Source organism: Carcharodon carcharias, chromosome 11, assembly GCF_017639515.1.
Source record: "Carcharodon carcharias isolate sCarCar2 chromosome 11, sCarCar2.pri, whole genome shotgun sequence".
NCBI lineage: Eukaryota > Metazoa > Chordata > Chondrichthyes > Lamniformes > Lamnidae > Carcharodon > Carcharodon carcharias.
The window spans coordinates 126,472,947-126,617,125 of record NC_054477.1 but is presented as its reverse complement, the minus strand read 5'-3'; the positions used below and the strand labels follow the sequence as shown (position 1 = coordinate 126,617,125).

At 46.9% G+C, this 144,179-nt stretch overlaps 1 protein-coding gene across 1 annotated transcript; it reads left to right on the top strand.

The window, feature by feature from the left end:
* Positions 1-50,529: 50,529 nt before the first annotated feature.
* Positions 50,530-137,315, top strand: LOC121284271 (claudin-10-like). Its single transcript, XM_041199617.1, has 5 exons — positions 50,530-50,749; positions 89,050-89,211; positions 103,928-104,003; positions 108,705-108,812; positions 137,189-137,315. Exons 1-5 carry the CDS (start codon positions 50,530-50,532, stop codon positions 137,313-137,315), a joined length of 693 nt encoding a protein of 230 aa, XP_041055551.1.
* Positions 137,316-144,179: the final 6,864 nt, after the last annotated feature.

Sequence of the window (144,179 nt, the reverse complement as noted above, 5' to 3'; positions counted from 1 at the left end):
GCCCACACTCCCAAGTCACCTCAAAGCCAGTGCAGCTCTTGCCCACACCCCCAAGTCACCTCAACTGCTTTACAGCCCTTGCCCACACCAAGTCACTCAACTGCAGTGCAGCCCTTGCCCACCAACCCAAGTCACCTCAACATCAGTACAGCCCTTGCCCACACCCCCAAGTTCGCTCAACAGCAGTACAGACATTGCCCACAGCCCCATGTCAACTCAACCGTAGTGCAGCCCTTGCCCACACCCCCAGTTTACCTCAACCGCAGTACGGCTCTTGCGCACACCCCCAAGTCACCTCAAACGCAGTGCAGCCCTTGCCCACACCCCCAAGTCACCTCAACCGCAGTGCAGCCCTTGCCCACACTCCAAGTCACCTCAACCGCAGTAAAGCCCTTGCCCACACCAAATCACCTCAACTGCAGTACAGCCGTTGCCTACACCCCCAAGTCACCTCAGCTACAGTGCAGACCTTGCCCACACGCCCAAAACACCTCAACCTCAGTGCATCGCTTGCCCACAGGCCCAAGTCACTTCAACTGCAGTGCAGCTCTTGCCCACACCAAGTCACCTCAGCTGCAGTACAGCTCTTGCCCACACCAAGTCACCTCAACCGCATTGTTGCCCTTGCACACACCACCAAGTAACCTCAACTGCAATGCCGCAATTTCCCACACCCCCAAGTCACATCAACCGCAGTGCAGCCCTTGCCCACACCCCCAAGTCACCTCCACTGTAGTGCAGCCCTTGCCCACACCACCAAGTAACCTCAACTGCAATGCCGCAATTTCCCGCACCCCCAAGTATTATCAACCGCAGTGCAGCCCTTGCCCACACCCCCAAGTCACCTCAACTGCAGTGCAGCCCTTGCCCACACCCCCAAGTCACCTCAACCGCAGTGCAGCCCTGGCCCACACCCCAAGTCACCTCAACCGCAGTAAAGCCCTTGCCCACACCAAATCACCTCAACTGCAGTACAGCCATTGCCTGCACCCCCAAGTCACCTCAACCGCAGTACAGCCCTTGAGCGCACCCCCAAGTCACATCAACCGCAGTGCATCCTTTGCCCACAGGCCCAAGTCACTTCAACTGCAGTGCAGCTCTTGCCCACAACAAGTCACCTCAGCTGCAGTACAGCTCTTGCCCACACCAAGTCACCTCACCCACATTGTTGCCCTTGCCCACACCACCAAGTAACCTCAACTGCAATGCCGCAATTTCCCGCACCCCCAAGTCACATCAACCGCAGTGCAGCCCTTGCCCACACCCCCAAGTCACCTCCACTGTAGTGCAGCCCTTGCCCACACCCCCAAGTCACCTCAACTGCAGTGCAGCCCTTGCCAACCCCCCAAAGTCACCGCAACTGCAGTGCAGCCCTTGCCCACACCCCCAAGTCACCTCAACTGCTGTACAGCCCTTGCCCAAACCAAGTCAGCTCAACCGCAGTACAGCCCTTGCCCGCACCCCCAAGTAACCTCAACCACAGTGCAGCCCTTGCCCACACCCCCAAGTCACCTCAACATCAGTGCAGCCCTTGCCCACATCACGTCATCACAACTGCATTGCAGCCACTGCCCACACCCTCAAGTCACTTCAACTGCAGTTAGCCCTTGCCCACACGCCCAAGACACCTCAACCTCAGTGCATCCCTTACCCACGCCCACAAGTCACATCAAGCGCAATACAGCTCTTGCACACAACCCCAGGTCACCTCAGTTACAGTGCAGCCCGTGCCCACACCTTCAAGTCACCTCAGCCGCAGTGCAGCCCTTGCCCAAACCAAGTCAACTCAACCGCAGTGCATCCCTTGCCCACACCAAATTACCTCAACCGCAGTACAGCCCGTGCCCACACCCTCAAGTCACCTCAGCTTCAGTGCAGCCCTTGACCACACCAAGTCAGCACAACCGTCGAGTAGCTCTTGCCCACACAAAGTCACCTCAACTGCAGTACAGCCATTGCCCACACCCCCAAGTCAGCTCAACAGCAGTACAGCCCTTGCCCGTATCCCCATGTCACCTCAACCACAGTACAGCCCTTGCCTGTACACCCAAGTCACCTCAAGCGCAGTACAGATTTTGCCCACAGCCCCAAGACACCTCAACTGCAGTGCAGCCATTGCCCACACCAAGTCACCTCAACCGCATTGTAGATCTTGCCTACACCAAGTCACCTTAACCGCAGTGCATCCCTTGCCCACACCCCCAAGTCACCTTAACTGCATTATACCCCTTGCCCACAGGTCACGTCAACCACAATGCAGCCCTTGCCCACACCCCCAAGTCACCTCAACCGCAGTAAAGCTCTTGCCCACACCCCCAATTCACCTCAACCGCAGTAAAGCCCTTGCCCACACCCCCTAGTCACCTCAACTGCAGTACAGCCGTTGCTCACACCAAGTCACCCCAACCGCTGTACAGCTCTTGCCCACACCAAGTCACCTTAACCGCAGTGCATTCCTTGCCCACACCAAGTCACCTCAACCGCAGTGCAGCTCTTGCCCACACACTGCATTCATCTCAGCCACAGAACAGCCCTTGCCCACAACCCCAAGTCAACTAAACTGCAGTGCAGACTTGCCCACACTATCATCTCAACCGCAGTGCAGCTCTTGCCCACACCCCCAATTTACCTCAACCGCAGTACGGCGCTTGCCCACACCCCCAAGCCACCTCAATTGCAATGTAGCCCTTGCCCACACCAAGTCACCTCAACCGCAGTGCAGCCCTTACCCACACCCCCAAGTCACATCGACCGCAGTGCAGCCTTTGCCCACAATCCCAAGTCTCCTCAACTGCAGTGCAGCCCTTGCCCACACTCCCAAGTCACCTCAAAGCCAGTGCAGCTCTTGCCCACACCCCCAAGTCACCTCAACTGCTTTACAGCTCTTGCCCACACCAAGTCACTCAACCGCAGTGCAGCCCTTGCCCACCAACCCAAGTCACCTCAACATCAGTACAGCCCTTGCCCACACCCCCAAGTTCGCTCAACAGCAGTACAGACATTGCCCGCAGCCCCATGTCAACTCAACCGTAGTGCAGCCCTTGCCCACACCCCCAGTTTACCTCAACTGCAGTACGGCTCTTGCGCACACCCCCAAGTCACCTCAACCGCAGTGCAGCCCTTGCCCACACCCCAAGTCACCTCAACCGCAGTAAAGCCCTTGCCCACAGGCCCAAGTCACTTCAACTGCAGTGCAGCTCTTGCCCACACCAAGTCACCTCAGCTGCAGTACAGCTCTTGCCCACACCAAGTCACCTCAACCGCATTGTTGCCCTTGCCCACACCACCAAGTAACCTCAACTGCAATGCCGCAATTTCCCGCAACCCCAAGTCACATCAACCGCAGTGCAGCCCTTGCCCACACCCCCAAGTCACCTCAACTGCAGTGCAGCCCTTGCCCACACACCCAAAACACCTCAACCTCAGAGCATCCCTTGCCCACATCCCCAAGTCACCTCAGCAAGATTGCAGCCCTTGCCCACACCCCAAAGTCACCTCAACTGCAGTGCAACCCTTGCCTACAGCCCCAAGTCACCTCAGCTACAGTACAGCCATTGCCCACACGCCCTAGACAACTCAACCTCAGTGTATCCCTTACCCACACCCACAAGTCACATCAACCGCAGTACAGCCCTTGCCCACACCCCCAGGTCACCTCAACTGCAGTACAGCCCTTGCCCACACCAAGTCACCTCAACTGCAGTACAGCCCTTGCCCACACCAAGTCACCTCAGCCACAGTGCAGCCCTTGCCCACATCAAGTCACCTCAATTGCAGTACAGCTCTTGCCCACACCAAGTCTCCTCAACCGCAGTGCAGCCCTTGCCCACACCCCCAAGTCACCTCAACAGCAGTACAGCTCTTCCCCACACCAACTCACTTCAACTGCAGTGCAGCCCTTGCCCACACACCCACTTCAACTCAGCCGCAGTACAGCTCTTGCCCACACCCCCAGGTCAACACAAATGCAGTGCAGCCCTTGCCCACACCCCCAATTCACCTGAACCGCAGTGCAGCTCTTGCCCACACCAAGTCACCTCAACCGCAGTGCAGCCCTTGCCCACACTAAGTCACCTCAACCACATTACAGCCCTTGCCCACATCCCAAATTCAACTCAGCCGCAGTACAGCTCTTGCCCACACCCCCAAGTTAACTCAAATGCAGTGCAGCCCTTGCTCACACCCCCAATTCAGCTCCAGCGCAGTGCAGCCCTTGCTCACACCCCCAATTCAGCTCAAGCGCAGTGCAGCTCTTGCCCACACCAAGTCAGCTCAACCGCAGTGTAGATCTTTCGCACACACGAAGTCACCTCAACTGCAGTGCAGACCGTGCCCACACCAAGTCACCTCAACCGCATTGCTGCCCTTGCCCACACCCCCAAGTCACTTCAACCGCAGTGCAGACTTTGCCCACACCTCCAAGTCACATCAACTGCCATGCAGGCCTTGCCTACACCCCCAAGTCACCTCAGCTACAGTGCAGCCCTTGCCCACACCCCCAAATTACCTCAAGCACAGTTAGCCCTTGCCCACACGCCCCAGTCACGTCAACCACAGTGCATTCCTTACCCACACCCACAAGTCACATCAACCAGCGCAGTACAGCCCTTGCCTACAACCCCAAGTCACCTCAGCTACAGTGCAGCCCTTGCCCACACTAAATTACCTCAACCGCAGTACAGCCCTTGCCCATGCCAAATCACCTCAACTGCAGTACAGCTGTTGCCTGCACCACCAAGTCAAGTCAACCACAGTACAGCGCTTGAGCACACCCCCAAGTCACATCAACTGCAGTGCATCCTTTGCCCACAGGCCCAAGTCACCTCAACTGCAGTGCAGCTCTTGCCCACAACAAGTCTCCTCAAATGCAGTAGAGCCCTTGCCCACAACAAGTCACCTGAACCACAGTAGAGCCCTTGCCCACACCAAGTCACCTCAACCGCAGTACAGCCCTTGCCTACATCCCCAAGTCACCTCAGCTACAGTGCAGCCCTTGCCCACATCCCCAAGTCACTTCAACTGCAGTTAGCTCTTGCCCACACACCCAAGACACCTCAACCTCAGTGCATCCCTAACCCACACCCACAAGTCACATCAAGCGCAGTACAGCTCTTGCACACAACCCCAGGTTACCTCAGTTACAGTGCAGCCCGTGCCCACACCTTCAATTCACCTCAGCTGCCGTGCAGCCCTTGCCCACACCAAGTCACCTCAACCGCAGTCCAGCCCTTGCCCACACCAAATCGCCTCAACCGCAGTACAGCCGTTGCCTGCAGCCCAAGTCACCTCAAACGCAGTGCAGCCTTTGCCCACAGGCTCAAGTCACCTCAAATGCAGTGCAGCCATAGCCCACAACAAGTCACCTCAACCGCAGTCGAGCCCTTTCCCAAACCAAGTCACCTCCACCGCAGTGTAGCTCTTGCCTACACCACTTAACCTAACTGCAGTACAGCCGTTGCCCACACCCCCAAGTCACCTCAACCACAGTGCAGCCCTTGCCCGCACCCCCAAATCATCACAACTGCAGTGCAGCCCTTGCCCACACCCCCAAGTCACCTCAACTGCAGTGCAGCCCTTGTCCACACCAACTCACCTCAACCGTAGTGTAGCTCTTGCCCACACAAAGTCATCTTAACTGCAGTACAGCTGTTGCCCACACCTCCAAGTTAGCTCAACAGCAGTACAGCCCTTGCCCGGACCCCAATGTCACCTCAACCCCAGTACAACCCTTGCCTGCACCCCCAAGTCACCTCAACCGCAGTGCAGCCCTTGCCCAAACCAAGTCACCTCAACTGCATTACAGTTCTTGCCTACAAGTCACATCAACCGCAGTACAGCCCTTGCCCACACCTCCAAGTCACCTCAACCGCATTATACCCCTTGTCCACAAGTCACCTCAACTGCAGTGCAGCCCTATCCCGCACTCCCAAGTCACTTCAACCACAGTGCAGCTCTTGCCCACACCCCCAAGGCACCTCAACTGCAGTACTGGTCTTGTACACACCAAGTCACCTTAACCGCAGTGCAGCCCTTGCCCACACCAAGTCACCTCAGCCGCAGTACAGCTCTTGCCCACACCCCAAAGTCACCTCAACTGCTGTACAGCCCTTGCCCAAACCAAGTAACCTCAACCGCAGTACAGCCCTTGCCCACAAACCCAAGTCACCTCAGCTGCAGTACAGCTCTTGCCCACACCAAGTCACCTCACCCACATTGTTGCCCTTGCCCACACCACCAAGTAACCTCAACTGCAATGCCGCAATTTCCCGCACCCCCAAGTCACATCAACCGCAGTGCAGCCCTTGCCCACACCCCCAAGTCACCTCCACTGTAGTGCAGCCCTTGCCCACACCCCCAAGTCACCTCAACTGCAGTGCAGCCCTTGCCAACCCCCCAAAGTCACCTCAACTGCAGTGCAGCCCTTGCCAACACCCCAAAGTCACCTCAACTGCAGTGCAGCCGTTGCCTACACCCCCAAGCCACCTCAGCTACAGTGCAGACCTTGCCCACACACCCAAAACACCTCAACCTCAGTGCATCCTTTGCCCACATCCCCAAACCACCTCAGCAAGATTGCAGCCCATGCCCACACCCGAAAGTCACCTCAACTGCAGTGCAACCCTTGCCTACAGCCCCAAGTCACCTCAGCTACAGTACAGCCATTGCCCACACGCCCAAGACACCTCAACCTCAGTGCATCCCTTACCCACACCCACAAGTCACATCAACCGCAATACATCCCATGCCCACAACCCCAGGTCACCTCAACTGCAGTACAGCTCTTGCCCACACCAAGTCTCCTCAACCGCAGTACAGCCCTTTCCCGCACACCCAAGTCACTTCAACCGCAGTGCAGCCCTTGCCCAAACCCCCAAGTCACTTCAACAGCAGTACAGCTCTTCCCCACACCAACTCACTTCAACCGCAGTGCAGCCCTTGCCCACACACCCAATTCAACTCAGCCGCAGTACAGCTCTTGCCCACACTCCTAATTCACCTCAGCCGCAGTACACCCCTTGCCCACAAGTCACGTCAACCGCAATGCAGCCCTTGCCTGCACCCCCAAGTCACCTCAACTGCAGTACAGCAGTTGCTCACACCAAGTCACCCCAACCGCTGTACAACTCTTGCCCACACCAAGTCACCTTAACCGCAGTGCATCCCTTGCCCACACCAAGTCACTTCAACCGCAGTGCAGCCCTTGCCCACACCCCCAAGTCACCTCAACAGCAGTACAGCTCTTCCCCACACCAACTCACTTCAACCGCAGTGCAGCCCTTGCCCACACACCCAATTCAACTCAGCCGCAGTACAGCTCTTGCCCACACCCCCAGGTCAACACAAATGCAGTGCAGCCCTTGCCCACACCCCCAATTCACCTAAACCGCGGTGCAGCTCTTGCCCACACCAAGTCACCTCAACCGCAGTGCAGCCCTTGCCCACACTAAGTCACCTCAACCACATTACAGCCCTTGCCCACATCCCAAATTCAACTCAGCCGCAGTACAGCTCTTGCCCACACCCCCAAGTTAACTCAAATGCAGTGCAGCCCTTGCTCACACCCCCAATTCAGCTCAAGCACAGTGCAGCTCTTGTCCACACCAAGTCAGCTCAACCGCAGTGTAGATCTTTCGCACACACGAAGTCACCTCAACTGCAGTGCAGACCGTGCCCACACCAAGTCACCTCAACCGCATTGCTGCCCTTGCGCACACCCCCAAGTCACTTCAACCGCAGTGCAGACTTTGCCCACACCTCCAAGTCACATCAACTGCCATGCAGGCCTTGCCTACACCCCCAAGTCACCTCAGCTACAGTGCAGCCCTTGCCCACACCCCCAAATCACCTCAAGCACAGTTAGCCCTTGCCCACACGCCCCAGTCACGTCAACCACAGTGCACTCCTTACCCACACCCACAAGTCACATCAACCAGCGCAGTACAGCCCTTGCCTACAACCCCAAGTCACCTCAGCTACAGTGCAGCCCTTGCCCACACCTCCAAGTCACTGCAACCGCAGTGCAGCCCTTGCCCATGCCAAATCACCTCAACTGCAGTACAGCTGTTGCCTGCACCCCCAAGTCAAGTCAACCACAGTACAGCGCTTGAGCACACCCCCAAGTCACATCAACTGCAGTGCATCCTTTGCCCACAGGCCCAAGTCACCTCAACTGCAGTACAGCTCTTGCCCACAACAAGTCTCCTCAAACGCAGTAGAGCCCTTGCCCACAACAAGTCACCTGAACCACAGTAGAGCCCTTGCCCACACCAAGTCACCTCAACCGCAGCACAGCCCTTGCCGACAGCCCCAAGTCACCTCAGCTACAGTACAGCCCTTGCCCACATCCCCAAGTCACTTCAACTGCAGTTAGCCCTTGCCCACACGCCCCAAGTCACCTCAGCTACAGTACAGCCATTGTCCACACGCCCAAGACACCTCAACCTCAGTGCATCCCTTACCCACACCCACAAGTCACATCAACTGCAGTACAGCCCTTGCCCACAACCCCAGGTCACCTCAACTGCAGTGCAGCCCCTGCCCACACCAAGTCACCTCAGCCACAATGCAGCCTTTGCCCACACCAAGTCACCTCAATCGCAGTACAGCTCTTGCCCACACCAAGTCACCTCAATCGCAGTACAGCTCTTGCCCACACCAAGTCTCCTCAACCGCAGAGCAGCCCTTTCCCGCACACCCAAGTCACTTCAACCGCAGTGCAGCCCTTGCCCACACCCCCAAGTCACCTCAACCGCAGTACAGCCCTTTCCCGCACACCCAAGTCACTTCAACAGCAGTACAGCTCTTGCCCACACCAACTCACTTCAACCGCAGTGCATCCCTTGCCCACCAACCTAAGTCACCTCAACATCAGTACAGCCGTTGCCCACACCCCCAAGTTCGCTCAACAGCAGTACAGCCATTGCCCGCAGCCCCATGTCACCTCAACCGCAGTGCAGCCCTTGCCCACACCCCCAAGTCACCTCAACCGCAGTGCAGCCCTGGCCCACACCCCAAGTCACCTCAACCGCAGTAAAGCCCTTGCCCACACCAAATCACCTCAACTGCAGTACAGCCATTGCCTGCACCCCCAAGTCACCTCAACCGCAGTACAGCCCTTGAGCACACCCCCAGGTCACATCAACCGCAGTGCATCCTTTGCCCACAGGCCCAAGTCACTTCAACTGCAGTGCAGCTCTTGCCCACAACAAGTCACCTCAGCTGCAGTACAGCTCTTGCCCACACCAAGTCACCTCACCCACATTGTTGCCCTTGCCCACACCACCAAGTAACCTCAACTGCAATGCCGCAATTTCCCGCACCCCCAAGTCACATCAACCGCAGTGCAGCCCTTGCCCACACCCCCAAGTCACCTCCACTGTAGTGCAGCCCTTGCCCACACCCCCAAGTCACCTCAACTGCAGTGCAGCCCTTGCCAACCCCCCAAAGTCACCGCAACTGCAGTGCAGCCCTTGCCCACACCCCCAAGTCACCTCAACTGCTGTACAGCCCTTGCCCAAACCAAGTCAGCTCAACCGCAGTACAGCCCTTGCCCGCACCCCCAAGTAACCTCAACTGCTGTACAGCCCTTGCCCAAACCAAGTCAGCTCAACCGCAGTACAGCCCTTGCCCGCACCCCCAAGTAACCTCAACCACAGTGCAGCCCTTGCCCACACCCCCAAGTCACCTCAACATCAGTGCAGCCCTTGCCCACATCACGTCATCACAACTGCATTGCAGCCACTGCCCACACCCTCATGTCACTTCAACTGCAGTTAGCCCTTGCCCACACGCCCAAGACACCTCAACCTCAGTGCATCCCTTACCCACGCCCACAAGTCACATCAAGCGCAATACAGCTCTTGCACACAACCCCAGGTCACCTCAGTTACAGTGCAGCCCGTGCCCACACCTTCAAGTCACCTCAGCCGCAGTGCAGCCCTTGCCCAAACCAAGTCAACTCAACCGCAGTGCATCCCTTGCCCACACCAAATTACCTCAACCGCAGTACAGCCCGTGCCCACACCTTCAAGTCACCTCAGCTGCCGTGCAGCCCTTGCCCACACCAAGTCACCTCAACCGCAGTCGAGCCCTTGCCCAAACCAAGTCACCTCAACTGCAGTACAGCCGTTGCCCGCACCCCCAAGTCACCTCAACCGCAGTGCAGCCCTTGCCCAAACCAAGTCACCTCAACTGCATTACAGTTCTTGCCTACAACAAGTCACCTCAACCGCAGTACAGCCCTTGCGCACAGCCCCAAGTCACCTCAACCGCATTATACCCCTTGTCCACAAGTCACCTCAACTGCAGTGCAGCCCTATCCCGCACTCCCAAGTCACTTCAACCACAGTGCAGCTCTTGCCCACACCCCCAAGTCACCTCAACTGCAGTACTGCTCTTGTACACACCAAGTCACCTTAACCGCAGTGCAGCCCTTGCCCACACCAAGTCACCTCAGCCGCAGTACAGCTCTTGCCCACAACCCAAAGTCACCTCAACTGCTGTACAGCCCTTGCCCAAACCAAGTCACCTCAACGGTAGTACAGCCCTTGCCCACCAACCCAAGTCACCTCAACCACAGTACAGCCATTGCCCACACCCCCAGGTCACCTCAACTTCAGTGTAGCCCTTGCCCACACCAAGTCAGCACAACCGTAGAGTAGCTCTTGCCCACACAAAGTCACCTCAACTGCAGTACAGCCGTTGCCCATACCCCCAAGTTAGCTCAACAGCAGTACAGCCCTTGCACGCATCCCCATGTCACCTCAACCACAGTACAGTCCTTGCCTGTACACCCAAGTCACCTCAAGCGCAGTACAGATTTTGCCCTCAGAACCAAGACAACTCAACTGCAGTGCAGCCATTGCCCACACCAAGTCACCTCAACCGCATTGTAGCTCTTGCCTACACCAAGTCACCTCAACCGCAGTACAGCCCTTGCCCACACCCCCAAGTCACCTTAACTGCATTATATCCCTTGCCCACAAGTCACGTTAACTGCAATGCAGCCCTTGCCCACACCCCCAAGTCACCTCAACCGCAGTAAAGCTCTTGCCCACACCCCCAATTCACCTCAACCGCACTAAAGCCCTTGCCCACACCCTCAAGTCACCTCAACTACAGTACAGCAGTTGCTCACACCAAGTCACCCCAACCGCTGTACAGCTCTTGCCCACACCAAGTCACCTTAACCGCAGTGCATCCCTTGCCCACACCAAGTCACCTCAACCGCAGTGCAGCTCTTGCCCACACCCGGAATTCATCTCAGCCACAGTACAGCCCTTGCCCACATCCCCAAGTCAACTAAACTGCAGTGCAGCCCTTGCCCACACCAAGTCACCTCAACCGCAGTGCAGCTCTTTCCCACACCCACAATTCACCTCAGCCGCAGTGCAGCCCTTGCCCACACCAAGTCACTTCAACCACCGTAGAGCTCTTGTCCACACCAAGTCACCTCAACCGCATTGTAGCTCTTGCCTACACCAAGTCACCTTAACCGCAGTGCATCCCTTGCTCACACCCCCAAGTCACCTTAACTGCATTATACCCCTTGCCCACAGGTCACGTCAACCACAATGCAGCCCTTGCCCACACCCCCAAGTCACCTCAACCGCAGTAAAGCTCTTGCCCACACCCCCAATTCACCTCAACCGCAGTAAAGCCCTTGCCCACACCCCCTAGTCACCTCAACTGCAGTACAGCAGTTGCTCACACCAAGTCACCCCAACCGCTGTACAGCTCTTGCCCACACCAAGTCACCTTAACCGCAGTGCATTCCTTGCCCACACCAAGTCACCTCAACCGCAGTGCAGCTCTTGCCCACACCCTGCATTCATCTCAGCCACAGTACAGCCCTTGCCCACATCCCCAAGTCAACTAAACTGCAGTGCAGCACTTGCCCACACTATCATCTCAACCGCAGTGCAGCTCTTGCCCACAAACCCAATTCACCTCAGCCGCAGTGCAGCCCTTGCCCACACCAAGTCACTTCAACCGCCATAGACCTCGTCTACACCAATCACCTCAACCGCAGTGCAGCCCTTGCTCACTCCAAGTCACTTCAACCGCTGTACAGCTGTTGTCCACACCAATCACCTCAACTGCAGTACAGCCCTTGCCCACACCAAGTCACCTCAATCGCAGTGCAGCCCTTGCCCACAGCCCCAATTTACCTCAACCGGAGTACGGCGCTTGCCCACAGCCCCAAGCCATCTCAATTGCAGTGTAGCCCTTGCCCACACCAAGTCATCTCAACCGCAGTGCAGCCCTTACCCACACCCCCAAGTCACATCAACCGCAGTGCAGCCCTTGCCCACGATCCCAAGTCTCCTCAACCGCAGTGCCGCCCTTGCCCAAACTCCCAAGTCACCTCAAACCCAGTGCAGCTCTTGCCCACACCCCCAAGTCACCTCAACTGCTTTACAGCCCTTGCCCACACCAAGTCACTCAACCACAGTGCAGCCCTTGCCCACCAACCCAAGTCAGCTCAACCGCAGTGCAGCCCTTGCCCGCACCCCCAAGTCACCTCAACCACAGTGCAGCGCTTGCCCGCACCCCCAAATCATCACAACTGCAGTGCAGCCCTTGCCCACACCACCAAGTCACCTCAACTGCAGTGCAGCCCTTGCCCACACCAAGTCACCTCAACCGTAGTGTCGCTCTTGCCCACACAAAGTCATCTTAACTGCAGTACAGCTGTTGCCCACACCTCCAAGTTAGCTCAACAGCAGTACAGCCCTTGCCCGCACCCCCATGTCACCTCAACCACAGTACAACCCTTGCCTGCACCCCCAAGTCACCTCAACCGCAGTGCAGCCCTTGCCCACACCAAGTCACCTCAGCTGCAGTACAGCTCTTGCCCACAACCCAAGGTCACCTCAACTGCTGTACAGCCCTTGCCCAAACCAAGTCACCTCAACCGCAGTACAGCCCTTGCCCACCAACCCAAGTCACCTCAACCACAGTACAGCCATTGTCCACACCCCCAGGTCACCTCAACTTCAGTGTAGCCCTTGCCCACACCAAGTCAGCTCAACCGTAGAGTAGCTCTTGCCCACACAAAGTCACCTCAACTGCAGTACAGCCGTTGCCCACACCCCCAAGTTAGCTCAACAGCAGTACAGCCCTTGTCCGCATCCCCATGTCACCTCAACCACATTACAGCCCTTGCCTGTACACCCAAGTCACCTCAAGCGCAGTACAGATTTTGCCCTCAGCCCTAAGACAACTCAACTGCAGTGCAGCCATTGCCCACACCAAGTCACCTCAACCGCATTGTAGCTCTTGCCTACACCAAGTCACCTCAACCGCAGTACAGCCCTTGCCCACACCCCCAAGTCACCTTAACTGCATTATATCCCTTGCCCACAAGTCACGTCAACCGCAATGCAGCCCTTGCCCACACCCCCAAGTCACCTCAACCGCAGTAAAGCTCTTGCCCACACCCCCAATTCACCTCAACCGCACTAAAGCCCTTGCCCACACCCTCAAGTCACCTCAACTACAGTACAGCAGTTGCTCACACCAAGTCACCCCAACCGCTGTACAGCTCTTGCCCACACCAAGTCACCTTAACCGCAGTGCATCCCTTGCCCACACCAAGTCACCTCAACCGCAGTGCAGCTCTTGCCCACACCCGGAATACATCTCAGCCACAGTACAGCCCTTGCCCACATCCCCAAGTCAACTAAACTGCAGTGCAGCCCTTGCCCACACCAAGTCACCTCAACCGCAGTGCAGCTCTTTCCCACACCCACAATTCACCTCAGCCGCAGTGCAGCCCTTGCCCACACCAAGTCACTTCAACCACCGTAGAGCTCTTGTCCACACCAAGTCACCTCAACCGCATTGTAGCTCATGCCTACACCAAGTCACCTTAACCGCAGTGCATCCCTTGCCCACACCCCCAAGTCACCTTAACTGCATTATACCCCTTGCCCACAGGTCACGTCAACCACAATGCAGCCCTTGCCCACACCCCCAAGTCACCTCAACCGCAGTAAAGCTCTTGCCCACACCCCCAATTCACCTCAACCGCAGTAAAGCCCTTGCCCACACCCCCTAGTCACCTCAACTGCAGTACAGCAGTTGCTCACACCAAGTCACCCCAACCGCTGTACAGCTCTTGCCCACACCAAGTCACCTTAACCGCAGTGCATTCCTTGCCCACACCAAGTCACCTCAACCGCAGTGCAGCTCTTGCCCACACCCTGCATTCATCTCAGCCACAGTACAGCCCTTGCCCACATCCCCAAGTCAACTAAACTGCAGTGCAGCACTTGCCCACACTATCATCTCAACCGCAGTGAAGCTCTTGCCCACAAACCCAATTCACCTCAGCCGCAGTGCAGCCCTTGCCCACACCAAGTCACTTCAACCGCCGTAGACCTCGTCCACACCAATCACCTCAACCGCAGTGCAGCCCTTGCTCACACCAAGTCACTTCAACCGCTGTACAGCTGTTGTCCACACCAATCACCTCAACTGCAGTACAGCCCTTGCCCACACCAAGTCACCTAAATCGCAGTGCAGCCCTTGCCCACACCCCCAATTTACCTCAACCGGAGTACGGCGCTTGCCCACGATCCCAAGTCTCCTCAACCGCAGTGCAGCCATTGCCCACACCAAGTCACCTCAACCGCGTTGTAGCTCTTGCCTACACCAAGTCACCTCAACCGCAGTACAGCCCTTGCCCACACCCCCAAGTCACCTTAACTGCATTATATCCCTTGCCCACAAGTCACGTCAACCGCAATGCAGCCCTTGCCCACACCCCCAAGTCACCTCAACCGCAGTAAAGCTCTTGCCCACACCCCCAATTCACCTCAACCGCACTAAAGCCCTTGCCCACACCGTCAAGTCACCTCAACTGCAGTACAGCAGTTGCTCACACCAAGTCACCCCAACCGCTGTACAGCTCTTGCCCACACCAAGTCACCTTAACCGCAGTGCATCCCTTGCCCACACCAAGTCACCTCAACCGCAGTGCAGCTCTTGCCCACACCCTGAATTCATCTCAGCCACAGTACAGCCCTTGCCCACACCCCCAAGTCACCTCAACTGCTTTATAGCCCTTGCCCACACCAAGTCACCTCAACCACAATGCAGCCCTTGCCCACCAACCCAAGTCACCTCAACAGCAGTACAGCCCTTGCCCACACCCCCAAGTTAGCTCAACAGCAGTACAGCCATTGCCCGCAGCCCCATGTCACCTCAACCGCAGTGCAGCCCTTGCCCACACCCCCAATTTACCTCAACTGCTTTATAGCCCTTGCCCACACCAAGTCACCTCAACCGCAATGCAGCCCTTGCCCACCAACCCAAATCACCTCAACAGCAGTGCAGCCCTTGGCACACCCCTAAGTTAGCTCAACAGCAGTACAGCCATTGCCCGCAGCCCCATGTCACCTCAACTGCAGTGCAGCCCTTGCCCACACCCCCAATTTACCTCAACCGCAGTACGTCTCTTGCGCACACTCCCAAGTCACCTCAACTGCAGTACAGCCCTTTTCCGCATTCCCAAGTCACATCAACCGTAGTGCAGGCTTTGCCCACAACCCCAAGTCACTTCAACAGAATTGCAGCCCTTGCCCACAGCAAGTAACCTCAACTGTAGTTAGCCCTTGCCCACACCCCCAAGTCACCTCAACTGCAGTACAGCAGTTGCTCACACCAAGTCACCCCAACCGCTGTACAGCTCTTGCCCACACCAAGTCACCTTAACCGCAGTGCATCCCTTGCCCACACCAAGTCACCTCAACCGCAGTGCAGCTCTTGCCCACACCCTGAATTCATCTCAGCCACAGTACAGCCCTTGCCCACACCCCCAAGTCACCTCAACTGCTTTATAGCCCTTGCCCACACCAAGTCACCTCAACCACAATGCAGCCCTTGCCCACCAACCCAAGTCACCTCAACAGCAGTACAGCCCTTGCCCACACCCCCAAGTCAGCTCAACAGCAGTACAGCCATTGCCCGCAGCCCCATGTCACCTCAACCGCAGTGCAGCCCTTGCCCACACCCCCAATTTACCTCAACTGCTTTATAGCCCTTGCCCACACCAAGTCACCTCAACCGCAATGCAGCCCTTGCCCACCAACCCAAGTCACCTCAACAGCAGTGCAGCCCTTGGCACACCCCTAAGTTAGCTCAACAGCAGTACAGCCATTGCCCGCAGCCCCATGTCACCTCAACTGCAGTGCAGCCCTTGCCCACACCCCCAAGTCACCTCAACTGCAGTGCTGCTCTTGCCCACAACCCCAAGTCACCTCAAAACCAGTGCAGCCCTTGCCCACACCCCAAGTCACCTCAACCGCATTACAGCCCTTGCCCACAGCAAGTCACCTCAACCGCAGTGCAGCCCTTGACCACCAACCCAAGTCACCTCAACAGCAGTACAGCTCTTGCCCACACCAAGTCACCTCAACCGCAGTGCAGCCCTTGCCCACACCCCCAAGTCACCTCAACCACAGCACAGCCTTTGCTCTCCTTTCGCAACTAGCCTTAACTGCAGTAGAGCCCATGCCCACACCCCCAATTCACCTCAACCACAGTGCAACCCTTGCCCATGCCAAGTCATCTCAATCGCAGTGCAGCCCTTGCCCTCACTTCTAAGTCACCTCAACCACAGTGAAGGCCTTGCCCACACCCCCAAGTCACCTTAACCTCAGTACAGCCCTTGCCCACACCCCCAGGTCACCTCAAGCACCTTGCGGCCCTTGCCGACAACAGTCACCTCAACTGCAGTGCAGCCGTTGCCCACACCCCCAAGTCACCTCAACTGCAGTACAGCCCTTCCCCACACCCCCAAGTTACCTCAACCGCAGCGCAGTCCTTGCTCTCCTTTCGCAACTAGCCTTAACTGCAGGGCAGCCCTTGCCCCAGAACCACACTTCAGCCAGCCGGGAAAAAGTGATTCTCCTGTGCCCTTGCCTGAATGCATGGTGCCCAATAGGTGATCCTGGTGAGTGCTATGCAACATTACTGGGCACTAACCTCCGAGATCCCATTGAAATGCAGCCTGACAAGTGCACGCCTTATATATGCTGTCGTGCTCGGATGATCTGGCGTTGGGGGATGATTTTGGTGGGCTGGGCTTATAATGATACGCTGATGTATTACAATGAGGTTCCCGATGTCCAATGGCACGAAATGTGGCCCGCCCTTGACGAGCAGAGCAGACGACTGCAAAATGGTTTTACTACTTCGTGAAACCGATTTTTGAAATTCTCACCATATTATCACTCATGCCGCCAAACACACCTGGTGACAGTGGGTAAGGAAAATTCTGCCCAAAGAATTTTTTTTCAGACTGAAGATTGGAATCTGAGTTGCTTTTGCTAAGAATGGCTGATTATGTCAGGGTATGATTACTCACTGATGTTCTCAGAATCCTTACCTTATGACCAGTGGAAAAATGAACTGGATATCTGGACTTGGGTTTTGTCCTTACTGAAGAGAAAACCAAGTATGGCCTTTGCATTGTGGCTTCCTAACATAGCAACATGGGATTTAGAAGCCGGAGTAGGCCATTCAGCCATTTGAGTCTGCTCCGCTATTCAATAAGATCTTGTCTGACCTGTCTGTTGTCTCAACTCCACTTTGCCATCTGCTCCCCATAACCATGGCTCCCTTGCCTATTAAAATCTGTCCAACCCAGCCTTGAATATGTTCAGTAACCCAGCCTCCACTGTTTTTTGGGGAAGAGAATTCCACAGACTAAGGACCCTTTGAGAGAGAAAAAAAAAAATTCCTCATAGTAAAATCAGGAGCAAGTATTTTGTGACTGGCTGCTCATCAGTTTGAGTCTTCTAATAAATTTAATGGATGAATTTTAGAAGAAAGGTGCAATTAATAATGCTTATGAGGCATGGTTAGATATTGATTGATTTTGAAAGATGGACAATCATACCATAGATAAGTATATCATGGACTTTGACAGACTGTATAAAAGGTCGAAGAAATTCAATGTGGAGATTCCTTGGTCAGTGCTCACATTTAAATTGCTGGATTGTGCCAAGGTGTCATATATAGAGATGCTGCTAGTTTTAAGTGGCATTGGGTTCTCAGGATCAAATGTCTGCTGCTTTAAAAACATTCCTGGGGAAGCAGACACTTCCAGCAGCTTTGATGGGACTTTCTGCAGTGTCGCAAAGGATGGAGGACTCGATGATTGCGGCCTTTCGAGATCGTTTAAATACAGGTCACGGACAGCAGTATAACAGAAAAGTTACAGCTGGAAGCAATGGAGATGAAAGCACTTTTAGCATATCTAGCAGAAGACAGGATTGGAGTAGCAATAATAGGTGAATGAACCCCAGGAATGCCCAGAGAACAATTACCAGGTGCTTCAGATGTAACTCAAAATTTCAATATGCAATGAACTGCCCAAAGCAGAACAGCATGGTTTTCAAAGCGACGTATGACACTTGAGAATTTGAAAGTTGAAAATGATGATAATGATCAGTCTGATGGACAATTGTATTGGTCATGAGAAGCTTTAGTCTGATAATTGATCAATTTACTAACATTTGCAAATTTGGGGTGATTTTATGTCCTAGGGTCACATCTGGTAGGAAATAATACGTGTATTATTTGTGGGTTCATTTAATTGTGTCAGGTTATATGGTGTTTAAACATCAACAATATGTGGAACAAAATAAATCTAAATTACATTTTAACCAGTCACTAGTAAAGATTGAAGTAAGGTCAGGGAGTAAGAAAGTTCTACTTGTTTCAGGTTCGGGGAATACTCATTGAGGCCATTTAAAGAACAAAGAGAACAAAGAACAAAGAAAAGTACAGCACAGGAACAGGCCCTTCGGCCCTCCAAGCCTGCGCCAATCATATTACCCGTCAACTAAATCATTTTGCACTTCTGGGGTCCATTTCCCTCTATTCCCATTCTATTCATGTATTTGTCAAGCTGCATCTTAAACACCACTATCGTACCTGCTTCCACCACCACCTCTGGCAGCGATTTCCAGACAGCGTAAAAAACTTGCCCTGCACTTCACCTCTATAGTTTTCTCCTCCCGCCTTAAATCTATGTCCCCTAGTAATTGACTCTTCCACCCTGGGAAAAAGCTTCTGACTATCTACTCTTCCCATGCCACTCATAATTTTGTAAACTTCTATCAAGTCGCCCCTCAAACTCCGTCGCTCTAGTGAGAACAATCCAAGTTTCTCCAACCTGTCCTCATAGTTAATAACTTCCAGACCAGACAGCATCCTGGTAAACCTCCTCTGCACCCTCTCCAACACCTCCATATCCTTCTGGTAATGTGGTGACCAGAATTGCACGCAATATTCCAAGTGTGGCCTAACCAAGGTTCTATACAGCTGCAGCATGACTTCCCAGCTTTTATACTCACTACCCCTGCCAATGAAGGCAAGCATGCCATATGCCTTCCTGACTACCTTATCCACCTGCGTTGCCACTTTCAGTGACCTGTGGACCTGTACACCCAGATCGCTCTGTCCATCAATGCACTTAAGGGTTCTGCCATTTACTGTGTAATTCCTGCCTGTATTAGACCTTCCAAAATGCATTATCTCGCATTTGTCCGGATTAAACTCCATCTGCCATTTCTCCGCTCACGTCTCCAACCGATCTATATCCTGTTGTATCCTTTGACAATCCACTTCACTATCTGCAACTCCTCCAACCTTGGTGTCATTTGCAAACTTACTAATTAGCCCAGTTACATTTTCCTCCAAATCATTTATGTATACTACAAACAGCAAAGGTCCCAGCACTGATCCCTGCGGAACTCCACTAGTCACAGCTCTCCATTCAGAAAAGCACCCTTCCACTGCTACCCTCTGACTTCTATGACCAAGCCCATTTTGTGTCCATCCTGCCAGCTCACCTCTGATCCCGTGCGACTTTACCTTCTGTACCAGTCTGCCATGAGGGACCTTGTCAAACGCCTTACTGAAATCCATGTATATAACATCAACTGCCCTTCCATCGTCGATCACCTTTGTCATTTCCTCGAAAAACTCAATCAAGTTAGTGAGACACGACCTCCCCTTCACAAAACCATGCTGCCTCTCACTAATATGCCCATTTGCTTCCAAATGGTAGTAAATCCTGTCATGAAGAATCTTCTCCAATAATTTCCCTACCACTGATGTAAGGCTCACCGGCTTGTAATTTCCTGGATTATCCCTGCTACCCTTCTTAAACAATGGAACAACATTGGCCATTCTCCAGTCCTCTGGGACCTCACCCGTAGCCAGTGAAGATACAAAGGTTTCTGTCAAGGCCCCAGCAATCTCCTCCCTTGCCTCCCTCAGTACTCTGGGGTAGATTTATCCTCAAGACGCTGAACACCTCCTCTTTATTGATCTCAACATGATCCAGGCTATCTACACACTCTTCCCTACACAAATCGACCGCTAAGTCCTTCTCTTTGGTGAATACTGATGAGAAGTATTCATTCAGTATCTCTCCCATTTCTTCTGGCTCCACACACAGATTCCCACCTCTGTCCCTGAGTGGGCCGACCCTTTCCCTGGCTACCCTCTTGCCCTTTATATATGTATAAAAGGCCCTGGGATTTTCCTTAATCCTGGTTGCCAGTGACTTTTCATGACCCTTTTTAGCCCTCCTGACTCCTTGCTTAAGTTTCTTCCTATTTTCTTTATATTCTCCACGGGCTTCATCTGTTCCCAGCCTTCTAGCCCTTACGAATGCTTCCCTTTTCTTTTTAACTAATCTCGCAATATCCTTCGTTATCCAAGTTCCTGAAACTTGCCATGCTTATCCTTCACCCGAGCAGGAACATGCCAGTCCTGAATTCTTATCAACTGATATTTGAAAGCCCTCCACATATCAGTTGTTGATTTGCCCTCAAACATTCGCTTCCAGTCTAGATTCCTCAGTTCCTGCCTAATATTGTTATAATTAGCCTTCCCCCAATTAAGCACCTTAACCCGAGGACTCCTGTTTTCCTTATCCACCAGTACCTTGAAACTTACTGAATTATGGTCATTTTTCCAGAAATGCTCTCCTACTGAAACTTCGACCACCTGTCCGGGTTCATTCCCTAATTCCAGGTCCAGTATTGCCCCTTCCCTAGTTGGACTATCTACGTAAGAGTGGTGATTCCATGCAGAGTAGCTGAAATAAGCCATTTTATTACAGAAGTGTATCTAGTGAGATACCCTTGCTGCTGAGAAAGCCTTCCATGAAAAAGGCACAAAAGAAACTGGCCATGGATTATGCTAAAGTAGTTATTTCTGGAAAGTCAGTGGACCTGCAGACCAACCAATCAAGATATTATTGCACTCCCTTAACAAAACTTGCTATTTCGACTCAAAATGTTGGAGAAATGTTAATGGTGATAAGAATCTCAGGAAAAAAAGCAAATTGCTTTAAAGCTACACACAATATTCTCATCCTTATTGCCACAGATTAAAAATCCTACAAAAAGGATTGAGGTGTGGTTGATAATGAGTATACAATATTGAGTGAAAAATGTGACTTTTATAAAAAATATTGGAATACACCTCCACATCCCATTGTAAGCCTTCCATTGGCACAATGAAGTAGTAGCCATGCATTTAAAGATATGGATAAAGACAGAAACATTTTAATTTTACATTTTATAAACATGGAAAGCAGGTTCAGTCCGTCTACAGTAATACATGGTAAGGACAAAAGGATGACTTTAGAAAAGGTTATGGAAAAATGGGTAGGGAGTGGACGGGGAGCACTGGCTAAATTCCTGACTGACAATGGAGCTGAAGATTTTGAGGGGACGGGGGTGCAATTTACTTAAGCTTACAGACTTGTGTGAAAATACGAACACAGCAGCTGAAAGTCCTTCAGCAACGGATTCTGAAAGAAGTCATGCGGTAATCGATGAGATGCTCCATAAGATTTTAGCTGATCAACCAAACTGCAAGTTAACTATTGCCGTGGTGTGGGCAGTTCGTGCAAATAATTCGTTCAGATAGTTAGGGGGTATAGTCCTTATCAGTTGGTCTGTGGGAGGAATCCCAAATTATCTTCTACCCTGTGTGATCGTCGCCCTGCCCTAGAGAGAACTACAATCTGTTTAATTTTTTTCTGCACATTTGAATGCTTTACATGCAGAGAGAAGGACATTCATTGAGACTGAAGTCACAGAAGATTTGGCGAGCCTAATGGCATCGTATAAGGCTGTCTGACATAAACTTTAATCCTAGAAGTTTAGTGTACTATAAAAGAGGTCATAAAGAGTGGATAGGGTAAGGTGGGAAGACAGTGGTTCTCCAACATGGTAGTCAAACTATTTAGGTCCTTTCATCATGGTTATTTGGGATTGATTACAAACTTTCAAAATCTGAACAGTTACTTGAAGGTGGTGAGGCATATACTCCTGTGTTTGACAGTTATGAGGACCAGAAAATGGTATGTTGGCCTTCGTAGCCAGAGGATTCGAATACAGGAACAGGGATGTCTTGCTGCAATTATACAGGGCCTTGGTGAGACCACACCTGAAATATTGTGTGCAGTTTGGTCTCTTTATCTGAAGAAGGATGTTTTTGCTATAGAAGGAGTGTAGCAAAGGTTTACCCGACTGATCCCTGGGATGCGGGACTGACATATGAGGAGAGATTGAGTCGATTAGGATTATATTCACTTGAGTTCAGAAGAATGAGGGGGGAACTCATAGAAACCTATAAAATTCTAACAGGACAAGACAGGCTAGATGCAGGAAGGATGTTCCCAATGGTGGGGGAGTCCAGAACCAGGGGTCACAGTCTGAGGATATGAGGTAGACCATTTAGGACTGAGATAAGGAGAAATTTCTTCACCCAGAGAGTGGTGAGCCTGTGGAATTCATTACCACAGAAAGTAGTTGAGGCCAAAACATTGTATGCTTTAAAGAAGGAGTTAGATATAGTTCTTGGGGTGAAAGGGATCAAAGGATATGGGGAGAAAGCAGGAGCAGGCTATTGAGTTGGATGATCAGCCATGATCATAATGAATGGTGGAGCAGGCTCAAATGGCCGAATGGCCTACTCCTTCTCCTAGTTTCTATGTAGATCAAGGGCCGGATGGTGATAGGCAAAATGATACTGATTTATAAGACAGGGCTATCGTATCCAAAGGATAGCTCCCCAGAATGGGTACTCTGGTGACATACATACCAGAAGGGTTCAGTGAATGGAGGGGTGCAATTGTAAGGAGAGGAAGGAAAGTACTGGCAAGTTCAAATATTGGCTAAATGTCCAAGATAATAGTCAAGAAGTAAGATCTATGGTCTGGCCAAATGGGGCGATACAGTGGAAAACAAGAAAATGGAGTGCAAGCTTTCTTAGTCTATCTGGCAGTGACTCTTGTGCTAGAAAACAATTGTGTACCAGTGGTAGGACCACTGCTCATGGTAGGCAAAAAGTTATAGAAGTGCAAGTAGAGGTTGTAGCATGACTAGATTATGCAATAAAAAAAGGACTAAAGAACATTCTTGTTGTAGGGTGGCCGAGTTGTGCTATTAATGATAGAGTTGATCTGCAGACACTTCTCAAAATACAATAGCAGCAACTCGACGTGTACTTTCAACTCCAACTCTAACTCTATACTGTCTGTTGGGGTAGCCTGTGTTACTCTCCTATTAGTTACTACTGATCATGTGATCTTCCTTCACAAGTATTATTCTTACAACCAAACAAAACCATAAATACCACAATCCTCTCCCTTTAACTCTGCTATAGATATTATATTTACAAGTACATATTTTCCAAGACAACATAATATTTACATGGGTAAGGAATTTACAAGTTCAATCTTTAAGGTGTTTCCTGGTACGTGTGGAAAGTCGCAGCTCCACAACTTTAGATTCTCTCTCAGGAACCTACTTTTCTGGAGTTGCCTGAACATCAGATACCACGGTGGGCACGTGCACTTCTGTATCCTCAACTCATGTAGCAACATTGGACATGTCAGCCCTTAACAGGAAACGTAGACCTGGTCATGATCTCTGCTGGAACCAAATCTTGGTGATTTGTCTCTCTCTTCATTAAATGGTCCACATGTTTACATATGATCTGACCTTCTACCTCCACATGATAAGATAGAAGTCCAGTCACCATACTTATTTCACCCGGTAACCACTTTGGTCCTTCCCCAAGGTTGTTCACGTATACTGACTCTCCCACGGTGAATTTCCTCTCACGACTGTGCCAGTCGTGTCTAGTTTTCTGGCTTCCCTGACTCCCTTCCACCTGTCCCTCTAAATTCATCATTATTAAGCTCAATCTTGTCCTGAGATGGCATTTCAACAATAACTGTGCAGGTGTGACATCTGTTGTTGTGTGAGGGGTAGTCCTGTAATGAAAAATAAAGCGTGCTAGTTTGGTTGCCAAGGAATTGCCAGTTAGCTCTTTCATGCCTGCGTTGAATGTTTGAACTGCCCTCTCAACCAGTCCATTTGAGGAAGGGCGTACGATGCAGTTTTCTCCTTCATTGGCAGAGGTATAGAATATAAAAGTAAGGATCTAATGTTGGAATTGTATAAAACACTGGTGAGGCCACAACTGGAGTATCGTGTGCAGTTCTGGTCACCACATTACAGGAAGGACGTAATAGCTCTGGAGAGAGTGCAGAGGAGGTTTACAAGAATGTTGCCAGGGTTAGAAAAGTGTAGCTATGAGGAGAGATTGGATAGAACAAAAATGAAAATACCTGGAAAAACTCAGCAGGTCTGACAGCGTCTGCGGAGAAGAATACAGTTGACGTTTTGAGTCCGTCTGACCCTTCATCAGAACTAAGAAAATAGAGAAATGGGGTGAAATATAAGCTGGTAGAGGGGGGTGGGACAGGTAGAGCTTGATAGGGGGCCAGTGATAGGTGATAGGTGAAGGCAAATAAGAGATTGCCAAAGATGTCATAGACAAAAGGATCAAGGGTTTTGACGGTGGTGATATTATCTAAGCAATGTGTTAATGGGGACATTAAGGGTAGCAAGCAGGACAAGCTAACGGCAGATGGCCCTAATGGGGGTGGGGTGGGGGGACGGGATTGAAATGGGCTAAAAGGTGGAGATAAAACAATAGATCGAAAAAAAGCAAACTGGAGGAACAGCACCGACTAGGCACTTTACAGCCTTCCGGACTAAAACTATGGCGTCTTATTCTAGAATGCCCCACAAGGGGAAATATCCGCTCCATGTCTACTTTGTCTATCCCCTTTAGCATCTTATATACCTCATCCTTCTAAACTCTAGCGAGTATAGGCCTAAACTGCTTAATCTCTCCTCATAAGACAAGCCCTGCATCTCTGGAATCAACGTAGTGAACCTCCTCTGAACCGCCTCTAATGCAACAACATCCTTCCTCAAGTAAGGGGACCAAAACTGTGCACAGTACTCCAGATGCGGTCTCACCAATGCCTTGTAAAGTAGCAACACTTCCCTATTTTTATACTCTATTCCTTTTGCAATAAATGCCAAAATTCCATTTGCCTTCCTTATTACCTGCTGTACCTGCATACTAGCTTTCAGTGATTCATTCACGAGGACACCCAGATCCCTCTGCACTGAAACATTCTGAAGTTTCTCTCCATTTAAATAATAAGTTGCCTTTTTATTCTTCCGATCAAAATGGATAACCTCACACTTAACCACGTTAAACTCCATCTGCCAAATTTTGGCCCATTCACCTAACTTGTCCATAGCCATATGTAAATTTCTTATTTCTTCCTTGCAACTTACTTTCCCGCCTATTTACAGATTACTTCCCTCACTTGGAACGTACATTTTACTTTTTGCTACTACAGACTTTAATCTCAGCCTTCTTTTTGACCTCATTATTGGCCAGATTTCTCTGAGATGCAAGCTCAACGTGTCTGAATTCAGTGGCTGAGTCACCCAAAATTTCATCATCTATCTGCTTCTTGGGAAATTCTATGACTTTTGCTTTCAAAGCCTCTTTGGCTTCATTTAGCTGATTCTTCAGCTCTTCCGTCTCTTTTTTGTATTTGTTTGCTGCCTCCTGGAAAATTAAGCACTGTTGTGTCTTCTCTGCTAACTCATTTTTCAGTTTGCTCAGAGAGGCGTTGAATTCTTTCTGTTTCACTACATACTTTTCCAGAGGTACAAACTTTGACCTGAAGGAATCTTGTAGTGTGTGAAGGTCTTTCAACAGGTTTTCTGTCTCCCTTCGAAGGTTGTTCACTTTGTCTCGAACTCTGTCATCAAGCAGGGTCTCTCAAGTTTTTTCTGTTGTTCTTCCAGGGTTTGGCTTAAGACAGCCTGCATTTCTTCAGGTTGTTGAGTCCTTTCACATTCCTTTTTCAAAACAGTAACACTTCCAGCTTCTTTTTGGAATGTCAGTGGCCAATCAAGGTTGATTTCCCTTAGCCAATTTCACCCTAGAAGGCTTGGCCCTCTGCCTCTCAATACCAACACTGATATTGGCTTCTATAATGGAGCAGTTACTCTGCTTATGCATTTTACTTGACTGTCTTCATCTGTGTATCTTTTTAGCTTGGCGGCTGTTTCTTCTAAACTTAGTTGATGTTCAGCATTATTCAAATATTTGTAGGTGTTTTCCCCACTTACTGTAGTGGAAGCTCCTGTGTCCACTTCCATTCTAACAGGTTTGCCATTTACTTTCACTGTGACAAATATTGGTTCTGTCTTTCCAACTTTCAGGTTAAAGAACAAATAAATGTCAGAGATGTAAACAAAAAACTGCGGATGCTGGAAATCCAAAACAAATGACACAAACCTCCCTGTCGCTTGCCATTTTAACACTCCACCCTGCTCTCTTGCCCACATGTCTGTCCTTGGCTTGCTGCATTGTTCCAGTGAAGCCCAACGCAAACTGGAGGAACAGCACCTCATCTTCTGACTAGGCACTTTACAGCCTTCCAGACTGAATATTGAATACAACAACTTTAGATCTTGAACTCCCTCCTCTACCCCCACCCCCTTTCTGTTTCTTCCCCCTTTCTTTTGTTTTTTTCCAATAATTTATATCGATTTTTCTTTTTCCACCTATTTCCATTATTTTTATATCTTTTATGCCCTGCTAGTCTTTCCACCCCACCTCCACTAGAGCTGTACCTTGAGTGCCCTACCATCCATTCTTAATTAGCACATTCGTTTAGATAATATCACCACCTTCAACACCTCTGTGTTCTTTTGTTCTTTTGTCTGTGACATCTTTTGATTATCTGCTCCTATCACTGCTTGCTTGTCCCTACAACCACACCACCCCACCCCCTGCAACTTCTCTCCCCCCACCCCACCCCTCACCTTAAACCAGCTTATATTTCACCCCTCTTCTTATATTCACTCAGTTCTGTGGAAGGGTCATGAGGACTCGAAACATCAACTCTTTTCTTCTCCGCCGATGCTGCCAGACCTGCTGAGTTTTTCCAGGTAATTCTGTTTTTGAAATAAATGTCAGAATTTGTTGTTCCGGGCTATTTTACATTGTAGATTTCATTGAGCTTCTTCTTTTGTTTACAAGCCCTGCTTGAATCTTTCCTTGCATTGCCTCATCATATGTCAATTTCTGTGGCAATTGTAGCATTCAATTTTTAAAAAACTGCCAATTGCAAAAGACTGATTGTTTCTACCTCTATAAAAATTATTCTTCGATTTCACTGCTAAGTTATTTTTCTTTATTGTTTGCCGAGAAGTGGAAAACAGCCCCCGCTCACCAGTGTCTTGCTTTTTTGCACCTTTTGGCTGAGGTTTCCTGCCTGATGTGGAGGACAGCGCCATTTTGCGCACCCTGTGTTGCTTTTGAATCTCTCACTGCACTTTCCATGGCTAGCACTATCTCTAGCACCTTCTTGAAATCCAGATTCACTTCAGACAATAATCTTTTCTGAATAGAGACCTCTTTCACACCACACACTAAACAGTCTCTGAGCATGTTGTTCAGAGTTGTACTGAACTCGCGATGTTCCGTTAGCTGCTTCAAATTTGTCATGAAGCATGCAATTATCTCACCTGGGGCTCTATTTTGTGAATTAAACATGAGCCTCTGCATCATGACTGAGGGCTGGGGTTGAAAGTGACCCTTCATGAGATCCACCAATTCATTTGAATCTGAGAGGGGATAGCTTCTTCAATGCTAACGGTGGTTGCTACTTACAATCACTGGGTGAGGTACAATGCTGGTTTCTTTTTAACTTGATTTCTTCTGTTCAATTCTGTTTTATCCTCATCACCAGTTTGCTGTAGGATGACTATTACTGATAGAGTTGATCTGCAGACATTTCTTGGGTGGAAACATTAAGTTTATTTACAATACGCTCAGCAGCAACTACACGTGCTGTCAACTCCAACTCTAACTCTACACTGGCTGCTGAGGTAACCCATGCTACTCTCCTGTTGAGCCTGGCAGAGCCAAACAGAGCCTGGCAGAGTGAAACAGCCAATCAGAGCCTGGCAGATCCAAACAGACCCAAACAAAGGCAAACAGAGATCATGTGATCTCTCTTAACATGTATTATTCTTAAAGGTACATAAAACTATAATTACCACAATTGTAGAAACAATATTAGAAGTAGAAGCCCTTATGACTGGAAAGTTTTTGTGGCAGCTAACAAATTAGAAGATAAGTTAATAAGGGAGGCAAAGCAAAAAAAAGTTGGATAATTGGAAGGAATTTATCTACTCTTAAGTGCCAGATATGGGGCAGCTAGCCTTATCACATAGATGAATATGTACAGAAAAAGTGCTCCCAGATGGGACTTGTAAGGGTAAAGCAAGATTGGTGGCTGAAGGCTTTGAAGAGTGACTTGGAGATAAAGATGATAGTGGGTTACCCCAATGCAGGGAAAGGAATCCTGAAAATCTTCTTAGCTCTAGCCACATGTTCATGAGAATGTAGCTCGATTGATATAAAATCTGCATTTTTGCAGGGTGAAAAATTTCAAAGAGAAGTGTTTTTGAAACTGCTTTCAGAGGCAAACAATAGCCTGAATTTTACATTCCCCCACCAGCAGGTTTTTAGGTGGGGGAGCACGAAATAGGATGAAAGGGCTACGCTCTGTGTTCCCGCCCGTCCTGACTTCTCAGTGATTTTTCGCTGGAGTGGGTGAGGCCTCGGAAGGGCTGGCCACCCTTGCCCGAGTTGAGGCCCTTAGGGCCGTTTCCCACCAAGCATAAATTTTTAGGCTGGATGGAGAGTTTCCCGGGTGTGGGGAAGCCGGAAAATGACGTGTTTAGGCCCTGGGTGGGAAGGAGGGGACCATCTCCATTAGTAGCCTCCTTCTGCCTTTGGGCACCTCCCCTTTAAGGCCCGGTGGCCACTGGACCTCCCTTCCCCACTGGCCTCTCCCCCAATACCCAATCCTCCACTACCCACCCCCGAGGCCTTCAATACCTTCCCCACCCTAAGACCCCAAAAACTCACCTTTACATGCACTCCTGGGACTTGGACTCTGTCGACTCCATGAAGTTCCACTTCTGTCCATTGCAGCTTCTGTTTCTGCAGGGAGGAGAAAACTCCCGGCCAATCTGATTGGCCAACAGTTCTCTAAGGCAGGACTTCCTCTGAAGTGAGGGGCAGTAGGTCTGCCTGCAACCAATTGATGCTCATTTGAGTGTAAAATGACTGCGGGGCAGACAAAGTGGGTGGGGAGGTGTTCCCTACTGACTCTTCAGATGACGGATAGGGAAAAACTACCATCCAAAATATCCTGGCCAATGTAGATCAGAAATAAAATAAATGGATTATGGAATGAATGATTCATCACAATTATGAGGGAGCCCAACACATCAGTGCAAAAGATGAGGCTTAAGTATTTGCAACAATCTTAAGCCAGAAGTGTCGAGTGGATGACCATCCTAGCCGCCTCCTGCAGTCCCCAGCATCACAGATGCCGGTCTTCAGCCAACTCGACTCACTCCACACGATATCAAGGAACTGCTGAAGGCACTGGATACTGCAAAGGCTATTGGCCCTGACAGTATTCTGGTAATAGTACTGAAGACTTGTGCTCCAGAACTTGCTGCGCCACTCACCAAGCTGTTCCAGTACAGCTGCAGCACTGGCATCTACCCGGCTATGTGGAAAATTGCCCAAGTATGTCCTATGCACAAATAGCAGGACAAATACAAACCGGCCAATTACCGCCCCAAAAGACTACTTTCAATCATCAGTAAAGTAATGGAAGGGGTCATCAACAGTGCAATCAAATGACACTTGCTTAGCAATAACCTGCTCATTGACGCTCAGTTTGGATTCTGCCAGTGCCACTCAGCTCCTGAGCTCATACAGCCTTAGTTCAATCATGGACAAAAGAGCTGAACTCCAAAGGTGAAGTGAGAGTGACATCAAGGTTGCATTTGACCATGTTGGCATCAAGGAGCGTTAGCAAAATTGAAGTAAATGGGAATTAGGGGGAAAACTCTCTGTTGGTTGGAGGCATATCTAGCACAAAGGAAGATGGCTGTGGTTGTTGGAGGTCAATCATCTCAGTTCCAGGACATCACTGCAGGAGTTCCTCAGGGGAGTGTCCTAGGCCCAACCATCTTCAGCTGCTTCATCAATGACCTTCCTTCCATCATAAGGTCAGAAGCGGGAAATGTTCACTGATGAGTGCACAATGTTTAGCACCATTCGCAACTCCTCAGACACTGAAGCAGTCCATGTCCAAATGCAGCAAGACCTGGACAGTATCCAGGCTTGGGCTGACAAGTGGCAAGAAACATTCGTGCCACACAAGTGTCAGGCAGTGACCATCCCCAACATGAGAGAATCCAACCATCGCCCCATGACATTCAATCGCATGCCATTGCTGCATCCCCCACTATCAATATCCTGCGCTTACCATTAACCAGGAACTGAAGTGGACTAGCCACATAAATACTATGGCTACAAGAGCAGGTCAGGCACTAAGAATCCTGCAGTGAGTAACGCAGTCAGCAACTCACCTCCTGACTCCCCAAAGCTTTTCCAACATCTACAAGTCACAATCCAGGACTGTGATGAAATATTCTCCATTTTCCTGGATGTGTGCAGCTCCAGCAACACTCAAGAAGCTTGACACCATCCAGGACAAAGCAGCCCGCTTGATAGGCACTCCATCCACAAAAAGTCATCCCCTCACCACCAACACACAGTGGCTGCGGTGTGTACCATCTACAAGGTGCACTGCAGGAACTCATGAAGCCTCCTTCAACAGTACCTTCCAAACCCAGATCACAACCATCTTGGAGGACAAGGAGAGCAGATATATGGGAACACCACCACCTGCAAGTTCACCTCCAAGCTGCTCATCATCCCGACTTGGAAACATGTTGCTGTTCTTTTACTGTCGCTGGGTCAAAATCCTGGAATTCCCACGCTAACAGTGGATGTACCTACACCACAGGGAGTGTATCGGTTCAAGAAGACAGGTTCTCAAGGGTAATTAGGGATGGGTAATAAATGCTAGCCTAGTCAGTGGCACCTGCATCCAAGGAAAGAAAAGAAAAAAAGTCACGAGTATGGTATTTCTTGATTAGATCTATTTTCCTGAAAATAGGCTGTACTCCACCGAAAGCCAATCCAACAATGTTCTACTGGTACCATAAAGGGAAACTCGCAGTTATCTTTATGATACATGTCAATGATTTTCTATAGGGAGGGCCTGAGGACTTTGAGCAATGAGTTATAAATAAGATCAAAGGGGAATTTAAAATTGACAGTCAGGCTTCGGGGGTTTTTAAATATATAGGCTTAGATATTAAGTGGAATAGGTTTGGAATAACCTTATCTAGAAAGTGTTATTCGTACCCGATATCGTTGCAAGTACTATGATAGTACCAAGTACTATGATGAAACATGCTACAGTTGAGCACGTTTCAAGAACAAATGAAACAGTTTTTAAAATTAAATACAGAGTAATGTGTCCAGCCTTGGGGTACCTGAAGGACATGAAATTAGTCCTTTTGTAGTAACTCTTCTCATGCCAATCTTCTGGATGGGTATTCAAGAACAAATGGTTTTATAATATTCTTGTTGGGTCAAAATGGAAAATGTTGTCCCTTATCCTAGGAAGCTAAGAAAATAAAGGTGGTTAAAAGTACTTTAGCTGTAGAAACACTGGCTCTAGAAGCAATAGGTATGGTGTTTTACTTGTCAAATATTTTAGGGGAATTCTGCACAAGGAATATTCTGAGAATAGTTTGCCACTTGAATGTTATATAGGTAATTGACAAAAAATGTGACTGAGACAATGCTAAGGATTGATCTTGCTAGTGGAGAGGTGCCGGAAAGAAAATAAATCTCCAAGGTAAAATAGGTTGAAGCAGGTAATCAATTGTTAGATTGTTTTATAAGAAAGGATGCTTCCACATAGAGACTATGAATGTTTTAAAGAAGCATCTTGTATTATTATTTGGTGTACAGAATAAGGAAGCATAAAATATTTTTTCTTTCTCTTTTCTTTGATTCTGATTTGAAATATCATTTGAGTTCTATAAAGTTTTGATTAAAAGATAAGAGGGAAATCTGTTAATAGGATGTTAATTGTATTATTAAATTAGGACATATGAGGAGAGATTGAGTCGATTAGGATTATATTCGCTTGAGTTCAGAAGAATGAGGGGGGATCTCATATGAACCTATAAAATTCTAACAGGACTAGACAGGCTAGATGCAGGAAGGGTGTTCCCGATGGTGGGGGAGTCCAGAACCAGGGGTCACAGTCTGAGGATATGGGGTAGACCATTTAGGACTGAGATGAGTAGAAATTTCTTCACCCAGAGAGTGGTGAGCCTGTGGAATTCGTTACCACAGAAAGTAGTTGAGACCAAAACATTGTACGCTTTCAAGAAGGAGTTAGGTATAGCTCTTGGGGCAAAAGGGATCAAAGGGTATGGGGAGAAAGCGGGAGCAGGCTATTGAGCTGGATGATCAGCCATGATCATAATGAATGGTGGAGTAGGCTCGAAGGGCCAAATGTCCTACTCCTGCTCCTATTTTCTATGTTTCTATAAATAGGTGGAGGGTATTGATTAAGTACCATGGGCATATATAAAGAGGGACATTGGGTATTTGTTAGGGAGGGGCAGACATTTGTAATGTTGCATTCTGTAAATATATCTGGTATTAAAAGATTGGCCCTAGTTTCCTACTTTGCTGTCTGGCTTCAGAATAATTTAGCATAGGTAGGGATTCTGGAGAATGAGAAAGGATTAGGTCAGTAAGTAATAATTAGACCAGGGCATTTGGACACCTTGGCATCATATATTTTATCCTTAGCATCTCCACTGGAGGGAGGGTGTAATTACAGGATGACAAGTTTACATAACCAGTTGCCATTATAAACCCGGTCATAGGAAATTGTAAGGGAAAAGGTTGACATTAAGTGTAGTTTTCAGAGACAGAATTGGAGGTAGTAGGACAAATGGTAAAACATTGGAACAAACGCCATTGGAAGCCATTCTGCTCATCATGCCTGTGCCAGCTCTTTGAAAGAGCTATTCAATTAGTCCTACTTCCATTCTCTTTCCTCACAGCCCTGCAATTTTCCCTTTTTAAGTCAATCTCAATTGAAAGCTATCATAGGCCTGAATCTTCTGCTCGGCATGCGGGGGTGGGCCCCGTTTGCTGACACATAAAATGACATGCACTGATGTTGGGCATGTGTCCTGACGTCACTGCGCATCATTCCGATCCTCAGTTCAGCGGGTGCGCAGCAGAGCCCTGTACAGCTGCAGTAAGACATCCTTGCTTCTGTACTCAATTCTTCTCTTGCCTTCTTAACTGCTAGCTGCACCTGCATGTTTGCTTTCAGCGATTGGTGTACAACAACACGAAGTTCTCTTTGTACATCAACATTTCCTAATCTATCACAATTTAAACAAAACTCTCCCATTCTGTTTTTCCTACCGGAGTGGATAACTTCAAACTTATTCATATTATACTGCATCTGCCATGTATTTGCCCAATCACTCAACCTGTCTAAATCACCATGAAGCCTTTTTGACACTCTACTCATCGCTCATATTCCCACCAAGTTTCGTGTCATCAGCAAACTCGGAAATGTTACATTTGGTTCCCTCATCTAAATCATTTATATATATTGTGAATAGCTGAGGCCCAACCAATGATCCCTAGTATGGTGGTACCATACTAATCACCGCCTGCCACTCTGAAGAAGACCTATTTATTCCTACTTTCTGTTTTCTGTCTGTTAACCAATTCTCAATCTATGCCAATATATTACCCACAATCCCAAGTGCTTTAATTTTACACACTAACCTCTTATGTGGGACTTTATCAAAGACTTTCTGAAAATTCAAATCCACCACATCTACTGGTTCTCCCTTATCTATTCTGCTAGTTACGTCCTCAAAAAAAACTCCAGTAGGTTTGTCAAACATGATTTCCCTTTCATAAATCTGTGTTGACTTTGTCTAATCCTGTTCATGTTTTCTAAGTGTCCTGTTATCACATTCTTTATAATAGGCTCTAACATTTCCCTACTACTAATGTCAGGCTAACCGATCTGTAATTTGTTGTCTTCTCCCTCTCTCGTTTTTTTTTAAACAGTGGGATTTGCCACCTTCCAATCTGCCAGGACTTGTTCCAGAATCTACAGAATTTTGGAAGATGACAACCACTATTTCCATGGCCACCTCCTTTAGTATCTTGGGGTGTAGATTACCGGGTCCTGGGGATTTATCAGCTTTTAGTCCCATTAATTTATCCAGCACTATTGCTTTAGTAATACTAATTTCCTTCAATTCCTTCTTCTCACTAGATCCTTGGCTCCCTAGTATTTCTGGGAAGTTATTTGTGTCTTCCTCTGTCAAGACAGAACTAAAGCACCTCCTTTCCCTTTTTGCCTGTCCATCCTAAATATCGAGTATCCTTGGATATTCAGTTCCCAGCCTTGGTCACGTTGCAGCCAGGTCTCTGTAATTGCAATCGTATCATGCCCATTTACATCTATTTGCGCTGTTAATTCATCTATCTTTTTGCGAATGCTCCGTGCATTCAGATACAGTGCCTTTAGACTTGCCTTTTTAATATTTTTACACATTTATTTATTTTGTACTAGCCCTCGTTTCCTCTGCCTTCCACTTTTGCTTTCTACTTTCCTATCTTTGTTTCCTTCTCTTGTGTCTCCCTGCTCAGGTTCTCATCCCCCTGCCAAGCTAATTTAAACCCTCCCCCATAGTACTAGCAAATACGCCTGCAAGGATATTCGTCCCGATCTTGTTGGGGTGCAGCCCATCCAACTTGTGCAGGTCCCATCTTCCCCAGAATCAGTCCAAATGTCTCAGGAATCTAAATCCCTCCCTCTTACACCATCTCTCCAGCCACGCATTAACTGGTCTATTCTCTTATCCTGATCTCGCTAGCACGTGGCACTGGGAGTAGTCTGGTCGGTGATAGGACCCGGGAAAGTATTGATGATCAGAGGGACCTTGGTATGCATATCCACAGATCCCAGAATGTAGCAGGGCAGGTACATAAGGTGGTTAAAAAGGCATATGGGATACTTGCCCTTTATTAGCTGAGGCGTAGAATACAAGAGCAGGGAGGTTATGCTGGAACTGTATAAAATGTTGGTTAGGCCACAACTGGAGTACTGTGGGCAGTTCTGGTCACCACATTATAGGAAGGATATGATTGCACTGGAGCGGGTGCAGAAGAAATTTACCAGGATGCTGCCTCGGCTGGAGGGTCTGAGCAATGAGGAAAGATTGGTTAAGCTAGGGTTGTTTTCCTTGGAGCAGCGATGGTCGAGAGGGCACCTGATAGAGATGTATAAAATCATGGGGTGGATAGGAAGGCACTATTTCCATTAGTAGAGGGGTCAATAACTAGGGAGCATAGATTTAAGGTAAGAGGTAGAAGGCAAAGAGGGAAGTTGAGGAAATCTTTTCAGCCAGGGGGTGGTGGGAGTCTAGAACTCACTGCCTGAAAGGGTGGCTGACTAAGAAACTCTCATAACATTTAAGAAGTATTTGGCTATTCACTTGCATTGCCACAGCCTCCAGGGCTATGGGCCAAGCGCTGGAAAATGGGAATAGTGTAGTCAGATCTTTGTTGACCAGTGAGGACATGATGGGATGAATGGCCTCCTTTCTGTGCTATATACACCTATGAGTGTATGAGATTGCTACCTTTGAGGTCCTGCTTCTTAATTTATTTTCTAGCCCCCTGTATTCTGCTTTCAGGACCTCATTCCTCTTTTTACCTATGTCGTTGGTATCGATGTGGACCACAACTTCTGACTGTTCACCCTCCCCCTTCAAAAAGTCCTGCAGCTGCTCGATGACATCCTTGACCCTGGCACCAGGGAGGCAACATACCATCCTGGTGTCACATCTGCGGTTGCAGAAACCTCCTTCCCCTTACGATATAAGCCACTCTTTTTTCTCCCCTTCTGTGCAGCTGAGTCACTTGTGGTGCTACAGACTTGGCTCTTGCTGGTTACCCCTGAGAAACCATCTCCCCAGCAGTATGCAAAACGGAATATCTGCTGGAGAGGGAGATGGATCCAGGGAACTCCTGCACTACCTGCCTAGTGTTTTTACTCTGCATGGCAGTCATCCTTTCCCTTTCTGCCTGTGCACTCTTTACCTGCAGTGTGCCCACCTCACTGTACGTGTATGTTCCACAGTGACTCCAGGGGGAGGAGAGGGAGGAGGGGGGGAAGGAGGGGGAGGAGGGAGAGAAGGGGGGAGGGCAGGTGGAGGGAGTGTGTAGGAGGGGGTAAGGAGTGGGAAGGAGGGGAAGGAGAGGGAAGGAGGGGAAGGAGTGGGGAGGAGCGGGAAGGCATGAGGAGGAGGGGAGGGGGATAGGAGGGGATGAAGTGGGGAGGTGGAGAAGGAGGGGGGATGGAGGGGGAGGAGAGTCGGAGGGAGGAGGGGGGTGGAATAGGGAGAAGTGGGGAAGGAGGGGGATGGGGGTAGGGAGGGGGAGGGGAGGAGGGGGAAGGAGGCGGGTCAGAGGGGGGAATAGGGGGGAGAAGGGGGAGGAGGCTGAAGGAAGGGGAAGGAGGGGGAAGGATGAGGTAGGACGGGGGAAAGGGGGAGAAGGGGGGAAGGAGGGGCAAGAAAGGGGATGGATTGGGGAGCAGGGAAGGATGGGGAGGAGTGGGAGGTGGGGGGAGGAGGGGGAGGAGGGGGAAATAGTGGGCAGGAGGGTGAAGGAGTAAGGAGGAATGGGGAAGGTGTGAGGAGGAGGGGAAATGAGGGGGAGGAGAGGGAAGGAGGGGCAGGAGGAGTGGAAGGAGGGGGAAGGAGGGGGAAGTAGTGGGGAGGAATGTGGGAAGGAGTGAGGAGGAGGGGGAGGAGGGGTCAGGAGGGGTGGAAGGAGGGGGAAGGAGGGAGTAGGAGGGGTAGTAGTGGGGAAAGAGGGGGAGGAGGACAAAGTGGGGCGAAAAGGGTGAAGGATTGCAGAGGGGGAGGAGAGGGAGGATGGGCAGAAGGAGGGGGAAGGACTGGGGAGGGGGTGGAGGGGTGGAGGGAGGGGATGTAGTGGGGAGGGGGGATGGAGGGGCAGGAGTGGGGAGGAGGGAAGGAGTGAGGAGAACGGGGAAGGAATGGGGAGGGGAAGAAGGAGGAGCAGGGAGGAGGGGAGGGAGTGGGGAGGTGTAGAAGGAATGGGGAGGAAGGGGGATGGAGGGAAAGGAGGGTGGGAGGGAGGAGGGGAATGGTCTAGGGAGGAGTGGGGAAGAGGGGGTCGGGGGGGATGGAGTAGGGAGGAGGGGGAAGTAGTGGGGAGGAAGTGTAAGGTGTGGGGAGGAGCAGGGAGGAGTGGGGGAAGGAGGGGGGAGGAAGAGGTAGGGGAGTGGAGGGAGAAGGGGCGAGAAGAAGGGAGGAGATGCAGAAAGGGGGAGGAGAGGTGGAAAGGGGGGAGGAGGGGGAAGGAGGCGAGGAGGGGAGAAGGGATGGGGATGGGGCGGAGGAGGGTGAGAAGGGGTGAGAAGGGGGAAGGATTGGCGAGTTGAGAAGGAGCGCGAAGAATGGGAGGAGAGGTGGAAGGAGGGGAAGGAGGGGGAAGTAATGGGGAGGGGGAAGGAGTGAGGAGGAGTGGGGAGGGAGGAGGAGGAGGGGGAAGGAGAGGGAAGGAGGAGGGGGAGGATGGGGGAGGAGTGGGGGAAGGAGTGGGGAAAGGAGGGGGAGGAAGGGGTAAAAGGAGGGGTTAAGTATTGGGGAGGAGGAGGAGGAGCAGGGAGGAGGGGAGGGAGTGGGGAGGTATAGAAGGAGTGGGGAGGAAGGGGGATGGAGGGAAAGGAGGGTGGGAGGGAGGAGGGGAATGGTCTAGGGAGGAGTGGGGAAGGGGGGTCGGGAGGGGGGGAATGTGGGAGAAGGGGGAAGGAGGGGCAAGAAGGGGGAAGGACTGGGGAGGGGGGAAGGAGGGGGGAAGTAGTGGAGAGGGGGAAGGAGTGGGGGGGAGTGGGAAGAGGGGATAGGAGTGGGAGGAGGGGCAGGAGGGGTGGAAGGAGGGGGAGGAGGGGGAAGCAGTGGGGAGGAGCGGGAAGGAGGAGGAGGAATGGGAGGAGGGGTCAGGAGGGGTGGAAGGAGGGTGAAGGAGGGGGAAGTAGTGGGGAGGAATGCGGGAAGGAGTGAGGAGGAGGGGGAGGAGGGGTCAGGAGGGGTGGAAGGAGGGGGAAGGAGGGGGAGGAGGGGGAAGCAGTGGGGAGGAGCGGGAAGGAGGAGGAGGAATGGGAGGAGGGTTCAGGAGGGGTGGAAGGAGGGGGAAGGAGGGGGAAGTAGTGGGGAGGAGGGGGAAGGAGTGAAGAGGAGGGGGAAGGAGGGGGTTGGAGGGGAAAGAATGGGGGATGAGTGGAGGGAAGGAGTAGAGAGGAGGGGGAAGGGGAGAGAGGGAAGGAGTGGGGGAGGAATGGGGAAGAGGGAGGGAAGGCTATGGGGAGGGGGCGGAGGAGTGGTCAGGGGAGGGGGCAGCAGGAGAGGAGGAGGGGGAAGGGGAGTGGGAGTGCATTGTAGGGAGAAAGGCGGGGAGAAGGGAGGAAGGAGGGGAGAGGAGGGGGCGGAGCCAGAAAGAGAAGATGGAGGAGCGGGAAGGGGGGGGCAAAGAGGGGGAGAAAGGCCGAAGTGGGGCGAGAAGGGGGAAGGACTGGGGAGGGAGGAAGGACGGGAGGTGGAGTGGAAGGAGGAGGGAGGAGGGGGTTAAAGCGGAGAGGGGATATGGAGAGGGAGGATGGGGGTAGGAGGGGCGAAGGAGAGGGAAGGAGAAGGGAGGAGTGGGGAGGACGGGGGAATGAGGGAGGAGGAGGTGTGTGGGAGGGTGGAGGGGGAGAAGGGGGAAGGAGGGAGTAGGAGGGGTAGTAGTGGGGAAAGAGGGGGAGGAGGACAAAGTGGGGCGAAAAGGGTGAAGGATTGCAGAGGGGGAGGAGAGGGAGGATGGGCAGAAGGAGGGGGAAGGACTGGGGAGGGGTGGAGGGGTGGAGGGAGGGGATGTAGTGGGGAGGGGGGATGGAGGGGCAGGAGTGGGGAGGAGGGAAGGAGTGAGGAGAACGGGGAAGGAATGGGGAGGGGAAGGAGGAGGAGCAGGGAGGAGGGGAGGGAGTGGGGAGGTGTAGAAGGAGTGGGGATGAAGGGGGATGGAGGGAAAGGAGGGTGGGAGGGAGGAGGGGAATGGTCTAGGGAGGAGTGGGGAAGAGGGGGTCGGGAGGGGGATGGAGTAGGGAGGAGGGGGAAGTAGTGGGGAAGAAGTGTAAGGTGTGGGGAGGAGCAGGGAGGAGTGGGGGAAGGAGGGGGGAAGAAGAGTTAGGGGAGTGGAGGGAGAAGGGGCGAGAAGAAGGGAGGAGATGCAGAAAGGGGGAGGAGAGGTGGAAAGGGGGGAGGAGGGGGAAGGAGGCGAGGAGGGGAGAAGGGATGGGGATGGGGCGGAGGAGGGTGAGAAGGGGTGAGAAGGGGGAAGGAGTGGCAAGGAGGGGATGAAGTGGGGAGGGGGAGAAGGAGTGGGGAACAGCAGGAGAAGGGATGGGGAGGAGGGAGGAGGGGAGGAAGGAGTGGGCAGGAGGGAGGAGGGGAGGAAGGAGTGGGGAGGAAGGGGAAAGGCGGGAGTAGGAAGAGCACGAGGGGGAAGGGAGTGAGAGGAAGGAGGGGGAGGATGGGGAGGAGGGGGAAGGAATAGAGGGGTAGGTGGGGAGGAGGGAGGAGTGGGGAAGGAAGGGGTAGGAGGGGATAGTAGGAGGGCAAGAGGGGGAGGAGAGGGGAAAGAGGGGAGAGAGGAGAGGAGAGGGGAAAGGTTGCGAGGAAGGGGGGAGGAGTGGTTGGGGGCTAGAATGGGGAAGGACTGGGGAGGGGGAAGGAGGGGGGAAGAAGGGGTGGAGGGAAGGGGAAGGAGGGGAGGAGGGGGAAGTAGTGGGGAGGAAGGAGGGAACAGAGGGAGTGGAGGGGGCAAGAAAGGGGAGGGGGTAAAGAGTGGGGAGGAGGGGGAAGGAGTGAGGAGGAGTTGGGGGAAGGAGTGAGGAGGGGTTGGAGAGGATGGGGGGGAGGATGTGGGAGGAGGGGGAAGGAGTGGGAGGAGGGAGGCGGGGAAAGGGGGAGGAGCAGGGAAGGATCAAGTAGTTGGGAGGAAAGCAGAGGGACGAGATGGGAAGGACGGGACGTGATGGGAAGGAGTTTGGAGGGGGGATGAGAGAGGAAAGAGGGGGAGGATGGGAGGAGAATGGGGAAGGACTGGAGAGGGGGAAGGAGGGGGTGGAGGGGGAGGGGCAATGGAGGGAGGGGGCAAGAGGAGGGAAAGAGTGGGGAGGGGTGAGGAGAGGGGAGAATGGGGGAAGGAGGGGAAAGGAGTGGGAGGGAGTGGGGGAGAAATGGGGAAGGAGTGGGAAGGATGAGGAGGTGGGGGAAAGGTGTGGGGGGGAGTGGGGGAAGGAAGGGGGAAGGATCGGGTGGAGCAGGGGTGGAAGAAGTGGGGAAGAGGGGGGAAGAAAATGGGGAGGAGGGGAAGGAGGGGGGAGAAGGGGAAGAGTGGGGAAGGAGTGGGTGGAGGAGGGGGAAGGAGTGAGGTAAGGAGGGGGTGAAAGAATGGGGAGGGAGAGAAGGAGATGCGGAGCAGCAGGCGGAGGGCAGGAGGGGGAGGAGCTGGGGGAAGGAGTGGGGAGCGGGGGCGAAGAATGGGGGGAGGACGAGTGGAAGGAGTGAGGAAGAGCAGGGGAGGTGATAGCGAGAAATGGGAGAAGGAGGGAGGAGGGGGATGAGGGGGACAGGTGTGGGAAGGAGGGGAAAGGAGTGGGGGATGGAGGGGGATGAAGAGAAGGAGTGGGGAGATGGGGGGAAGGAGGGGCAGGAGGGGGAAAGGAGGGTGCAAGGAGTGGGGAGGATGGGGGAGGGAGGGGGAAGGAGGGGGAGGAGGGGGGAAAGGGGAGAGGGGGCAGAGGAGTAGGGAGGGGGAGTGGGGGGAGGGCAGAGGAGGCGGGAAGGTGGCTGGAGGAGGGGAGATAGAGGGGGAGGAAGCGGGGAGGAGGGGTGGAAAAAGGGGGAAGGGGGTGCAAGGAGGGGGAGGTCATGGGGAGGGGAGGAGGAGTGGGGAGGGGAGGCGAGGAGGGGGAAAGGGGTGAAGGGGAGGAGATGGAGGGTGGAGAATGGGAGGAGGGGAGGAGGGGGGAAGGAGGGGTAAGGAGTATGGGGAATTGTGGAGGAGGGGGGAAGGACATGTAATACTTTTGCATTTCAAAACCCAAACATCCCCTTTTCATAACAAGCAAAAGATCCAAATATCCCCTTTTTCCTAACAAACTGAAGACCCATTTGTATGCACGTTCATGTGTAACTGAGTACCCAAGTTACCCACCATACACCTACTGATTTCATGCATTAGTAAACTGTTTGTTGTTCTAGTCAGTCTCTGCACCTACATTACATTCTTAAGTCTTTAAATTGTGCAGGTTTCTCAATGGTACATGTGCGCATTGACATTGGCTATTTGTCTGGGTGATGTTTTTGTCCGGAGACTATCATTCCCATGGCACTTGTTGCCATGGTACCTGTTGTTGTTCCATTTCCGTTGTTGGAGTCAATTGGACTTCTGGGAATGATGGTCGTTCTGTACTCTATACGGCTGGCGAGACCCCAACTTCCTGATTGGCCGACTGCAGTAAAGGCACAACTTCACTAGTTGTCCATATGTGCCTATGGTTGCGCTGGAATATTTGGTTGTTCACTTCCACCGCATACAATCGAGGTGACAATTTCTCTAACCATGTCCCGAGTTTCCATGTGGGCTGACTCCTACTGAGAGCGTTGAAGGTTTGTGCCCTGACTGGCTCTCCAATGCTCAGCTCTGGCAGTCTCGTCAAAATGAAATTTGGCTTTTTGTCATTTCACTTTCATTTTTCTCGCCCATGCCTTTCACCACTATGGTTTCAGTAGCTTTTTGGCTATTGGAAGAGTAGTCTGTGTGTGGCGTGACATTAGTCTTTGGACTGGACTACTTTCAATGCCTGCAGTCAGTGTGTTTCTCCATGCAAGGATTGCCTTATCTACATCTGTGCTCGATTTGTATGATCTTTTTAATGATTCCTTTGGCAATTTTCACTGCCATTACTGTCTTTCATTCGACTGGGATAGTGTGGAGATTATGGGCAGAATTTTATGGCTGACAGAATTTTATGGTGGAGCGCGCACATCAGTGCTTAAAATATCGTGCACTGACATCAGCGCGCGGCATCGCGATATTTAGGTGGGCGGGCATGCTATGAAGCGCAACGTGCGCCTGCCATTAATTAAAGGCCTTGTTAAGGCCCTTAACTCAGCATTTGAAGCCGAGTTCGAGGAGCCTGTGTGGTCTTTGCCTTGGCACACGGGCCCAACGGGCAGATGGGTAACTGGTTTTTTAACAAACCTCATCCATGGGCAGGATATGTGGGCTCAGAGAGGTTGTTAATGTTTTTTCTGAAGTATTTAATGCAGAAAGTGTTTTAAACTTGCCTGTGTGATTGGTAGCAGTTCAGATCAATTTCCAATAGATTTCTCTCTACTTTGAAGCTTCAGCTCAGCAGCCTGTAGACAGGAATCTTTATCGGGCCTGCAGCTTCCCGGAGGCCTCCCTTTAGCCTGGGTATGGTTCTGACATCTCCACTGGAGGCAGCTCCTCTGAGGAGGAAGGGAGGGATAGAATAAGGAGGAGGTCAGGAGTGGACAATCAGCCTCCAGGGAAGTCACCTTTGGGAGTACAGGCGCAGGCACAAGGGGCACAAGCCCAAGAGGCTGTCCAAGGTGGAAGGGGCCGCAGAAGACACCACTATCCTGCTGCCAGGTTATACAGGCGGCGAAGCAGCTGCCTCAGTATGACTCAGGTGCAGTGCCGAAGGAGGGTCCGTCTGTCAAGGGAAACAGTCAACTATATCTGTCAGATGATTGGCCCTGAGATCTCCCCTAACTATGTAGGTGGACACCCCATGCCAGCGGCTCTGAAGGTCACAGTGGCCCTCCACCTTTATGCCTCTGGCTCCTTCCAGCGGCTCAGTGGGTGATCTTTGCGGTGTTTCCCAATCAGCTGTCCACACTTGTGTCAAGCTGGTTACAGATGCTCTGTCCTGGCATGCATTGACCTTCATCCACTTCCGCTGCGACCAGGCAACTCAGACACAGTGAGCCAGAAGCTTCACAGCCATTGCTGGCTTCCCCCACGTCCAGGCTACAATAAGCTGCACACATATGGCCATCAAGGCGTCAGCAGGTGAGCCCGGTGCCTTTATCAACAGGAAGGGCTTCCACTCCATGAAGGTGCAGATAGTGTGTGATCACAGGATGCAGATTTTACAAGTTTGTGCAAGGTACCCAGGCAGCTCCCACACGCCTACATTCTCAGACACTCCCAGGTGCCAGGGTCCTTCAGTGCTCCGGCTCAGCTGGATGATTGGCTGCTGGGTGACAAGGGCTATCCCCTCAGAAGGTGGCTCATGACGCCTCTCCGCCATCCAAAAACAGAAGTTGAGCAGCGCTACAATAGGAACCACGCCTTCACAAGGGCTGTGGTGAAGAGAGCCAACGTTTTTCTCAAGATGCGCTTCCGTTGCCTGGACCGCTCAGGGGGTGCACTCCAGTACCCCCAGATCGCGTCTCTGTGATAGCGATAGCATGCTGCGCTCTGCACAATCTTGCACTGGAAACGGGGGACAAAGTGGATGATGAAGACCTTGACGCAGTGGATGCGGCTGCACATGATGAGTCCAGCAGTGGCTCAGAGGATGAGGAAGCACAGGGCAATGATGAGGGGCAGCACGCTGACCCGCTACTACACCAAGGAGGCAGGGACACCTGGGACACTTTAATCCAACCAACCTTCAGCGAGCTCCACATACATGAATCAGCAGGAGCAGCATTGCCTGGCGCTTCCACACGTGGCACTTAGGTGCTACATCTTCCACCTCATCAGCTGCAACTAAGGGCTTAGTACAGAAACATCAATGTCCACTCAAACACTCAGGATATGTCTGTGAAACATACAAATGCAGCACAAAGGAAACACCCTCAGCCATGGTCAGAAAAGTGGACTTTATTCCCACCAAAATAAAGCACAAATGTTGCTCTGACGTACATAATGATATATTCCCTAGTCTAGGGCCAACACAAAACCACCAGTGACAAACCCATGGCGTGCCTAACGTGCCTTATGCTTATGTTGCGTGTGCTACATCTAGCTGCTGCCCCATCGCTCGGAGTGGCTTGTGAGACAGCCTGCTGACTCTGCTGTCCTGTTGGCATCGATGACCTTGGCGACCGTCCTCTGGCCCATGAAGCCTGTGATGTCCCTGCCTGGGAGGGGAGTGGCCAGTTCCAGAACTGGCACCTCCCCAGTTGTCGCAGCCTCAATGGATGCAACGGTCATTGGCAGAGGGACGGAGGAGCTGCTGCCCTAATCTGGAGCAACCGGAGAGGAGCTTGCAGCGATGACAGGCAGCTGCTGTGCCGAAGTGAGGTCACATTGGACCTCCCTGCTCACCGCAGATGGATGGGCACCGAGCGGCGACACTTGGTGCCCAGAACATCTCCCACATTGCGAATGACAACCTGTGGCCATTAGCGCTGTGAGGGCTTGCAGGGCAGAGCATAAACCCATCAGAAGATTCTCAATCCCTCTCCATGAGAGTCACCAATCTCTCAATGGAGGAAGCCTGAAGCTCTGTCCTGAGATTCATGACCTCACTCTTCACTGACACTCTGCCTAGATTCCTCCACCACAGAGACCAACTGAAGCACACCCTCATGCAACCCTGCCAGAAGCTCCCACGCACCCTGACCCTTGTCTTGCAGCTGCTGCATGGCTGGCATCTCCAGAGGCACATCATCACTGCCGGACTCAGCATGTGCCTGGTCCCCTGCAATCCTCCGGCTGTTGGCACCATCGGCACTCTCTGTCCATGCCATCTCCTCCAGCGATTGTGAAGTGCCCTTTCCGCTGTGCCCTGCGACACTAGCCGATGCCATAATCCCCACCGAAGTGTTTGTCGCTGCGCTGGTGCCTGGCTCACTGGAAGGATGTGATGCAAGTTGCAAGTCTTGGCCCTCAGGTGTGGAGGGGGTACTCTGGATATGTTGGTGGTGGCCATGCGGTGGTGATGCTGAAATTAACAACAAGGACAGTGCATCGGTTAGCGTTCAGTCAGTAACACCTCTCATCCCTTCCCCCCCAGCTTCATAAGTCGCTCACCCTTCAAGGACCTAAGGAGACAAACATTGGCGGGGTGGTAAATAGTCAAGAGGAGGCTCAAACATTACACAAGCATACAGACAGGCTGGACAGATGGCTTAAGGAATGCCACATGGAATGTTATGTGGAAAAGTGTTTGGTTAAGCACTTGGGCAAGACAAGGAAGGTACGGGAATCCATGAGTAACGGGAGGACCATGGGAAGTCACGACGATTACAGGGACCTTGCTGGGCAGACCCGTTAAGGTAGCAGAACAGGAACATAGGGCGTTTAACAAGGTCGAAGCCAGACTTGCCTTTATTAGCTGAGGAATAGAATGTAGGAAAAGGGAGGTCATGTTGCAAGTGCAGAACACGCTGTCGAGGCCACAGCTACACTTCTGCGTTCAGTTGTGACCTGCGCTTCATGGGGGGGATGGCATTGGAGTGGAGAGAGTGCAGAGGTTCCTGACCTGGATGCATGCTGGCCTGGAGAGTTGGAGTGATGAGGAAACATTGCAAACACTTGCGACATTTGCCATGGAACACAGGAGATTGACAGGTCACATTATTGACCTTCATACCGTTATGAGGGGCATAGACTGGGTGGACAGAAAGCAACATTTCCCCTTGGCACAGGGATGACTAACACGGTGGCATTTATTTAAGTTGAGTGTCATGAGATTGACAGGTGAGGTGCTTTTGGACAGAGTATTATGGGACACACTGGCTGAAAGGATGGTGGAGGTACAAAGCCTCCCAAGATGTAATAACTCTTTGGATGTGCAGCAGTGATGCCATGGCATGTTAGGCCATGGGGATTGTGGTCACAAATGGGATAAGCCGACTTTGGAAGGTGCTAGAGACGCGCATCCTCAAGGGGCCAAGGGACTTTTGTGTATGACCCACACGCCTGACTGTATCAGTCTGTGAATGAGCAGTGTTGCTGCATTAACGATTGCAGCAATCATCAGTGCTTTGGGTGGTGGGAAGACAGAGTGGATGGGACTGCTGCACCCCAGCCTCCCCGACACCTGCCGACCTGGCCATCTGCCTCCTCTCCAGCTCCATGGCCTGCTTCTCATACGTGATGAGGAGCTGCAGCATGGCGTGCCCACTACCAGTCCACTGCCGCTCCCGCATATTACTCTCAGTTTTTGCCTGCAGAACACAGAAGACCATTTATTGGGGCTCATGTACTCTGCACGCACATGCCACACCCCAAACACAGTTGCCCATCTGAGGCCTCCAGCAGCTCCTGTCCACACTACTGGTGATCAGTCCCCAGAAGATAGTACAGCTGCTCCCAACCCCTTCCCCCAATGGACACCTTGGACGCATTTGGCGTCCATCACTCTGAATAACACACAGGTCTTAGTGCCCAAGGCAAGGAGGGATAACTAGGTGTGGCGCCGAGGTCAGCAGATGGCTCTTGGCCATGACACCTTGAGGTTCCCTTCCACCATCTCATCACCATCAATAAGACATGTGTTGGAGTTCTGAGTATGTGTCTAGCTGCCTCCCCTGCAGGTTGCCCCCAGACTACTCAAATGCAACAAACACCAACATATGCTGCAGGAAGAACCCATTTTCTCCTCAACCACTAAGGCTGATATAAGCATGGTCACTATCTGTCCACCCTGCATGTGCCAAATGCCCAATGCAATAACGACACTAAGATGTGGGGCAGGGGGGGCGGCCTCAAAGGTTAAGGCTACCTGCTGAGTAAAATGGCCAAGGCTGACATGGTAATCACCCTTCCAGAGTGTAGCAAATCATTGAAGCGCTTGCGGCACTGCGTTCCTGTGCACTACCCAGCATCATGAGAGCTAACAGCCTCTGCCACCTCCTGCCACACCTGCTTGGTGACATGGGGGGCCCTCCTCCTCCCATCCTCCAGAAACAAGATAGTTGGACACCTCTTTGAGGAGGACAGCAGGGCAGGCATCTGAGAACCGAGGGGCACAGTGGCTGGCCTACCCTGAAGCCTGCTCCCCTCCTCCTCTGCCCTCATCTCTTCTGGAGCCCAGTCACTGGCCATGGTGAACTGCCTCAAGGAGGCTACCTGGCCGCTCTTTATACAGACAGCTGGTTCCCCATTGGAACCGGGGGTCTGAACACGCCTGCTACCGATTTAATTTTCCCAATGAACACGGGAGTCAGGACCCCGCTTGGGTCTTAATTGGCCTGCCCATGCAAAATGGCGGTGCGGCCCGTTTCAGTGGCAGCAATCAGCCACCCGCCGTTGCTGAGTCAGTCGGGCCCGGCCGCCCGTCAAACACAAAATCCTGCCCTATGTGTAGTGTTGAATTTCCCAATGCCTTGTGAATTTGCTGAATTTTTCACTTGTGAACTGAAGGCCTTTGTCATCCATCCCAATGTCTGGAATGCCGTACTGACTGAAGTGTGCTTTTAGCCATTCTACTATTTCTCCTGTCATCGTTGAGGTCAGCTGGTCTAACTCCCAGCAGTCAGAATAATAGTCTACAATGACAAGATAATCAGTTCTTGCTATAGTGCTGAGGTCGACTCCCAGCTTCATCCATGGTCTGTCTGGGATGTCATGCGTCATCAATGGCTCTCTAGCTTATTTAGCTTGGTACTCATTACAAGCGCCGCACTGGCTTATGTGATGTCTAATTTCATTGCTCATGTTTGGCCAGTAGAGCACTTCTCTTGCATTTCTCAGACCCGATTCAATACCTTGATAGATTGCATGGATGTGCTTCAGTATCTCTCCTCTCATCTCCTTAGATTCTATTTCCTTTGTACAAAATGCCATCTCAGTTTGTCAATTCATCTTGGTAATTCCAATATTCACTTGTGACTACAGGTGTGTCCTTGGTGCTCTTACGCCATCCTTTCATCATTACTTCTTGTAGCACTTGAAGAGTTGCATCTTGTTGGGTAGTTCCCTTGATTTGAGCAAGGTGTTTGTCTGTCAAATTAATTGTCTCTGCTGGGTTTATGACTTCCAGATCTTGTCTAGCTGCTGCTTCACATTGAATCTGGAAGATTTCACATCTGTTGTAGCATCCTCAACTTTTTTCATGGGGAGTGCTTCTCTCGACAGCATGTCTGCAATGTACATCTGTGTCCCTTGCTTATATGTAATGTCCAGATGATATCTCTCTAAATGAAGTAACATTCTTTGCAGATGCTTTGGAACAGATAGTAGTGGCTTGAGAAAATTGCTTTGAGTGGCTTGTGGTCAGACTCCGTGACTTTGTCTCTCCCAAGCAGGTATTGATGAAAATTCTCACAAGCAAAAACAATAGCCAGGGCACTCGTTCTCAATCTGAGTATAGCGCTATTACATTTGTATGAATGGTCTGGATGCAAATGTAATTGGTTGTCCTTGCTGCATTAGGGTTGTTCCAAGACCTGTCTCACTGGCATCATACTACAAAGTGACTCCTTCATTGACGTCATAGTACTTCAGCACTGGTGTTGTCACCACTAGTTGTTTGATTGCGACTCTTATTATCCACTCTGGGTTGTTAATTAAATCTGTTGCCAACTTGTAGTTTTGCCATTGCAAGTGAGAAAACCGCCAGTTCTTCCACATATCACCTTTCATTTCTACCAGAGAAGGGAGGGGAATGTTCATAGCTGTGTTCACTCACCCAGCAGCTTTCAGTTTGTGCTCGCTTTTTCTTGTCCTTTTTTTTTAGCAACTTTTAGCAGATTTGAACATTTCTGTGTGCATTACTGAGCTGTAGCTTCTCTGCAGCATTTTCAGATTTTCAAAATTCTATTTTAAATCCCACTTCTGACACCATGTTTTGTGTTCAAAGGCTGCAATGCATTCTCATTGTCTTTTCAGTGAGAGTTCTTTATTGAACTGATCTAAAATAGCAGCCTGCAGAAGTGAGTGCCTCATGGCAGAGGTCACCTGACTACAGCAAGCCAGATTGGATATTTAGCATTGTTGCATTTCAAAACTCAAACAGACACTCTTTGGTTCAACATGCCAATAGATTGCTGGAACAGCTGACTGGCACAGGCTGAATGAATCATGACTGCTGCCAGGATTGTAGGCATTGACCAGCATGATGTGATGAGCATAGTCACACATCCAACTGTACATGAAGTGAATGCTACATTTTATGGTTTTTGGAAAGTCATGTCTGTGTAATTGTTGGCCCACTGCACCATGAGAAAGTGAGATGTTTGCTATGTCTCCGTTCCATCCTGAGAGGCTCTGTTTATGAAAAAATTCAGGGCCACAGTCACCTCAAGGGCCACTCTTGTCTGAGGTTGCATGTCTAGTTCCAGGAGGTGGTACAGCTCTGTGACCGCTTCCATGGTGAATTGTATTCACCAAACACACTGCTTTTTGCAGGTGCATGTAGGAGAAATGCTCCCAAAAGACCCTAGGCCGTAAGGCCTCCTGTTGAGAGTCCTCCTCCCCCTCTCTTTGTGAGCAACTTGGGTCAGCTTGATATGCTGTTGTGAGAAAACTGAGTCTGCAGTGACATTATTTCCATTTAATGCTAAGCAGGGCCTTCAAACCTCCTAGCTCAGGTGATATTTAGTTAGACTTTGTCCTGTATGTTAATATTGTGCAGTTCATTGTATCTTTCAACGGAACAATTAAATTGTTAACCCAAACAAGAAGCAAAAGAAGCACACAAAAACTCAAAAACAATTATCCCATAGAAACAGGATATTTTCTTCCTTTTTCACATATTTTTAAAAATATCCTTTCCAATAATTAATCTAAACCACCGCCCCCCCCCCCCCACCCCACAAAAGTGTTGATTTATTCAGAAAACATTATTAACTAAGCATGACCTGTCATACATCCAAATTAGCTGAGGCTAACACAGGTGCGTTTGTAATCTTTTTTTACTAGTTTAATAACCAACCATCCCGTTTGTGAGAAAAGAGAACAACTTACGTCAAGATTGCTTTTTAAACAGGCACTTAGCAAACAAGAATTCAGTACATGTGCAACATGGCTAATGTCCGATTACAGATTCTAGGTTTCATATTTGGTATAGGTGGTCTTGGTTTTGTGCTTGTTGCTACAATGTCTAAAGAATGGAAAATAACAAGCAGAGCAACTTCAGTGATCACTGCTACTTGGGTTTTCCAAGGCCTTTGGACAAACTGTACTGGAAATACTCTTGGATCTGTTCAATGCCGAGATCACCTCACTCTGTTCAAGTTGGCGGGTAAGGTTTGTTTAGAACTTCACTGGTTTTTCTCAGGTATTATTCACAATTCATCACTCCATTTTAACACTATCTAAAAAAACAATGGAGGTAATGACATTAAAACCCAGTTTGTATAGCATAAAAATGTTAATCTAGGTAATACTGGGAATATTAATTAGATTTAGTTCCCTACTGATATGAACAAAAATAGCCAGTGAAATGAGTTTTGATTTCAACTGTTAACCTCTGTATTTTAATTGCATTAACCCATCCATTAAAATAGTGGACAGAGTGACAAAGTTTGTGTTTGACTAATATTGACATTTAATTTCTATGTTTAAAACTTTTCCAATACAATAAACAGATTTTAGGGGCCACAATGTGGGATGAGGGAAGGGACAAAAGCAAAATATGGAGGAGATTAGTTAATATTTCTGAGATGTTTTGCACATAGACCAGCACAAGATGCACAGATTTTTGTGGATGTTCAAAGGAAATAGGCCCAAATCTTCTGGTCTCCAGATTGTTGGAGATGGCGGTACGGTGGAAAATGCGCATGGGACCCTGTGGAAGTTCTGGTGTGCGGGTGTACGTGGGAATGGCCCAGGAAGGTTAAACTTCCGTTGGACTGATTCCCTGATGCCTGGGACTCTGCTTAAACATCTCCGACTCTGAACTACAGTTAGAGACTTGGGACAGATATGCGCGACTTACCTTGATAGTTACCCAGGAAACATTAGACAGCCAAAAAAACCTGGTCGAACAACAACTGACCACCCCATTACAACCCCCGCTCCCCAGCCCTGATGATCCGACACCCACCCAGTCACTGAAAAGCTTAGGGACCTTTAAACACTTACCTGAAGATAAGGCGGTGGCATAGTGGTATTGTTGCTGGATTAAACCAGGGTAATGCTCTGGGGTTTGGGATTTGAATCCCACCATGGCAGATGGTGAAATTTGAATTCAATAAAGATCTGGAATTAAAAGTTTAATGATGACCTTGAAACCATTGTCAATTGTTGTAAAAACCTGTCTGGTTCACTAATGTATTTTTGGGTAGGAAATTATGCTGTCCTTACCTGGTCTGGCCTATATATGACTCCAGACCCACAACAAAGAGGTTGGATCTTAACTGCCCTTTGAAATTGCCAGCAAGCCACTGTAAAGAACCTATTTTTTTTATTTTTCTTGGACTGTGGCTTTAAAATTGGACTGTGGCTTCAAAAAACTATCATGGCTGCAGTTGAAAGACATGTTCCCTGGAGCAGGATGAGGAATATCTACAATGTTGCTATCCTGGAGCATAGGGTACCTTAAGAGAACAGGATGATGCCGGAAAGGGGTTCTGGACTAAGGGGATCTGCCTGATGACAGCATTTTAATCGGCTCCTGACCAGGTGACTAGAGTTTTGTGTGGTAACCGTGCAGGCAGAACAGCTCCTAGCCTTCAAAGAGGGAAGACCTGAAACCTCTCTCTCCTGTGTTTGTAAGATTACAGCAATTCTAGCTATCCCTCACATCATTAAGCTGCTCTCTCTGAAAACCCCTGTCAAGAGGAAAAGAGAAAAGATCAGCAGGAGAGACACTGAAAAGCAAGTTTTTCAACCAGTGAACCACAGACTGAAGGTGCTGGGAGACCACCTTGTGTCATCAACAACAAACTGCAAGGAATTTGGAAGACATCAATCAAAATCAACTCATCCTTAAAATCCATGTTCTGTATGTGTGTGTGTGTGTGTGTGTATATAGGGGTTTAAAAAGGGGTGGAGTTTAAGTTATAGAGTTAAAGGTTAGCAGTTCATATTTCTTTCTTTTGCCACTAGTTAAAGACAATTTGTTCCATAAACAATTATTCACTTATTAAGTTTACAAACCTGGTTTTCTTATTCTGTTAACTTAAATTAAATAGCTAGGTAAATGGAGCAATCTGGTGATTTGGTCAAACTTTTCACATTTGTTGCGGCTCAGGGAACAGTGGGGCTTGATATTACAGTGCACCATCTGCTGTGAGTCGTGACAGCCACTCAGTTGTATCAATCAATTCACAAAGAAATCTAAAAGGAATGGAACCAGATGGACCACCTGACATTGACCTAGGCACTGGAAACGACAATGGAAATCTCAGCCCTGTTGATCCTGCAAAGTCCTCCTTACTAACACCTGGGGGCTTGTGGCAAAATTGGGACAGCTGTCTCACAGACTAGTCAAACAATAGCCTGACAGTCATACTCACAGAAACATACTTTACGGACAATGTCCCAGATAGTACCATCACCATCCCTGGGTATGTTCTGTCCCACTGGCAGGACAGGCCCAGCAGAGGTGGCAGCATAATGGTATACAGTCGGGAGCGAGTTGTGTTGGTAGTCCTTAACATCGACTCCGGACCCCATGAGGTCTCATGGCATCAGGTCAAAAATGGGCAAGGAAATCTCCTGCTGATTACCATGTACTGCAAAGACCCCCCACCCCTTCAGCTGATGAACCAGTACTCATCCTCCTTATCATTTGGAGGAAGCACTGAAGGTGACAAGGATGCAGAATGTACTCTGGGTGGGGGAATTCAATGTCCATCTCCAAGAGTGGCTCGGTAGCACACCATTGACTGACCTGGCTGAGTCCGAAAGGACATAGCTGCCAGACTGGGTCTGCAGCAGGTTGTGAGGGAACCAAAAGGAGGGAAAAACATACTTGACCCCATCCTCACCAATCTGCCTGCTGCAGGTGTATCTGTCCATGACAGTATCGGTAGGAATGACCACTGCACAGTCCTTTGAGACAAAGTCCCGTCTTCACATTGAGGATATCCTCCATCATATTGTGTGGCACTACCTCTGTGCAAAATGGGATAGCTTTTGAACAGATCTAGCAAACTCAAGACTGGGCAACCATGAGGCCCTTGTGGGCCATCAGCAGCAGTAGAATCGTACTCAGCCACAATCTGTAACCTCATGGCCTGGCATATCCCCCACTCTATCATTACCAACAAGCCAGGGGATCAACCCTGTTTCAATAAGAGTGCAGGACGGTATGCCAGGAACAGCAGCAGGCGTACCTGGTGAAGTTATGACACAGCACTGCTTGCGTGTCAAACAGCATGACCAGCAAGTGATAGAAAGAGCTAAGCGATTCCACAACCAATAGATCAGACCGAAGATCTGCAGTCCTGCCATACCCAGTCATGAATGGTGGTGGATAATTAAAAGGCTCCATAAATATCCCCATCCTTAATGATGGTAGAGCCTATTACATCAATGCAAAAGATAAGGCTGAAGCATTTGTAACAATCTTCAGCCAGAAGTGCTGAGTGAGTGATCCAAGTTGGGCTCCTCCGGAGGTCCCCAGTACCACAGATGCCAGTCTTCAGCCAATTCGATTCACTCCACTTGATATCTAGAAATGGCTGAAGACTATGGGACTTGACAAACATTCCGGCAATAATAATGAAGACTCCTGCTCCAGAATGTTCCAGTACAGCTACAACACTGGCAACGTGGAAAATTGCCCAGGTATGTCCTGTACAAAAAAAGCAGGACAAATCCAAGCCAGCCAATTGCTGCTGCATCAGTCTACTGTCTATCATCAGTAAAGTAATGGAACAGATCATCAAGTGACACTTGCTTAGCAATAACCTGCTCCCTCTTGCTCCGTTTGGGTTCTGCCAGGGCCACTCAGCTCCTTACCTCATTATAGCATTGGTTCAAACATGGACAAAAGAGCTGAACTCTAGAGGTGAGGTGAGAATGACTGCTTTTGACATCAAGGCAGCATTTGACTGTGTGTGGCATGACGGCGCCCTAACTGGAGTCAATGGGAAACAGGAGTAAACTCTCCACTGTTTGGAGTCATACCTAGCACAAAAGAATATGGTTGTTGAAGAAAGTACTCCCTCCAATCCAGCAACTACCACATAGGCCAGTTGAAGAGGAGAAGTTACAATCCCCGATCAGACAGTGACCACAGAGACTCAGGCTTCCTTTAACCGGTTTTATTCAAGCATATGCAAGGGAGCCGCAATCATTCCTAAGAATGAAGACCCAACTCCCAGATTGATTACATTTCCTTACTTTTGTACTTTTTCTTATCATAATACATTTGAGTACATTTGAACACATCCAATCAGTAACCGACACACCAGTCTCAAGCTAACTCTATCCTATTGAGTACATAAATATGTGATTTTGCTAACCAATTATTCTAAAGGCTGTATGCATAATTATATTATCCAATCAAAATTAAAACATGTACGCAAAGACCTTGGTTCTCACAACTCAAGACTGTTTGTGTTTCATCAAAGTCCCTTCTTTGTCCATTGTATCTCTTCCCATATCTAAGCTAAAACCATCTGCCCGTTCCCTATGTGAGAGGAGAGTACACCTATTCTAATTTATGTCTTTTCTTGTGTCTTCAGCCTGACTCTCAAGGCTGTGCAATGTTCATCTGGTAATCGTCACCTCTTAATATGCTTAGCAGCCATGTCTGTCTGGAGATTTTAAGTGTTCTTCAGTAAATTCTTACAGTGTTCTCTTTTAGCATTTTTAATTTTCCCCAAGCTGGCCACAACTTAAGTTGAGAATTCCTCTTGTGGTCCTTTGGGTGGCCAGTCGTCCAGACCGCCAGAGGAATCCTAAATCACCTGGTTATATAAACTAACTTTCCCTTCTCCTATCTTCTTCCTTGGAGTATGCATAGGTCAGGGAACTTATACGCACCTTTGATTTGTTACTGTCTGTGCCTGCAGAGTCTCTTTCCAGGTTTTATGTTGGTAGCAGCAGAGTCCGATAACACATAAGAGCATAATTCCTGTAACTATCGTCATACCCATTCTAACAATTTCCCACCAATTCATCAATCTTCTGGCCGTAACATAAGAAGTAGCTGATTGGGCTAACCTCCTGGCCAATTGGGTGGCTAATTCCATTTGCATGCTCCCCCTCGCGATTTGCTCTCTAGAAGCTTTTACACATGATTGAGCTATTCTTGTGGCTTCCTGCATGGCTAGATGTGCTATTCTGACAGGAGTTTGATCAGTGAATAATGTGTCATCCCACAGATCCTGTGGTTCTGCCTGGCGAATGGAAGTCTCATATAGTAAATGAATCGGCCACCTGTAGACAGAAACTCGAGTTGCTAGCACAAAGTAAGTCCCCATAAAGGAACTCGGCCTCGCAAGTCATGAAGCACCATTGAGTTGAGGATACCTGAATCGCCTTAAATGCTTCTTCAATGTCAGATTTTACCCCATCAATTAGATCTCGTGCTAGCATATCGCATGCCCTCCCTGTGGCTTGTGATTCGGCTGTGTCTATTATCCTGTCTGCAGTTTACCTAAGGATCCGTAGCAGACCTTTTCCTTGTAGCTCCATGGATGTCAGGGCATATTCTGTCCCGCGCTCACTGTAGTGCAACTCCCGGGCAGTCTCAGCAGCCACCCAGGAGGCATAATCGTTTAAGTCATAGATCTGACCTGAAATAAGCATGGAATCGGCACTCCCAAATAACCCTAAGATATCGCCTAGTATACTTCTTTTTAACCTAGCCTGTGCTTTTGCTCTAATTTCCTGGGACAATTCAAAATTTATAGTCTTTAACTACCTTTACCAGTTAGTTTCTAGCCCATCTTATGGAATTATGGTGTCTGTGACAAGTGGTATGCGATACTGACAATAGTCCCGAGATATTATACGTTGCTTCCAGGGAGACCATAGTTACATCATGTAGTAGCGGTTTCGACTTTCCTATCCTAACTATCCCATCAGTGGGGGGACTTACTACATCTGGACATTGATATCCACATGTCATCAAAGAGAAACATCGTGTATCATAACAATTACAGAATCACACAGTACAGAAGAGGCCCTTCGGCCCATCGAGTCTGTACTGACACGTGAGAAACACCTGACCTACCTACCTAATCCCATTTACCGGCATTTGGCCCATAGCCTTGAATGTTATGATGTGCCAAGTGCTTATCCAGGTACTTTTTAAAGGATGTGAGGCAACCTGCCCCCACCACCCTCCCAGGCAGTGCATTCCAAACCGTCACCACTCTCTGGGTAAACAGTTTTTCCTCACATTCCCCCTAACCCTCCTGCCTCTCACCTTGAACTTGTGTCCCCTCATGACTGACCCTTCAACTAAGGGGAACAGCTGCTCCCTATCCAACCTGTCCATGCCCCTCATAATCTTCTACACCTCGATCAAGTCACCCCTCAGTCTTCTCTGCTCCAACAAAAACAGCCCAAGTCCATCCAACCTCTCTTCATAACTTAGATGTTTCATCCCAGGTAACATCCTGGAGAATCTCCTCTGCACCCCCTCCAGTGCAATCACATCCTTCCTATAATGTGGCGACCAGAACTGCACATAGTACTCCAGCTGTGGCCTCACCAAGGTTCTGTACAACTTCAACATGACCTCCCTACTTTTGTAACCTATGCCTTGATTGATAAAGGCAAGTATCCCATTTGCCTTTTTCACCACCCCACTAACATGCTCTCCGCCTTCAGAGATCTATGGACATGCACGCCAAGGTCCCTTTGTTCCTCAGAACTTCCTAGTGTCATGCCATTCATTGAATACTTCCTTGTCAAATTACTCTTTCCAAAGTGTATCACTTCACACTTTTCAGGGTTAAATTCCATCTGCCACTTATCTGCACATTTGACCATCCCATCTATATCTTCCTGTAGCGCAAGACACTCAACCTCACCGGCCAATCTTTGTGTCATCTGCAAACTTACTAATCCTACCCCCATACAGTCATCTATGTCGTTTATATAAATAACAAATAATAGAAGACCGAGCACAGATACCTTTGGTACATCACTGGACACTGGCTTTCAGTCACTAAAGCATCCTTCTGTCATCACCTTCTGTCTAAGTCAATTTGAATTATCAATTACCCTCTATCCCATCTTTATAAGTCTCCCATGTGGGACCTTGTCAAAGGCTTTGCTGAAATCCATATAAACTACATCAACTGCACTACCCTCATCTACACATCTGGTCACCTCCTCAAAAAATTCAATCAAATTTGTTAGGCATGACCTCCCTCTGACAAAGCCACGCTTCTATCCCTGATCAAACCTTGCCTCTCCAAGTGGAGATATAATCTCTCCTTCAGAATTTTCTCCAATAGTTTCCCTACCACTGACATGAGACTCACTGGTGACTGAATCATGCCTATCTATTACATATTTACTTGTTTCTTGACAATATTGCCCCTCAAGTCCCAGTTCCCAAACAAAAGGAGGTGGATCTGTCCATCTGGTGATCACATTAATCTCTTGATACATCCAAGCTCTTGTTAATGAAAAACTGGTAGGGCAGTACATTCTACACCCCCCATACCACCATCCCAATCCAGTTCTATTGTCATAAATCCCAATTATCTTTACCCCACCACTCGTGTCTATGCTTATGCTTAGTGAGGTGTTTCTGGGTGTGTATTTCCCATTGGGGTTTTTCCTCAAAAGTGCATTCGTTAGTTCATCATTTTCCTTACCCTTGAGTAAGTACCACCATCCCGTGAAGTTCCCGTTGTTACACTCGAGTGGTGTTAGCTGGACTGGTTGCCCTGGTGGTTTTAAATGTAAAGTACTCTTACAACTTTTTGTGTGATCACACGTGGGGGTCCTGTTCCCAACTGTTTGTTTGATGTGTCCATGTAGTGACTTGATCCGTAATCCAGGTGTTGGGCTTTCTTATCCATTCCAAATGCCTCCGTGGGGAAGTAACATGTTCTGCCCAGGGTGAAGGCAGGTGCCATCATTGACTTTGACCATTGGTACTTCCTATGCCAGCACTGACACGCCCATAGCCAGGATCACAGACCTGTGGAAACATTAACATTGGCTCCCGTTGTCCGCATTACTGCTTGGTGATTCATCATATATCTTTAACTGTGTGTAATGCCTCCATTTATTTACCATTTCCATATCTACAAGTGCGCACGTATCACCTGTCATAATTACCTCATATGGTCCATGCCACCTGGGGCAAACCCTGCTCGCTCAAGGCTCATCCTGACCATCACCTTATTCCCCACTTGGGGGGGTCCGTTGTTGCTCTTTGGATTTACCTGTTTCCATATCCTTAGTCATCTGTCGGTCTCTAACTTCCTCTCTTAACTCATGTAATTGCTTACTTAATTCCTTTACATTGTCCCATATTCTTCCTTTCAGTGGCCCTACACCTCCTCCTCCTACTATAATGCCTTCAGGTAATTGCATGACCCTTCCTGTTATCAATTCAATGGGGTGAACCTGGTAGTCCTATTTGGTATAGCTCTAAGGTGCACCAGAATGCTGGACAATACAGTGGCCCAGCTGTTCCCTGTCTCCTGAATTGCTTCGGCTACAGATGTTTTTAAAGTTCAGTTCATCCTTTCCACCATCCCTGAACTCTGGGGGTGGTAAGGAATGTGGAATTTCTGTTTAATTTCCATAAGTTTACACATTTCTTTAATGACTCTCCCTGTGAAATGAGTCACCTGATCTGAATCCATCTGGGTAGGCACCTCACTCCTCCCAGTTTACTATCTCCTGCTGCTGTCTCATGTCGGACATCAATTCCTTAAACTGGCTACACAACTCTACAATGTAGCTTCTTATCCTATATTTCAACGGCTCACTATCTTCACATCCAGTGGCAGTTCTCTCTGAGAGCCACTTAATTCTGCCTGTCAGCATGGTGTTAATCCTGTGGTCTTACCCTTTGTTGCTCGCAGGCACATTAATATAGTCAGTAATACATCTATTTAGCCTTTTCACAGCTTTCCCTTTACCTGTATCCATCTTGTGGTAAATCGTTAAGTATTATTTCTCCTTACCCTTCAATTGCCTCAACTACAGATTCCACATAGTTTAACCTCTAAGGTTTTTTTTTCTCCTGACCACGATTATCCTAAGATTCTCTTGAGGTCAGTTTCTCTATTGTCTTGATTGTTTAAAATGTTTCCTTACTCTTTAGGCCATATTAACTATTCCATGTCAATGGGGATCTCTGTCTCTGGATCTTTGCTTATCTTCCCCTGTGCAGTTCCAATGTCTCAGTTGATGGCCAGATTATCAAATTCAGTTCCCTTAAAACAGTTTGTACATTCTGGTGTCCTCTTTCCCTAAATCTTTCTTCTACCCTTAATCCTTTCCTCATACCATTTTACACATGCAATAGCTACCATCTTATCTTGTTCAGGTTGTCTGGAGAGACTTTACAGTCCAATAAAGTATTCTCATAACAGTTTTAAAACAGAAATTAGGCATTGACATGTTTTGCTTCCTTATCTTCTTCTCAAACAACATCTTATTGCCTCAGAAGTAACCCATTAAATTATGTCTGACTTTTTTTTAAGCATTATCCCAGATTCATTAACTCAGCCAGAAATTGGATTTGTGCTAAACTTTGTCAAGGTCTTGAGCTTAACTTCACATTTTGGGAACAGACTTACAAATACAAAAGCTTGCAGCATTTGAATTAGTGCCAATTGTTGTCAAAAACCCTTTAAAATGAAAATTCCCTTTTGAGAACTTTATCAAGAACCAAACCTCAAATTTTTAAACTTTGTAAGAACTGTAATTTACACTATTAAAACTAAAACAACCTCTTTTTCATGTGTAATGATTTGTATCCAGATTAGAAGTCCCATATGTTTATTAACACATTCTTTATCTTTGGATAGCATTCTTGTTATTCAAAAGTAACCTGTTAAATTACACTGCACTTTACATCTCAAGATTGTCCCAAATTCAAATTACAGTGCTGTTGGAATGTAGATTTCCTTTAATACTTCAAAAGAAACCCCTTTTTATCCATTGGAACCACCTAGACCATGTATTTATGTCTTTTGGTTTTCCTAGAAACCTTCTGAATTTCAGGTAATTTTTTTTCCTCAGAATTTTAGAATACCAACTCCTATGTATCAATCCCAATCAGCTTGGAAGCTGGTGATGAGGATTATTCCTTACTAGTCTTCAAGGGGGTGGTACAAAGGTTGGTTCATCTCAAACAAAGACAAACCCTGTTTATCTTTACAATACCTTCAAATTGTGATTTTTGCCAGAAATCTCAACTCAAACCTTATACGCAAAACTTTGGAATGTTTGAGTATACTTTTCCTTTAATCTAATATGGGGCTTTCGACTCTAAAGTGCTGAACTACACACACAAATGATAATTTAGGGATGAAAACACATTAAAGCTCACGTACAAAGGCTTCCTTGCACACAAACAAACAAATATATAAAGGTATGTATTTATATTCCTATAATATTGAATTTAACCCTAAACGAAAGCTTCAAGCAGCAGTGGGGGGTGGGGTGCAATAAAGGAATCTTGGAGGTTCCACATATAGAGACAATCAAACTGACTGAAGCTCATATTTTCTCTGTTGCTGGCATGTCACTGCTCACTAACGCCCCTAGGGGTAACCCCTTTCTCTCTCTCTCTCTCTATCTCTTCAGCACAAACAGCTCTTTAAACTTATTTCTTTTAAGTTACAAAAATTCAGTAGGGGAATTTTCAGGTCCCCTGCTGCTGCGACTGGCGCAACTCGACCAAGTTTAGTTTGTTGCAGATACAGCCTCAAAATGAGTACTGTAGCTTTGTCAGTTTTATCGCTAATCTGAGATTTCCACCACTCCTTGGAGCGTAACAGTGGGTCGCTTGGCTGCCACCCTTGTTGTTTCATTTTGCTGATCAGCTTTTATGCATCTTGGCAAGGTAAAGGGACATGGTTCCTTCACCTCCCCATTCTGCAACGTACTCGAGTTTGGTCTTCACACACACACACGCTAAATGGTCACAAACACACACTGAAACAGGGAACCACAGTTCCCCCGAGATCTGCGTCTCCTGGGACTCCACCGCCCCACAATAAAACAGGACTCCACCGCCCCACAATAAAACAGGACTCCACCGCCCCATAATAAAACAGGACTCCACCGCCCCACAATAAAACAGGACTCCACCGCCCCACAATAAAACAGGACTCCACCACCCCACAATAAAACAGGACTCCACCGCCCCACAATAAAACAGGACTCCACCGCCCCACAATAAAACAGAACTCCAGTGCCCCACAATAAAACAGGACTCCACCGCGCCATAATAAAACAGGACTCCACCGGCCCACACAATGAAACAGGACGCAACTACCCCACAATAAAACAGGACTCAACTACCCCACAATAAAACAGGACTCCACCGCCCCACAAAAAAACAGGACTCAACTACCCACATTAAAACAGGACTCAACTACCCCACATTAAAACAGGACTCCACCGCCCCACAATAAAACAGGACTCAACTACCCACAATAAAACAGGACTCCACCGCCCCACAATAAACAAGACTCCACCGCCCCACAATAAAACAGGATTCAACCGCGCCACAATAAAACAGGACTCCACCGCCCCAAAATAAAACAGGACTCCACCGCCCCACAATAAAACAGGACTCCACCGCCCCAAAATAAAACAGGACTCCACCGCCCCACAATAAAACAGGACTCCACCGCCCAACAATAAAACAGGACTCCACCGCCCCACAATAAAACAGGACTCCACCGCCCCACAATAAAACAGGACTCCACCGCCCCACAATAAAACAGGACTCCACCGCCCCACAATAAAACAGGACTCCACCGCCCCACAATAAAACAGGACTCCACCGCCCCACAATAAAACAGGACTCCACCGCCCCACAATAAAACAGGACTCCACCGCCCCACAATAAAACAGGACTCCACCGCCCCACAATAAAACAGGACTCCACCGCCCCACAATAAAACAGGACGCAACTAACCCACAATAAAACAGGACTCCACTGCCCCACAATAAAACAGGACTCCACCGCCCCACAATAAAACAGGACTCCACCGCCCCACAATAAAACAGGACTCCACCGCCCCACAATAAAACAGGACTCCACCGCCCCACAATAAAACAGGACTCCACCGCCCCACAATAAAACAGGACTCCACCGCCCCACAATAAAACAGGACTCCACCGCCCCACAATAAAACAGGACTCCACCGCCCCACAATAAAACAGGACTCCACCGCCCCACAATAAACAGGACTCCACCGCCCCACAATAAAACAGGACTCCACCGCCCCAAAATAAAACAGGACTCCACCGCCCCACAATAAAACAGGACTCCACCGCCCCACAATAAAACAGGACGCAACTACCCCACAATAAAACAGGACTCCACCGCCCCACAATAAAACAGGACTCAACCGTCCCACAATAAAACAGGGGCCCACAGTTCCCCCACCTGTCCACCTGAGTCTCTCTGGCCAAAACGTTCAGATTCGCCCTATTAGACCTCCATTCTAGTCTGACGCAAACAACCAGAGAGTATCTTTCAACATGAAAATACACACCAGATCATCGTTCCGCCTTCACAGAGGTCCCGGTGAATCCTGCCAACCACGCCAATTGAAGAAGGCATCCCTCCAATCCAGCAACTACCACATAGGCCAGTTGAAGAGGAAAAGTTACATTCCCCGAACACACAGTGACCACAGAGACTCAGGATTCCTTTAATCGGTTTTATTCAAGCATATGCAAGGGAGCCGCAATCATTCCTAAGAATGAAGTCCCAGCTCCCAGATTGATTACATTTCCTTACTTTTGTACTTTTTCTTATCATAATACATTTGAGTACATTTAAACACATCCAATCGGTAACCGACACACTAGTCTCAAGCTAACTCTATCCTATTGAGTACATAAACATGTGATTTTGCTAACCAATTATTCTAAAGGCTGTACGCATAATTATATTATCCAAGCAAAATTAAAACACATGCGCAAAGGTCTTGGTTCTCACAACTCAAGACTGTTTATGTTTCATCAAAGTCCCTTCTTTGCCCATTGTATGTCTTCCCATATCTAAGCTAAAACCATCTGCCCGTTCCCTATGTGACAGGGGAGTACACCTATTCTAATTTATGTCCTTTTTTGTGTTTTCGGCCTGACTCTCAAGGCTGTGCAATGTTCATCTGGTAATTGTCAACTCTTAATATGCTTAGCAGCCATATCTGTCTGGAGATTTTAAGTGTTCTTCAGTAAATTCTTACAGTGTCCTCTTTTAGCATTTCTAATTTTCCCCTAACAGTTGTGGTTTTTGGAAGTCAATCATCTCAGTTCCAGGACATCACTGCAGGAGTTCCTCAGGTTAGTGTCCTAAGCCCAGCCATCTTCAGCTGTTTCATTAATGAGCTTCCTTCCATTATAAGAAGTGGAGGTGTTTGCTGATGTTTGCACAATGTTGAGCACTATTCGCGACTCCTCAGATACTGAAGCAGACCATGTCCTAATGCAGCAAGACCTGGACAATATCTAGGCTTGGGCTGACAAGTGGCAAGTAACATTCATGTCACACAAGTTCCAGACAATGGCCACCTTGAACAAGAAAAAAATCTAACCATCATCCCTTGGCATTCACTGGCTTTATCATCATTGAATTCGCCACTATCAACATCCTGGGGGTTACCACTGTTCAGAAACTGAACTGGACAAGCCATATAAATACTGTGGCTACAAAAGCAGGTCAAAGGCTAGGAATCCTGTGGTAAATTACTCACCTCCTGACTGCCCAAAGCCTGTCCACCGTCTACAAGGCACAAGTCAGGAGTGTGATGGAATACTCTCCACTTGCCACGATGAGTGCAGCTTCAATAACACTCAAAGAGCCTGAATCCATCCAGGCTGAAGCAGCCCGCTTGACTGCAGCCCATCCATAAACATTCACTCCCTCCACTACTGATGCATAGGAGCAGCAGTGTGTACTATCTACAAGATGCACTGCAGGAACTCACCAAGCCTCTTAGACAGCACCTTCCAAAACCCATGACCAGAACCACCTAGAAGGACAAGGACAGCAGGCACATGAGAATACCACCACCACCTAGAAGTTCCCCTCCAAGTCACTCTCCATCCTGACTTGGAAATATATAGCCGGTCATTCACTATCACTGGGTCAAAATCCTGGAAATCCCTCCCTAATAGCACTGTGGGTGTACCTACAACACAGTGGCTGCAGCGGTTCAAGAAGGCAGCTCACCACCACCTTCTCAAGGGCAATAAATGCTGGCCTAGCCAGCAACACCCACATCCCATGAATGAATAAAAAAAGCACTTACCTGAATATGGCAGCTGATGTCATGAAAAGGAGGTGTGTCTTCTGCGCTGCTTTTCTTTGCTGCTCTCTCTGTGGATTCCTGCACCGAGGGATTTGTTCTGGTTCTTGGAACACCAATTTGGCCTTTTAAAAGTATCCAGGTAAGTGGACAGTTTTCAGTCTGATAAGAGGTTCCAACTCTGACCAGAAGATTTAGGCCATAATTTATATTTGATATTTTAGTAATAATTTGTACTTATTATGTTTACATAAAAACCAGTATATGTGAGCTCCCCAATGACTTAGAACATAAGAACATAAAAAATATGAGGAGTAAATCATATGGCCCACCGATCCTGTTCTGCCATTAAATACAATCATGGTTGATCTTGATCTTCAACTCCACTTTCCTCCTGCTCCCCATACCCCTTGATTACCTGGGACACCAAAAATCTGTCTATCCCAGCCTTACATGTATCCAGTGATGGAGCATCCACAACTCTCACTCTTTGAGTGAGGAAATTTCTTATCTCAGTCCTAAATGATCACTCATCAACAAGTGATTGGGGAAGGGTTTGTAGGATGCCTGACTGCTCCGGAACAGAATGGAGTTCAAGTCACAAAGATTGGCTGGGTGGTGAACAGTGAGGTTGAGTGTCTTGAGCTGCAGGAAGATATAGACGGGATGGTCAAATGCGCAGATAAGTGACAGATGGAATTGAACCCTGAAAAGTGTGAGGTGATACACTTTGGAAAGAGTAATTTGACAAGGAAGTATTCAATGAACGGCATGACACTAGGAAGTTCTGAGGAACAAATGGACCTTGGTGTGTGTGTCCATAGATCTCTGAAGGCAGACGGGCACATTAGTGGGGTGGTGAAAAAGGCATATGGGACACTTGCCTTTATCAATCGAGGCATAGATTACAAAAGTAGGGAGGTCATGTTGGAGTTGTATAGAACCTTGGTGAGGCCACAGCTGGAGTACTGTGTGCAGTTCTGGTCGCCACATTATAGGAAGGATGTGATTACACTGGAGGGTGTGCAGAGGAGATTCACCAGGATGTTACCTGCGATGAAACATTTAAGTTATGAAGAGAGGTTGGATAGACTTGGGTTGTTTTTGTTGGAGCAGAGAAGACTGAGGGGCGACCTGATCGAGGTGTACAAGATTATAAGGGGCATGGACAGGGTGGATAGGGAGCAGCTATTCCCGTTAGTTGAAGGGTCAGTCATGAGGGGACACAAGTTCAAGGTGAGGGGCAGAAGGTTTAGAGCGGATGTGAGGAAAAACTTTTTTACCCAGAGGGTGGTGATGGTCTGGAATGTACTGCCTGGGAGGGTGGTGGAGGCGGATGCCTCACATCCTTTAAGAAGTACCTGGATGAGCACTTGGCACATCCTAACATTCAAGGCTATGGGCCAAGTGCTGGTAAATGGGATTAGGTAGGTAGTCAGGTGTTTCTCATGTGTCGGTGCAGACTCAATGGGCCAAAGGGCCTCATCTGCACTGTGATTCTGTAATTCTGGGTTAAGTGACCAATGTCAACATGGTGCTCACCATTCCTGTGCGCAACAGGTCGTAGAAGTGCTTGCAACACTGGACCCAGGTGTGCTGCACCATGTCGCAGGAGCTCACCACCTCCGCCACCTCCCCCCAGGCACATTTGGTCATGTGGTGGGTCCTCCTCGTCCCGTTCTGGGATACCAGGACCTCCCGCCATGCTGCCACCTCCTTGAGGAGGGCAGCAAGGCAATCATCGGAAAAACGAGGGGCACAGTGTCCCCCCGCCCTACCCTCCTGTCTGGCCTGCTCACCAGCAGGGCTCTGGGAAGCCCTTCCATTGGCCATAATTCGCAGCCTTTGACAGGCTGCAGCAACTTTTTAAAGCAAGCCGCCGAGTCGCCATTGGACCCGGTGGTCATTGTACATTCGCCACTGCCCACCCACTCCCGTTGTCCTCGGGAGCCCCGATTCACACTGGAGGGGCCTTAATTGGGCAAATTGTGAACACATTCCCACTTCTTTACCTATGACTGATTCTTCCTGTTTTACCTGTACAGAAACCAATGGTTTTTCCTGTGCCTGAACCTCAGGACCCACTATACTTTTAATTCCAGAACTTTTCTGCACCCTAATAATTCCAACAGATTTTCCCTGCAATTTCCAACACGCTGACTTCATGTGTCCAACTTTATTGCAATGAAAACACCTCAATTTTCAACTGTAACTTCTACCCTCAGCACCTCCCTTTTTTATTCTGAGAAAAAACTTGCTGCAAATTTCCTTCTTCTTCCCTGACTACCCACCTTCCTTTCACCTTCCCACTTTCTATCCTTCTCTGATTTAAAAGGGTGACGAGAAAAGGTTTAGCTTTATGAACTAACTCATAATCATCAGCCATCTCTGCTGCTTATCTTACCGTTTCAGCCCTCTGTTCCTCCATATGAATTCTCGCTACCGAAGGAATTGAATCTTTAACTTCTTCCAAAAGAATTACCTCTCTAACAGCTGCATATATTGTCTCTATCTTTAATGCCCGTATCCACTGGTCAAAATTACTTTGTTTTACTCTCAATATAAGTTTGCCCAGGCTGTTTTCTCTCTCAGCTTCCCATCCCCCTGCCAATCTAGCTTAAACCCTCCCTAACAGCAGTGGCAAATCTCCCTGCGAGGATGTTAGTCCCAGTCCTGCTAAGGTGCCACCCGTCTATCTTGTACAGGTCCCACCTGCCCCAGAACAGGTCCCAATGCCTCAGAAATCTGATGTCCTCCTACACCAATTCTCCAACCATGTGTTCAATTTCTCACTCCTCCTATTCCTATGCTTATTAGCGTGTGGCACTGGGAGTAACCCTGAGATTATTGCTTTTGAGATCCTGCTTTTTAATTTCTTTCCTAACTCCCTAAAATCTGCTTTCAGGATCTCATCCCGCTTCGTACCTATGTCGTAGGTATCAATATGACCTCTGACTGTTCACCCTCCCCCAGAATAATGTCCTGCAGCTGCTGTATGATGTCCTTGACCCTGGCACCAGGGAAGCAACACACCTGGAGTCACTTCTAGAGCTGAAGAAATGCCTGTCTGTTCTCCTAACTAATGAATCCCCTATCGCTATTGCTCTCCCACTCTTCTTTCTCACCTCCTGTACAGCTTAGCCAGCCATGGTGCCACAGAATTGGCTCTTGCTGCACTCCTCTGCCGGCTAAGGAGAATATCACAGCTGTACGACAGGAGGACACCGCAGAGGGCTCATTTACCGAGGCAATATGGGTAGAGCTCCAGAATAGGAAGGATGCAGTCACACTGTTGGGGGTTTACTATAGGCCTCCCAATTGCCGGCAGGAGATTGAGGAACATTTATGTAGGCAGATTTTGGAAAGATGTAAAAGCAATAGGGTTGTTGTGGGGGGTGATTTTAACTTTCCCTATATTGACTGGGAATCACTTATCATTAGGGGATTGGATGGTGCAGAATTTGTAAGGTGCATTCAGAAGGGCTTCCTGAGACAATATGTAGACAGCCCAACTCGGGAAGGGGCAATACTGGACCTGGTATTAGGGAATGAACCCAGCCAGGTAGTCAAAGTTTCAGTAGGGGAGCATTTTGGGAAAAGTGACCATAATTCAGTAGGTTTCAAGGTACTGGTGGATAAGGATAACAGGAGTCCTCGGGTTAAGGTGCTTAACTGGGTGAAGGCTAATTATAACAATATTAGGCATGAACTGAGGAATCTAGACTAGAGGCGGATGTTTGAGGGCAAATCAACAACTAACATGTGGGAGGCTTTCAAACGTCAGTTGGTAAGAATTCAGGACCGGCATGTTCCTGCTAGGATGAAGGATAAGTATGGCAAGTTTTGGGAACCTTAGATAACAAAGGATATTGTGAGATTAGTCAAAAAGAAAAGGGAAGCATTCATAAGGCCTAGAAGGCTGGTAACAGATGAAGCCCATGGAGAATATAAAGAAAGTAGGAAGAAACTTAAGCAAGGAGTCAGGAGGGCTAAAAGGGGTCATGAAACCTCATTGGCAACCAGGATTAAAGAAAATCCCAAGGCCTTTTATACATATGTAAAAAGCAAAAGAGTAGCCAGGGAAAGGGTGGGCCCACTCAGGGACAGAGGTGGGAATCTGTGTGTGGGGCCAGAAGAAATGGGAGAGATACTAAATGAGTACTTCTCATCAGTATTCACCAAAGAGAAGGATTTAGCGGTCGATTGGTCTAGGGAAGAGTGTGTAGATAGCCTGGTTCATGTTGAGATCAAAAAAGAGGAGGTGTTCAGCGTCTTGAAGAATATTAAGGTGGATAAGTCCCTAGGGTCAGATGGAATCTACCCCAGAGTACTGAGGGAGGCAAGGGAGGAGATTGCTGGGGCGTTGACAGAAATCTTTGTATCCTCACTGGCTACGGGTGAGGTCCCAGAAGACTGGAGAATGGCCAATGTTGTTCCATTGTTTAAGAAGGGTAGCAGGGATAATCCAGGAAGTTATAAGCCGGTGAGCCTTACGTCAGTGGTAGGGAAATTATTGGAGAAGATTCTTTGTGACAGGATTTGCTATCATTTGGAAGCAAATGGGCGTATTAATGAGAGCCAGCATGGTTTTGTGAAGGGGAGGTCGTATCTCACTAACTTGATCAAGTTTACCGAGGAAGTGACAAAGATGATTGATGATGGAAGGGCAGTTGATGTTATCTACATGGATTTCAGTAAGGCCTTTGACAAGGTCCCTCATGGCACACTGGTACAGAAGGTAAAGTCACACAGGATCAGGGATGAGCTGGCAAGATGGATACAAAATGGGCTTGGTCATAGAAGACAGAGGGTAGCAGTGAAAGGGTGCTTTTCTGAATGGAGAGCTGTGACTAGTGGTGTTCCGCAGGGATCAGTGCTGGGACCTATGTTCTTTGTAGTATACATAAATGATTTGGAGGAAAATGTAACTGGGCTAATTAGTAAGTTTGCAGACGACACTAAGGTTGGAGGACTTGCAGATAGTGAAGAGGATTGTCAAAGGATACAATGGGATATAGATCAGTTGGAGACTTGGGTGGAGAAATGGCAGGTGGAGTTTAATCTGGACAAATGCGAAGTAATGCATTTTGGAAGGTCTAATATAAGTAGGAATTAAACAGTAAATGGCAGAACACTTAAGTGCATCGACGAGCAGAGGGATCTGGGTGTACAGGTCCACAGGTCACTGAAAGTAGTCAGGAAGACATATGGCATGCTTGCCTTCATTGGCAGGGGTATTGAGTATAAAAGCTGGGAAGTCATGCTGCAGCTGTATAGAACCTTGGTTGGGCCACACTTGGTATATTGCGTGCAATTCTGGTCGCCACATTACCAGAAGGATATGGAGACGTTGGAGAGGGTGCAGAGGAGGTTTACCAGGATGCTGCCTGGTCTCTGGAGGTTATTAGCTATGAGGAGAGGTTGGAGAAACTAGGATTGTTCTCACTAGACCGACGGAATTTGAGGCGTGACTTGATAGAAGTTTACAAATTATGAGTGGCATGGACAGAGTAGATAGTCAGAAGCTTTTTCCCAGGGTGGAAGAGTCAATTACTAGTGGACATAGATTTAAGGTGAGAGGAGAAAACTTTAGAGGAGATGTGCGAGGCAAGTTTTTTATGCAGAGGGTAGTGAGTGTATGGAATTCGCTGCCAGAGGAGGTGGTGGAAGCAGGTACGATAGTGGTGTTTAAGAGGCAGTTGGACAAATACATGAAGAGGATGGGAATAGAGGGGTATGGACCCCGGAAGTGCAAAATGTTTTAGTTTGACAGGCAATATGATCGGCGCAGGCTTGAAGGGCTGGTTCCTGTGCTGAACTTTTCTTTGTTCTTTGTTCTTCTTTGTCTCTACCTACCAGACCAGCTGTAAGGTGGGGGTGGCTTTTCAATGGCTGAAGGGCTAGGGCTGTACTGTGGAAGGGGGGTATCCCAGGATGTATGTGGGGGCACATGTTGATTTGTGCAAGTTGCCAAAAGAGGTTGAGGTTTGAGGAGGCAGTCTGCAGACAAGATGAGGTCAGATGGAGATGTGAGGATGTGTGTGAGAGAGTGAGTGGTGATGTACCTTGAGCTGGCAGTGAGTGAGATGCCAGTGAATGTGTGATGGGCTTGTGAGTGTGTGAGTTGCCTTACCGTGGTGGCACGGATGAGATCATTCATTCGTTTTATGCGCTGGATGTTTGACCTCTTTTGTGCAGCATTGGCACTGACCCACCTCTGCCACCACCTCCTAAACCAGACTGGTGAGCCTTCTGTGGCCAGAGCGGGGGTAGAGGACATTGTGGTGGGCGTCCACAGCATCCAGAAAGCATCCAAGGGGGCTTGCATTCTTCTTAGCTTTTGGGGCAATGTCTTCACTGGAGCAGTGCTAGGCTACAAGCATTGAGAAGTGTGCGTGTAGCTGCAGTTTAAATATGGCGCCCCGTGTGAGGAAGCATCAAGGTAACAGAGTGGCGGGGAAACCGGAGGCCACTGCCAGCGAGGCGGCGTATTTCCTGTGGCTGTATAATTAATGGGGCAGGAATGGTATGTTATGATGTGAAGGTCCGTCATTGTGACTGGCGGGTAAAACGACTTTTTTCCTGCTCGCTACCGCACTTTGTGCAAATCCAGGACAATTCCGCCCTTCATCATTTCAAAGTTTAACACTATCCTCCTCACCACTCACAATATTTCCAAGTTTTGTGTCATCCTCAAATTTTGAAATAATGCCCTGTACACCAAAGTATAGGTCATGAATTGAGGCCCACGTCCGCCAAGAAGTGCTATATACTTCCTATGCGGGTGGGGAGTGGGGGTGGTGGGGTGGGATTCCCTCAGCTGGGAGTGTGTTCTTTTGTGCATGTGCGCAAAAGAGCGCACAGGTCTCCCTGATTCTAATTGCTGCTGCAGGGGAATCGGCTCCGTTTTGAAACTTTTAATAAAGGAGTTTAAAAATTTTCCCTGCCATGTCCCCTCATGTGACACTGTCACATGAGTTGGGACATGTCCATAACTTTTACTGCAACCTTTCATTAAAATTTTAAAAACTCTCATGAAGCTGCATTCTGCCAGTGGATAAGGTCTCATGTTTCTTCACAAGCTCGCCTGGGCTCCGAGCCTGCCCGCCAGCCTTAAGGATGGCAGGTCCATTAATAAGCTGAATTAGTTTCTTAATAGGCCGCCAACCTGAAAACGTAAATGACGCGGGGTAACGTTGGGTGTTTCACGGGAGTCTCACCCCCTCTCCCCCCCCCTCACATACCAACGGAAAAATTCTGCCCCAGGTGGACGTAGAAAGTTCAGAAGGACAGTGGAAAAGAAGTAAGAGGAGCCAAGACAGAATATGTAAAAAGATGGGCAGCTAACATAAAAGGGAATCTGAAAGTCTTCTATCGGCATATATTTAGAAAAGGTGTGGTAAATGAAAGAGTGTAACCGATTAGGAACCAAAAGGGAGACTATTGCATAGAGGCGGAAAGCATGGCTGAGGTACTAAATGCATACTTTGCACTTGGCTTCACCAAGGAAAAAGATACTTCCAAAATCATAATGAGAAAGGTACACTGGATGGGCAAAAAATTGATACAGAGGAGGTATAAGAAAGGTTGGTTGCACTTAAAGTTGAGAAGTCACCAGAACTGGATCAAATGCACCGAGGATACTGGCATGAGTAAGAGTGGAAATTGTGGGTGCATTGGCCATAATCTTTCAATCCTCTTTAGGTACAGAGGTGGTGCCTGAGGACTGCAGAATTGCAAATGTTACACCCTTATTCAAAAAAAGGATAAGCCCAGCAATTTAGGATATTCAGTTTAACCTTAGCGGTAGGAAAACTTTTAGAAATGATGATCCAGGACAAAATTAATAATCACTCAGACAAATGTGGATTAAGTAAGGAAAGCCTGCATGGATTTGTTAAAAGCAAATTATGCTTAACTAACTTGACTGAGTTTTTTGATGAGGTAACTGGGAGTGTTGATTAGAATAATGCAGTTGATGTGGTGGACATGGACTTCTAAAAGGCATTTGGAAAGTGCCACATAACAGTCTTGTCAGAAAAGTAGGTTACCAATTGGAAACAAAGGGCAGAATTTTCTGGACGTGCCAGCTGTGGGTTTTGCGGCAGGCAGGGGCAGAAAATTTGGAGTGAGGCTAAAAGTCAGATTACCACGGGCGAAAAAACGAGTTGGAAATTTCCCCTCACCACTTTCATGGTGGGATGCTGATGGGTTGACTTTCCTGCTGGTCCATGTCAGGAATTTCATTTGCATGCATTAGCACGTCATGAATACTCATTAAAAACATAACTCACCAGAATCACTTTTGTCCTCCCAATTACCTGTCACACCAGTGGGAAATTAGACCAGTCTAAATCATGACCAGATATAAGCGGTGTGCAGCTATCCACCTTCACTTCACTTGTGACTTTGAGGTGAGTGCAACATTCAAAGCCTACCTGCAACAGCACTGCTCTGGTTCCTCAGTGATGACAACACTGGTGGGGGTGTATGGTGGGGCTGCTCAAGGTGCATTGAGCTGGCCTGTTCACTGTGTCTGCCTCGGGTGTTGAGCTGGGTTGTTCACCGTGGTTGCCTCGAGTGTTGAGCTGGGTTGTTCACTGTGGTTGCCTTGAGTGTTGAGCTGGGTTGTTCACTGTGGTTATCTCGAGTGTTGAGCTGGGTTGTTCACTGTGGTTGCCTCGAGTGTTGGGCTGGGTTGTTCACCGTGGTTGCCTCCAGTGTTGAGCTGGGCTGTTCACTGTGGTTGCCTCAAGTGTTGAGCTGGGTTGCTCACTGGGGTTGCCTCAAGTGTTGAGCTGGGTTGTTCACCATGTTGCCTCAGGTGTTGAACTGGGCTGTTCACTGGGTTGCCTTGGGTGTTGAGCTGGGCCACTCACTATAGTTGCCTCGGAAGTTGAGCTGGGTTGTTCACCATGGCTGCTGCTCTACTCTGGCAGGACAGCATTGTGTGCTGTGAATCTCAGGGAAGGCTGCACTCTAAAACAGAGACCAGCATGGAGACTGGGGGGGTGGGGAAGGGAGATGGGAGAGACATGAGGGTTGGGGGTGGGGGGTGGGAGGGGGGTTGCTGTAGGACGATGGCAGGCAGAGGAAAAATCAGGGGTGGGGAAGCTGGAGCCTGACATGGAACAGTAGAACCCAGACGCAGAAGGGGGTGGATGGGATTCGATTTGCCTGAAGGGGAGGGGATGCACACAGACTCTAGAGAACGAAGCTGGGGGAAGGGTTGCACAGAGACTCATGAGTGGATTGGAGGGGGGAAGGCTGCACAAGAAAGATGGGTTGCACAGAGACTCATGGAGCGCGGTGGAAGGGAAACAGTCTTGTGGTCATTCATTAAGGAGCCAGAGATTTGAGTGAAAGGCATTGTTGTCCCCGACCTGGGGTGAGAGATTAAAGGCAGTCCTGGGGCTCTGTGGAACTTGTAGTCAAGGTGAGAAATTAAAGGCAGTCCTGGGACTCTGTGGACATCGTAGTCAGGGTGACAGATTAAAGGCAGTCTTGGGGATCTGTGGGCCATGCTACAGGGCTATGCATGGCAATCACATCATGTTCCTGGTCCAGAAAGGGACAAGGCCTGTGTGTTCAATGGGGATCAGGCCTAGTTTGGTATGCAGGGTGTGATCATAGTCTCACACTCGATGGTGATAGGGGTGTCTGGCTCGGTACTGGATTGCGGATGGGATGGTCATAGTCAGGGGAGGCATCTGTGGCCTGTAAATGGGGAAAACATAATAAAGTGAGGAATACTCAAAACTCTCCTGGGGTTGGAGGGTCGTCGCCTCTGTATGTGACCATGCACGCAGCCTCAAGATATGAGAGATGAGGTCTACATGGGGCATGGAAACATCAACAGTGATGAGTTCAGTGGGGAGGGCGGGAATATCTACCACAATGACAATGGGATCCAGGGTTACTGGTGGAGGCTGAAAATTCATCGGAGTGAGTTCTACCTACTCATCGTGAGGCTCCAGGAAGACCAGGGGGACCCGAAATTGGACAGGGGGACAGTCAAAGCTGGTCTCAAAGTAAAAATGCAGCACTACCATCTTGAGGTCCTGAAGTTATGACACAGTTTAAAATCAAAATTGGAAAAGGGAGGGGGCTGAGGCAGTGTGGGAGGAGCCCATGGCTAGACTCAGGGGCACTAACATGGGGCAGCTTCACACTGCTTAGAGTAACAATATGGAAATGAAGTCTGAGCTGATAGAATTTAGGAAGAGTTAATTGAGAAGGTGCAATTGGAGTCACTGACATTTGGAGTGATTTAACCTGAGACTGCAGGAGTCATTGGGTTCACAATAAAGTTGATCAATTTGAGCATAAACAGAGGAATGTGAGAATGAAAGATGTAGCCAGCCCTGAAGGGAGCACAGCTGCTGGATATCTGCAAGATGATCAATGAAAGCCTCTGAGGTACTTTCGCAATTGGCATGGCTAACAGGCCAAAGAGCATCCAGTCATTGTAAACATGCAGATTAGGCATAATCAGTATATCAGATCAGACATAGTAGGAGCTCATTAGGTAAAGTTGAACATAACTTAGACGTGCTCAAGCTTCTTCCAACTTCTCTGGGATTAAGATGTCAAGTAACTGGGGTGGCATCTTGGTCACCTGGATCTGTGAGGTAGCGCCTCATTGAAACATGGGAACAGGGAAAGGCAAGTAGCACAAAACACAATTCCAGGGCATGATACTGGCTTTCTGGTAGCAATTGGGAGCTCTACTATAGTTTCCCATTATTCTTTAATCTGTGGGATCTATCTGTCCACAGGGAGAAGGAGAATTGATTAATGGAGCCTGCGCTCAATGCTGCCTTCTTGATGGCAGTAATTTGATTGAGGAGAAGGAGAAAGGCCCAGAACCACCTAGCATAGCCTTGAAAAGAGACCTGGCCTGAGGTCTATGGCCCAGGGGAGCCTCGGCAAGACTCAAAGGATGAGGACGTCAAACTGATCCCACGGACTTGACTTGCATGACCTAGAGTCTACCAAAGACACTGTTTCTATCAGGAGATGAGCAAGAGACAATGCCAGGCATGACTACATTTTCCAAGAGATGTGGTGGCTAATATCTGCCACCTTCTGTGGGAGGAGGGATGCTCCATGGACATCCCCTGCCAGGTCCCCTGAAGGTCACCACCGCACTCAATTTCTTTGCCAGCGGGTCGTTCCAGGGATCCACAGGGGACCTATGTGGCATCTCTCAGTCCTCAGCACATAAATATATCAAGGAGGTGACGGATGACCTCTACAGTAAGGCTCATTATTGTGTAAAGTTCACACATGATGAAGCTAGCCAGGCTGCTAGATTCCTGTGTTCTGCTGCAATCTCTGGCTTCCCTAGAGTACAGGGTGTGATCAATTGCGCACATGTAGCTTTGAGAGCTCCATTGCAGAAGCTCCCGATGTTCATTAACGAGGGTTCCACTTACTAAATGTTCAGCTTATGTGCGACCATCAGAAGCACCTCATACATGCTTGTGTCAGGTACTCTGGGAATTCCTATGACTCAGGATGAGGCACTCCCAGGTGCCTCAGATATTCGAAGGACCCTGGTGATTACATGGCTGGCTGCTTAGTGATAAGGGCTAACCACTGAAATGATGACTCATGACATAAGTGCGTCATTCTCAAAGTGCCTCGGAGGAAAGATACAACGCAGCACATAGTTTGACAAGATCCATCATAGAGCAGGCCATTGAAGATGTGCTTCCGATGCTTGGACTGCTCAGGTGAGGCTCTGCAGTAATCTCCAGACAGGGTGTCCCACATCATCATGGTGTTGCGCTCTGCACAACCTGACAATTCAAAGGGGAGATGACTTGCCAGAAGAATACATGGAAGAGGCTGAGAGCTCCTCGGACGATGAAGAACTGGAAGGACAGAAACTTGAAGAGAGCGATGATGGGGAGTTTCCATATGAGAATGCGATCGAAGCCGCAAGATATGGAAAACATGCCTGTGACACACTCATAGCCACAAGGTTTCAGGAGGAGTAAAGTACAGGCAAGGGTAGCCAAGTGCATTTCCCTTGTCCCTTCATGGCATACCAGTGACCTGAAAGGCCTTTAGAACCACTAATATTGAGAACGAGGTCAGTATTGGGCCTTAGAACGCCAACCCTCAGGTTTCATCAGGCCCTAAACTTTGGAAAGGTCAGCAACCAAAGCTGTACATAACCACTCTGGGAAGTGAAAGGCAGCACACCAGTGCAAAGCCTGTGTCAAGTGGACTTGGTACAGTTGTGGCCTCCTAAACGAGACACTTCTTGCTACCACAGAAAAGCGCACATAGCTGGAGAGACCATCATGGCTGCAGGTCTTGTGTTTTGGCACAAACAATGAAGACACCTATTTGATGATGACGCAACATGAGTGGTAACCCTGCAATGCATTTGAGCACACATAGCTCCATTCTGTCTTTTAATGAACATCACTTCCTAATTCAATTTGCAGCCACTTTCAATAAAGAGGTTGACCCATCTCCCTGACATTAGGCAAGGGGTGAGTAACTAACAAGAGTCAGCTACACATCACATGAATGTGTGGCTCACAAACGGAGGTGATCATGGAGTGGGTGCTTGGGTCACTCTTGCAATAAGAGGCCACATTGTTGCATATGCACAAAGTATTCAAAAGACGAGACCATTGTCATGAACAGTAAATGTATTTATGCGTGATATATACAGTGAGTGAACATCCATGACCAAAAAGTGATAGCACGGCTTCTTAACCTTTCTCACCCTACCGCTACGTCTTGGTGGATCCCTGACATCCACAGCAGAGGTGGATTCAGCCTGCTGACTGCTATGCCCTGTTGTCTTTGATGACTTTGGCGGGTGTCCTGAGGCCTGGAGAGCCCCAGCCTGCTTTGGATCTCCTTCTGTGAGGCAGGTACACCCTCCTCAGCCTGTACAGCTAGAGGTGATGGGATCACAGGCAGAGGGGATTGGGATCAGCTGATCACTCAAGGAATCACCTGAATGAATGTCCCTGGGGTATCCTGCTGCTGGTCCTCCTCCCTTTGAGTGCCTGAGGGCCCCTCCCTGAATCCTTGAGGAGAAAGGGCACCTGGAGGGAGATCGAGGTGCCCAGCACCCCTTCTCGTCTATCCACTGATGGATCTCACCAATGCCTATAGTGATGGAGTGAAGGTCTGAGCACAATTTTGGCAGAACATGCTGGACTAAGGTGTTCGTGGCAGTTGCCACTCTTCCCTTGGAGCTCTCAAGACGTTCGCATGTTGGAGCCATGACATCAGACAGAACGCAGATGGACTCCTCCATCCTTTGCTCTAGTCTGTTGACTGCCTCCCACATCTCTTGACTGATGTTCCGGCCACCTGTCATTGCATCTCCAGTATGTTTGCGATGGCACTTCCCGAAGCTCATCATCAGACTCGGACTCAGCGGGTATCTGTTCTCCAGCAGTCCTCTGAGTGCCAGAAATCTGGGCTGTCACTGCTTCCAACTGCTGTGGAGACATGTCAGTGAGGTGTGACCCCAAGCCTAATCTAGATCTATGACCCACCGGGGTGTGTGTCTCTGGGCTAGTGGAGGATGCAGGTGAACGCTGTGATGGGTCTTCTTCAAATAGCTCCTCAACTGGGAGAATCCGGTCTCACCTGCACTACAGGAGTGATCATTGTCCTCCCCTGCCAAACTGGCAGCATCCTCCTTGAGTTTGGAGAGCTCCTGAATGTCCATCTGGGGTCTCTCCCTCTTGTTGTGGGCTGCTTGGCCTGCATGAAGACAAAGAATGGAATGTGATGAGAAGGGATGAAGCAGAGGTTGGGAAGCATGTATGCCTACTGTATGTGCTGAGCCTCCCCGCCACCCTCCTGGTAAGGGCTGAAGATGTTGTTTGTGCAGGATGACAGATGAGATACTAGTGAATAGGCTTTCAATGCTGATATCTCCCTGGTAATGTTTTGTGACCATTTGAGTGTATGAGAGTGAGTTTGGAGTGAACTGAAGGTTGACTTACCCTGGCAGTGCAGATGTGATCATTCATCCTCTTCCTGCACAGATGGCATTTTTGCCTGCAGAGCTGACCTTCTGGCCTCTCAGGTCAGCGAAATGAGGTTGGTGGACCTCCTGGATCCAACCCTGGGAAAAAGAACCTCCTGATGCTGGCAGATACCTTTAATTAATTAAAGCCTCCAGAGAGTCGTGGCTAAACCTTGGCGCACCCTTCTTGTACCTTGAAGCCATCTCCGGAACTATAGTTTAGGAAGGATATGAAGGCATTGGAGAGGCTGCAGAAAAGATTTAAGAGAATGGTTTCAAGGGATGAGGGAATTCAGTTACTTGGATAGATTGGAGAAGCTGTGTCTGTTTACCTTAGAGAAGGTTGAGGGGAGATTTGATACAGGAGTTCAAAATCATAAGTGGTCTGGGCAGAGTAGCTATGGAGAAATGTTCCTACTGACGGAAGGGTGGGGAATCAAAGGGCACTAAGTTAGATGGCTAAAGAATCAAAGGCAATATGAGGAGAAAATGAGTGAGTGGTAAGGATCTGGAATGCACTGCTTGAGAATGTGGTGGAGGTAGATTCAATTGTGGCTATCAAAAGAAAAGAAAATAATTATCTGAAGGGAAGATTTTGCAGGGCTAAAGGGAAAAGACAGGAATGGGGCTACCTGAATTGATCTTGTAGAGAGGCAACACAGAGATGGTAGGTTGAATGGCGTCCTATAATTTTAATTCGGGGAAAGGTTTGTAAACTGATTAATAGACTATCAGGCTATGATGTGAATGTGCAACCATCTTTATGCCAGCCATTTTTTTTTCTTTATTCTTTTATGTCCTGTGGCCATTACTGTCAAAGTGGCTTGTTAGGCCATTTCAGAGGACAGTTAAGAGTCAATTATGGTGATTAGTCCTATAAGGCAGGTGGACTTTGTGGGCTCCCACAACCTACACTTAATCGTGTTCTGCTGGAACACTAATCAAAAAATTCAAAGCCAGAGCTCTAATCTCCACTCACCATGATTGACTGGAATCTGGTTTGAACTCTGAAATTCTTTGGGCTCTCTGTTTCATTAAGTGAAAACTTTTAAGTTTTTCTTTTGAAACTGTCTGCTCTTGTTTACTTGTGAGTTGCAATTCATCTGGTGGCATTCCAGCCAACATGGATGTGCCTGGCCTGCAGTCTATGTGGCTTATGATGGTGCGCTCTCAGCAGGAATGAGCTCTCCTGAGGAATCCTGAGAATCTACAGGCAGGGTCTCCTGTTATTTTCGTGATTTGAGTGAGAGAAGAAATTAATCTGATTTAGTTATGAACTTGTACAGATTTTGAAATGCACATGATTATTGTGACCATATTTGATTAAGTGCTGTAGGCAACTGTCATGAAGAGATATTAACATATATAATGTTAATGGAAATTATTTTTTTTAAAATAGAGGTTTAGTCTGTGTGGGTGTTAGTTGGATTAATACCAGCTAGTCTGGGTGCTTTGACGTAGTTTTGAGATGTAGACAATAATGTAGAGGGTATATTTGCATTTTGCTGAATAGAGCATTCAAGAGTGGGAGTGAAACCTTTCACCTAGCTAGGAGTCACCAAGCAATGTTTATTACTAATAAAACTGGCACTATGAAAGGGGTTCAAAGGGCCTAGTGATACAATGAGAATTTACATTCAAAGGGGAAGGCTGATTATAACAGAAAGGGGTTTGTGTGTGCAGCTCAGAGGCAATGTAAGATCAAAGCCTATAAGCTTAACACTGTCTTCAAAAAACTTGAAAGGAACCTCACTAGTGGAAAATACTTCTCAACATCTACCCTGTCAAGCCCCCTCAGAACCTTATACGTTTCAATAAGATCACCTCTCATTCTTCTAAACTCTAATGAATAAAAGTCTAACCTGTTTAGCCGTTCTTGATAAGTCAACACCTTCATCCCAGGAATCAGCCTAGTGAATCTTTTTTCAACTACCTCCAATGCCAGTGCATCCTTTCTTAAATACGGGGACCAAAACTGTACATAGTACTCTAGGTGTGGCCTCAGCAACACCCTGTAAATTTGTAACAAGATTTCCATATTTTTCAACTCCAAACCCTGAGCAATACAGGCCAAAATTGCATTTGCCTTCTTAGTTAATTGCTGCACCTGCATTTTTGTGTTCCATGCACAAGAACACCAAGATCCCTATGTGCTGCACTTTTTTGGAGTCTCTCTCCATTTAATTAAGATTTAAATAATAGTCTTCCTCTTCCTACCAAAGTGCATGAGCTCACACTTTCCTACATTAAACTCCATCTGCCAAGTTTTTTTGCCTACTCACTCAACCTGTCTATATCCCCTTGCAGATTCCTTATGTCTTCATCACAATATGCCCTCCCGTCTATTTTTGTATCATCTGCAAATTTGGATACATTACACTCTTCCCCCTCCTCCAAGTCATTGATCTAAATAGTAAATAATTGAGGCTGTAGGGCTGATCCTTGTGGCACTCCACTAGTTACGTCTTTCCACCCTGAAAAAGACCCATTAATCCTGACTCTGTCTTCTGTTAACCAATCCTCAATACATGCTAATACATTACCCCCAATACGGTGAGCTCTTATCTTGTGCAATAACCTTTATGTGGCGCCTTATCAAAAGCCTTCTGGAAATCCAAATACACTACATCTAATGGTTCTCCTTTATCAACTCTGCTTGTTATATCCTCAAAGACTCTACAAATTTGTCAAACACGATTTCTCTTTCACAAAACCATGTTGACTCTGTTTGATTGTGTTAAGCTTTTCTAAATGTCCTGTAATTTCTTCCTTAATAATGGGCCCTAGCATTTTCCCAATGGCAGATGTTAGGCAGACTGGCCTATAGCTTCCTGCTTTTTGTCTCCTTCCCTTCTTGAACAGGGGCATCACTTTAGAGGTTTTCCAATCCACTGGGACCCTCCCAGAATCCAGTGTGTTCTGGAATATTTCAATCAATGCCTCCATTATCTCTGCAGCCACTTCCTTTAAAACCCTTGGATGCAGGCCATCAGCTCCTGGCGACTTGTCTGCCTTTAGTCCCATTATTTTCTCAAATGGTTTGTCCCTCATGATAGGGACTGTTACAAGATCTTTCATCCCATTAGCTCCTTGCTTATATGATATCTTTGGCATAGTGTCCGCCATCGTGAAGACCGATGCAAAATATTCATTTAAATTATCTGCCATTTCCCTGTTCCCCGTTATCAATTCTCCAGTTGCATCCTCCAAGGGTCCCACGCTCACTTTAGCTACTCTCTTTTTATATAACCGTAGAAGTTCTTGTTGTTTGTTTTCACATTTCTCGCTAATTTACTTTCATAATCAATTTTCTCCCTCTTTATTAACTTTTAAGTCATCTGCTCCTGGCTCCTAAAAAATTCTCAATCCTCTGGCCTAACACTAGTTTTCGCTGCTTTGTTTTTGATTGGATACTCTCCTTGACCACCTTTGTTCATCTTCCTTATCAAGTCCTTCTTTTTGACCAGGATAAATTTTTGTTGAGCGTTATGAAATATCTGCTTAAATGTCTGCCACTGCTCATCCACTGACCTTCCCCTTAGTCTATTTTCCCAGCCCACTTTAGGCAACTCTTTCTTCATACCTCTGCAATTGCCCTTATTTAAGTTGAGGACATATTTTTGAGATTCGAGTTGCTCATCCTCAAACTGAATTTGAAATTCTACCATGTTGCAACCCCCCAGAGGATCCTTAACTATGAGATCTCTTATTAATTCTACCTTATTACACATTCAAAAATAGCCTGTTCCTGGGTAGGTTCTGCAACATTTTGCTCTAAGAAACAATCCCTGATGCACTCAACAAATTTATCTTCCATGTTACCCCAGTCAATCTGGTTTCCCTAGTCAATATGCAGATTAAAATCAACCATGACAATTATACGACCTTCCTTACATGCCTCCATTATTTCCCAATTTATGCTTTGTCCTACAATGAGGCAACTATTTGGGGGCCCATAGACGACTTCAACCCATGACTTCTTCCCATTGCTATTCCTTATTTCCACCCAAACTGATTCCATATCACGATCTGTTGCACCTATATTACTACTCACCACTGCATGATACCTTCCTTTATTAACAAAGCTACCCCACCTCATTTTCCATTTTGCCTATTTTTCTAGAACATTGAATACCTTCGAATATTGAGTTCCCAGTCTTGGTCACCCTGCAACCACTGTCATAGCTATCAAGTCATATCCGTTTATTTCTATTTGTGCCATCAACTCATCTATCTTGTTACAAGTGCTGCATGCATTCAGATAAAGAGCCTTAAGCTTTTACTTTTTACCATTAGTACTCATTCTGGTTCTAATTTCTGCTGCACTCTTCTGCCTATATTTTCTGCTCCTTCCTGTCACACTTTATTGTTTGCCTCGTCACTACCCTCCACCTCTGCTCTCTCGATTATTTTTGATTTTTTAAAATTCCCTTCAATTGAACCCTCCCCCGCACTAATTAGTTTAAAACGCTTTCTACAACCCTAGTTATATGATTCACCAGGACACTGGTCCCAGCTTGGTTCAAATGAAGCCCGTCCCAATGGAACAGTTCTCTCTTTCCCCAGTACTGGTAACAGTGCCCCAAGAATCGGAACCCATTTCTCTCGGACTAAAGTTTAAGTCTCGCATTTACCTCTCTACCTTATTTACTCTACGCCAATTTGCATGTGGCTTAGGTAGTAATCCAGAGATTATTACCTTTGTAGTTCTGCTTTTTAATTTAGCCCCGAGCTGCTCGTAGTCCCTCAGCAAAACCTCTTTCCTAGTCCTACCTATGCTGTTGGTACCTATGTGGACCACAACAACTGGATCCTCCCCCTCCCCCTTCAAGTTCCTCACCAGCCCAGAAGAGATGTCCTTAAACTTGGCATCAGGTAGGCAACACAGCCTTCAGGACTCTGTCCTTGCTGCAGAGAACAGTGTCTATTCCCCTAATTATGCTATCCCCTATTACTACTACGTTTCTATTTTCTCCCCCACTTGAATGGTGCTCGGTTCCACAGTGCTGTTGTCAGTTCGCTCATCCTCCCTGCAGTCTGTGCCCTCGTCCACACCGGGAGCAAGAACCTCGTACCTATTGGACAAGGGCACTGGCTGTGGCTCCTCCAAAGCTAAATTCTGGATCCCCATACCTGCCTCGCTCGCAGTCACACCATTCTGTCCCTAACCACGGACAAAATTTGATGTAATTCATCTAAGGGGTGTGACTGCCCCCTGAAACACAGTGTTCAGGTAACTCTCCCCCACCCTGATGTGTTGCAGTGTCCACAGCTTGGACTCCAGCTCATCAACTCTGAGCCAAAGTTCCTCAAGCAGTCAACACTTGCTGCAGATGTGGTCACTGTGGATCGCACCGACGTCCACCAGCACCCACATACTACAGCTGCAACACATCACCTGCCCAGCCATCTCTATTCTATTTAATTAATTAATTTGGATGTTAAATATTTTAAAAGTGAATTTCTTAACTGTACTCTTCAGCTGTAATAACGTCTCCTGATTTAAACCACTTGGCCAATCAAAAGACACACGGAAGAGATGCTCATCAATCACCTATTTTCACCTGTTTTCCTGTGAAGTCATACTCTGGCTCTGACAGGTAGAATTAAGTTGAAGGGGCTCTCTGCCACCGGTTTTTATCTCCCGCTGCCATTGTCCTTCTCATGCAGATCCGCTTTCCATGTGCTCCTGGCTCTCCTCTCACTGTTTTAAACTGTAAAAATCCAGGCTCTCCTCTCATTGTTTTAAACTATGAAAATCCCAGATCTCCTCTCGTTGTTTTAAACTGTGAGAGTCCCAGCTCTTCTCTCACTGTTTTAAACTGCGAAAGCCCCGGCTCTCCTCTTGCTGTTTTAAACTGTGAAAATCCAGGCTCTCCTTTCGCCGTTTTAAACCGTGAAAAGCCTGGCTCTCCTCTCACTGTTTTAAAAGGGAATTTAAAAGGGAATTCATAAGGTCAAAATACTTTGCCTGGTGTTTGGTTAAGTCCATTGGTTATTGTTGCCTTGTTGGAGATTAATTTGGGAATTTGTTAAAAATTGATCGTAGTAATTTGTAGTCACGTGTATGTGTTTAATTTGTTGTAACTTAATAAATGTTTCATTTAGTTTGATATAAAAATCTCTCGAGAACTGGTGGTCTTATTCCTGAATTTAGAGCTGCAACTCAAAGCATACCAGTTGAAAATATAGGTTATGACAGTCGTTTAAAGTTTCCCTCTGGGATTTTAAATAACCCAACCTTTACAAACTGCTGTGTCATAACATCAAGTGAAGATGACATTGTCTTGTGAGAGATGTGGGTCTGAGAGATTAATTGTGCCACCAAACAATCAAGCAGATCCATCACAAGTGGTACTGATCTGCAGTTGAGGAACATGCCAACAGTGCAATTTGAAGATATAAGAATTAGGGTGGGGGCTGTCAAGAAAAACATGACACAAACCAACATAGGGATATATTAGGACTGATGATCAAAAACTGAATCAAAGAGGTAGGTTTGAAGGAGAGAGTAGAGGTGAAGATGTTTAGTGAGAGAATTCCAGAGCTTGAGGCCTAGACAGCTGAAAAGAGCATCAGTGATGATGGGGAGCTGCCTGAAGTGGTGTAAAATTACATGTTGATTGGGGTGAGTGACAGTGATGAAGTGAGGAATGAGTGTGCGCACTGAAACAAAAGAATTGGGTGTGAAAATAATGTGAATGAATTGTACTTGACAACACAAAGAGCGATGGGGTGCAATACAGAATGACTTGGTTTTCTCAACCTTGGTTAGGTTATTGAAATGCTTCCTGCACTAGACTCATGTCCTCATAATCACGCTTATAATACTTGCTTCTTGGATCACCTCTAGCCACACCTCCTTTGTGATGGTTAATGGTTTCTTTATCTCATTGCTGGCAAAGAGGACCTCCTTTATGTCCCTTACTTTACCCAGCATTACACTGAGGAATGTCGTATCAAATCTGGTCTAATCCTTTGCTTCTTCCTTCTATTCCTGTTCATGTATTCTTTCCAAACTGATGCAACAAACTACAAAACTCCTCCTTCACTGCACCTGTAATCTGGGTTTTTAAATAGTCATGTTGAAATTGCATCATGTGGGTCTGTATGATGCCTGTACATATGCAATGGCAAGGCAAAATCCCGAAGTAAGCTTATAACAATGACGGTTTGCTTTGACATAGTGCCTTTAACATAGTAAAAAAAGTCCTAAGGTTTTTCATCAGAATGTTAAGCAAAACTTGACATCAAGCCTAAATAAGGAGTGAAGCTGACAAACTGAGTGAAGACGTGGAGTTTGGTGAGAGGGGAGAGAGGGGAGTTTTAAACGTTAATTTTGTACTTAGATTTTACTCTTAAAATCAAATCTACTCTTTAATTACCAGTAACTGGAAAGTACTGTGTAGGCAGGCTAAGTTCTTTCTTTCTTGCAGTTTAGACAGGGTAAACTCACTCTCAGCTGTAGGAGCTGAGTAGTTAACTAGCCAACTGGTTGAATTTGGTTACTGTAGCCCCAGTTCAGCTGACTATAAATTCAAGGTTCTTTAGTGTAACCTTTACAAATGAGTGCAGCTGACTAACTGTGTGAAGACTTAGATTTTGGTGAAGGGGGAGAAGGAGTTATTTTTTTCCTCTTTCTATCTTTCTCACCCCATAGAAATTGTTTTTTGCTCTACTACAGGGAAAGGAGTTTGGTGAGTATCTGGTAAGTAGGTATGTTCTCTTCTATCCCTAAGGTTCAAAATAGTACACAATTTGGTGATAAAGTTAATAGAATATATAAGAAAGCAACATAAATAAGTGATTAATATAATTAAGTAATTATTTAAAACACATTAAGGATGGCGGGACAGGTGATGTGTCAAGACTGCAGCATGTGGGAGCTTCTGGTTAACATTGTGATCCAGGGCAAACAAGTTTGCAGTAAGTGTTTGCAGCTTGAAGAACTTTGGTTCAGAGTCATTGAGTTAGAGGCTGAGCTGCAAACTCTGTGACACATCAGGGAGGGGGAAAGTTACCTGGATGCTTTATACCAGGAGGCAGTTACACCAGTTAGGATAGGGTCTTCTGATTTGGTCAGTAATCAGGGGCAGGAGGGTGTGTCTGTGAGTGAGGCAGGTAAGGAGGACCCAGAGAACAGGAGAGTGAGCATCTGCAATTGTCCAACAGGTCTGAGGTTCTCTCAGCTTGTTTGGATGAGTGTGGGAGCTGCAGGGTGGACAAGCAAACTGACCATGGCACAGTGGTACAGGAAGCCATCCAAGTGGAAGGAGCAAAGAGGAATGTAGTGGTAGTGGGGGACAGTATAGTAAGGGGGATTGACACTGTTCTCTGTAGTAAAGAGCAAGAATCCAGATAGCTTTGTTGCTTACCTGGTGCCAGGGCTTGAGACTTTTGCTCAGGGCTGGAGAGGAACTTGCAGTGGGAGGGGGAGGATCCAGAGGTTGTGGTCCATGCAGGTACCAACGGCATAGACAGGATGAGGAAGTAGGCTCTGCATAGTCAGTATGAGGAGCTAGGCACCAAATTAAAAAGCAGAACCTCAAAGGTAATCATTTCAGGATTATTACCTGAGCCACGTGTAAATTGGCATGGGATAAATAAGATTATAGAAAAGAATGTATGGCTCAACGACTGGTGTGGGAGAAGTGGGTTCTGGTTTGTGGGGAACTGGCAGTAGTATTGGGGAAAGTGGAACCTGTACTGTTGGAATGGTCTACACCTGAACCGTGCTGGGGCTGGTGGCCTCGTGAGCCACCCAATGGGGAAGTAGAGAGGGTTTTAAACTGAATAGTGGAGGCAAGGGACTAAATTTGGGAAGATGTGATAAACCAAAGAATAGAGACAAGGCAAGAGAAACAGGTATTAATATGAGAAATTATAACAGGCTGTGACAGGAAGGATAGGGAGGACAAATCTAAGTAAATCAGTAGATAAAGGCAAGGTGCTACAAAAATAATAAAGGGACAAAACTAAAGGCTCTGTATCTACACGCACGAAGCATTCAAAACAAAACAGATGAACTGATAGCGCAAATAGAAATAAATATCTTATAATAAATATCTTATATCTTATAGTCATTACAGAGACATGGCTGCATGATGACATAGATTGGGACCTGAATATTGAAGGGTATGTAACATTTAGGAAGGACAGGAACATAGGAAAAGGTGGAGGGACGGCTCTGTTAATTAATGATGGTATTAGCACATTAGAGAGGGAAACTAGGATGTTGAAGCGGTTTGGGTTGAGATGAGGAATGTTAAAGGCAAGAAGTCACTAATGGCAGTGGTGTACAGGCCCCCTAATTGTAACTACACAGTCGGACAGAGAATAAAAGAATAGATAATTGGAGCTCATCAGAAATGTGCAGCAATAATCATGGGGGATTTTAATCTACATATAGACTGGAAACATCAGTTGGGAAAAGATAGCGTAGATGAGGAGTTCATAGAATGTTTTGGGATAGTTTTTTAGAACAGCACATTATGGAGCCAACCAAAGAGCAATCGAAACAAGACCTGGTATTGAGCAACGAGATACAATTTTCTTGCTGGTAGCTGGAATAGAGAGAAGAGATAATGAGTGATTGACTTGGCAAGCTCCAACATTATAGGTCACTCACAGTCATTGTCCATATGTGGTTGATGTATACTGGATGTACCCTCACTGGCTTATTGGGAGAGGCCAATCTCGCCTTCCACACAGAAACAATTCCTATCCTGTACAACCAGCTTTGCTGCCTGTTCCTTGTGAGAAGAGAGTGTCCTCAACTCTGGGGCTCCCCCCTCTGGTCTTCACTCTCTGCCTGGGTCATCAACTTCTGGTGCCAAGGAGTGTGCTTTTCTTGCCCAACACCCATTCTGACCAATTATCAATCTCAGTTTTATTGACATGTGAAATAGTCCTTAAGAAAAATAGGATGCCATGATCCAATGCCAAAATGTAGGACCTTTGCTCCTGTTCATGAAATGGACTTTAGTCAACAAATAAGTTAAAGTTTTATACTGATGCACAGATATTTATTATTCACATACACTGCTCATGTAGAATAGGACTTATCTTTTACTATGTTAATAAGGAGCTGAAATTCACAACTAAATCCTTAAAAGAAATTCTTACATATTGTTTGATACTCTTGCAATTTAGCTTATATCCAGGTCTCCAGAGCCCTCATGATTATTTCTATCTGTCTGGGATTTTTTGGTTCCATATTTGCACTGATGGGGATGGAATGTACCAACATCGGAGGCTCAGAAAGGAGTAAAGCGAAAGTTGCTTTTTGTGCTGGAGTAATGTACACACTCGCTGGTAAGATCATTCATAATAAAGTATTCCCTTCCTTACTAAGACTGAGATTCACACTCATATTTCTGTTCCCATTCTGCTGCAGTGTTCCAGTGAAGCTCAACATAAGCTTGAGGAATAGTACCTCATCTTTTGATTAGGCACTTTGCAGCCTCCCAGACTCAAGACTGAGTTTAACAATTTTAGACCATGAACTCTGTCCCCCAGTCTGATGTATTTTTGTAATGTGCCGGTCTGAATCTTGTTTTTCATGTTTTTGCTTTTGGACAGAGCTGTTCATTATTCTGACATTCACAGTCACTCTGGACAAATGCTTTGTTTCTTCATTAAAACCATTACCACACCTTTTGTTTTTCGTTTCAAGACATCTTTGTTATTTAATCTCTCCCATCCTCTGTCCTATCCCATACCTTCCCATTTGTTCTTCCTCCCCCTCCCTCTATCAATGGCATAAAACCCATCACACTTCTAAGTTTTATTCATTTTTGGGATGTGGGCATCACTGGCAAGGCCAGCATTTATTGCCCAGCCCTAATTGCCCTTGAACTGAGTGGCTTGCTAGGCCATTTTAGAGGGCAGGCAAGAGTCAATGTGGATCTGGAGTCACAGGTAGGCCACCATACCAGGTGAGGATGGCAGATTTCCTTCCGGAAAGGACATTAGTGAACCAGACGGGTTTTTATAACAATCAATGATTATGTTATAGGGCAGAAATTTCAGTTTGACATGCGGGGGGTGTGCCCCACACGTCAGTGTGTAAAATGATGCGCAGTGACATCAGGCGAGCATCCCGACGTCACTGCGATATTTCACTGGGTGGGCACACAATGAAGTCCGACGCGTGCCCGCCATTAATTAAGGGGCCAGTTAAGGCCCTTTAGTCTTCAATCGACGCTGATTTTTAGGTGCCCATGCAATTTTTGGGTCGGCGCATGGGCACAAGGGGCAGGCAGGTAAGACTTTTCTATGAACCTCATCCATGGGCGGAATAAGAGAACTCAGTCTGTTTTGTGGAACATTTATTGGAGAAAGTATTTTAAACTTTCCTGTGTGATCTGCAGTAGTTCACAACACATTCCAGCAGCTTTTTGTGTACTTTTAACCTTCAGGTCAGCACTCTGCAGTCAGGAATCTTTTGCAGGCCTGTAGCTCTCAGGAAGCCTCCCCTTAGCATGGGTATGGGGTCTGACATGTCCATTCGAGACATGTCCTCTGAGGAGGAAGGGAGGGCGAGGAGGCCAGGAGTGCACATTCAGCCTCCAGGGAAGCCACCTTTGGGAGGACAGGTGCAGGCACAAGGGGCGCAGGGCTAAGAGGTAGTCCAAGGTGGAAGGGGCCACAGAAGATGTCACTATCCTGCTGCCAGGGTATACAGGCAGCGAAGCAGTTACCTCAATATGTCTGAGGTGCAGTGCCGAAGGAGGCTCCGACTGTCAAGGGAGACAGTCAACTATATCTGTCAAATGATTGGCCCTGAGAACTCCCCTAACTGTGTGGGTGGACACCATATGCCAGTGGCTCTGAAGGCCACTGCTGCCCTTAACTTCTATGCCTCTGTCTCTTTCCAGGGCTCAGTGGGTGATCTTTGCGGTATCTCCCAATCAGCTGTACACACCTGTGTCAAGCAAGTCACAGATGCTCTGATCAGGCGTGCATTGACCTTCATCCACTTCTGTTGGGACCAGGCAAGCCAGACACAGTGAGCCAGAAGCTTCGCGGCCATTGCTGACTTCCACCATGTCTAGGGTGCAATAGGCTGCACACATGTGGTCATCAAGGCTCCAGCAGGTGAGCCCGGTGCCTTTGTCAACAGGAAGGGCTTCCACTCATGAATGTGCAGGTAGTGTGTGAGCGCAAGATGCTGATTCTACAAGTTTGTGCATGGTACCCAGACGGCTCCCACGACGCCTACATCCTCAGATACTCCCAGGTGCCAGGGCTCTTCAGTGCTCTGGCTCAGCTGGATGGATGACTGCTGAGTGACAAGGGCTATCCCCTCAGAAGGTGGCTCATGACACCTCTCCGCCATCCAAGAACTACAATAGGAGCCACGTCTCCACAAGGGCTGTGGTGGAGAGAACCATCGGTCTTCTCAAGATACGCTTCTGATGCCTGGACTGCTCAGGAGGCGCACTCCAGTACCCCCCAGATCGTGTCTCGGTGGTAGTGGCTACATGCTGCGCTCTGCACAATCTTGCACTGGAAAGGGCGGATGCAGTGACAATGAAGACATCGATGCAGTGTGCGCGGCTGCCCTACACCAAGGAGTCAGGGACACCTGGGAGGCTTTAATCCAACAAACCTTCAGCTACCTCCACACAAATGGATCAGCAGGACCAGCCTCGCCTGGTACATCCATACTCGACACCTAGGTGCAAAATCTGCCAGGTCATCAGCAGGAACTAAGGGCCTTGTATATAAATTTGAATGTCCAAACAAACACTCATGACAGTTTTCTTAAACATACACATGCAGAACAAACAAGCCACCCTCAGCCATGGTCACAGAATCACAGAATCACAGTGCAGAAGAGGCCCTTTGGACCATCGAGTCTGCATCAACACGTGAGAAACATCTGACCTTACCTACTTAAACGCATTTACCAGCACCTGGCCCATAGCCTTGAATGTTATGACGTGCCAAGTGCTCATCCAGGTACTTTTTAAGGATGAGAGGCAACCCGCCTCCACCACCCTCCCAGGAAGTTTTTCCTCACATCCCTCGTAAACCTCCTGCCCCTCAGCTTGAACTTGTGTCCCCTCGTGACTGACCCTTCAACTAAGGGGAACAGCTGCTCCCTATCCAATCTCGCCATGCCCCTCATAATCTTGTGCACCTCGATCAGGTCGCCCCTCAGTCTTCTCTGCTCCAACAAAAACAACCCAAGTCTATCCAACCTCTCCTCATAACTTAAATGTTTCATCCCAGGCAACGTCCTGGTGAATCTCCTCTGCACACCCTCCAGTGCAATCACATCCTTCCTACAATGTGGTGACCAGAACTGCACACAGTACTCCAGTTGTGGCCTCACCAAGGTTCTATACTACTCCAATATGACATCTCTACTTTTGTAATCTATGCCTCGATTGATAAAGGCAAGTGTCCCTTTTTCACCACCCCACTAACATGCCACTCTGCCTTCAGAGATCCATGGACACACACACCAAGGTCCCTTTGTTCCTCAGAAATTCCGAGTGTCATGCCGTTCATTGAATACTTCCTTGTCAAATTACTCCTTTCCAAAGTGTATCACCTCACATTTTTCAGGGTTAAATTTCATCTGCCACTTATCTGCCCATTTGACCATCCCATCTGTATCTTCCTGTAGCCTAGACACTCAAACACAATGTTACCAGCCGGCCAATCTTTGTGTCATCCACAAACTTACTAATCCTACCCCCCACGTAGTCATCTATGTCGTTTATATAAATGACAAATAATAGGGACCCAGCACAGATCCCTGTGGTATGCCACTGGACATGGGCTTCCAGTCACTAAAGCAGCCTTCTGTCATCACCTTCTGTCTCCTACAAGTAAGCCAATTTTGAACCCACCTTATCAAATTACCCTGTATCCCCTGTGCATTTGCCTTCTTTATAAGTCTCCCATGTGGGACCTTATCAAAGGCTTTGCTGAAATCCATATAAACTACATCAACTGCACTACCCTCATCAACACACCTGGTCATCTCCTCAAAAAATTCAATCAAATTTGTTAGGCATGTCCTCCCTCTGACAAAGCCATGCTGACTATCCCTGATCAAACCTTGCCTCTCCAAGTAGAGATAGATTCTCTCCTTCAGAATTTTCTCCAATAGTTTCCCTACCATTGACATGAGACTAACTGGCCTGTAGTACACTGGCTTATCTCTACAACCCTTCTTAAATAGTGGAACCGCATTAGCTTCTCTCCAGTCCTCTGGCACCTCCCCCATGGCCAGAGAGGAATTAAAAATTTGTGTCAGAGCCCCTGTGACCTCCTCCCTTGCCTCCCTCAGCAGTCTGGGACACAAATCATCCGGACCTGGAGATTTGTCCACTTTTAAGCCCGCCAACACCTCCAATACCTTGTCACTCCCTATATCAATTTGCTGAAGAACCTCACAGTCTCTCTCCCCGAGTTCCACACCTTCATCCTCATTCTCTTGGGTGAAGACGGATGTGAAGTATTTGTTCAACACTCCACTGATGTCCTCTGGCTCCACCCATAGATTGCCTTGGTCCCTAATGGGCCCTACACTTTCCCTGGTTATCCTCTTCCCATTGATATACTTATAGAATATCTTGGGATTTTCCCTACTTTCACCAGCCAGAGCTTTCTCATATCTCTTCTTCGTCTCCTAATTGCTTTCTTAAGCTCCACCCTGCACTTTCTGTACTCCACTAATGCCTCTGCTGATTTGCTTCCCTTGTACCTGCTAAATGCCTCTCTTTTCCTTCTCATCGTGACCTGAATATCTCTGGTCATCCATGGTTCTCTGGGCTTGTTACTCCTTCCTATCACGCTAGAGGGAACATGTTGAGCCTGTACCCTCCCCATTTCTTTTTTGAACCCCCCCCCACCCCCCAACCACTGCTCCCCTCTAGATTTCCCCAGAAGTACCTGTTCCCAGTCTACCTTGGCCAGATCCTGCCTTATATTTTTGCAACTTGTCTATTTCTTTGTCCATAACAAGTTTAAATTGTACCATGTTGTGGTTGCTATCACTAAAATTCTCCCCCACCACCGCCTCAGCCACCTGTCCGACTTCCCCAGAATTAGGTCCAGTTGGACCCTCTACATATTGACACATTTCAATCCATGCACTTAACACTTAATCATTAATGTTGGGAAAGTCGAAATCACGTAATATAATTACCCTATTATTGTTTTTATACACCTCCGTAAATTGTGCACATATTTGCTCCTTAATTTCCCGCTGACTATCTGAGGGTCTAGAATAAACACCTAACAACATGGTTGCCCCTTTTTTATTCCTAAACTCTACCCACAAAGCTTCATTCGATGTCCCCTCCGAGATATCATCTCCCCTTTCTGCAGTAACTGACTCCTTAACTAATAATGCAATGCCTCCTCCTCTTTTACCCCCTCCCCTGTCTCGCCTGCAGATTCTATATCCCGGAATGTTGAGCGACCAATCCTGCCCCTCCCTCAACCAAGTCTTTCTGATGGCTACTATATCACAATTCCACATGTCAATCCTCACCCTTAACTCATCCATTTTACCTGTAATATTCCTGGCATTAAGGTAGAGGCTGTCCAGCCTTGCCTTACTCCCTTGAAACCAAATGCAGCTATACTCCCTCTGACTTGATTGTTTTACTGTATTATGATGTGTCCCTATTCTGCCAACATTCTGTGTGCCCTCTCCCTGCCAAATTAGCTTAAAATCCTCCCAACAGCACTCACAAACCTGCCCACAAGGAAGTTAGTCCCGCTCTGGTTCAGATGTAAACCGTCCCGCTTGTATGGGTCCCACCTTCCGCAGAAACGGTCCCAGTGATCCAGGAATCTAAAACCCTCCCTCCTGCACCAACTCTTAAGCCACGTATTAATTTGTGTTATTCTCCTATTCCTGAGCTCGCTAGCAAATTGCACTGGGAATAATCCAGAGATTACAACCCGAGAGGTCCTGCTTTTTAGTTTACTGCCTAACCCCCTGAATTATTGATGCAGGACCTCAACCCTCTTTCTACTATGTCATTGGTACCAACATGTACCCATGACCTCTGCCTTAACATCCTCGCCCTTTAGGATGATCTGCAGCCGTTCAATGATATCCCGGACCTTGGCACCAGGGAGGCAACACACCCAGAATTACCTGGAAAAACTCAGCAGGTCTGGCAGCATCGGCGGAGAAGAAAAGAGTTGACGTTTCGAGTCCACATGACCCTTCGACAGAACTTGAGTTCGAGTCCAAGAAAGAGTTGAAATATAAGCTGGTTTAAGGTGTGTGGGAGGGGGGGCAGAGAGAGAGAGAGAGAGAGAGAGAAGTGGAGGGGGTAGTGTGGTTGTAGGGACAAACAAGCAATGATAGAAGCAGATCATCAAAAGATGTCATCAACAATAGAACAAAAGAACACATAGGTGTTAAAGTTGGTGATATTATCTAAAAGAATGTGCTAATTAAGAATGGATGGTAGGGCACTCAAGGTATAGCTCTAGTGGGGGTGGGGAGAGCATAAAAGATTTTAAAATATTTAAAAATAATGGAAATAGGTGGGAAAAGGAAAATCTATATAATTTATTGGAAAAAAACAAAAGGAAGGGGGAAATAGAAAGGGGGTGGGGATGGAGGAGGGAGCTCAAGACCTAAAGTTGTTGAATTCAGTATTCAGTCCGGAAGGCTGTAAAGTGCGTAGTTGGAAGATGAGGTGTTGTTCATCCAGTTTGCGTTGGGCTTCATTGGAACAACGCAGCAAGCCAAGGACAGACATGTGGGCAAGAGAGCAGGGTGGAGAATTAAAATGGCAAGCGACAGGGAGGTTTGGGTCATTCTTGCGGACAGACCGCAGGTGTTCTGCAAAGCGGTCGCCCAATTTACGTTTGGTCTCTCCAATGTAGAGGAGACCACATTGGGAGCAACGAATGCAGTACACTAAGTTGGGGGAAATGCAAGTGAAATGCTGCTTCACTTGAAAGGAGTGTTTGGGCCCTTGGACGGTGAGGAGAGAGGAAGTGAAGGGGCAGGTGTTGCATCTTTTGCGTGGGCATGGGGTGGTGCCATAGGAGGGGGTTGAGGAGTAGGGGGTGATGGAGGAGTGGACCAGGGTGTCCCGGAGGGAGCGATCCCTACGGAATGCCTATAGGGGGGGGTGAAGGGAAGATGGTTTGGTGGTGGCATCATGCTGGAGTTGGCGGAAATGGCGGAGGATGATCCTTTGAATGCGGAGGCTGGTGGGGTGATAAGTGAGGACAAGGGGGACCCTATCATGTTTCTGGGAGGGAGGAAAAGGCGTGAGGGCGGATGCGCGGGAGATGGGCCGGACACGGTTGAGGGCCCTGTCAACGACCGTGGGTGGAAAACCTCGGTTAAGGAAGAAGGAGGACATTTCAGAGGACACTCCTTTCAAGTGAAGCAGCATTTCACTTGCATTTCCCCCAACTTAGTCTACTGCATTCGTTGCTCCCAGTGTGGTCTCCTCTACATTGGAGAGACCAAACGTAAATTGGGCGACCGCTTTGCAGAACACCCGCGGTCTGTCCGCAAGAATGACCCAAACCTCCCTGTCGCTTGCCATTTTAATTCTCCACCCTGCTCTCTTGCCCACATGTCTGTCCTTGGCTTGCTGCATTGTTCCAGTGAAGCCCAACGCAAACTGGAGGAACAACACCTCATCTTCCGACTAGGCACTTTACAGCCTTCCGGACTGAATATTGAATTCAACAACTTTAGGTCTTGAGCTCCCTCCCCCATCCCCACCCCCTTTCAGCTTCCCCCTTCCTTTTGTTTTTTTCCAATAAATTATATAGATTTTTCTTTTCCCACCTATTTCCATTATTTTTAAATATTTTTAAATCTTTTATGCTCTCCCCACCCCCACTAGAGCTATACCTTGAGTGCCCTACCATCCATTCTTAATTAGCACATTCGTTTAGATAATATCACCAACTTTAACACCTATGTGTTCTTTTGTTCTATTGTTGGTGACATCTTTTGATGATCTGCTTCTATCACTGATTGTTTGTCCCTACAACCACACCAACCCCTCCACTTCTCTCTCTCTCTCTCTCTCTCCGCCCCCCCCACGCCCCCACACACCTTAAACCAGCTTAGATTTCAACTCTTTCTTGGACTCGAACTCAAGTTCTGTCGAAGGGTCATGAGACTCGAAACATCAACTCTTTTCTTCTCCGCCGATGCTGCCAGACCTGCTGAGTTTTTCCAGGTAATTCTGTTTGTGTTTAGGCAACACACCATCCTGGAGTCATGTTGATGACCACAGTAGCGCCTATCTGTTCCACTGACTAAAGAATTACCTATTACTATTGCTCTTACTCTCTTCCTCCCATCTTATACAGACAGTCTGCTTGTGGTGCCAGAAGCTTGGCTCTTTCTGCACTCCCTGGACGAACCAGTGCCCTCATCAGCTTCCAAAATTGGATACCGATTTGCGAGCGAGGTCCCAGGGGACTCCTGAACAACCTGCCTGTTTCTCTTGTACTGCCTGGTGGTCACCCATTCCCTTTATTCCTCAAGTCCCTTCAGCTGTGGTGTGACTACCTCTCTAAACGTGCTATCCACGATGCTCTCAGACTCGTGGATGCTCCACAATGTCCCCAGCTGCCATTCCTGCTCTGAAACCTGAGCTTCCAGGAGCTGCAGCTGGACACACTTCCGGCACACATGCTGGTCCCGGGCACTGGAAATGTTCCCAGCTTCCCACATGGAGCACCCGGAGCACGCCATGGCTTTGAGCTCTCCTGCCATGACTTATCCCTTTAAATTAAACCTTTTAAATCAATTACTCTAGGGCCCTTCTTTCCTGATCCTCATTACTACAGAATATGCAAACTTTAAACCACAAAAAGACCTTAAACTATAAGCGATAAAAGTAGTAAGTACTTACCCGACCTTACCCACTACTTACCAGTCATTCCTTTTCCTTGTAACCTCTACTGCTGCAGCAGGGCAAGACCAGTCTCTGAAGATTTAAGAAGTTGGGTAGCAAATAAAAAATGCAAAGAGCACCTCTTGCCCTTTACACTGAGTTCCCACTATGCACCACATTGCCAATACCACATTCACTCTTGTTTTGGCTCACTCAGGATAAGGTCTCTCCCCTGTTCGTGTGCAAGCACACTGCCACACATTTGAATTTTAATTTTCAAATCAGAAGTTCTCCCAATTATTAAATAATACTTTAATCAAGCAAAAAGAAATCCTGAGGACCTAATCTCAGGCCAACACAAAAGCACCAGTGAGAAACCCATGGTGCGCCTAAGGTGCCTTACATTTACATTTCCAGGTGCTATATCTTGGTGCTGCCCCATCGCTCGGAGTGCCGTCTGAGACAGCCTGCTGACTCTGCTGTCCAGTTGGCCTCAATGACTTTAGCAGTCATCCTCTGGCCCATGGAGCCTGTGCTGGGCCAGTCTGGGAGGGATCTGCCAGTTCCACAGCTGCTATCTCCCCAGTCGTCCCCGCCTCACCAGATGATATGGTCACTAGGAGAGGGGCAGAGGAGCTGGTGCCCTCATCCGGAGTGCCGTGAGAAGAGCCCGAAGAGATGACAGGCAGCTTCTCGCCTCGGACCTCCCTGCTCACCCTGGATGGATGGGCAACGAGCTGGGAAGTTTGATGTCCAAACCTTCTCCCACACTGGCAGGGAGCAGCTGAGCTCATTGCCAATGTGAGGGCTTGCTGGTTTGAGCGCATCCCCAGGAAGCCCTGGCAGGTCTCCTGGAGGAGGCACTCCACGAGAGTCACCACTCTCTCCATGGAGGACACATGGTGCTTGGATATATGGCTCATAGCTTCGGTGAGTATCCGCATAGACTCCTCCACCACGGACATCAAGCGAAGCATAGCCTCATGTATCACACCGAGATGTTCCTGCACACCCGACCGCATTTCCTGCAGCTGCTGCATCGCGGACGACTCCAGAGGCACATCATCAGGCATCGACTGAGCATGTGCCTGATCCCCTGCAGTCATCCGACTGCTGGCGCCATCGGCACTCTCTGTCTCTACCAGCTCCTCCAGCGAATGTGAAGTGCCCTCTCCACTGTGCCTTGGGATACTAGCCGATGTTCCAATGCCCACTGGGGTGCTAGTATCTGTGCTGGTGCCTGCCTCGCAGAAATGGTGTGACGCTGGTGAGACTTGAGGGCCCTCAGGTGTGAGAGGGGGCCTCTGACACTCCTCCTGTTGGCCATGCACTGATGATGCTGAAAAGAACAACAAGGACACTGGATTAGTTAGTGTGCACACACTGACAAACTTCATCCCCATCCCCCTGGCTCATTATGTGCTCAACCTTCCAGAACCAATTGACATGAATATTGGTGGGGTGGCAAATAGTGAGGAGGATAGCCTTACATTACAGGAGGATATAGAAGGGTTGGTCAGATAGGTTGATGAGTGCCAAATGGAATTTAATATGGATAAATGTGAGGTGATGCACTTGGGCAGGATTAACAAGACACAGGAAAACACGATGAACGTTAGGACCCTGGGAAGTAATGAAGATCAGAGGGACCTTGGTGTGCGTGTCGACTGGTCCCTTAAGGTAGCGGGACAGGTACATAAGGTGTTTAAGAAGGCAAATGGCATAATTGCCTTTATTAGCCAAGGCATAGAATATAGGAGCAGGGTGGTAATGTTCCAACTGCAGAAAACGCAACTTGGGCCACAGCTTTATTCTGTGTGCAGTTCTGGAATGCGCTTTATGGGTGGGATGTGATTGCAGTGGAGAGAGTGCAGAGGACGTTTACCAGGATGTTGCTTGGCCTGGAGAGTTTGACTTATGAGGAGAGATTGCATAGACTGGGGTTATTTCCCCTGCAGCAGAGGAGATTGAGAGAGGACATGACTGAGGTGTATAAACTTATGAGGGGCAGTGATAGGGTAGGCAGAAAGGAATTTTCCCCCTTGGTGGAGGGATCAATAACCAGGGGGCGCAGATTTAAGGTAAGGTGCAGGAAGTTTACAGGGGGTGTGATGAGCAACTTTTGCACACAGAGGGTGGTGGGAATCTGGAACTCACTGCCTGAAAGGGTGGTAGACGCGGAAACCCTCATTACATGTAATAAGTATTTGGATATGCACTGGCGATGCCATGGCATACAAGGCAATGGGCCTAGTGCTGGAAAATGGGATTAGAATACTTAGGTACGTGTTTGACCCGCACACCCTCGATGGGCTGAAGGGCCTTCTTCTGTGCTCCACTCCTCTGACTCTATCACTCTATGACCGAGCAATGTTGCAACAATAACAAGTTTAACAATCATCAGTGCTATGGATGTTGGGAGGACATTGCGGATCTCACTGTTGGCCTCAAATACCTGGCCATTCCACCCCAGCCTCACTGACACCAGTTGAGCTCTCCAGCTCAAGGGTCTCTTGCTCGAATCTGCTTAAGATGAGGAGGTGTGCCTGGCCGGCTCGAGTCCTTGCACGGTCCGAGGCATTATGAGCATTCTTCTCCTGAGAAAGAGAGGACACCATTCATTACGGGTAACTGCACATATACTCTGCATGTGCACACCGCACCCCAACCACAGTGGGCCATATCAGGCCTCCAGTGCCTCCTCTCCCCGCTACTGCTGATCACTCACACAAAGATAGTATACCTGCTCCCCAACCCCCAACTTGGACACATGCTGTGTACATCACTTTAGGAACCCATAGGAAGGATGCACAAATACGTGCAGCGTCGAGAGCAGCAGATGGCTCTTTGCCATGACACCTTGAGGCTCCCCTTCCACCATTTCATCACCCCGAATAGGACATGTACTGGAGTTCTGAGTATGCACCTCGCTGCATCTCCTGCAGGTTGCCCCAGACTAGTCATGTGTGACTAAGAGCAACACATGGTGCAGAGGAGAACTCATCTCCTCATGAACCACACAGGCTGATCTAAGCATGGGCACTATCTGCTTGCGCACCCAGCAAAGGAAAAATGCCCTACATGATTCAATGCAGTCACGACAGTCAGACTTAGTGGGGGGTGGTTCAAAGGGTAAGGCTACCTGCTGGGTTAAATGCCCAATGCCAACATGGTACTCACCCTGCCAGAGTGCAACAAATCGTTGAATAGCTTACGGCACTGGATCCAGGTGTGCTGCACCACGTCGCAGGAGCTCACCACCTCCGCCACCCAAACGCACGTTTGGTCAAGTGGGGATCCTCTTCCTCCCATCCTGGGGGACCAGCACTCCCGCGGCGCTGCCACCTCCTTGAGGAAGGTAGTAAGGCATTCATCTGAAAAACGAGGGGTGCATTGGCCCCCCCACTGGCCTACCCTGCTCCTGTAACAGACCCTGCAGCCTGCCCTGCTCCTGTAACAGACCCTGCAGCCTGCCCTCCTCCTGTAACAGACCCTGCAGCCTGTCCTCCTCCTGTAACAGACCCTGCAGCCTGCCCTGCTCCTGTGGCAGACCCTGCAGCCTGTCCTGCTCCTGTAACAGACCCTGTAGCCTGCCCTGCTCCTGTAACAGACCCTGCAGCCTGCCCTGCTCCTGTAGCAGACCCTGCAGCCTGTCCTCCTCCTCTAACAGACCCTGCAGCCTGTCCTCCTCCTGTAGCAGACCCTGCAGCCTGTCCTCCTCCTGTAACAGACCCTGCAGCCTGCCCTCCTCCTGTAACAGACCCTGCAGCCTGCCCTCCTCCTGTAACAGACCCTGCAGCCTGTCCTCCTCCTGTAACAGACCCTGCAGCCTGTCCTCCTCCTGTAACAGACCCTGCAGCCTACCCTGCTCCTCTGCCTTTCCCTCCAGCCTGCCCTGCTCAGCCGACCCCCTGTGGTGCACCCTCGAACTGGCCTATGTCAGCAGCCGACAGGAGGCTGCCAGGCCTTCTTTAAAAAAGACTGCCGGTCGCCATTGGGCCCGGTGGTCTGTGCACGCCCGCTACCCACCTGCACGCTCCCGTTATCCATGGGAGTCGGCAAATATGCTAGGCAGGCCTTAAGTGGCGGTGATCAGATCCAAACCTGCCCGCATCCGCAACCGCTCTGCCTCCCCCACAACAGAAAATTCTGCCCATAGTCACCATTACTGAGACTAGCTTTCAATTCCAGATTTATTAATTGAGTTTAAATTCTATCAGCTGCCGTGGCGGAGCATTAGTCTGGGCCTCTGATTTACTTGACCAGTGACATTACCACTATGCCACCATCTTTCTCCACCCCCACTGCCACCCCCCACTCCCTTCATTTGTGAAGAAGAGTCAAATTCAAAACAAAGCATTAACTCTTTTCTCTCTCCACAGATGCTGCCAGACCTGCTGATTATTTCCAGCATTTTCTGTTTTTATTTCAGATTTCCAGCATCCACAGTGTTTTGCTTGTATAGAAGACTAGATTTCATCTCCTTTTGACTTAAAGGTTAAACATACAGCCAAATGATCATTTAAAATCCATGTGGGCACTGTTGAGGCCTTAAAAAATATTGAGAGGAAGGTCACTTTATTTAATAATTAGTTTAAAGAACAAAAATTATCACAATAGGCTCAAGGAGCTCCGCCTTTTACCTCGAGGAACATAGGAATGGGAAGAGGCCATTCAACCCCTCAAAGCTATTCTGCCATTCAGCAAAGTCAAGGCTGATCTGTAACTAACCACCATTTATCTGAGTTATTTCCATATCCCTTAATGCCCTTAACTAATAAAAATCTATGAAGCTGTTTTGAAACTTTCAATTCACAGCCTCAACACAGAAGAGGGTTTCAGAAGTCCTTTATGTGAAGTGCTTCCTGCCATCAGCCTGAATGGCTTACTTATGATTTAAAGTTTAAACCCCCTGGTTCTAGACCCCCACCCCACTCAGAGCAAATAACATCTCTTTATCTATTGTAATAAATTCTTTAATCACCTTAAACCAGAGCATCATCAAAAATCACAACTTCCACCCCTTTGTAATGTAGACCCCCCCCACCCCGAGATGAAGATTAACATTCCATTAACCCGTTTAGGTTTTGTACCTGTTCACTAGCTTTTATGATCAGTGCCTGGACCCCTAAATCTCTTTCTCTCCCACAGTTTCTAGCTTCTCAGAATTTAGCAAATATTCCTCCTCTATCTATCCTCCTTTGATCCGATGTGGATATCCTCACACTTCCCAGGTAGAACTCCATCTGCCACAGCTTTCCCCACTCACTTAATCTTTCAGTGTTATCTCTTTTGCAATTTTCTGATCCTATGTACATAATTTACTCTGCCACCTAAATTAATATCATTTGTAAACTTGGATATATGTCTCTCTAATTCCTACTCATCTAAGTAATTTGTAAATATAGTGAAAACCTGAAGGTTCAGTAAAGATCCTTGGACACAAACTACCAAGTAGAGTACATACCCATTATCCTGACTATCTTTCTCCTACCTCCTAACCAATTCCCTACCTAAGTTGCCTCCCATTCCACATACTTTCATTTTGTGAGCCAATTTTTGCATAAACTCTGAGAAAGCATAGACTTTGGAGAGAAGTGTTTGAAGTATTCAAAATGTTGAAGGGATTAGACAGTGTACTTTTAAACAGATTATTTGAATTAGATAAATTAGGCAGAGTGATGGGGCATGCATATAAGCTATGTAAGCATAACATTCGGAGAAATTTTAGGAAATTTTTATTTTCTCAGAAAGCTATTGAACTTTGAAATAAGTTGCGAGCTCATGCAATGGATGCAGATTTGCCGCAATTGTTCAAAGAGAGCTGGTCAAGTTCCTGGAGGAGCCTGATACCACTGAGTACTAAAGGTAGGTGAGATGTTGGGTAATTTACTTTATAGTCATTGTAATCTCCTGGACCTCATTTTTGATTGCCTTTAGCAGTTGGAGAGGAATTTCCCAGATTTGGCCCAAGATTTTTGAAATCTTTTTTTGCCCTGCCAGAGTATTAAACAGCTGCCAGTGAGTGGGAGGGAACATTGGGGATTATATTACCTAGTTCCAAGAAGGCTGAATGAGACAGACCTGATGGAGCAACAGATCTTTTATGTATGTTTGGAGGTGTTTTTTAAAATATGTTATATTAACATTATTTCTGTACTTCATAGGGTTGGCACCATTGGTTGCTTGTTCATGGTATGCACATCACATTATCTTAGAGCATTATGACCCCATAATGTCAAAGTAAGTATTTAATTTCCATGTTGGAACTTATTACGATTGACTGACTAAACCTTTTTCTGTGATTTCTTGATCTGTGGCTTTTACTGCAGCTTTGTGAAGCGTGCAAAGGTTTTATTTACATAGTTATAAAAAATGTCAAAGGCATATTTTACAAGTTGTGCTCTGATAGTACTGTGGGAACAGAACACAATGGGAGTAAAAACTATAAATATTCCTTATAAATAGGAATGAGGGAATAAACATTGGGACAAAATTCTTCGAGGAACTGATGGAATCACCAATAAAATGACAAAGGCTGATGCATCTTGGGTTTCTAATATTTATGGGATTTTTTGATTTATCTAATACTCAGCAGGTCAGACACATCAATGGAGAGAAGCAAGCGTTAATGGACAGAACTTCTATCATTCTCTCTGTGTGCTCTCAGAACCTTTAAGGTGGGTCTGGCCCCCATCTCTTCAGGATCTGTGACCACTGATTCTGTGCTCCTGAAGGGGTCAGGTGCTGAAGGCAGACAAAGGATCAGATGATTTGAAAGTTTCATGTCTGGATCTCTATGATATGACCCTGATTACAGAGTGCAAGCAAGCTGCCCTTGGCCAGGTAGGAGTTAGACATTCACAGAGACTACGTGAAGATTTTTGGAGTGTCCTCACTGCATGTCATCATCATCCTCCTGCAATCGAGCAACTATTAGGCCCTGTGCTGCATCTCCATGACAAGGGCATTTTCACAGAAGGTATGTGGTGCTGCCATAAGCCAGACTGAAGTCAAATATTCACAGGTGCAATGTGATGATCTTATGGTAGCTCCTCACTGCATGTCATCATCATTGTCCACAAATCTAGCAGCTACAAAGGCCTCCTGAGTGCGCATGCCTCATTTGGCCTGTGCGACAGCTTCATCGCCGTCATCGTCGCCTTTGAGGACCTCCACACCCTCATCACTGTCAGCTTCCTTCTCATTGGAGGAGACCTCCAGCTCCTGCATCTCCTCCTCAGCCAGCTTCCTCACCCGTTGCAGCACCAGGTTGTAAAGGACGTAGCAAACAATGATGATGCATGACACACTCTGTGGACTATATTGCAGGGCTCCACCAGAAGGGTCCAGGCATCGGAACCTCATTTTCAGCATCCCAATGGTTTGCTCCACTCAGTTACGAGTTGCAGCATGAGCCACATTATATCTTCGCTCTGCTGCAGTCTGAAGCCGCCGCACAGGTATCATCAGCCACGTCCTCTGTGGGTAGCCCTTGTTCCTGAGGAGCTAACCCTGCAGCCTCTGTGAACCTTGGAACTTGTCAGGGATCTGTGGCTGGCTGAGAATGTAGGAGTCGTGCGCACTCCCTGGAAACAGTGCACATACCTGCAGGATGAGTTTATGGTGGTTGCATATCAGCTGCACATTCAGTGAATGGAATCCCTTGCGGTTGATATAGTTGACCACATGTTACGATGGAGATCTAAGCGCCAAGTGAGTACAGTTGATGGCACCTGGAACCTTGGGAAACCAGAGATCTGGGAAAATCCAATTGCTCTTGCATTCTGGTTGTCCTAATCCTGGGCGAAAGGCACAAAGTTTGTGCCCTCACGAAGAAGGCTTCTGTGAGCTCATTGATGTATTTGTGGGTGGAGGCTTGTGACATCCGACAGAGGTCACCTTTGGAGCCCTGAAAGGAGTCACTGGCATAGAAATTGTGTGCCACTCACTTTCACAGCCACTGGCAGTGGATGCCCTCCATGTCCCCGTGGCACCAAATCCTACAGTATCTGGCAGACGTGACTGACCAGTTCCCTAGTCATGCGCAGTCTTCAGTGACATTAGTTCTCAATCATCTGCAGGAATGAAAAGCAGTTTCTAAAGATCCTGGGTCTAGCTAGCAATGGCTCGCTGTGGCTCTTCTGTGGCATGTGCGAAGGCCCTAGCCACCCCTTCTTCCAGGGGGTGTTGCTCCTCCCTCTGTGCAGTCAGGTGCCTCAGTCAATCTCTTCTCTGTCATCTTCAGTCTTTGTACGCCGCAACATATACAGCTAGTTCACCAGGCTCCATGCTCCTAATGTACTCGTCCTGCAAGATGAAAGAGAGAAACGCATGGGTTTGCTTGGGTGTACTAAGAACCTCTCTTGGTTAAGTTTGAAGGCCCTTTAACGCATCCTGGAGAGTGCTGGCCACCACTTGGTTGGCCAAGTTTAGTACACTGCATGGCTGCCCAAAACTCCACTTCCTCCGCCGCACTCCACATGACCAATTGGCGGCAGCTTTGCCCATTGGACTGCATGCTATGCTCTCAGCTCAGGCACAGGTATTCTCCTAACCGCATTGTAAAGCTGCACTGTTAGCTTGAACCATGAGGGAGACTGGTCTAAACCGGGATGATGACATTGAAAGGGGCTGTGAGCACCTCCACCAGTGACTGCTGCATGGCTGGCTTTAGTAAGGAAATTTGACAAAGTGTTCAATTGTCCCACTGTTATGCAGTCAACTAAAATTCTCATTAGTTTGCAGTCTGTGCCTGAGGGGTGAAAAGCTCTGCAGCACTTGGTGGCACTTTGATGCCTCTGTGTTGCTTGAGTGGGCGAATAAACTAGAGGCCTGACTTCAATCACATCATTGTGGCTGCGCCTGAAATATCGTAGCTGCAGAGGAATGGGTACTTCATATAAGTTGTCCCTAATGTGTGGCTACTTCCCTCGCCCGATCCTCCCCCAACCCCGCATTCACTTCTGCGCTATCTTCAACTGCAGAGCAGCCTTTGTCCTTCCCCAAAGTTACCCCAACTGCAGGGCAGCCTTTGCTCCCCTCAACGTGCCTTTACCTTGAAGTCCAACAGGCATTCCTCGCCAGCGCTCCACAACATTACTGTGCACTCACCTGAGTTCCCCTAAAGTGCAGCCTGCCAGTGCATGCCTTATATATGCTGTTGTGATCACACGCTGATGTGGGCAGACGATCTAGCTGGGGAGGAGGGGTGGGGGGGGGGGTGGGGGGCGGTGGTGGTTGGTGAGATTGGCAGGTTAGCCTTATGCAGATATATTACAATGAGGTTCCCAAACTCCAATGGTGGGAAACGCGGCCCGCCATCAACGGGCTGAGTGAACGATTGCAAACTGGTTTCATAGCATCATGAAACTAATTTTTGGCCTTCTCAGCGTATTGTCCACTCATGCCAGCAAACATGCCCGATGCCAGTGGGCACAGATGATTCCACTCTAAACCTCATTTTATTAGAACATCTGAAAAATGGCACCTGCAACAGTGCAGCAGCTCCCTCAGTCCTCCACTGGAGTAAGAACTGATTTTTGTGTTCCAGACCTGGAGAGGATCTTGAACCCACAATCATGTGACTCAGAGGCACGTGTGTCACCAACTGAGCCTTGGCTCATGTACTTTCAACCATCTGTGGACATAGCACACATTAAAATTATACATAGGATTACCTAGGATATAAAGCACAGAAGCGGGCCATTCAACCCAACCTACAGTCCATGCCTACATTTATGTTCCACTTGAGCATCCTTCCATCTTTCCTCCTCTAAATGTATCTCTTGTAACCCTCTAGTCCCTTCTCCTTCTTGTTTAGCTTCCCTTTAAATGCATCTATAATATTCACTTCAACCTTTCCCTGTGGTAGCGAGTTCCACATTCTCACTACTCTTTGGGAAGAAGTTTCTTCTAAATTCTCTGTTGGATTTCTTGGTGACTATCTTATATTGATGGCCTTGAATTCTACTCTTCCCCACAAATGTAAACAGAGAACTCTATATCCACTGTATAAAAACCATTCATAATTTACAGACCTCTATTAGGTCACCCCTCAGCCTTCTCTTTTCAGCCTGTCAATCCTTCCCTGATATGTATACCCACACATTTCTAGTATCATCCTTGTAAATCTACTCTGCACCCTTTCCAGTACCTCTATATCCTTTTTATAATACGGCGATCGGAACTGCACATTTTTCTCTGAAAGTGTGGTCTAACCTAGGTACAATACAGGTTTAGCATAAGTTCCCTACTTTTCATACCTATCCTTCTAGAAATAAAACCCAGTGCTTGATTTTTTTATGGCCTTTTTAAGGTACTTTCACTTTGTGTCTGCATGTTCTACAAATATATAGAATAAAATTTTGGAACTATGAAATGAAGCCTCTTTCAGTACCTTTCAATTATATTTGGAAAATATGTATGATTTGCAAGATTGTTCTGAATAAAACATAAAGGAATGTTCTAGTGATTTATCAGATAAGTCCAGTTTCCAAGCTCTCAGGCTCTGTTAAAATATGCACAGATCAAGTAATGAATACTATTTTGCATGTACTGTGCCCTGTGTAGTAAAATGAATCAAGCTCCTTGCTTTATTTGTGGTCTATCAGTGACCATTGAGCAATTAGTCAGCATTATCCTGTCCCTACCATAAGTGACAGAATAGCTAAAACATGATCCGTAATGAAAACAATGTCAACAGTATACTCCAAATGGTGGCATTGTCTAATTTTTTCATTGTTGCAATGATTTTTTTTTAATGCCACGGAAAGTGAGACAGCACAAATGTGCTTTATTTCTACAATGGTATAATAACTTTCTTTCATCCCTAGGAGTCCTTTGTGAAAGAACAATCCTTTAATAAAGACCACAATGTAAGATTACAGATAATTGAAGAGTTTCCTTAAATAAATAATTGGCGTGTGTATTTTGCCTCTACAGATATGAATTAGGAACTGCTTTATTCAGCGGCTGGGCTGGTGCAACCCTTTACCTCTTGGGTGGTTTGAGTTTTTGCTTGTCAGTGGCTGAAGATAAACACTCCCAAAGGTAAACATTGATTAAACTTTCTTGAAAGTACAGAGGAAAAGGACACCTAGTTACTATTACAATCCAGGGACAGTTTTTAAGGATTTATGTTGTCACAGTTCCAGTCTCATTGGTGTGTGAGATTCTCATCCAGCTGCAGCACGATAGGGCTGATCATGTGAAACAGGTGATAGTTAATTGTCAGCTCATTTTATGTCTCCTTTATTTTTATTTCCATTGATGGCTGATCAGGAGGGAAGATTGTGAAGGGGTGAAGGCAGCGATCAGGAGGGGATAAAGTGGTGATCAGGAAGGGGGTCAAGCTAGCAATCAGTGTGGATTGAGCCAGCGATCAGTGTGGATCGAGTCTGCGATCAGGATGGATCAAGCCTGTGATCAGCAGGATTCAAATCTAAATCAGGAGGTATAAAGCTTGTGATCAAGAGGATCAAGCCTGTATCAATTGGTTGAGCCTGTGATCAGGAGGGATCAGGACTGATAAGGAGGAATCGAGCCTCCAATCAGGTGGGATTAAGCATGTGATCGGGTGGGATCGAGCTTGCCATCAGGAGGGATCAAGTCTGTGATCAGTAGGGATTGAGCTTGCAATCAGAAGTGATTAAATCTACAATCGGGGGGGATTGAGCCAGCGATCAGGTGGAGGTGAAGCCTGTGATGAGGAGGATTTGAGCCTGTGATCAGGAGGGATCAAGTCTGTGATCAGCAGGGATTAAGCTTGCAATCAGGAGGGATCAAGTCTATGATAAATAGAGATTGAGTTTGCAATCAGAAGTGATTAAGCCTGCGATTAAGGGGATTGAGCCTGCGATCAGGGAAATGGAGCCTGCGATCAGGGGGATGGAGCCTGCAATCAGGAAGATAGAGCCCGCGATCAGGGAGATGGAGCCTGCGATCAGGGGGATTGAGTCTGCGATCAGGGGGATTTGAGTCTGCGATCAGGGGGATGGAGCCTGCGATCGGGGGGATTTGAGCCTGCGATCAGGGGGATGGAGCCTGCGATCGGGGGGATGGAGCCTGCGATCGGGGGGATGGAGCCTGCGATCGGGGGGATTTGAGCCTGCGATCAGGGGGATGGAGCCTGCGATCAGGGGGATGGAGCCTGCGATCAGGAGGATGGAGCCTGCGATCAGGGAGATGGAGCCTGCGATCAGGGAGATGGAGCCTGCGATCAGGGGGATGGAGCCTGCGATCAGGGGGATTTGAGTCTGCGATCAGGGGGATTTGAGTCTGTGATCAGGGGAATTTGAGTCTGTGATCAGGGGGATGGAGCCTGCGATCAGGGGGATGGAGCCTGCGATCAGGGGGATGGAGCCTGCGATCGGGGGGATGGAGCCTGCGATCAGGAGGATTTGGGTCTGTGATCAGGAGGGATCAAGACTGTGATTATGATGGATCGCACCTGCGATCAGGAAGGGTCGAGGCTAATTTGGAGGGTTTGAGCCTGCGATTAGGAGGGATCAAGTCTGTGATAAGGAGGGATTGAGCCTTTGATCAGGGGGAGATTGGATCTGTGATCAGGAAGGAATGAGTCAGTGATCAGGAGGAGGTAAATCCTTGGATCAGGAGGGATTGAGCCTGTAATCATGAGGGACTGAGCCTGTGATCAGGAGGGATTGGGCCTGCAATCAGGAGGGGTCAGGCATGTGATCAGAAGGGATTGAGCCTGTGATCAGAAGGGATCAAGCCTGTGATCAGTAGGGATTGAGCCTTTGATCAGGTGGAGGTTGAGCCTGTGATCAGGAAGGATTGGGAGGGATCGAGCCTGCATTCACAGGGGGTCAAGCCTGCGATCACGAGGGATCGAGCCTGTGACCAGAAGGGATGAGTCTGCAATCAAGAGGGATCAAGCCTGTAATCAGGAGAGATCAAGCCTGTGATCAGGAAGGGCTGAGCCTGCGATCAAAGGGGATCAAACCTGCAATCAGAGGTTGGGTGGGGGGGGGAGTGCAGGGAGTGAATCCTGTGATCAGAAGGGATTGATCCTGTGATCAGGAGAGATCGTGGCTGTGACCAGAAGGGATTGTGCCTGTAATCAGGAGGGATCAAACCTGCAATCAGAGGTGGGGGAGGGCAGGGAGTGAACCCTGTGATCGGAAGGGATTGAGCCTGCAATCGGAAGGGATCCAGCCAATGATCAGGAGGAAGTTGAGCCTGTGATCTGAAGAGTCAAGCCACTGATGGTAGAATTGAAGAAGTGAGTGTCAAGGCCATGATCTTGAGTGTGATGGTTGGGGATGCAGAGGAAATTGAACAGTGGTTTGTAGAAGCCTGTGTTTTTAATATGTAACTGTTTGGTGTTCTCCTGCAGCGCATTCAGGTTGGTATTTTTTCACCTGCTTTTTGCTGACACTCTTTAGTGACTATGGTTAGGCTGCAAATAGGTCTGATTTGCCTGAACCCATCTGGCCTGGCATGTTCAGGGCAATGCATCTAGCTCAGGACACCTCAAACTGGCATTACATCCTTTATTTCTACATTCAAAGGAACTAACAGCTGTTTCAAGTGTTGACTCTGGATGCCCATTTGTTGCCAAAACGAATTTGGTGAGCAGTGCACTTCTGCCACCTCGGGGCATTAGTTGCACATTTATCATTTGAAAAACAAGGATAGCATTATTAAAAACTAGGCCCAGGTAAGGATCTCATCAGCTAGTTTATCTCCAAAAGTCAGATCATCGCTCAGCTGCGTGAGTTCCTAATTATTTGTCATGTTATACATGAAATTGCAGAATCATTTACATTTATACAGGGAATAATAACTGCATGAAAGGAAATAATTAAAATCTGAATCAAATATTCAAATGAATGATCTACTTTCTCACATCCATCATGGCAGAGGGTTATATCATTACTAATGTCTCAGAATGATTTAATTTTCAGCTAGCTGATTACTTATCCAGAAATCCATTTTCTGTCAAGATTTTTGTTTATGTCTAACAATACATGGAAAATACAGTCACCAATGATGCAATCTTTTCTGGGGAAAACAGGCCCATTATACTAGCACTAATCAAGCAAAGAAGGCTTTGTTTATTTGGACATGTGCACAGGATGGAAAATGGCCACATCCCCAAGGAGAACATAACATAAGAACTAAGAACATAAGAACTAGGAGCAGGAGTAGGCAATTCAGCCCCTCGAGCTGCCCCACCATTCAATACAATCATGGCTGATCTCATTTTGGCCTCAACTCCAATTTCCCACCCTCTACCCATAACCTTTCAAGCCGCTACTAATTTAAAATCTATCTCCTCCTTAAGTTTATTCAGCGTCCCGGCATCCATTGCACTCTGAGGTAGTGAATTCCACAGAATCACGACCCTTTGAGAAAAGTAATTCCTCCTCATCTCTGATTTAAATCTACCACCCCTTAGCATAAAGCTATGGCCTCTCGTTCTAGAATGCCCCACAAGGGGAAACATCCGCTCCACGTCTATTTTGTCTATCCCCTTTAGCATCTTATATACCTCAATTAGATCTCCTCTCATCCTTCTAAACTCTAGAGAGTATAGGCCTAAACTGCTTAATCTGTCCTCATAAGGCAAGCTCTGCATCTCTGGAATCAATCTAGTGAACCTCTTCTGAACCGTCTTCAATGCAACTACATCCTTCCGCAAATAAGGGGACCAAAACTGTCCAGGTGTGATCTCACCAATGCCCTGTACAGTTGCAACCACACTTCCCGAACTTATACTCTATTCCTTTAACAATAAATGCCAAAATTCCAATCGCCTTCCTTATTACCTGCTCTACCTGCATACTAGCTTTCAGCGATTCACGCACGAGGACACCCAGATCCCTCTGTACTGAAGCATTCTGAAGTTTCTCTCCATTTAAATAATAAGCCGCCTTTTTATTCTTCCAACCAAAAATGGATAACCTCACACTTATCCACGTTAAACTCCATTCGGCAAATATTGGCCCATTCATCTAACCTATCCATATCCATTTGTAAATTTATTTCTTCATTGCAACTTACTTTCCCATCTATTTTGGTGTCATCTGCAAATTTAACTATAGTACCTTCTATCCCTGAATCCAAGTCATTAATATAGATTGTAAATAGTTGGGGCCCAAGGACTGAACCCTCAAGGAGATGCTATACATGGAGGCAGCCTGTGCCCAGAGTTCCAATTCAGGGATACTGTCAAAAGAGACATGAAAGCCCTCAGCAGCAATCATGGCAAGCGCGAAATTTTAGCTGACGACTGATGCAAATGGCGACCCAAGCTGTCTGCTGGAGTTCACCACCATAATGACATGTGGTTTCAGAAGCTCCAAAGCAGACACCAACCCTGCAAAGTCAAGGTGTCAGCAGAGACCACCATGTACCAGCAGCAAGGGACAGCTTCATATGACTAGCTTCACATTCTTTTATTCATTGAATTTAAATTCCAGCAACTGCCACGGTGGCATTTAAAACCATCAGTATTAGCCTTGGCTTTTGGAATATTAGGCCAGTGACATTACCACTACACTACCCCTACACTACCATCTTCCCCAACGTTTGGACCAGGGCCCTGATTAGGTAGAGGCTTGCTGATGGATAATTAGCATACAACACTTAAAGGGACATTAATTTAACAATATGTTGGCGAAAGAAAGCAAAAGAAAATTTTGACTTACACTGGTAGAAGGGCCAGAATTTTCCCAGCCCAGTGGAGATAGGCTGGGAGGTAGGACCGATGGTAAAATGGTAACAAAAGGCATTGGGAGGGAAGCCCAACATCTTTACGTCACAACTGGACATTACCAAAGGCAGGTGGGCTGGCACGAGGAGATCCTATTTATGTTCTTATGTCATACTAAAGAGAGGCAAGAAGGTAATTAAGTCTGTTAAACAGACAATTAACAGCAATTTTACCAGGTTTTCCTTATTTTACAAGTGGCGCACAGAAATAATGGAGCTTCAAAGCCTCACCAGCTATGACAAGGTGGAGGCTTAGCAGAAGGTCTGTGTTGGTTGCAAGTTGGCAGCCATTATAAAAGATAGTGTGGATTGATAGGAGGGTGATACTAGGTAGACAGTGACAGTAGCAACGGGAGCAAAGACAAACTTGCTTAACACAGCTGAGGTATTCTACTAGAGTATCCTCTCAGGCTTGGCAGTTGTGTGTACAGAGGAATGGGATGGGAGGCCCAGAGTGCAGCTATTTGCCATGAGCCTTGTTCTCTCAGGCTTTGAGGCCTCCAGTGAGGAGGAGCATCAGAGAGGATGGGCGCTGCAGCCAAAGGCAGCGGGACAGCACCACCCAGAGGGTTCCATGATTAAGATCCTGGAAGGGTTAGGGAGCAGGAGGACACAGAGGGGCTTGCAACCAGCCTCTTGCACACAGAAGGCAATATTCCCACTGTCTCCCCGAGAGGATCTACTGTCAGAACTCAGCTTTTTCCAAATGTCAGAGTAGCAGATTTGCCAAAGACTGAGCCTCTTCAGGGAGGCTGTCACTGAGCTGTGCACCATGAAAGAGGAGGAACTGATCCCTATGTGAAGTGATGGGCACCCAATGGCTGTTGTGTTGAAGTGCACCATGTTGCTGTCGTTCTACACCTCAGGGTCATTCCAAATATCTTCTGGGGTTTTCTATGGCATCTCGCTGTCTGCAGCTCATCAATGCATCAAGATGGTCACCAATGTTATGTCCAAGAGGGCCAGCCAGTATGTACACTTTTGCAACAATCTGGACAGTCAAGCTGAAAGGACTGTAGGATTCAGGGTTATCAGTGTGTTCCTCCAGCTGCAGGGTGTCATTGGCTGTACACATGTGGTCATCAAGGCTTCCACTGACCAAGCAGCAGCCTTCATCCCAGGAAGGGCATCCACTCACTCAATGTAGTGTGCAACTCAGAATCACAGAATCACACAGTGAAGAAGAGGCCCTTTGGCCCATCATGTCTGCACCGACACATGAAAAACACCTGACCTACCTACCTAATCCCATTTACTGGCACGTGGCCTATAGCCTTGACTGTTATGACGTGCCAAGTGCTCATCCAGGTACTTTTTAAAGGATGTGAGGCAACCCACCTCCACCACCCTCCTAGGCAATGCATTCCAAACCGTCATCACCCTCTGAGTAAAAAAGTTTTTCCTCACATCCCCCCTAAACCTCCTGCCCCTTACCTTGAACTTGTGTCCCGTCGTGACTGACCCTTCAACTAAGGGGCTCCACCCTGTCCATGCTCCTCAAAACCTTGTACACCTCAATCAGGTCACCCCTCAGTCTTCTCTGCTCCAATGAAAACAATCCAAGTCTAACCAACCTCTCTTCATAACTTAAATGTTTCATCCCAGGCAACATCCTGGTGAACCTCCTCTGCACCCTCTCCAGTGCAATCACATCCTTCCTATAATGTGGTGACCAGAACTGCACACAGTACTCCAACTGTGGCCTCACCAAAGTTCTATACAACTCCAACATGACCTCCCTACTTTTGTAATCTATGCATCGATTGATAAAGGCAAGTGTCCCATATGCCTTTTTCACCACCCCACTACCTTCAGAGATCTATGGACACACATGCCAAGGTCCTTTTGTTCCTCAGAACTTTCTAGTGTCATGCCGTTCATTGAATACTTCCTTGTCAAATTACTCCTTCCAAAGTGTACCAACTCACGCTTTTCTGGGTTAAATTCTATCTGCCAATTTATATCTTCCAGTAACTCTATCGAGTACAAACACGTTTCCATCTGTTCCTCTTCAGATGAAGTTACATTGTTTCATAGTTTGCCATTGTGAGATTTGAACTCTTGATCTTGGGGTTACAAGCCCAGTACCATAACCACGTGGCTATTTAGGCCAAGCTATATCTTCCTGCAGCCCAAGACACTCAACCTCACTGTTAACCACCCTTTGTGTCATCCACAAACTTACTAATCCTACCACCAACCACCCCCCCCCTCACCCCACCCCCCCAAACCCACACTAGTCATCTATATCGTTTATATAAATGACGAGTAATAGGGGACCCAGCACAGTTCCCTGTGATATGCCACTGGACACTAGCTTCCAGTCACTAAAGCATCCTTCTGTCAACACCCTCCGTCTCCTACAACTAAGCTAATTTTGAATCGACCTTATCAAATTACCCTGTATCCCATGTGCATTTGCCTTCTTTATAAGTCTCCCATGTGGGACCTTGTCAAAGGCTTTGCTGAAATCCACATAAACTACATCAACTACACTACCCTCATCTACACACCTGGTCACCTCCTCAAAAAATTCAATCAAATTTGTTAGGCATGACCTCCCTCTGACAAAGCCATGCTGACTATCCCTGATCAAACCTTGCCTCTCCAAGTGGAAATATAATCTCTTCTTCAGAATTTTCTCCAATAGTTTCCCTACCACTGATGTGAGACTCACTGGCCTGTAGTTCCCTGGCTTATCTCTACGACTGCCGCAAACGAATCCTTCAGGCCTGTGCAAAGGTTTCTGGGAAAATGTCACAAAGCCGACATACTAAAGCAATTCCTGGTGCCTGACTTTTTCTACCTGACTCTGGTATGCCTGTAAAGATTATTATGATCCGCAGCTGAGGTTACCCCTGGACAAGCCTGATCCTAGTGAAGAACCCAGCTTGATAGATTCTAACTTTTAATTTGTTTGTTTAGATATGTGGAGAGTGGCCACTGAACAGAGTCACTGGAGCCAACTAATGAACTTTTAACAAAAGCATAAAACACTTATTAAACAAGTAAAGATGAACTATGTTACACTATGCCTTCACCCTTTACAGATATATATAGAGTTCTAAGGATAACACAAGTTACAAAAACTAACTTATTTTCTAACATTCACAGTAAGTACAGCCCATGTAAAACAATTGGCGATCAGTGGTCAGACGTACCACACTCTGAAATCAAGTGACAGGTGCCATCTCCAAACAGATGCTATGGATCTTTCAACTCCCCACCTCCCCACCAACCCCCCCCTGCCCCCCCGAATGCTTGTTACATCATGAGCCAACCAGACTCACTGAACTCTGTCTTTCACATGAGGGTTTTCAATCTCCACTTTCCAAGAGCCTGCTTTGGAATCTTTTCCCAAAGTGACACTTTCTCTCCAACCTCCAGGGTTTTTAACTCTCCTTCGGATGTTCCTCTTCCCTGGGTCACCACATGCATTCAAGCTGTCTTTCATGCATTCTCTCTCTCACTGACTCAGCCATCAACAGTACACCACTGCTTCACATGCCCATAATCAAAGAGTTACAAACCTTCAACTGTCTATCTGGACCTTCTTGCCTCTTGCAAGCTGTTCTCACTTTACATCTGCTTTCTGCAGCTTTTGTCTCTTTAAATATGAAGCCTGGAGCCTTTCTCTCTGCCCCTCACTCTTAACTTCCCTTAACAGGACATTTTCCAAGTTCCTGCCCTTTCTTTGGCTAGAAGATCTACTTGGGACTTTCTCCTGTTCCATCCCCTAGATTTTAGAGTCTTTTAGAACTGGCTATCTATCCCCTTTTCTCCAATCTCTCTGGGCAGCTGTCTTCAAAACCAACTGAACTCAAACAACTTCCAAATGAAACTGCTGTTTCTAGTTTCTTCTGTGTGTCTGTGGAAGGACCTGCCTCTCTGGACCCCTGTTGCCTATCTGTTTTGTTTGGACACCATAGGCTTGTCCTGTTCCTTCCAGAGGGAATGTTCACTCCAGTCCATCATAGCATGAAGATGGGTTTTCTTTCTCTGTGGGGTCACCATGGTCTTTCTGGGAGCTGATGGTGTATCTCCATTCCATTTGAATGTTCCTCATCCTTGAGCACAACTTGCAGTTTGACTTTTGTCACCACACTGTGTTCTTTCCTGTGCCCTTGTACCTCAAGGAGGTATGCTCTGGTGGGTTGATGGTCACTACTCTCCTGCTCCAGTATCACCTTGCTGCTGTGTACGTCTGCTGGAAATTGCAGTTTCGTTGCCACAGTGTTCCCAGGTTGTGTGACAGAAACCATTGGAGCCTGAGGTTTGGGCTCATCATTCTGTTCCTGGTCATTCTGATGTGTATCTTCCACTCAAAGTATCGTGGTACTTAACTGAAGGTTTGGTTGGTCTGACCAAAGAGGAGCTTCTGCCACTTGCAAGGGAGTGGGACAAACCAGCTCTTCAAATAATCAAAGAGTTTTGATGGCACAGAAGGAGGCCATTTGGCCCACTGTGTCTGTACTGGCTCTCCAAATGAGCACTATGACCTAATGCCATTGCCCTGCCTTTTTTCCACACTCTTGCACATTGTTTCTATTCAAATAGTCATCTAATCTCCTCTCAAATGCCTTGATTGAACCTGCTCCACCACACTTCCAGGCAGTGCATTCCAGGCCCAAACAACTCATTGTGTGAAAAGGTTTTTTCGCGCGTCACATTTGCTTCTTCTGCAAATCACTTTAAATCTGTGCCCTCTCATTCTTGATCCTTTTACGAGCAGGAACAACTTCTTCCTATCTACTCTATCCAGCCCCCTCATGATTTTGAACATCTCTATCAAATCTTCCTTTAGCCTTCTTCTCTCCAAGGAAAACAATCCCAACCTCTCCAATCTATCCTCATAGCTGAAGTTTCTCATCCCTGGAACCATTCTTGTAAACCTCTTCTGCACTGTCTCCAATGTGTTTACATCCTTCCTATCTTGTGACACCCATAACTGTACACAATATTTCAGCTGAAGTCTAACAAGTGTCTTATATAAATTCAACCTAACCTCCCTGCTCTCATACTCTAAGCCCCTACTAAAAAAGCCCAGGATACTACATGCTTTATTAACTGCTCTCTCCACCTGTCCTGCCGCCTTCAATGATCTATGCACATATATGCTCAAGTCTTTCTATTCCTGCACCCCCTTCAAAATTTCACCCCTTATTTTATATTGTCTGTCCATGTTCTTCCTACCAAAATGCACATTCTCACATTTCTCCGCATTGAACTTCATCTGCCACCTATCTGCCCACTCCACCAACTTGTCTATGTCTTTTTCAATATCATCCTCCTTGCAGTTCACAACACTCCCAAGCTTCGTATCATCTGCAAATTTTGAAATTGTTCTCTGCACACCAAGATCTGGACCATTAATATACATCAGGAAATGCAAGGGTCCCAATACCAACCCCAGGGAACTCCACTACAAACCTTCCTTCAGTGTGAAAAATATCCATTGATCATTACCCTCTGCTTCCTAGTTTTCAGACAATTTTGTACCCACTTTGCTACTGTCCCTCTTATTCCATGAGCAGTAACTTTTCTTACAAGTCTGTTGTGTGGTACTGTGTCAAATGCCTTTTGAAAGTCCATGTACACCACATCAGCAGCATTAACCTCAACAACCTTTTCTGTTACCTCTTCAAAAAACTCCAGCAAATTAGTTAAACATGATTTCGCCTTTAGAAATCCATATTGGCTCTTCCTTATCAACCCATATTTTTCCATATTCTATCCTGAATAATTGTGTCTGGAAACCTGCCCACCACTGAAATTAAACTGACTGGTCTGTAATTGCTGGGCTTATCCTTACAATATTTTTTGAACAAGGGCGTAATGTTTTCAATTCTCCAGCCCTCTGGCAGCACCCCCCGCGTCTAAGGAAGACAGAAAGATTATGGCCAGTGCCGCTGCAATTTCTACTCTCACTTCCTTCAATATCCTTGGATGCATCTCATCCGGTTCTGGTGCCTTGTCAAATTTAGGTACCGGCAGTCTACTCAACACTTCCTCCTTGTCAATTTTGAACCCTCCTAGTGACAGAGTTTCCTCTCTGTCACCAAGGCCTGGTTAGCATCTACCTCCTTGGTAAAGACTGATGCAAAGTCTTCATTTAATATCTCAGCAAGGTCCATTCCTCCATGTGTAAATTCCCTATTAGGCCCCTAATCAGCCCTACTCTTCCTTTTACCACCTTTTTACTATTTATATGTCTATAGAAGACTTTGGGATTCCCCTTTATGTTGGTTGCCAGTCTTTTCTTATAATCTCTCTTCACTTCTGTAAAATACTTTTTTGCCTCCCCTCTGAACCTTCTGTATTCCTCTTGGTTCTCAATTGTATTTTCTACCTGACACCTATCATAAGTGCACTTTTTCTTCTTTATCTTAATTTCAATCTCCTTTTGCATCCAGGGAGCTCTGGATTTGTTTGCTCTACCTTTCCCTTTTGATGGAATATACCTTGACTGTGTCCAAAGCAATCCTTTTTTGAAGGTAGCCCACTGTTCAGCTACAGTTTTCCCTGCCAGTCTTTCGTTCCAGTAATGACAATTCAGAGCTGAAGTCCCAGTCGAGGGTCTGTTTACTGGTGGACCTCTCTGGAACTTGCAGTTCCATTTAATTGATGACAGAGATTGTTTTGATGTTTTCTACTGTGTTGACACAGGCATCCCTGCTGAAGAGAGAAAACTATTGGTTTCAGATGATGCACAAACAAATATTTGCTTGCCACCATAACGGAGTGGTTCTAGGATCATGCCTATGACTGGAAATTGGATTCTTCCAGAGCTATAAAGTGCGTGAGTATCATTCATAGTCAGAGGTCTTTCAGTCATGATCCCTTATCAGAGAGGACCAGAACACTAGCTCCTGTGCCTAATTTGAAATTGGTGAAGTGACCATTTATAGACATGTCAGCATTCCAAAAAGAGAATCTGGGAACCTTGACCTCCCCAAGAAGCATGGTAGAACTTCTTCCTAGTGTGATACCTCAGTCTCATGGACCGTTTTGGAATCCTCCTCACATCTATATGTCTTTTGGGGATTCGTCCCAGATTTGCACTAAGTGCCGTTATGGGCGGGAAGAAGAACGTTTTACCTGCCAGCCATAATGGCAGCTTTTCACGCCATATCATCTCAATCCTGCCTCATTAATTATACAGCCACAGGAAACATGCTGTCTCGCTGGGTGGCCTCCGAATTGCCTGCCACACTGTTACCTTCCCATTTCCTTACTCTGGGTGCCATCTCTAAACTGCAGCCATGCACACAGTTCTTAATGCTTGCAGCCCAGGACTGCTTCCAGTGAAGCAATGGCCCTGAAAGTCAAGAAGAATTCAGTGACCCATCACTAGAATGCCTTTCAGAGGCTCGCTGTGATGTCCTCCACCCCCCGCACTGGCTGCAGCATGTCCAGAAATCTCACCACTCTGGCTTTGGAGGTGGTGCCAGCGCTGCACAAAAGAGGTTGGTCATCCAATGCAGATAGAGGACAAATGATCTCATCTGTGCTGCCAGGGTAAGGCAACAATCTCATCACTCTAAACTCACACACTCATAAGCCCATCACACATTCAAGGGACATCACCGCTCACTCTCTCTCACACACACTCACATCTCCATCTGGCCTCATCTCCTCTGGAGACTGCCTCCTCAGTGCTCATCATCTTGAGGACACTTGTACAGATCAACATGTGCCCCCCCACACACCCTGGAATACCCCCATTTCCCAGTACAGCCCTCACGATGCAGCCTCTTCCCTTACCTGAGGCTACTTCTCCCCCTTCCCCAAACCATTCCTAGCCCTACAGCCATTGAAAAGCCACCCCCGCATTACGGCTGGTCTGTCCGCGAGGCCCCTTAAAGTGATGTGGGTGGCGCTATTGACCACGAATGTTGCCCGAAGCAAGGTAGGCAAACAAACCTTGAAGTCCCGAATGAAGTGCAGTTTGCCAGGTGCATGTCGCTTATGTAGTTGTGGAACAAGCTCTGATGGGGGGATGATTCTGGGGATCTGGGCTTATAATGATATGCAGATGTATTACAATGAAGTTCCCAACGTGCAGCAGCAGGAAACGTAGCCTGCCATTAACGGGCAGAGTGGACAATTGCAAACTGGTTTCACGACATTGTGAAGCCAATTTTTGGCCTTTCCCCCCAAGTTGTCCACTCATGTCTGCCATGACACCCGATGCCAGTAAGCATGGAAAATTTTGCCCTTGGACTTGTACAGCTTTCCAAAGTGTCCTAGCCGCTGCACAGAGATTGCTGGACATTGGTCTCGCCTGTGAGGTCTTTTGGCTCCACAGCACTGATATGATCTCCCACCATCGCATGGTCTGCTTGTGTATTGTCTTCCTTGGCCTTAAGTCTCTCTAGCCTTTTGTTTCTATATAAGCGGGACAGCTGAGGTTGCTCTATACCATGGCTTAACCTCATCACATGGAAAATGGACCGATGCTGTTATGAATTTCAGACTACCTGACTATTTGGATGGCCTTTTCTAAAGTCAGATCTTCTTTTGCTTGTAGTATGTCTGCAAGGACATCATCAACCACTGTGAGCACTATTCAGTCTCATATGAGCTCTGACTTAAGGTCGCCGTGGTCACAGCCTTCAGCCAATCTGTATAAATGGTTTATGAAAGAGTCAATGGTTTCTTCAGGATATTGGACTCACTTGTTGAATTCTGCTCACTCAAAAATTTGATTATTTCTTAAATTAAAATAGGCATTGAAGGATTTCAGAACTTATCTGAAGATTAATTTATTCCTTATTTCACAATGATGTCATTGGCTATTGGACCTACTGAGTACAGTAGTGTATTCACTTGTTCACCCTCTGTCTTCTTATCTAATCCTGAATCTGTCATATACCTTGAAAATCTTTTTTGCTAAAGCCCACAATTCTGAGCCTAGTCTGGCCCTTGTATGTGCCCAAATTGATCCAGTATGGTTGATTTATTATGCATGGTTATTTTTCAGCTCAAGGGACTACGGCTTTAAATACTTTTCCACTTTTAAAGATGACACCGCAGTAACCATTTTCTCAATGCTTCCCCACCGTGCTTATCGGGTTTTGGCAGGCTCCCACCGGAATCACAGACCCAACCTGAAAAGCTTTATTGCAGTGAATTTTTTAATCAAGAATTTGGCCCCCTTTAGCATACCCTTTTCAGAGTATGCTAGGGTGATTAAAATGTGAATCTCAGCTTTGGATGAGTTTTTGAAGTTTTTTTTAAATGGAGTTTGGTCACTGCATGGTAAGGAGCTGACTCTGGACCCTGGCTGACAGCAGTGATTAACAAAATGGACTGCTGTGACTAATTAATAACCTGAAGACTTTTAATGGCTAATTCAGCCTTAGAACAGAATTTTTACTCACCCTTGCGAGGTCCTTTGACTCTGCAATCGATGGGAATTCACAATGGACCTCCACATGCTCTGGTGGAGTCTGCATGTCCTCATGTCTGCAATGGAGCTTCTTTTTAGACAATCTCCAGCTGTGTCCACGGTTCAGGTGCAGTTCAGTCAAGTCAGGGTGCTGTTCCTTTATTTTTTTCAGATTCCAGGGTCCTTCACCAGATTCTTCAGTCCTGGGTTCGTTCATAGGCTGCCACCATGTCATAAGGTCTTGTTTCATAGGTCTTACTAAGAGGTTCAGAGGCTTGTAATGTTGAACCTCGATTGCAGAGGTAACACATAGCTATATACCTATGTACAAAATATAGCCCAAACTAAGAGCTAACTCCATGCTGACTTCTCCTTGACTTTCTCCATTCATCTATAGGACTATAAGGCATAGGAGCAGAAGTAGGCCATTTGGCCCATCGAGTCTGCTCCGAAATTGAATGAGATCATAGCTAATCTGATAACCCTCAACTCTACTTTCCTGCCTTTTCTCCATAACCCTTAATTCCCTTACTGATTAAAAATCTGTCTATCTCAGCCTTGAATATACTTAATGACCTAGTCTCTACAGCCCTCTGCGGTAAAGAAGTCCACAGATTCACTACCCTCTGAGAGAAGAAATTCTTACTCATCGCTGTCTTAAATGGGCAACCCCTAACTCTGAGATTATGCCCTCTGGTCCTAGAATCTCCCACTAGAGGAAACAGCCTCTCAGCATCTACCCTGTCAAGCCCCCTAATAATCTTATATGTTTCAATAAGTTTGCCTCTCATTCTTTTAAATTCCAATGAGTACAGGCCCAACCTACTCAACTTCTCCTCATAAGAAAATCCCTCCATACCCAGGATCAACCTAGTGAACCTTCTCTGGACTGCCTCCAATGCCAGTATATCTCTCCTTAGTTAAGGGGACTTACAGACAAGCTCAACATTCCTGGTTATAGGGTATTCAGATGAGATAAAGAGGGGGATAAAAGAGGGGGTGGGTGGGGTTGCAATATTGATCAAGGAATCAATTCTAGCAGTGAGGAGGGATGATATCTTGGAAGGATCATCAAATGAAGCCATGTGGGTAGAAGCAAAACACACAAAAGGGCCAAACATGCTGTTGGGTGTGTAATATAGGCCCCCAAACAGTCAGGGAGTGATAGAGAATCAAATATGTAATCAAATTTCAGAGATGTGTAAGAATAATAGGGCAGTAATGGCAGGGGATTTTAACTACCCAAATATTATAGTCATAGTCATAGAGTAATAGAGGTTTATAGCACAGGAAAAGGCCCTTCGGCCCATCGAGTCTGCGCCAGTCAAACAAGTACCTAAGTATTCTAATCCCATTTTCCAGCACTAGGCCCATAGCCTTGTATGCCATGGCATCGCAAGTGCACATCCAAATATTTCTTAAATGTTATGAGGGTTTCTGCCTCTACCACCGTTTCAGCCAGTGAGTTCCAGATTCCCATCACCTTCTGGGTGAAAAAAGTCTTCCTCACATCGCCTCTAAACCTCTTGCCCCTTACCTTAAATCAATGCCGCCTGGTTATTGATCCCTCCACCAAGGGAAAAGTTCCTTCCTGTCGACCCTATCTATGCTCCTCATAATTTTATACACCTCAACCATGTCCCCACCCAATCTCCTCTGCTCCAAGGAAAATAACCCCAATCTATCCAATCTCTCCTCATAACTAAAACTCTCCAGCCCAGACAATATCCTGGTAAATCTCCCCTGCACCCTCTCTAGTGCAATCACATCCTTCTTATAATGCGGATTTCAGAACTGCACACAATATTCTAGCTGTGGCCAAACCAGTGTTTTATACAGTTCCAGCATAACCTCCCTGCTCTTATATTCTATGCCTTGGCTAATAAAGGCAAGTATCCCGTATGCCTTCTTAACCACCTTATCTACCTGTCCTGTTACCTTAAGGGACCGGTGGACATGCACACCAAGGTCCCTCTGATCCTCGGTACTTCCCAAGGTCCTACCATTCATCGTGTATTCCCGTGCCTTGTTTATCCTGCCCAAGTGCATCACCTCACACTTATACAGATTGAATTCCATTTGCCACTGATCAGTCCATCTGACCAGCCCATCTATATCCTCCTGTAATCTAAGGCTATCCTCCTCACTATTTACCACCCCACCAATTTTCGTGTCATCCACGAACTTACTGATCAACCCTCCGACTTTCAAGTCTGGATCGTTTATATATACACCACACACAGCAAGGGACCCAACACTGAACCCCACTGGACACAGGCATCCAGTCACAAAAACATCCCTCAACCATCATCCTCTGCTTCCTATCACCAGCCAATTCTGGATCCAATTTGCCAAATTGCCTTGGATCCCATGGGCTCTTACCTTCATTATCAGTCTCCCATGTGGGACCTTATCAAAAGCCTTGCTGAAGTCCAAGTTGACTATGTCAAATGCATTGCCCTCATCTACACAACTAGTCACCTCTTCAAAAAATTCAGTCAAATTGGTCAGACATGATCTCCCCTTAACAAAACCATGCTGACTGTCCTTGATTAATCCCTGCCTCTCCAAGTTAGATTAATTCTGTCCCTCAGAATTACTTACAATAGTTTCTCCACCACTGAGGTTAGGCTGACTGGCCTGTAGTTCCCTGGTTTATCCCTTCCTCCCTTCTTGAATAACAGTACCACATTGGCTGTCCCCAAGTCCTCTAGCACCTCTCCTGTCGCCAGACAGGTATTGAAAATTATTGCCAGCACACCTGCTATCTCCTCCCTTGCCTCACTCAACAGCTTGGAATACATTTCATCCAAGCCTTGGAGAGTTATCTACTTTTAAGCCTGCCAGACCACTTAGAACCTCCTCCCTTTCTAGGCTAATTTCTTTAATTATATCACAGTCCTTCTGCCTGATTTCCATACCCACATTGTCCCTCTCACTTGTGTACACCGACACAAAGTATTCATTTAGAACCTTAGCTATCTCCTCTGGCTCCACACACAAATTACCACTATGGTCCTTAATGGGATAGTTTTAGTGTGAAAGGTAGGGAAGGAGCAAAATTCTTAAGTTGCACCCAGGAGAGCTTTTTTAGCCAGTACATAGAAAGCCCAACAAGGGAAGGGGCAGTTCTGGACCTACTATTCGGAAACGAGCCCGGGCAGGTGGAAGGCGTATCAGTAGGGGAGCATTTTGGAGATAGTGACCATAACTCAGTTAGATTTAGGATAGTTATGGAAAAGGATAAGGTTAGGCCGGGAATAAAAGTTCTGAATTGGGGAAAGGCTAATTTTACTAAGATGAGATGTGATTTGGCCCAAGTGGACTGGGAGCAGCTACTTACAGATAAAACTGTGTCAGAGCAGGAGGCATTCAAGGAGGAAAATAGCAAGAGCACAGGGCAAATATGTTCCTGTAAAGACAAAGGAGGGGGACCAAGTCCGGAGAACCAAGGATGTATTGGGACATAAAGGTTAGGATTAAGAAAAAAAGAGAAGCTTATGGCAGACAGAGGGCTCAATACGGCAGAGTCCTTAGGGGAGTATAAAAAGTGCAGAGGGGAACTTAAAAAGGAAATTAGGAAAGCTAAGAGAGTGCATGAGAAAGCATTGGTGGGTTGAATAAAGGAAAGCCCAAAGAGGTTTTTTAAATATATAAAGAGCAAGAGAATAACTAGGGAAAGAGCAGGGCCAATTAGGGACCATAGAGGTAATCTGTGTGTGGACCCGGAAGACGTGGGTGCAGTCCTCAATCAATACTTTGTATCGGTCTTCACAATGGAAAAGGACAACACAGATATAAACATCAGGGTGGAGGACTGTGAAATATTAGAGGAAATTTACATAGAGAGAGGAGATACTAGCGGGTTTACTGGCCTTAAAAATGGATAAATCCATAGGCCCAGATGAGATGTATACCAAGTTGTTGAGGGGCGCAAGAGAAGAGATATCGAGGGCCCTGGCAGTAACTTTCAAATTCTCTCTGGCCACAGATGAGGTACCAGAGGACTGGGGGACTGCTAGCTTTGTCTCACTATTAGAAAAAGGAGGAAGGGATAGGCCGAGAAATTACAGCTCAGTCAGTGTAACCTTGGTGGTGGGGAAGTTACTAGCAAGAATTCTGAGGGACAGAATATATCTTCACTTGGGGAGGCACAGATTAATCAGGGATTGTCAGTATGGATTTATTAAGGAAAGGTTATGCTTGACAAATTTGATCGAAATTTTTTGAGGAGGTAAGCAGGAGGGTTGATGAGGATAACAGATTTGATGTGGTCTACATGGACATTAGAAAGGCTTTTGATAAAGTCCCTCATGGCAGACTGGTCAAGGAAGTAAGTGCCCGTGGGATCCAAGGCAAAGTGGCACCTTGGATCCAAAATTGGCTGAGAGGCAGGAAGCAGAGGGTGATGGTAGAGGGATGTTTTTGTGACTGGAAGTTTGTTTCCCGTGGGGTTCCACAGGGCTTGGTGCTGGGGCCCTTGCTGTTTGTGGTGTACATAAATGGTTTGGACTTAAATGTAGGGGGTATAATCAAGAAGTTTCTGGGTGACACAAAAATTGTTAGGGTGGTAAATAGTGAGGAGGATAGCTGTAACCTGCAGGAGGATATCAGTGGACTGGTCAGGTGGGCAGACCAGTGGCAAATGGGATTCAACCTAGAAAAGTATGAGGTAATACACTTGGGGAGGGTTAACAAGGCAAGGGATTACGCTATGAATGGTAAGACCCTGGAAAATACTGAAGATCAGAGGGACCTTGATGTGCATATCCATAGATCCTTGAAGGTAGCAAGACATATAATGTGGTTAAGAAGGTGTATGGGATACTTGCCTTTATTAGCCAAGGCATAGAACACAAGAGCAGGGAGGTTATGCTGGAACTGTAAAAAATGTTGGTTAGGCCACAACTGGAGTACTGCATGCAGTTCTGGTTGCCACATCAGAGGAAGGAGGTGATTGCACTGGAGAGGGTGCAGAACAGATTTACCAGGATGCTGCCTGGGCTGGAGGGTCTGAGCTATGAGGAAAGATTGGATAGGCTGGGATTTTTTTCCTTGAGGTAACGAAGGTTGAGAGGGGACCTGATAGAGGTGTATAAGATTATGAGGAGCATACATAGGATCGATGGGAAGGGACTTTTTCCTTTATTAGAGGAGGGGTCAATAACTAGGGGGCATAGAAGGCTAAGGGGGGAGTTGAAGAGAAATGTTTTCACCCAGAGGATGGTGGGAGTCTAGAACTCACTGCATGAAAGAGTGGTTGAGTCAAAAATTCTCATAACATTTAAGAAGTATTTGGTTATTCACTTGCATTGCCATAGCCTCCAGAGCTTTTGGGCCAAGCGCTGGAAAATAGGATTAGTGTAGTTAGATCTTTGTTGACCGGTGTGGACATGATGGGTCGAATGGCCTCCTTCAGTACTGTGAGTCTATGAGGAACAAAACTGTTCACAATATTTTAGGTGTGGTCTAACGAGCGCCATGTATACTTATGGCAAGACTTCCTTATTTTATACTCCATTCCCTTTGGAATAAAGGCCAACATTCCATTTGCCTTCCTTATTAATTGCTGAACTTGTATGTTAGATTTTTGGGATTCATGCACAAGGATTCCAAAAACCCTCTGTTCTGTAGCTTTTTGCAGTCTTTCTTCATTTAACTAATATCCAGCTCCTCTATTCTTCCTTCCCAAGTGCATAACCTCACATTTTCCCACATTATATTCCATCCGCCAAGTTTTTGCCCGCTCACTTAACCTGTCTATATCCCTCTGTAGACTCTATGTGTCATCCTCACCACTTGTCTTCCCACCTATTTTTGTGCCCTCCACTAACTTGATGATAGTACAGTCACATCCCTCGTCTAAGTCATTAATGTATATTGTAAATAATTGTGGTCCCAGCAATGATCCATGTGGCACAGGATGGTTGCCATCCTGAAAATGTCCCCCTTATCCCAACTCTGTCTTCTATTAGTTAGCCAATCCTCTATCCATGCTAATATACTTTCCCCAATGTCATGGGCTCTTATCTTAGCCTTATGTGCGGTACATTACTGAATGCCTTTTGGAAATCCAAATATATAAAATCTACTGGTTCCCCTTTATCTAACCTGCTTGTTACCTCCTCAAAGAATTCTAATAAATTTGTCAGGCATGGTTTTCCCCTTCATGAAGCCATGCTGACTCTGCTTGATTATATTATGCATTTCTAAATGCTCTGCTATTACATCCTTTATAGTAGACTCTAACATTTTCCCAATGATAGAGGTTAAGCTAACTGGCCTATAGTTATCTGTTTCTTGTCTCTCTCCCTTTTTGAATAAGGGCGTTACATTGAGTAAGGACATTACAAAGCCCCAATCTTCTGGGACTTTTCCATAATCTAAGGATTCTTGGAAAATTACTACCAGTGCATCCACTATCCATGTAGCTATTTCCTTTAATATCCTAGGATGTCACCCATAAGGTCCAGGGTACTTATTGCTCTATAGTCCCATTAGTTTCCCTAGTACTTTTTCTCTAGTGATAGTTATTGTATTTTTTTCCTTCCCATTTTGCCCTTTGATTATTTAGTATTTTTGGAATGCTCTTAGTATCTTCTACCATGAAGACTGATGCAAAGTATTCATTCAACTCCTCTGCCATTTACTGGTTCCCCATTATTATTTCCCCAGCCTCATTCTCTAAGAGGCCTATGTTCACTTTGGCCTCTCTCTTCCTTTTCATATATTTAAAGAATCTCTTGCTGTCCATTTTCATATTACTTGCTAGTTTACCCTCAAAAGTTTATTTTCTCCCCCTTTATTTTCTTTTGGTTATCTTTTGTTGGTTTTTAAAACTTTCCCAATCCTCTGGCTTACCACTAATCTTTGCCACATCGTATGTTGTTTACTCTGAATTTGATACTATCCTTAACTTCCTTGTTTGGATGGTTGGTTTATCCCCTTCTTAGAATCCATCTTCCTCAAGGGAATACATCTTTGTTTTGAGTCATGAAATATTTTCTTAAACGCCTGACATTGTTCATCAACCATCTTTTCTGCTTAATTCCTTTCCCGGTCCACTCCAACCAACTCTGCCCTCATTCCTTTGTAATTACCCTTAAGTTTAGCACAGTTGTTAAGTTTCTTACTCTCAAACTGAATGCTAAATTCAACCATGTTATCATCGCTGTTTCCTAGGGGATATTTTACTCTGAGATCATTTATTAAACCTGCTTCATTACACATTACCAGATCCAAAATAGCCTGATTCCTGGTTGGATCCACAACATATTGTTCTAAGAAACTGTCCTGAATACACTCTATGAATTCTTGCTTGTGGCTACCTCTGCCAATGTGATTTTCCCAATCTACATGAAGATTTAAGCCACCCATGATTAACATACTGCCTTTTTTATATGCCCTCATTATCTCCTGATTTATTATCTGTCCTACAGTATAGCTACTGATAGACTACTCCCACCAGTGTCTTCTTTCCCTTGTTATTTCTTATCTCCACCCATTTGGATTCTACAACTTCCGATCCAAGGTCATTTCTTGCAATCGTACTTATTCCATCTCATACTAACAAAGCTACCCCACCACCCTTTCCTTCCTGCCTGTCCTTTTGAAAAGTCACATACTCCTGAATATTTAGTTCCCAGCTTTGATCTCCTGGTAAGCATGTCTCTATAATGGCTATAAGGTCATTCCCATTAACCTCTATTTATGCCATTAATTCGTTTATTTTTTCTGAATACTACTTGCATTTAAGTAAAGAGCCATTAATTTTGCCTTTTTACCATTTTTCCCCCCTTTGACCCTGTTTGCTGCTGTTCTTTTTATGTTCTTACACTCTGTTCCTTCCTGTCCCACTCTAGGTATCATTACCTAAATAGCTACCCTGCAATGCTGCCATATTCTTTTGCTTTGTAAGCCTACATATCCCCTCTCCAGAACCCTCCCCCCAAAAATTTTGCTTAAAGCCCTCTCTACATCCTAGTTATTCAATTTGCCAGGACACTGGGCCCAGCATGGTTCAAGTAAATCCCGTCCTACCGGAACAGCTCCCTTCTACCCTGGTACTGGTGCCAGTGCCCCATCTCTGTTTTCTGTCTAATGTCATGTGTCTCTCTACATCATACTGTGGGTGGTACTGTTCTCCAGTCCCACATTAATCCTCACTGTGCCAAAAACCTTTATACTGCATTGTCAATACTATCATTGATAGGTGGATTGGGGTGAGGACAAGGTTAAGTAAGTTATTCCCTCTTGCTTGCTTTCTCACCACTTGTCACAGGGCTAGTTTGGCGTGATGTATTGGTTAAACACATATAGATGTAGGCAGGACTTTGGGTTGATTGAACATTAGCTGAAGATCTTAGTGACATTTCAGCAGATGGATCCAGCAGCTTCCTCCTCCTGCTTACCTTGCTGCTATGTCATTGCTTATCTCATTTGTGGGTCTAATAATAGGGCCTGGCAGATTACTTTAAAATAAAAGCATTACGACTGTTGCCAGGGAAGTGATATTCACATTTGACCCTGTGCTGATAGTCACAAACAGACAATACAGTACTGGAGTGAGAGCATCTGCATGAAAGCAGCAGCAATCCGGGTCACATTTGTGCCATCGATGAGGGACTGAACTTTGGGAAATGCTGTCATGTGAATAAAATGTAGTTTACTCACATAGAAACATAGAAAATAGGAGCAGGAGGAGGCCCCTCCTTCAAGCCTGCTCTGTCATTCATTATGATCATGGCTGATCATCCAACTCAATAGCCTGCTCCCGCTTTCTCCCCATATCCTTTGATCTCTTTCGCCCCAAGAGATCCTTCTTGAAAACATACAATGTTTTGGCCTCAACTACTTACTGTGGTAACAGATTCCACAGGCTCACCACTCTCCGGGTGAAGAAATTTCTCCTTATCTGAGTCCTAAATGGTCTACCCCGTATCCTCGGACTGTGACCCCTGGTTCTGGACTCCCCCACCAACGGGAACATCTTTCTGCATCTACCCTGTCTAGTCTTGTTAGAATTTTAAAGGTTTCTATGAGATCCCCCCTCATTCTTCTGAACTCCAGTGAATATAATCCTAACCGATTCAATCTCTCCTCACATGTCAATCCCACCATCCCAGGAATCAGTCTGGCAAACCTTCGCTGCACTCCCTCTATAGCAAGGACATCCTTCCTCGGGTAAGGAGACCAAAACTGCACACAATATTCCAGGTGTGGTCTCACCAAGGCCCTGTATAATTGCAGTAAGACATCCCTGCTCCTGTACTTGAATCCTCTCGCTATGAAGGCCAACATACCATTTGCCTTCTTTACCGCCTGTTGCACCTGCACGCTTACCTTCAGTGACTGGTTTACGAGGACACCCAGGTCTCATTGCACATTCCCCTCTCTCAATTTATAGCCATTCAGATAATAATCTGGGTTCCTGTTTTTGCTACCAAAGTGGATAACCTCACATTTATCCACATTATACTGCATCTGCAATGCATTTGCCCACTCTCTCAGCTTGTCCAAATCACACTGAAGCATCTCTGCATCCTCCTCACAACTCAGCCTCCCATCCAGCTTTGTATCATCTGCAAATTTGGAGATATTACATTTATTTCCCTCATCTAAATTGTTTATATTGTGAATAGCTGGGGACCTAGTACCGATCCCTGCGGTACCCCACTAGTCATTGCCTGCCATTCGGAAAAAGACCCATTTATTCCTATTCTTTGCTTCCAGTCTGCCAACCAGTTTTCTATCCATCTCAATACACTACCCCCAATCCCATGCGCTTTAATTTTACACGCTAATCTCTTATGTGGGACTTTATCGAAAGCCTTCTGAAAGTCCAAATAAACCACATCCACTGGCTCCCCTCATCAGCTCTACTAGTTACATTCTCGAAAAATTGCAGTAGATTTATCAAGCATGATTTCCCTTTCGTAAATCCATGCTGACACTGTCTGATTCTGCCACTGTTTTCCAAGTGCTTAGCTATTAAATCTTTTCTAATGGACTCTAGAACTTTCCCCACTACCGATGTCAGGCTGACTGGTCTATAATTCCCTGTTTTCTCTCTGCCTCCCTTTTTCAATTTTGGGGTTACATTAGCTACCCTCCAATCTATAGGAACTGTTCCAGAGTCTATAGAATCTCGGAAAATGACCACCAGTGCATTCACTATTTCTAGGGCCACTTCCTTAAGTACTCTGGGATGTAGATTATCAGGTCCTGGGGATTTATTGGCCTTCAATCCCATCAATTTCTCCAACACCATTTCCATACTAATACTGATTTCTTTCAGTTCCACTCTCTCATTAAACCCTGTGTTCCCCTGCACTTCTGGTATGTTATTTGAGTCCTCCTTTGTGTAGACAGAACCAAAGTATGTATTTAGTTGGTCAGCCATTTCTTTGTTCCCCATTATAAATTCCCCTGTTTCTGACTGTAAGGGACCTACATTTGTCTTCACCAATCTTTTTCTCTTCACATACCTATAGAAACTTTTACAGTCAGTTTTTATGTTCCCCACAAGCTTACTCTCTTACTCTATTTTCCCCTTCTTAATCAATCCCTTGGTCTTCCTTTGCTGAATTTTAAATTGCTCCCATTCCTCAGGTCTGTTGTTTTTTCTGGCCAATTTGTATGTCTCTTCCTTGGATCTAATACTATCTCTAAATTTCCCTTGTAAGCCATGGTTTGGCCACCTTTCCTATTTACTTTTGCGCCAGACAGGAATAAACAATTGTTGCAGTTCACCCATGCGCTCTTTGCCATTGCCTATCCACTGTAATCCCTTTAAGTAACGTTTCCCAATCCATCATAGCCAACTTGCACCTCATGCCATCGTAGTTTCCTTTATTAAGATTCAGGACCCTGGTCTCAGAATCAACTACGTCACTCTCCACCTTGATGAAGAATTCTAACATATTAAGGTCACTCATCCCCAAGGGGCCTCGCACAACTAGATCGCCAATTATTCCTTTCTCATTACACAATACCCAGTATAGGATGGCCTGTTCTCTAGTTGGTTCCTCAACATATTGGTCCAGAAAACCATCCCGTATACACTCCAGGATTTCCTTCTATACGGTATTGTTACTTATTTGATTTGTCCAATCTATATGCAGATTAAAAGTCACCCTTAATTACAGATGTTCCTTTATTGCATGCATCTCTAATTTCCTGTTTAATGCCATTCCCAACATCACCACTACAGTTTGGGGGTCTATATACAACCCCCACTAATGTTTTTGCCCCTTAGTGTTTCTCAGCTCTACCCATACAGATTCCACATCGTCACTATTGAATAATTTCCTCTTTAACCAGCAATGCAACTCCACCACCTTTTCCTTTTTGTCTGTCCTTCCTAAATACCTCATACCCCTGGATGTTCAGTTCCCATCCCTGGTCACCCTGCCATGTCTCTTTAATCCTGACTATATCATACCTGTTTACATCTATTTGTGCGGTCAATTCATCCACTTAATTGCGAAAGCTCCTCGCATTAAGACACAAAGACTTAAGGTTTGTCTTTTTAACATTACTTGTCCCGTTCCCACTATTTTTCACTGAGGCCCTATTTGTTGATAACATAATTGTTGATTACCCATGGAGAAATAATGAAGTTGCTTACAGTTCATGATCGATTGGCTGATACGACAGCTTGGAATGAGAATAATAAATTTATCACCCTGACGGTGGCATTTTTTGTCGCATTTGGCTGCATCCAGATGATAGTATCTGAGACCACTCTCTCACCATCTTTGTGGTGAACTAGTCTATGCATATACTGTTCCACTGGATAAATTCAGGTAAATGTACCTTTTCTTGTATCTATGTTTTCGAGGGGAACAGTGGGTAGGCATATTGTGGTGAAACCTCACTCTTTTCAAGCACTCAGTTGACTGAGAAAAGTGGATAAAGACTTTCAACTGTTCCTTTAATTAACTACGCATTCCAAGACACAAGCAAGCAACCCGGGTCCTTAACTTGTACGGACAAAATGGTAAAAGTCCAGCATCAAAGACAGGGTATAGTGTGAACATCTATATGACATAGTTTCCTTCTCATTTAGAAATGAAATTAAGTTTGCCCAGCTAGGGGTCTTCTTACACATCAGGCGGTTCATCAGAAAACCGCACATACACTGTCAATGATTTTCCATCTGGATGGGAAACTTGGATAACACACAAATGAAATGAATAATTCACATCTCTAATAAAGACAGGGTAATTATCCTCAGGCTTACTCAGCCCCAGTTAAATGGGCACACCTGCTTTTTATGGCTCTCACCCTTCTAACTCTGATCTTGTAAGAACAGATGGAAGGACTTTTGATGTCTAAGTACTGTCAGTGATCTAGCAACTTCTGAATTCCAGAATTACAATTACCTTACATTTATAAATTTAATTTCTAAAACATATGAATCATAAAATTAAACATTTTCACAACACCTGCCCCCAGGGAAAAATAAAAACCCATCACTTTCAGATGTGTTTTTTATTCATTTAATCATTAAAAATATAACAATTCACAACATGCTACACATTTAAAAAACTATCTTACCATATGCAATACATCCATACATCCAGCTTAATTCCACAGTTAAAACATTCTGCTCTTGCTCAACTGTAGGTGCATCTCTATTTTCTTTCCATCTCCCCCCCATTGTCCACAGGTCAGTCCATCTTGACAACATGATTTTGTTAACTTCGTTGCCAGGAACGAGGATCCAATTAAAATTTATTTTTTTCTTCTTGTAATGTCCTCTTTTGTTCCTCTTATTTATACAAAAATCAATTTCTCTATTAGTACAACGGAATTCCTCATTGTTATCCATATGTGAAATTGCGAACACAGTCTTTGAAGCACTTCTATCAGAGTTTACCTTCTGAACCTTACTGTCCTCCATATTTATAGTTTCTTCATTGTTTGAGTTGGAAAAGAATCTCCCTGTTAATTTCACAGTTAAATCATTCTCCTCTTGCTTAACTGCACTTTAAGCCATTACCAGACTCAAATATTTTAGATTCCCTTTTTAAGACAAGAAGTTCATAAGGGCTTATTTTTGTGCAAACAGTTTGTTCACTCGTTGTTCAAATTCTTACTTAACCACTAAGAATATCAGAACAGCAATGTTGATAGCTTAATTTTGGAATTCCATTTTATTTTCCAACAGTTTTGAGTCTTTCAGGCAACTTGCAAATGTCATCCCAATCACTTTTGGGTTTCAAATGGTCTTCTGGACTCTGTCCATTTGTCTGCATTTCTGCAGCTGTATCCTGTGTCTCAACACTGGAAGGTACTTTTGATTTGGTATCAGGTGTCACTACAGTTTGGAGTTGGTTTGAGGCTTCAGTCCTTTCTGAGTTAAAGTTTTAATTTGAGATTCTTCAAATACAGTGCTGACATTGTCCCAGGAGATGGCATAACACTATCCCCTGCAATATCATTCCCCAATATAAAATCCATTTGACAAATCAACAATTTAGACACAACCCCAACGATAACAACAACACTAAAGCACAGTTTAAATACACTCTACACAATGGAATAGGCACACACTTTCCATCAATACCCTGTATCAATTCATTTTTATTCAGTTAATATTTTGAAGAAAATCTTCTCAGCAAGTTCTGAGTTGAACCGGTATCTCTCAGGATTACAATCTTTTTAGGTCCTTCCTTGGACCAAAGTGGAGTGACTTCACCTTCATAATCTCTCACATCCCTGGTTACCCCCACAGTAAATACAGTAGAAGAAATTGGTTTCTACCGAGCTTCAATCCTTGATGCAGTTTCTCTGAAGAAACATCTGCCACACTTGCCAGTCATATGGCTTTCGGTTTTAACCTCCAACATTCTGCCTTTAAACATGTGACTTCATGACAATGAAAACGTATTAATAATTTTGATTCATTCCTATCCTCTACACTATTGGTTACCTTGAGGAGCATCTGCCTTTTCTCCTATCTCCTTCTCTAATCAGAAATATGCTAATTGCCAAACAATTTATCTTTCCAGCTTCTATGTGGGTTTGCAAACAGTGATGTGCTGCCACATAGTTATTTAGCGAATTAAATCATAGCTATCAGCCAAAACAGTGACATTTTTTAATTAGAGACTTTACGGTCCTCTATGTGTGTCTGATTCCTACTGAAATACTATTTTTCAATTCCTCAAACAGTCCCTCACATTTTCAAAATTCTGTTCCAGTTTCAAAAGTTTAACTTTTGTACTATAGTTTCATTACTGGCAAAAAGGAAAAATACTTGAACTTCAACACATTTTGTTTCTTTCAGAACCAAGTATGGAGCAATGCCATTTCTTCCTTCTCAAACAAAGGGATACTTTGGTGCAACAGAAATGAGGTCAGCCAAAAGCATGGCGACATCACCAAAACAATTTGATAAAAACTCATATGTTTAACAAAAGCATCACATTAAGAGAAAGATGGAAATGCAATGCATCATTTAATAAACCCCAGTTCACAGGAAGATTTCCTTTCACTTATATAATAACTTAATAACATTTGCTGATCACCATGACTGCAAAAATTACAAAATACAGGCTTTGTAAAATTTGCTAACTCATTTTCCTTTATGAATAGTTTTACCCTAATTTAGTTATTTCCATGTAAAAAGCTCATATTATCATGGACATTTTTGAAAAATGTAAATGTAATGGTACTGTACATTTGTTATTTTCACATAAAATTACATTGATCAACAACATTAACTTGGCAATTTCTATAAATAGATTGCTTTATTCTTGGGAATGAGAGGAGAATAAATAGTTTACTACCAAATAACAAAACCTCCTTTGAACTCTGAATTTAAGTGACAGATTTTGCAAGACAGCCTGACAGTGCCTAATATGCCTGAACTGTAATGTAATTTTAGTCCTTTCATAATCTTTGATAACTCACATTTTTTAGGGCAAAAAATAAAATTAATGTGACTGCTTCCTCTAGAGAAAAAATTGAACAGTAAAAGGATGCATCTCTCTGCTGCCTTCTGGGCCAAATGGCCACCTTCTGTGCTGTAAATCTTCTTTGGGGAGAATTTTATTTTGAGAAATTGGGACCGCTGACATTCTGTGCATGCGTAAAATCCTACGTGATGACACTGAGTTGCTATCCCGACATCATCACACCAATCTTTAATAATACGAAAGTCAGGCGAACCATCCGTTTTTATAAAAAACTAATTGTACTTGTTAAACTAGACTACTATAGACTACTATTTTATATTGCCTTTGCCATAGTTTGGTGCATGCAAGGAAAAAACATTTGGAGGGAGTCTTCACTGGGAGATATTTGTCAGGGAAGGATGCCTAGAGATAGGTGTAAAGTGAATTTCCTGCACTCCTGTATTGGACTCTGGGATCAGTGTCCCAATGGGCATTGTACATTCTGGAGGAGGTTCCTCCTCCATTGAGGAGGAGAAGGAGGCGGAGGGAAACCGGCCAAGGACAGATGTGCCCTGTGGTCCAGCAAGTTGTGGAACCTGTTGCTGGGCAAGGGACTGCAGGAAGGAGACAACAGCAGTATGCTGTCAGAGGTACACAAAGGTACTATCCTGCCAACAGAGTATACCGGCAAAGGATGATGGACCTCCAAATGTCAGAACACCAGTGCCTAGGAAGACTCTGTCCCTCCAGGGAGACAATCACATCAGCCTGTGACAGGCATCATCTGGGATCATTGTGGGATATCACAGCCAGGGCCCATCATTGCATAAAGTTTTTACAGATGCAATATTCAGCCATGCCATGAGTTTATTTCATTTAGTAAGGACAACGCCAATCAGACAGACAGAGCCAGAGGCTTGAGTAACCTTGTCAGATTTCCAAATGTGCAAGGGGTACTAGATTGTACACATGTGGCAATTAAAGCACCATTGGGACAGCCAGGGGCATTCATTAGCAGAAAAGGCTACCATTCCAGCAATGTACAGCTTGTATCTGACCACAGGCAAAGGTTAATGCAGGTATGCGCATGCTATCTTAGCAGCAGTCATAATGCCTACATACTGAGACACTCCCAGGTGCCAGGGATGTTCTGTGCACCAGAATCCTTGGATGGCTGGTTTCTTGGTGACAAAGTATACCCCAAAAGAGATGGCTAATGACCACAGTCCAAAATCGATGCACTGAACTAGAGAGAGGAGGTACAATGAGATCCATGCTTCCGCCAGGGCCATCTTGGAGCAGACCACTGGTCTGTTCAAACCGAGATTTCAATGTTTGGAATGGTTAGATGGCAGTCTTCAATACTAAGGTTTTGCCTTGTGCAGTCTGGCGCTCCAGAGAGAGGAATCCCTAGCACAGGAGGATCAAATGGAGCAAGCCCCATCCTCTGACAAAGATTCTGAGGATGGGTCTGATGAGAATCAGGATGAACCATGCCAGCCAGCTCGGTAGCCAATGAACAGGATGATTTGGATGCCAGGGAAACTCAAGATTTGCTAATAATGGAAATAATGAATTAGAAATCTATGCTAGAATTACCGATTCCATTTTGGCCACCCTTACCTTCTCATGATATTAGCAGCTCATCAGCACTGTGCAAGTGCCAACGTAGAGCTATCAAATGAGGATGATCTGAGGGGCCCAAATTAGCACAAACTTCTATTAGACCATGCGGTTAATCCAAATCAAAACCAACACATCGATGCAAACAAAGCCACAAGTGCAAAAAAGTTACTTATTGACAAAATAAATAAAGAAATTTCACACTTAACCAAGCAAGCAATCTCCCGTGTGAACCCATTTGTGACTGATGTCATGTCTTTTTAAAATGTTTATGGGTGCTACAGCGTGATGCCTCATCCCCCGACCCCTCATTGCCAGCTTTGCTGGAGACAAACTGCTGACCCTTATGTCCCTTTGCCTGGGACTTTGGTGGCTGTACTCTGCTCACCTGAGGCTGTGAGGACCCTGGCATGATGGCAGTATGTCCTGCACAGTGGCAGGAAGTTCATTTGTCATTGTGGCATTCTGAGGCACCTGTGCCAATGGCATGGGAGGCTCCGATAGTGACAGCAATTGCTCATCCAGTATCGTGAGGACCATTTGGCTCTCCCTGCTTTTCTGAGAGGAACCAGGATCTGGATATGACTCCAGCTTCCCATCCCCCTCTCACATTGACATTGGGCACCAGAGCTCAGAGACAAGGCAATACAGTGCAAGTCAGAATGCATGCCCAGTATCCCATCAGTGAGCTGCTGGGTTTGGCCCTCAATGACAGTTGCCAGTCTCTCTCATGGTGCCCACAGCCTTCATGGACTCCTCCACTGTCTGTGCCAGTGCGCACAACCACTGTGGAATCTCTGCCATGTCTCCACATACCTTGCACTCTGCGTACAGCATCGCTGCCTGATCGACAATGCCTAGGGCTCAATATCTGGGTCATCTCCAGCTCTCCTCTGGTTGCTAGTGGCCTGCTCCATCTCAATCTCTGACAGCTGGTTTTGTGACTCACACCAGTGTGTGCATCCCTTAAAGCCAACTCGTGTATACCCACCAAGGTGCATGTATCTACGCTGGTGCTAGGTGTGGAGCAAGGATGTGATGCTACACCCTCTGAGGCTTCCTCCTCCTCAGAGGTTAACGCTGGACCTTCGGGGCTAGTGGCTGCAGTTGCCGATGTTTGTCCTGTGGGGGAGAATGTAAAATAGTGTGAGGTGATGTCAAGTGAGCGTTGGGATGTCATCGCGCACTCATGCAATATTTTGGTCGACGGACACACACAAGAGTCGGCAGCACACCCGCCGACAATTAAGAGGGTCATAAAGCCCATTAACGGCACAATTAACTGGGATTTTTCACTGCCTATCCAACGTTACGTTGGTGGCCGGGTGAATCAGCCAGGTGGCCTCTGCATTTTTCAGGAAACCTCAACAAAGGACGGGATGAGGCTTCCAAGATTAATTTTAAAAATGATAAAAATGTTTGGACACAAATTTCAGCATCCATATGTTTAGATGACTCATTCTGGGCATTTTTTTCTGGATTTTAAAATCTGTTTTTATTGAATTTAAATTTTTCAGCTCCCTGAGGCAGCTCTCTGCCTTCTTGGAGCTTTCATTCTGTGCACACCCATGCCCGAGCTGACTTCAACGCCCACTCTCCTGCTGCCCCCCTCCCCAGAAGCACTGAGCCTTTCTGCATGCCATTCGCGCTGGCTGACTGTTAATTTGCCAGCCAGCGTGAAATCGCATTCGGGGGCCTAATGCGGGCAGCGGTCCTTTTCCCGGCTGCTCCTGGGCCGATCGCAGCCGCCCGCCGAAGCAAAAATCCAGCCCTGGGAGATGGTAACCAAGGTTTGAACGTTAGGCTCTTCAATGCAGAGACATATTGTAATATGCCTTTAAGGGATCGCAGCATGCCATCATAGAAGGAAAGTTAGTCATGTGATCCAGTCTCAGTTTCACTTTGACCTATGAGCAGAACATACCACACACAGCTCTGCTGTTGATGTATTCAAGCTTTCTACCTTTATATGAATTTTCCTATGTGCCTAGTCTTAACAAATGAACCCAGAACATGTTTACACAATCTCTTATGAGCAACTGGTGCATTTATAACATTATAAAAACACATCATGGTGCTCAGCAGTGGCCAAATAGCCTGGCAGCAAGATTAAGTACAGATACAACATGGTGAACAGCATTGGATCGTGCTCCATGACATAAGACCCTCGTTCCGGTCTAAAGTCAACAAAGTCGCAGCATTGTTAAGTGTCAAAACCGCAGCATGGTGCCTCCTGCAGAAAAGCTTTGAAAACACAATGCTCAAATAAGGAGCTGGTAAGCAGATGGATCCTTCATGGCGAGACTGCAGTACATAGCCTGTCAGTCCCATGAGTGGGACAGTGCATTGAGAGGACCAGCACCAGGTTAGCTCAGTTAGGGAAGGTGAGTGACAAGGGTGTGGGCCAGATCAATAGCAAGCAAGGGAGAGTCAAGCAAAAAAAAACCAAAGTCGTCATAAAAATCAGGCCAGAGAAGGTTATGATTATAATGGGTGGCTCGGGAGTTGCTGAACAATAAATTGAGTAAAACAAGGAGGAAAGTCAAAGGGATACTGTCAAAATGTCCACAAAATTCCCCAGTTTAAATTGAGAAGCAGCTGACCTACTACCCAAATTCAAAATGTGTAAATGGCATACAGAACTAAAGTTTTTTGATTCAGGTGTACCTAAATCAGAGAAGCAAGCCATAAAAATTCACCTAGCAATTGGGAATTGGTGAGACCGCATCTGGAGTACTGTACACAGTTTTGGTCTCCTTACTTGAGGAAGGATGTCGTTGCATTGGGGGCGGTTCAGAGGAGGTTCACTATATTGATTCCAGAGATACGGGGCATGCCTTATGAGGAGAGACTGAGCTATACTCACTAGAGTTTAGAAGGATGAGAGGAGATTTAATTGAGGTGTATAAGATGCTAAAGGGGATAGACAAAGTAGACGTGGAGTGGATGTTTCCCCTGTGGGACATCCTAGAATGAGAGGCCATATTATTAGGTTAAGGGGTGGTAAATTTAAATCAGAGATGAGGAGGAATTACTTTTCTCAAAGGTTTGTGAACCTGTGGAATTCACTACCTCAGATTGCAGTGGATGCCGGGATGCTAAATAAATTTAAGGAGGAGATAGACAGATTTTTAATTAGTAACAGATTGAAAGGTTATGGGGAGAGAGCGGGAAATTGGAACTGAGGCCAAAATGAGATCAGCCATAATTGTATTGAATGGCGGGGCAGGCTCGAGGAGTTGAATTGCCTACTCCTGTTCCTAATTCTTATGTTCTTATGAATGAAGGTCTACATAGGCTGAACATGTCAATATTAACAGAAGAAGAGATAAAGGATCCCCAAAAGATATGGACTACATTGGAAGACTGGTTCAAAATCAGGTTAAACATTTGTATTCATTGACTAGAGTTTATGTCATTTCAACAACAGCCTGCAGAATCCATACAGCACATCATCAGCAGATGCAGAAAAAAAGGTACGTACTGTGATCACATCCACTTCCATGGAAAATTTCCAGAAAGACTTGCTGGCCAAAATGTATAGCTTTGAAGAACTACTCAAGGACGTAAGTATGAAGCGATCCTCGTGGGTCGAGGAAGCTTAAAGGTCCTACGTATCACCCCAACTGTTGGTACAATCACTAGAACACCCAAACCTAGCAAGACATGTAGAAAGTGTGACTTTCTGCATGCACCAAGAAAATACCCAACTTTCCAGCAATAACTGCATGTGGCATGTGCAAAAAGGCATGTGGGAGAAAGGGCCATTGACAATGGCAGTGCAGTAGAACAAAAGGCTGATCCAAACAGACCGTACACAATAGTTATGTTCAGGCAAGAAGAATGACCATCTGGTATCCTGTTAGAAACATATGCATGAAATTATTGACAAACCAGAAAATGACAAGGATGTGCACAACGAGACGAAGGACAGTGAACACATGTTTCACACCATCAATCTCATGGAAAACACAGACGCCATCACACTATCCAAAGTGTTTGCCAAGATTAAAATTATCTGTCCCAAGAAAGTTGGCAGCTATTTGTTACTGACCAAGATTGACATGGGGCATGCGCCAAAATACTACCCCTGTGAATTCCAAATGACGTATCTACAGGAATAGAGGGCCATAGCGAATCACAGCTGTGCAATTTTCAGCATATAACAGTTCATTTATCCCATGTGCAGGATTCTTGGTCTTCAAGTGCAAATAAAAACAATCCTCTTGGGTGTCATAGCTGTTCTACATTGTGGAGATGAAAGGCCCAGCAATTGCATGTCTGCCAGCAAGCCGTGACCTTACACAAGTGACAATCCATAGAACTAGTCAGACCTCACAGGGCAGATCAACCTCAGAGACTACTCCTATTGCCTCAGTCCATGACCTAACATTGAAAAATCCAGAATGTTTCCACAAAATGGCAGTTTCAAGGGTGCTGCAACATTATGCTTGCAGGAGAATGAAAGTCTATCAATTGAGCTGGGACATTTTGTGCAATGCAAATGCCAGCAGCTACAAGAAGAAATGGCAAAAGAATCTACAGTATAGAAACCGTAGAAAATCATCATTGAAGGATGGCCTGATTCAATTCAGCATGTCCACGAACACGAGACAATTTTGGCCTAACCTGATGATCTAGGCACCTCTCGGGGAACCATTTATAAAGGCAGGCAGGTCAGCATACCAGAATCTTTGTGACCTGATGACCATCAACAATTGCATCACTCACACATGGGCATACATCAGATGAGAAGAT

Coding starts and splice junctions, on each gene's coding strand:
- LOC121284271 (XM_041199617.1), top strand. CDS start 50,530: ATGGCTAATGTCCGATTACAGATTCTAGGTTTCATATTTGGTATAGGT. Junction 89,212..103,927: donor AGTAATGTACACACTCGCTG/GTAAGATCATTC, acceptor TGTACTTCATAG/GGTTGGCACCATTGGTTGCT. Junction 104,004..108,704: donor TATGACCCCATAATGTCAAA/GTAAGTATTTAA, acceptor TTGCCTCTACAG/ATATGAATTAGGAACTGCTT.